Source organism: Heloderma suspectum, chromosome 10, assembly GCF_057233095.1.
Source record: "Heloderma suspectum isolate Gila_16-S chromosome 10, 16-S_ref, whole genome shotgun sequence".
Classification (NCBI taxonomy): Eukaryota; Metazoa; Chordata; class Lepidosauria; order Squamata; family Helodermatidae; genus Heloderma; species Heloderma suspectum.
In genome coordinates this window covers 37,748,652-37,892,830 of record NC_139467.1, presented here as the reverse complement: position 1 = coordinate 37,892,830, position 144,179 = coordinate 37,748,652, and the positions used below count along the sequence as shown (strand labels likewise).

The window sequence follows — 144,179 nt, the reverse complement described above, 5'->3', positions numbered from 1 at the left end:
GCTGGACACCAGTTGCTGGGGAACAACACCAGCCTCACATCCTGCTTGTGGGCTTCCCAGAGGCATCTGGCTGGTCACTGTGGGAAACAGGATGGTGGACGAGATGGACCTTTGGTCTGATCCAGCAAGGTTCCTCTTATGTTCTGAATGCCAGCCATGTGCAGCTGCAACCCACACACAGCTCATGCCAGATTAGGCAGGTGCAACTGAGCTGACAGAAGCAGACTTGCCCCCACCCCTCCCCACGGCAGTCCCTTGAAAATGCTACACAAAGAGTCAAGAGAACCTGTTGAATTAGGCCAACTGTGGGGGAGGGGGATCCCCCAAACTTGGGCAGTGGGAACTTCAGAGCCCTTCTGTCCAAGGAAGGCAAATCTTGGATCCAACCCCAGATATACATGTTCCATCTGGGTCTCAAGAAAGGGCTCATGCTTGCTGCCTTCCTGGATCTGCAAAAACCAGGAAGAGGAGTCAAGTACCCGGCAGAGCACTGTGTCTGCTCAGTCGCCATTTCAATATAGGTTTGAACAGAGAACTGCTGTCAGGTACCTCAAGGCTGCATGAGTACTGAGCACGAAAAACATTGGGTGGATTTTTTTTTCTTTTCTTTTTTTAAGAAATAGGTTTACCATGACACATTTAGGGTGCAATCCAAGGGGCTGCACCTTCACTGCTCGGAAATCCCCAAACTCAGAGGCTTCTGAGATTCCTATGTCCAGCCGGGCTGAAGCCAACAAAGCAGGAGGACAATCTTTGCCTCCCTGTCTCTGATCTCCTATATTTTTGCTTCAGAGCACTTCTAACAGGGAGGGAAGGAGGCTGGACAAGGCTCAGGATAAAATGTATCCTGGTCTCCCCAGTTTCCTCCCCTCCCCACCCACCAGAACACCCCTTTTCCTCCTTCTCAGAGGTCACTTTTCTGACCTTGGAGAGATTCTTTCCCTGCTGGCTGTGAGGGGGAGGGTCCTGGGGTCAGATCTCTGACTCCCCCTTCCAATATCAGAGCACTGTCTCCAATCTCAAAGGGGTTTCCCAAGCCATCCTGTGGTCCCTCAGACACTCACCCAGGGACCATAAGATTGCTCTCGAATGTGTTTAAGAGAGCCAGTGTGATGTAGCAGTTAGAGCATTGGCCCAGAACTGGTGAGACCCAGGCTCTAGTCCCCACTTGACCAAGAACCTCACTAGGTGACTTTGGACCAGTCAATGACTCCTGGCCTAACTTACCTCACAAGGTTGTTGTGAGGATAAAATGGAGAGGGGGAAGATCAGGGGGTCCTTGGAGGAAAGGAGGGATATAAGTATAACAAATAAAGAAATAAAATAAATATGTATTACATTTCTACCCAGCCCTTCAACATGTGTGCATTACCAGGGTGGCTTTATGTTTTCTTCCTGTTTCTTCTGTGAACTGGTACAGCTTCCCCATTTCTGGTCCTTTAGCATGGCCAAAGATGGGCAGGGGTGCTGCTGTCTTAGGTTGCTGTCATATACACACTTACTTGAGAGTAATCCCCACTGACTGAACTCAGCGGGACTTACTTCTAAGTAAACATGCATAAGATGGCAGTGCTGAATGTGTTTTAGGGTTATAGTTGGTTGATGTCATTGCTTCAGTTGTTTTTATTAATTTGCTTATTGTGATATTGTATCGATGTTTTGTTACTGTAAGCCACCTTATGTGTCTTATACAAAGACAGGGTAGGCTATATATAATGATAATGATAATAGGTCTATACCAAATCAAAAAGGACCAGTATGCCACTGTTTCACCCACTTCAAAATGTGGTGTTGTCAATCATCAATATTTCAGAGGATAGGTGAAAATTATTTGGGGGAAGAGAATCAGAGCCATTTTTGTTCCCAGAAAGTCCTGTTCTGAATTCTGAGGGGCATTTGGGGACATTCAAAATGGCAGTCACCATAAGAATGGCTGTATCCTTTGCCACTTCCTTGGGGCTGCCATTATAGTGGACAGCAGTTGAAAACCTACAGAAAAACACACTTTCTACACAGTGGGTGGATCATTTCTCAAACAGTTCATTTTTTAAAGACATGCAGCACTGAATAACTCTTGCAAACAGGGCAGTGATTGATGTAGGCTTGTTAAATATATAAAGTGGCAGTGTGCCATTCCATGCAACCTTGTTTTTAAACCTGTACCACTAGGAAAAAAAACCTGGATTTCTTTTCTTTTAAATAAGAATGACTTGCCCAAACTCACAGATGCTTTATTTGAAAGCAGACCCAAAGGTTTAAAAGAGTCCCATGCCATTTGCAGGGAGGGAAGGGTGGGATCAGAGATTAGCAGTGCAACACTATACGTGTCTATTCCGTAGTGAGGCCTTCTGAGTTCAATGGGACTTACTCCCAAATAAACAAATGTGCTAATGAATCAGTGAAGCCAAGTTGAAACAACATTGGGGGACCCATATCATGAAGCCATTTCTCCTTAAAATTACTGGGACTTATATGAATAAAAATTACATGAATTTTTGGTCAAAGCAGTCTCTCACCACCTCAAAATAAGAATTAGAACAACAGCAACAACATAGCTAAAGCAGGAGAAATGGGGCTATGAAACAAAGATCAGCAATACCGTCAAAAGTTCTAGCTTGCCATGTCTGGGGTAGTTTTTTTCCTTGTACTGCTGCTTGAAACAGCCTTGTTTCCTCAGCCTTGCGTGGCTACAGATCTCATCCTATCTCCTCTCACATTCAACTCTGCCCTTCACCAGCTGCATTGATCAAACCCACTGTGCTGCATTTTCCTCTGCTCAGGGGCTAATCTCAGCTCGACCATCCTTCCCACAGAACCTCTGCTTTTATTCCTATCCCTTTTTTTCCTCTCCCCTGTAGTGATTGTTTGGTTTGGAGATGGTTGTTGTTGTTTTTTCCTCCGTGAAGCCACTGAACAGCCAAGTCAGCCCTTCTGCTAACTCATGCAAGTCACCTTGGGGGGTGCCCGGATCCTTTATTGGGGGAAATCAGCCTTGTGCACTGCCTTCTATTAAGCTGTTCTATCTTACATCATGCTGACCACCCACCCCTGTGCCTTTTAATTGCTGTGGGACCTTGGGAAAGTTGGGACCTTTGCTTGCTCAAACCAGATGCTCTACATCTCAGCCCCTGAGATACCATGTTCCTATTAGTCTTATCATTGCCCCATCAGCATTCATGGCACTTCCCAAAGTAACATCCACAAGACTGGACAGTCTCTGCTCCTATTGCCTAGTAATAATCTCATTTTTTTTCTTTGCAACAAGGAGTCAGAAGTGCGGCAGTGCTCAAATTGCAAGGTGTGGGGCTTAGGGGTGGGTGAATCTAGCAGTCCCATGTTCTCCTGCATTTCAGTTTATTAAATCTCCACTTCTTTCTCTCCCAGATATGAAGAATTTTGCAAACTGGGTAAATTCTTAACAAAAATGAACTGAAACGAAATTCCCACCCACCTGCACCAGCCAAATTCAACAGATTCAACTCTTTCCATCATGAAAAGCACCATGCCATGTCTGCCTGCCATGTAGCTGTTTGGGGAGGCTGTCGGGAAAAAGAGGTGGCAACCTTGTCATGGCCCAGGACTGGGAGCCCTCAGAGATTGAAACCTCCAGCAACAGTGACTCAGGGAAGGCACGAGAACCAGTCCCTGGTCCTTTTGAAGTGGGGCCCACTGCCTCAGACCCTATGTCCTATCCATGTGACCCCCCAGGAGGTGCCACTGCCCTCCTGGGTGCCACTTGGAGGAGGGGACCTCAGATGCCTCTAGTAAACAGGAAGTCTGTGAGGAGCAGTCCTTCTCCTTCCTCCAACCTTCACTCCCCAGGAGAAGCCAATGCCTGCAGGAAAAGGCCGTTGGCCCTGTAACAGCTAGATGCAGCCCCTGCAGGGGTGGAGTTGCCAGAAAGACTCTCCTGGCCTGCCTATAAAAGCCTGCCAGTTGCTCCCAGACACTGCTTGGAGTAACTTGCTGTCTCCAGGATTGCTGACCAAGGTTCTGAAACTATCCCTAGTTCCAGATGTGATTCAGCCATTTTCCCACATCATGTGTCCTCACCTGAGCAGTTGCCCAGGAAGATGACGGATTCCCTGCTTGAGCATGACAAGTCCTAATTCAGCACCACAAACTTGGTTGGATACACAGGGATTAAAACCCAGGCCTTTAATAGTGAAGCATTCAAAGCCCTGAGCCTGGATGGACAAATCTGTCCATTTTTGTTTCTCCCATATTTCTGATTTTTTTTAAAAAAAAAAAAATCAAGCACTTTTTGCCCTGAATATGGAGAACTTTGTGAATTTTGGTAAATTCTTATCAAATCAAATTGAAATCTCATCCATCCTGCTTGGCAACATGACTAGCTCCTTTAGAGTTCTGACTGGTTCTGACTGAAACCCAGAGTGGATTCACTGCCCCACTGACATCGGGGCCAAACTGATAGTAGTCAAGGGATGAGCCTTGTGCACTTCATTAAAGGCTCCCCTTACCTTCCCCCTCCCCATAATTCAAGCACTGGAGTTGAGGCCATCTAGTCCAGCATCCTGTTTTCAACAATGGCCAGGCAAATGCCTCTGGAAAGCAGGGTAGGAACACCCACTCACTGTATGATACTCCTCACCAATCATCATCATCTGGTATTCAGAGGTATACTGCTTCTGAACCTTGAGGTTCCATTTAAGTAACATGACTAATAGCAATTAATAGCTATTTAATTGGTATTTAATTGGTATTTAATTAATGGAGGCAGTGGTGAGACCAGTCCTAAAGAAACCTTCCCTGGACCTGGAAAATCTTAATAATTTTAGGCCAGTGGCAAATGTTCCTTTTCTGGGCAAGGCCCTTGAGCAGGTTGCCAACCTGCTCCAGACACTCTTGGATGAGACTGATAATCTAGATCCATTTCAGTCAGGGTTCAGGCCAGTTTTGGCATGGAAACAGCCCTGTACAATGACCTATTTGGGGAGAGAGATCAGGGGAGTGTGACCTTGTTAATTCTCTTTGATCTCTCAGTGGCTTTCGATACCATCAACCATCGTATCCTTCTGGGGTGATTATCTGAGTTGGGAGTGGGAAGCAGTCCATTGCAGTGGTTTCACTCCTACTTGGATGGCCGGCTCCAGAAGGTGGTACTTGGGGGATATTCCTCGGCCCCATGGGCTCTCCAGTATGGGGTTCCATGGGGGTCAGTTTTGTCCCCCATGTTATTCAACGTCTACATGAAACTGTTGAGTGCAGTCATCCAGAGTTTTGGAGTGTGTTGTGGAGTGTGACATGCAGCTCTATTTCTCCATTTCATCTTCTTGAGATGAGGCTGTGGGTGGGCTAAATCGGTGCCTGGCTGTGACAATGGATTGGATGAGGGCCAATAAACTGAACTGAATCCAGACAAGACTGACATGCTGTCAATTGGTGGTTCTCCTGACCGGATGGAGGGTGCTCAACCTGCTCTGGATGGGGTTGCACTCCCCCTGAAGGAGCAGGTTCAAGCTTGGATCTTTGTAAGAGACAAAGAGGCTCAAGTAGCCTCAGTGGCACAGGGTGCCTTCTACCAGCTTCAGTTGGTGGCCCAGCTATGCCCCTATCTGGACAGGGATCGCCTGGCTTCAGTTGTCTCTTACAAAAATTGTCTAACCTCCAAGGTAGATTACTACAATGCGCTCTACGTGGAGCTGCCTTTGAAGACAGTTCAGAAGCTGCAGCTTGTTCAAAATGTGGCAGCCAGACTGATAACAAGGACCAGAAGGTCTGAACATATAAGACCGATTCTGGCCCACTTGCACTGGCTGCCTATATGCTTCCAAGCCCAATTCAAAGTGCTGGTTTTGACCTATAAAGCCCTACATGGCTTGGGACCACAGTACCTGACCAAACACCTCTCCCAGCATGAACCGACCCATACATTATGCTCTGCATCTAAAGCCCTCCTCTGGGAGCCTCATCCAAGGGAGGCTCGGAGGGCAGCAACAAAGGAGAGGGCCTTCTTTGTGGTGGCTCCCCATTTATGGAATAATCTCCCTGACGAGGCCTGCCTGAGGCCAACATTGTCATCTTTTCTGCACCAGGTTAAAACTGCCCTCTTCTCTCAGGCATTTGGCGGCATATAATGAGTCTCTTGATTGTCTCTGGCTGATTGTTTTAAATTGTTTTAGATATATGTTGTTGTTGTGTGTGTGTTATTTGTTCTGTGTCATTACATGAATGGTTTTATATTTTATATAGTGTTAATGTTTTTTAATTTTTGTGAACCTCCCAGAGAGCTTCAGCTATGGGATGGTATAGAAATATAATAAATGAAATGAAATTAATAGACACATCCCCCATGAAGTGGTCTCCTCCCCTTTTACAGCTATCTAATATAGTGGCCATCAGGCTGCCTTGCAGCAACAAATTCCACCAGCTAGTTACATATGAAGAAATACTTGCTTTTATCTGTCTGGAATCTACGGCTAATTGATTTCATAATCACTGCCCCTCTAGCATGCATTTTGTGCTCACTGCCCCTTCATTGTCCCTCTAGCCCGTATTTCATAATCACTGTCCCTTCACTGCCCCTTTAGTGTGCATTTTGTAACCACTGCCCCTTCATTGCCCCCTAGCACACATTCTAATCTACCATTTTTTCTTCTTTTGTTCCTCCTGTGCAAGCACCGAGTCATTGCTGACTCCTAGAGGGACGCTGCTTTCACTGGCGTTTTCATGGCAGACTATAGCAGGGTGGTTTGAGCAATTCAGCAAATTTCAAGCTCTTTGAGGTTCTTCCATTTCCACCTCAAACTTCATTCAAACTCGTGTCCATATCAGATTGCAAGCCATGCAGGCAGGGCTGATTCACACATAACAATGTGCATATTTTCATGGACATTTTCCTAAAAATACACATCAATAGCGTGCATTTGTCTCCCCTGGGCTAAAGCATGATTGTGCACATTTTTCAAAAGCCTGCCCTTTTCATGTCCATTTTTCAAGTGTACACATTTATCTAATGCATTTTTATAGCACAAATCATATGGCAAGCTCAGGAATGTACAGACTTCAGACCACAGATTGCACTTCAGCCCAAATGCAATGAAGTGCAAGTTGGATAAATTCTGGTCCAAAATGAACTGAGGTGAATTTCTCACCCATCTCTGTCTACCACTAATTAGTTTCATTATCACTGCTCCTTCAGCATGCAGTCTAAATTTCACCTGTGGGAGAGGTTAGGATAATGGAGGTGAACATATACACAAATGCAGTTATACCTCGCTGGGCTCTTTTGGTTGGGGATAAAGGCTAAGGAGTCCCACCAATAGTTTTTGGACTTCATTCCAAGGACCACTGCTGTTCCTCAGCTACTTCTTTGAGGGGTTCTGCTCCTCAATGAGAAGCTCATATTTCCTTGGAAAATGAAATGAGAGGAAGAGCGGGGCCATTCCTCCAGCCCTGCTGAAAGAATTAGCCCACCGCCTCCCTAGGTAATTGGTTCCATTGTCATATTGCTCTAACAGTCAGGAAGTTTTTCCTGATGTTCAGCCAGAATCTGGCTTCCTGTCACTTGAGCCCATTATCCCATGTTGTGCACTCTGGGATGATGGAGAAGAGATCCTGGCCTTCCTCTCCATGACAACCCTTCAAGTACTTGAGGAGCGCCATCCTATCTCTCCTCAGTCTTCTCTTCTCAAGACTGAACATGCCCAGTTCTTTCAGTCTCTCCTCATAGGGCTTTGTTTCCAGTGCCCTGATCATCTATATAGGTACGCCACTCTGGGAAACTTTTTGGCTGAAAACCAGCATAAAAATAAATAAACCTCCAAGAATTAGCACCACCAGTGGAAGGTTGTGTGGATAAGCCTGGCATCTTTAACTGGTGAAGGGATGTGAACACCTTTAGTTGTGGATATTGTTTCCCATGCACCACAGTGATTTAAAACAGGAATGGTTTATTCTGCAGTTGGTATTCTGTGGTGTTCATGTTTTCATGCAAGCTACTCATTTTTATGGTTATGAAGATAAGCTTTAAAATATGTAGGTGATGTTTGAGGGTATATAGTTTTAGAAAAAAGATTTAAGGCCCAATCCTACGCATATTTAGACAGAAAAAAATACCTACAACTCCCAGCATTCCCCAGCCAGCTGGGGAATACTGGGCATTGTCAGCAGTTTTTCTGGCTAAATATACATAGGATTGAACCCTGAACTATCTAAAAGGAAAGCATATATGGGAGCGGGGGGGGGGGAGAGTGAAGGAAGTTTGGAGAGAGAAAGAAAGACTGGTATTCCCTAATACCATTGGAGGAATGACTGCTCAGATGTAGCTTCGGGCAACGCCCATTTCTCCTGGAATGTTAATGAGCCAAAAAGACAAATGGGTCATTAAGAAACAATGCTGTATTGTAAGATTTCTCATCCCCCTTCTCACCTCCCCCCCACCCCTGCCAGTACTGCCCGCTCCCCAACCACTGCATCAGCAGAGGTAACGATCTTTTTCTTGCTTTCTCAATCAACCCCGGCGGCTGCTGCCAAATTTAATCAGGTGCTTAATTAACGATACCTTTCACATCAAACCTGCCCTTCCTGGAAGTAGGGTATCTGACATCAGAATAAGCCAGTGGCTCAAATCTCATTACTGAAAAATAAGATATCACCAGCTAAGCAAGAAGAGAGGAGCGGGGACACAAAACCTGGAAACCCATATTATGCCATCAATTCAACCATTACCAGGCAGGGAATCCAGGTTCATACAATCAGCCGGAAGGGACCTTAAAGGCCATCTAGTCAATCCCCCTGCCAATGCTGAAAATCCACCGTTACATGATAGGAAGCTTGCTTATACCTCCTATCAGCGCCAGCTCCAGGTTTCTGAGGGCCCTTGGTCAAGGCACCCTCCATGGGCCCCCTCCCTCAGCGAGTCTACCTTCTCCCTGCCATTGTCACTAGCTGCTATTGTTCCTAATCTTCTTTCTCACCATTGCTACCACTTGCTTGCTTGACAGGCAGAGAGCTGGTGAGCAAGAAGGCAACAGCAGCTCCTTCTCCTTCTCACCAGCACCATTGTCTGGGCCAGGGTGAGAGGCAGGTGAACAAGCAGGCCACAACAGTGAAGAGGAGCAGCAAGTCCAGGGGGCTCGTGTCAGTGGGCCCCTGCTGGGGTGTGGGCCCTTGGCAGGTGCCCAACCATGCCTACCCTTGACTCCAGCCCTGCCTTATACCATACTCTTGGTCTATCTAGCTCAGTATTGTCCACACTGATTGGCAGTAGGGAGCAGGGAGAAATGCATGCAATTCGCATTTTTATGTGAACTTCCTCAGTTTCACAATGTCAGACCACTATATGAACTGAAACTCAGTTATCCTTCAAAAATCGCACTTCTCCGAATTTTGCAATGAAGTTCTCCAATAAAAAAACATGTTCAAAACTGTAGATTGGAGGGGGGGGTGTTAAAAAATGCATTATATTAGGAAAATTGCTTGCAAAATGTGCAGAGTAGCCAAAAATGCATACAAAAATGCATATTAGGAGAAATGTGCACAAAAATGCTTATGAATTTTCATGCAAAGTTTATTTTTAGAAACTCTCAACATTCAAGATGAACCAAACCTAAGATCAGAAAAATGAGAAACCAAGAGAACCCAAAAATGACAGATTTGTCCATCACTAATTGGCAGCCAGTGGCTCTCCAGAGTTTCAGACAGGAGTTTTTCCCAGCCTTACCTGGAGATGCCATGAATTGAACTTTTGGCATGCAAAGCATGTGCTCCAGCACTGAGTTATGGCCCTTACCCAAATAACACACCAGGAAGGGGAAGGCTAAGAAATTAGAGCATAATGGCTTGGAAGAAGCCGGGTGGAGGCAGGGGGTCACATGACTGGAGCAGAGAATGGCACAGTCTCAGCAAGTTCCATAAAGTTGGTCATGAGGCAAAATCATTCCATCCCTATAGGCATTCCTCTAGCAACATCTACCTCTTCTCACTTCTCGTGTAATTGCAGCTGTTCCTTTCACGTTCCCCCGCCCCCCTCTTTATGCACATGCCATGTCAATCTTCTGAAGGTAGATGGAAATGTTGAGGAAAGTGTAGTTAATGCTAACGAGGCTGGCAATTGCTTGCTGCTTGCTCTCATTGCAGTTTAATGACCTCGCTGTCTTGGTCGTGTAAATGAGGCGCGTTTGTTAATGTTAGATGCCATGAAAGATGGAAGTCTGTGTAGGGAGCTGAGCTCTGGAAAGCAAAGAGTGATTGTTTGATGTGGTGAGGTGTTGCTACCACCAAGTTGTGTTCAAGATCCATCCGATTCATACAGCTGTTGTCACAATTAAGCACTTCTCTTATGATTTCAGAAAAGGCCCATTTCACACATTATACAGCCACAAACCCAGGTCTTTTGAATGTAGATTCAGCAGAGAGTTGCAGCCAGTCCCAGGTCTCTGATGAATACACATATATGATTCATATATTTGCATTCATATACATCAGCTCTGGTCAAAGGAGGAAACTGCATGGAGGACAGCCAAGGAAGCTTCAACTCTAGGTAAATTGTATCCGTTGTTTGTAACCATGGTGGTGGAAACACCATGTAGCTAACCAATCCCATGCTGACTCAATACATTTCAAACTTTTTTCCACAGGAAGTTGTGAGTTAGGGCCATGACAGGGCGCATGCACACTCTCACACAGTTCCTCAGTGTGCCAGTGTCCAGACTGACTCCCTTGACTGGATTCTAGTACCTGGTTGTCAGTCGCGGTGGAACAGCTGAGGATGAAATTTCCACAGATATATAACATTTCTATTCCAGTCATGGTTATCCCCACAGACTGCTGGAAGTAGTCATTCACTGAGAAGCCTTTGTTAGAGAGCCCTGGTGCCCAGGGCTACAGAGACCCTGTGGGCCATGATGAGAAGGAATGGCCCTTGATTAAGTCTGTAGGGTGTGCTCAAACAATCTCGGCAACAAGAAAAAAAGACCAATCCCAGCATACCTTTGGATGAAAAGTCTTCTAACTCCTGAGGTTCACTTCCATCAAAGTCAAGTATCCAAAAGCAGGTGAATGGGGGACCAGAGGAATCTTTTTCTTTCTTTCTTTTTAGTGTTATAGTAATAAGAATTGCACCATGAGGAAGGGAGACGCTGATAGTAAACCTTTCCTGTGGATCACACCAAACAATATCTATCATTGGCTGGTATACCTCCTTCCTTCCTCCTAGGCTACATTCCATATTGGCTGTCATTGGAGAAAGCCACTGAGCAAAAAACAAGCCCATTCCTCGTCACTTTGGTGGGCACCACAGTGGTCTCTAGAAGCTATTGAATAATGTTGCAGATAAATCTAATACTTTGGAAAGGGCTTATTGGTAGAGGAAACTGGAGGATCACGACATCATCTAAAGAACTCATAAACAACCGTGAGTAAGGAATCATGTTGTTGTTCAGTCGTAAAGTCGTGTCCAACTCTTCGTGACCCCATGGACCATAGCACGCCAGGCCTTCCTGTCCTCCGCTCTCTCCCGGAGTGTGCTCAAGTTCATAAGGAATCATGAGTGCACAATAAATGCCTCATGAAGAAAAGCTCTAAGAACCTGGAGAGCTATTGCCAATTGGAGAAGAAAATACTTGGCAAGATAGATCTGTGGAAAGAGTATATGGCAACTTCTTATGCTCATCCAGACAAACAAGGACACATGGCAGCAACTGGGGTGTCGTGTCTCTGAGAATGTACCAGGTCACTGACATATCTCCTTGTCACCCCCATAACTGTCTGTGAATCCAGCCCAGATAATCAGTGGAGAACTTAAATAAGAAATCCTCCAATCTGATGAACTATCTCTCTCTGGCAGCTAGTCATTAATGTTAAGGCAAAATTAATTTTAGGTCACTCTTTGGGGGAGGCAGATCAGTGGAGCTCACCTGGACTGAAGAGCAACCCAACATAAAGCTAACAGAGTTACCCAATCTTTGAGCACTAGGGCATCTTGAGAGTATGGTTGTTCCACTGTACTTGGGCGGGAGGGCAGTACAACATTTGAAAGAACAATCCTATACATGTCTTCTCAGAAGTAAAATTCCCAAGTAAAGGGGGATGGCAGCCTCAATTGCTTAGCATGCAATACCTCCTCATACATGAATTTCTCATCCATTGGAGCTTGTGTGGCCTCGGTGTTAAACCTAAAGAACGGACAATGATACAGTGAAGTGTAAATAACCCTACATTACACTCACATTCTTCCCTGCCTCATCTTCGCACCATGTTACTTATTGCAGGTGTACTAGAACTTAACCTCAACAGATTTGGTGGGGGAGGAGAGTCAGGTATTCTGCAGAGGGCAAGAGGGCATGCATTACAGGAAACCCATTCCTACCAACTCCAGGAGTTTGAGAAGGCAGCCTCCGCCTTGCATAATTAGATGAAAACATTCTACTATTTACCCATCAAGAGTTTTCTCAGGACCTCCTACCTAATAAGCTGTCCCGCCATCAAGGAGGCAGATCCCTTCTGGGCAGTTGGATCCCACTGTCACTTATGTAAGCAGGAGTGGGAGTTATTAATAGCTGCCCTGACTTGGAGATCACAGCTGTGTGATCAAGAGCAAGCATGAGGTGGCTAGAGGAGGTGACTGGAGGACTTGAAATGACCTCCAAATGGTACTGAATTTGCAACAGTCTTGTATCATGCTTTAAAGAGGCAGGACAATAGGTTCACTTTTGTTCCCTCCCTCTCTTTCCTGTGGGGCGGGGTTACTACCTTTTGCTGGTTGACAGTGGACAGAAGAATTTTGGCACTGCAATTCAGAGTATATGGGGGAGAGGGAGATTGGGCAGTGAAAGTTTGACTAGACAAGTAAGGAGAGTTAGGGCACAATCCTATCAATTGTGCCCTCACTGATTGGAAGCCACCGAACTCAGAGGCGTCCATTCATCCAATGCAGGGCGGGAGGAGCGGCGTAGGTAATCTTCACCTCCCTGACCTCCCACCTTACAGATTTCACTAGATGGGCTTTTTAGCCTGCCTAGTGAGGGTGCTTCAGGGGGACAGGGAAGGGTGGAAGAGGCTCAGGATAACTCATTTCCTGGCTTCTCTGGTCTCCTCCCTTCCCCTCCTACCAGAACACCCCATTTTTCCCCTCTCCAAGGTCAAGTTTCCAACTTTGGAGAGGCAGCCAGCATAGTTCTCTCCACGCCAGCTACAAGGGGGTGGGTAGGGGGCTGGATCGCCGACTCCCCCTTCCGAGGTCCGAGCACTGTCTCGAACCTTGGAAGGATTTTACGAGCTATCCTATGGTCCCTGGGACGCTCTTCCAGGGACCATAGGATTGCTCTCTTAGAGAGCTCAGAGCTACCCCACCTTTGGGTCATTCTCCCATCCAGGATGAGAGCTCAGAGATAAGGAAAGGGTTTCTCTTGCCAGCACTAGCAAGAGAATCCCTTCCTTATCTCCAATCCCACATCAGAGACTGGAGATAAGGAAGAGATACCATTGCTAATGCTAGTGTGGGAAACCCCAGGCGATGTTGCTGCCATGAGAGATGCAGGGGAGTCTGGCAAGCCACCAGCCTGTGGGCCACACATTTTGCACACTTGGTCTAAACATCTCACTGCTGATGGTGAATGGAAAGCTGATACTAGGAACTGATCCTGGATGAACATGCCAACCTGCCATGCATCACTGAGACCTGTGCAGAAGAGAATGGAAGCATCCAACTTCCTTAGGTCCATCCATTGGGTTTTTCAGGAATGCACCAGCATAGATCCAACAGGCACCATAATCTCTCAGGATTTCATCTCTATTTCCTTAGGATCTATCCCTGCAGAAGTAAACAGTCTTCAGCAAGGCTTCCAGGGAAATGTAGGGGTGGGGTGGAATATCCTTGAGGGGAGGCAGGTGCTTGCATGACCCTCAGTGGCAAAAGCCATGACTGCCCCTACAGCCATGGCCCCCAAACTGTTGCGCACTCTGGAATCTGCTCTTTCTGCTGCTGTGAGAGAAAGACTTTGTTGGCCTGGCCCTCTTCTGCTTTGGCGACATTCCTTCTTTATCCAACACCCAGCCGGCTTCCTCAGTTTGCCTCTGAATGGTCTTTTCATCCTCTAAGTCAGGAGTGGGCAGATATTCTGTTTGCAGGACCAACTTTGTTTTTGACTAGCTCCCTTGGGATACACCAAATGGAGCCTGGGGCAAAAGAGATGCACTGAGAATTATATAATTTGGAGCCCAGGAATTTGTTTTTAGTACCAGAGCTGAACAGAGCTCGCAGTCCTTCCATGCAAAAACCTATGCCTGGTTATCTCAAGCGTTCTTCAGTCTGAGCAATATAATTTAGGGTGGGAGGGTCATTTTGCTACTAGGATTGTTAAGCACATGGGGTGTCAGAAATCCTTGCCAATCTACTGTAAATCACCCAGAGATCTTCCAGTAGATCTAGATTTATCTTCTGCCCATCCCTGATCTAAGCCAGGGGTGTGCAACCTGTACCTTGACTTGGATTCGTGCAATGAGCAGGGGTTTGATTCGATGGTCTTATAGGCCCCTTCCAACTCTACTATTCTATGATTCTACCCCTTGGCCTGATTTCCTGCAGTCCTCAGACTAATTTCAAAAGCCCTCTGCAAGGTATCTGTTCAGATCTCTGCCAAGAGCAATCTGTCCCTTCCCTGGTGGCCTCCTTGGCAGGAAGAAACGGGGAGAGAGAGAAAATGGGGTGGCAGAAAGAGAGAGAAAGGGGGTGGCAGAAAGACAGAGACAGAGGGAAGGGATGGCAGAAAGAGAGAGGGGGAGGTAGTAGAGATACAGAAAGGGGATGGCAGAAAGAGAGAAAGAAAGGGGGTGATGGAGAGAGAGAAAAAGGGTGGCAGAAAGAGAAAAGGGATGACCCATCCACTTTTGGTTCTGGCCTTGCCCACCACTGTCTCTGGTCCTGGCCGCCCATCATGTGGCCCCTGTGAGATTAACCATGAGGAAACGCAGCCCTCAACAGAAAAAAAGTTGCCCACCTGTGTTCTAATAAGCCCCAATCTGGTGCCCTCCAGATGTGTTGGACTACAACTCTCATCATCCCCATGCTGGCTGGGAATGATGGGAGTTACAGTCCAACTCATCTGGAGGGTGCCAGATTAGGGGAGGCTGCTCCAAGCTAACATCTCCCATTTCTTGAGGGGGGGGGTGTCTCTGCAAGCATTTCTGCTCAGCCTGCCTATGACACCCTCCCACTGAGCATTGTCCTTCAGGACCTTTTGTAAACTTTCATTTCCATTTTCTATTATTAGCTTCTGGTGCCCTCTCTTCGCCTACGTCTTCTGAATAGGCTGGCATGAGGCTTGTTTGTTTAGCCAGTTCAATTAGCAATAATTGGTTCTTACTCCTGAACTAGTCAAATTCCCAACAGATGGTGGGATGGCATGTGGAAATCTAGCTCTGAAGATGGGCTGAAACTGAGCAAGTGCGGCGTAGGACATTTTGAAGTGCAGGCGCTCATCATGACAGTCCCATTAGGCCTGCTGACAAGGAGCAGGGCTGGCCCAAGACATTTTGCTGCCTGAAATGAAGAACAAGGTGGTACCCTCTCCCATTCCATGTTCAAAATGTAACTGGGCTGGCAGTTGCAGCTGTCTTCAACACAAGTGTTGGGGGACAGCATCCTCCACCACATCTGAAGTCAGCAGACTAGGCTAGGGGGAACAGGGCGGGCCACTTGGCACACAGCTCTGTCCTCCAAGACCTTACTGCCACCTCCCAGCATCTGCCATCTGACGCAACTGCCTCATCCTGCCTAATGGTAGGACCTGCCCTGCCAAGGAGAGTGCAAAAATGCAGGTGTCTGGAGCGCCCTAGAGGCCTCTTTCAATACACTCCAATAGCCAACTCAAGACACAGACAAAAGGATTCTTTTCAAGGCTTTAATCCTTTTACAACTTAATGACTCTTTCAGATGCTATCACCAGTGACTAAGCAAGGAACAGCAGAGTAGCCTATGCTCCAGGTAGGCAGTTGGTCCCCATTTGAAGGAGAATCACTTGAAGACCCTGAACTTATTGGCTAGGGAGAAATCCTCCCTCTTTCCCTTGGGTCCACGGGACACGGCCGTTGCTTGCACACCAAATGGGCGTTACACCTCCTTTCCGCGCCATCCATCGCTCGTCACTCCCTGCGTCAGCATCGCGCATCTACCAAGCCCCCCTCCCACACTCTCTCACTTCCAGTGTCACTATCTATCTCAGGAATGCCGGCAGGAGGAATCTCTGCCAGCTGCTGTGCCTGTGAGGGATGAGCTGGCTCCTCTCACATGGATTGCTGATCCTCCTCAGAATCAGAACTGCTCTGGGGTTCTATCGGTTCAGTTTCCACCTTGACAGCAGGTAGCTATGTTGTTCCATATCTGTGTGTATGTATATACATGCACATGCATATGTGTGTGTGTGCATGTGCGTGTATGTGAATCACACACAGACACATGCAAGCTCAAGGTTTTCCAGCAATTTCTTTTCCCACCACCAAGGAGAAACATTTGACCACAAAGTCAACAAACCATTTCTAGCAGTTTTCATCTCCACTAGGAATAGGGCTTTTGTAAGGGTACTGGGTCTTAACTGGCCATTTGAGACCAAGCGACTTGAATATTCTTTGCATTACAACAGAGACAGCTCACAACTATATAATGTTTCTGGAAAAAACCATTCTCCCCCCTCCCCCCCCCACACGCACACACTACTGTGAGGATTGCAGCTAAGCTCAGAGGAAACAAGGAGGTTGGGAGGGAGGGCATGATGTAATTATCCCTGCTAATAAAAAGGGAGCTCTGTAGGGGCTGCCGCCAGGTCCCCAAATTCCATGCACTTATGTGGAAGTCCTAGTGCATCGAGCCTGTGAGTCTTGACTCCACTACACCGCTGCTCTCCAGTACTTCAGACCCTCGCTTCCATCTGCGGCCTCATGTCACATGCTTTCTCCCCTTCAGTCCTCCTTAGGGATGTCCGAGAAATCCATTTTGGGGATGGAGTTCAATGAGCTTTCCTAGGTTCAGCTCCTCAGACTTCATTCCAGTTCCCGCTGCAGCGCCCAACTCGGTCTGCAGCACGTCAGGCCAGTTCATGGATTTTCCAAGCATTTTGCACATTTTTTACAGGTTCAGATTACGGCCGAATTTGCACACATTTCTGAGCAATTTCTGCAAAGTAAAGCCAAATTTGCACAAATTGCTCCCAGATTTGCACAAATTGCAGAACCTGCAAAGAAAATGTGCAAAGTTCCCGGAGTTCGGGGAAAACCCACAGCTTAGCTCACAAATGCAAATCAAGTCATTCATACCACGGAACACCATCAAGCCAAAAAAGAATCAGATTTCCCAGCAACGGACATCCCTAGTCCTCTTTAGCTCTAGCATTTCCCCCTGTGGCCTTTTTGTGGGGAAGGGAAGCTGTGACCTTAGACATGAGGCCTTGTGTTGTATAATGGCTAAGTGACTGAGCATCGAGCTGGAATGTTCTGGCTCAGATCTTGTCTTTGCCATGAACTTTGCCTTAGATAAGCCTCTGCCTGCATCCACAATATGGGGACATTCTAACAGTGACCTTTCTTACAGGGTTGTGCTAAAGGGTACAGCAAGATAGTGTGTGCGAAGCACTCAAAGAGCACTATATATTATTTATTATTACCTCAGTAACCATTACATCAACTCCCAATGCTTGCCTCTTTGCCCCTTTCCTTTGGCATGTTGGTTGCTAGGCGTGGAAAGAGTGGCGGCCACTTTTAAAAAGATGTTATAGGCCTTCAACACTGGTTAAAGTTAAAACATGGAGCGCAGGAGAAAAATTGAGCACTGCAACCCGTTTGGGTGCTCCCAAGCCAAAGGGAGGAATGAGTAGCTCGTCCTGTCTCAGAAAATAGCCAGCTATCTCACATCTAGGCCTCATCTGTGCTCACTCATTTGGCCTGACTTTTGTGAGGGACGTTATATAGCCAGGTTTGTTGCCATAGAGGGAACCCAAAAGGGGTTTAGAAAGTGGAAATCACACAATTAACATTCCAATGAAGCCTATTTGAATTGTTAAACCTATGTTGATTATAATTTTGCGGTGAATAGAAATAAAGGGGGGTTGATTTAGGAGAGACAAAGACTGACTCTCCATGAGGGTCCTCTCTAGCCACACTGCTTCCAGTAAAAATCCCAATTTTTTCATTTATCATTGTCTTTGTGGGTTTAGGAAATCGGATGTAACCTTTGTAAGTGTAGAGACTGATTCTTAGGGGAACGTTACTTCACTTTCCTATCTATCAATGTGCTCTTTCTCCCCCCACCCCATTGTATGAGCGGAAAAACACTTCCTTCCAACACAGCGAGGAAGGAAATCCCAAATTCCAAATCACCCCCACCCCGAATAACCATAGGGTCTACTGAGAAGAGAGAGAAAGGTTCTGGGAATACCATATCTCACCGTTCTTCCCCCCACCCCCCGTATCTTCATAATCTGCGGTAGGGTAGGTTGAAAGAAAGTGACTGGCCCAGAATCACCCAATGAGCTTCACATAGAATCACAGAACAGTCGGGTTGAGAGGGACCTATAAGACCATCAATTCCAGCCCCCTGCTCAATGGAGGAATCCACATAGCTGAATGGAGATTTGAACCCAGGTCTCTCCCATCCTAGACAACCACTTTATCAATTATATGACACTGGGCCTCTAAAAAAGCACTGTGCTGCAGCAAGTAAAATCTAGACCTCTCTCGGGGCTTCTTCATAGCTTGGTTATTTGCTTAACGGCAGCGCCTTGGAGCTACAAGCTCCTGGAACTGCGACACCCACCAGCTGCTTGGGCAGCAACTGTACGGGACAGTGAGGCACCTTTGAAAGTAACCGTGGAATAAAAGAGCAGTCTGAATTTCTGCAGCTGCACGGCAAGGAGCGACTTTGTGGGACTGTGCCATTGCATTTGGGGCGCTGGCTGCTTTAAAATTAGCGCAGCCTCTCTGGTCTTCCCACACACAACTGGCAGATCGGTAAGTGAATAGAATACCTGCTGTATTTCCAACAAGAAAACCAGGAAGAGCCCCCAGGGTCCCTGAAAGATTCTCAACCCGTAGACCTCCTTCCATTGATTCCCATGACACTGATGAAAATGGAGTTATACCCTGTGATGAAATTGAGTTAACAGCAGGGCGGGGGGGGGGGAGAGAGAGAGAGAGAGAACCAGAGGCAGGGGGCACATAAAACCCCATGAATACTGAAGGAGGATTAACAGAGCAGGGCAGTTTGGCCCCGAGCTCCCCATGCTAGGCTTCATAGGTCCAGCACCTCGGTTTCTGGCCCATCTGCCGGTCCTTCTGAAGAGAGGTTTCACCAGCCTCCAGCTCTTAGCCACTGCGTGTGTGATTTGGTTAACGCGAGGCCCGGCGAAACGTCTGCCAGGCAAGGAATGGGGGGGGGATGAATAGTGTGGTAAAGGAAAGAGGAAAGAAAACTCGTGCGTGAGCCTGAGCCGTTATGTAGGTCACCGTAGCAAGCAGAGAGACAACAATGTGTGTGTTTTAAAGCCTTCACAGGGTACCACTAAGCAAATTTCCTACCCACTTTATCCTGCTGTCAGCAGGCTTATAGTGAAAGATTTTACATTCAGCTCCTCAGGAGAATGTCTTCCCAATAGGATGTGGAGCAGCTGAGGGCAAAACTAGCCAAGCTTGTCGCTGTTTCTCTCTCTCTCGCTCTCTCTCTGCTTTGGCATTGTGGCTTGCACATAGCAATTCCTGGGCTTTTCTCTATGAAGTGTCACCAATACTTCATCTGTTCTGGAGCTCATCTCCAGAACCTGTTCTATGGCTAGCGCTCAGCCCTGCAGCAACAACAATAGCAACAAAATATAGAAAGGGTCTCCCTGACCATGTGCAAAGGGCCTCCCCCGGGCTCCACTCTGGACCCTGCTTTTCAGTGCCCAGCCTCAGCCTGAGGCTTCCAGACATGATCAATCCCCAACATTTCTCCTTTTTTACTGGGGTTGTAGCAGGGAGCTCGGTGAAAACATCGACCTAGCTGCTGTGAAAAAGACAAATTCCATATTGGGTATCACGGGGAAAAGAATCCAAAATAAAACAGCCAATATCATGATATGTTTATACAAAGCTATGGTATGACTACACTTGGGATACTGTGTACAGTACTGGTCACTGCACCTCAAAAAGAATATTCTAGAGCTGGAGAAGGTGCAGAAAAGGGCAACTCCAATGATTAAGTGGCTGGAGCAATTTCCCTATAAGGAAAGGTGATGATGTTTGGGGCCTTTTAGCTTAGAAAAAATTAGAAGAAGAAGGCACATGCCAGAGATGCATAAATGTATGCACAGTGTAGAGAAAGTGGATAGAAGGAAGTTTTTTCTCCATTTCTTAGAATCCTAGAACCCAAAGCAGTCATCCCATGAAGCTGATTGGTGGAGGATTCAGGACAGGTAAAAGGAAGGACTTTTTCACACAGCGCATAGTTAAACTATGGGATTCGCTACCACAAGACATAGCGATGGCCACCACTTTGGAAGGCTTTAAAGGGGAGTTAGACAAATTCCTGGAAGAGAAGGCTATCAATGGCTACTAGTCTGATGGCTCTATGCTACCTCCAGTATCAGAAGCAGCATGGGAAACATGGACGGGAGGGTGCTGTTGCACTCATGTCCTGCTTGGGGGTTTCCTGTGGGCAGCTGGTTGGCCACTGTGTGAACAGGATGCTGGACTAGATGGACCCTGGGTCTGATCCAGCAGGGCTCTGACGTTGTGGCCATCCAGCAGCCACCCTGGAGCTTATCACGGAAAACCCGGATTTCCTGAGACTGCTTAAAGTCCGATTCTTTTCCTCAAGTCAGGTTCTCCTCGGTATAGTTGCTGTGTGCCCCAGCCCCCTCATTGACCTCGGGTATGCTAGCCCTGCCCAGGGGTGTGCCTTTCACCGTGACCCCGTGTTTCCTGTGTGTTTCCCATCCCTGCACAAACCCATTAGTGTCTCCTCAGAAGTGACTCCCCTTGTGCTCAGTGAGGGTTGCCCTCTGAATGCCCGCATCAGAACTTACAGAGATCCCCCTCAATTGACATGGCACAGTGTAAAGCCCAATTCCTTAAGTGCAAGAAAGCACCATTTCGACACTCCAATTCTCCGTTGTTTGCCTTAGGAAGTAACTACTTCGACCCTTCATTATAGACATCCTGTGGGTTAAAATGGGGGCTGGTTTCCTGTCTTTGTGTTCTCCTCCCCCTGCCCTTTCCCAGCACAAGCATAGGTGTGTCTACTCAGAAGTAACTCCCATTGTGCTCAATGAGGCTTGCTCCTGAAATGCAGGTGCATCTGGACTGTCAGGGGAAAGAAGAAAGGGGGAGGGGGAGAAGCCTCTCTTACTGGCTGAGCAGCCCCTGCCAGTCACTCCATCCCCCACCCCCACCAGGAAGTATATTCTGTGAAACGATTTTTACTGGTGCGGACAGCCTGCTCGTGGAGCCCTGCATGGACCAAAGTACAGCAAAGCTGATTCCTTTTTTAAAAAACCTGGTACTCTTCCATTCGCTTCTCCTTCCCTTGTTGTGGAAACATGGCCCAGGATATAAGGGTAAGGGTTAACTGGAGTAGAGATTCCCAGGGCAGTAAGAGCAGTAGTTAATGTGTCAGACTACGACTGGGAAGACCCCAGTTCAAAACCCCAGTCAGCCATGAAATGCAGTGGGTGATTTGGGGCCAGTTGCTCTCTTTCGGCTTAACCTACCGTTATTGTGAGGATAAAAGGGGGAACATGCTGCCCTGAGCTCCTTGAAGGAAATATGGGATATAAATGTAATAATGTCTCAATAAAATGACAGGGGGCGGAGGGAGCGAGACATGGGACTGTTGCTTTTGACAGTGGACTGTCAAGTCCTGCTCGAGGGTTAAACAACACATTACGTTAATTACATCCTTTGCTTGTAGCTGCCCCCTCCTTGTTTCTTACTCTAGAGTAAGACTGCATGGCCTGATTCACACTGGGACCACCTCACACTGAGAGGGGAGGATTAAACCTTCCTCTCCAGCTGCTTCCCAAAATTCCCTCCCATGCCCCCGCTCCCGCCCAAGGCTTGAAAGAAAGAAAGAAAGAAAGAAAGAAAGAAAGAAAGAAAGAAAGAAAGAAAGAAAGAAAGAAGCCTCCATTGATGCGAATGGCTTTTCTTCTTTTTTTTTACCTCCAACAGACAGTGGAGAGGTTTAATCCTCCCCTCCTGGTGGGTGGTGACCCTGATCCAAATCAGGGCTGCACACACTTAAAGAAACAAAGAGAGGGGTCAGCTACACTCTGTGTAATTCACATTAACATGTAGTTTGACCCCAGGTTAGCCCAGTGGAGGCGGGTGGCTCCAATTTTGGTAGGACTGTCAATCCATGCCAGGTTTCAATCAAAACCAGCCGGAACTCTAAAGAAGCTGTCCAAATTGACAACTCCTTTAGAGGTCTGACTGCAACCAAGAGTGAGATCACAGCCCCACAGAAATCGGAGCCACCAGCCTCCACTAGGTTAGGCACATCCAAAGCCAAGGCTCCCGGAACTACACTGCTACTGCATATAATCTATTTTACTCATGGCATGTATAGTATTTACTTAACAGGCTTGTGTATTCCTAACAAATTATATCCTCACCTTCCTGGTGTGTGAGCCACCACAGAGGGAGGGAGGGAGATTTGATCCTCTTCCAGCTAATTCAAGTTTTAAGCAAATAATTGCTTGCTACAAAATTATGTACTGAATTAGTTGATTCTACACCAAGCCCATTCTTCTTATTTTCCTCTTTAATGGAATATGTTTTGTACTTAGAGCAGCATAATAAAACAACACCATAATTAGTAATGTAATAAAGTGCGTGATTCCATTATTCTTCTGCACTTAACAGTATGTTTAAAAACGAATAAAAAGAGGGAAGTAAGTCCTTCCTTTTTTCTGCTTCGGTAGTGGTAAAGTCTATTAGATTGGGGGGGGGGGATGTTCCTGCAAAGCAGAGTCAGCTTCTAAGTTTTTGTGGGGGGCAGGAGAGCATGTATGAACTGAAAAAATTGCCCCTCCTCCCCCCAAACATTTTTAGTGGAAACTAAGCTGAGCTGTTTTTAGCTGACTAAGGGCACAATCCTATGCATGCTTAGACAGAAAAAAAAAAGCCCTGGTTGGGGAATGCTGGGAGGTGTAGGACTTTTTTATGCCTGAACATGCATAGGATTGCACCCTAAGGATGCACTCCTATGGTCCCTGGAATTTGATTGTGTCAAATTCTCGCCACTAAATGATATTAAATTGTGTGATGCTACAAACACACATAAGCAATGATGCTTTGGGGTAAGAGAAAAGATGTGGGGGAGGGGGGAAATGGGGGGGAGAATTGATGAGGGCTACAAATGGAACACGGTGTCGTTTGGACTCCCTGTAGAATTCCATGAATGAGGCAGAGCAATTGCACAATAAAAAAGCCTCATCTGACCCTATGGGCCAGTTCACATGACATACTGGGCTCACAGCGGCTGCCTGAGGTTGTACTAGTGTCTTGAGGAACCCACAGTGGCTGGGTTTGGATGACACACAGCAAGGAGAGAGTGAAAGAACTGGGCATGTTTAGCCTTGAGAAGAAAAGACTGAGGGGAGACAGGATGGCGCTCTTCAAGGACTTGAAAGGTTGTCACAGAGAGGAAGGCCAGCATCTCTTCTCCATCATCCCAGAGTGCAGGACATGGAAGAATGGGCTCAGAATGAAGGAGAGCTGAAACTTACTTGAACAGTGCCAACAAGGCAACAGCTTCCGCTGCACCCTGCCCTCCAACCGCTTCCTGCTGTTTTCTGTCCTCTACTTTATGATGTGGAGTCCTCACTCTGCTTACTGGTAGGCCAGGCCTTATCCCGATATTTAGCTAATGGTCTGAGCTCTGTGACTCTGTCTGTGCCTGGAACATTCTTTACTCATTAATATTATATGCTGTAGTGCAGAGATGGGGAACCATCCAACCCTGCAACTTCTTCCTCTGGCCCCACCCTCTCTGTCATGGAAAGAAAAGCTCTTATCTCTGATCAGCAGCTGATGGGACAGAAGTCTTTTTCCCTGCTTATCACTGCAAAGGGTTCCCTTTCTCGGTGTTCAGCAGGGAAAAGCACTTCTCTCCCATCAGCTGCTGATCAGAGATCAGAGCAGAGGGGCTGCAGCCAGGGCAGGAAGTGCTGAGTGAATCAGTCCTGTGCTTCCTTCTGAGTGGTCATGCAAAAGCTTTCCCTTCTTCTTTGTGAGTAGGTATGATGCTCATGCTTACTTCTGAGTATAAATGCTATTTGAAAATGCTACTGGGTGATTTAGTCTTGCTTCTTTCTGAACCTTATCCTCCAGAGCCTGGTACTACTTACTTCTGAGTAGACATGCAGAGGCTTGGTGTTTGGAATGCTATTTGAAAGTGCTGCTGAGTGATTCAGTCCTGCTTCCTTCTGAGTATACATGCAGCCGCTTGTCCTGCTTCCTTCTGAGTAGGCATGCTTCCTACTATAAATTGGTACCAATGAAACTGAGGGTTGGATTTTTCAGGCCTGCTCACTTTCACTGTGGTCCCACGCCCCTGAGAGCTTCTATAAAGTGGAATTTGGTCCTTGGGCTGAAAAGAGTTTGTTACCCCAGCTGTAGTGGGTCTGTGTTTGGGTGTGTGAGTGAGTGTTTACTGATTTCTCTGTCTTGATGATATCTCCCTCGGATATCATCACCCTCAGAGGGTGCTGCTGCACACAAGCAGGACCTAACTGCAACAGCACCCTCCCACCCATGTTCCCCAGCAACTGGTGTACACAGGCAGACTGCCTCTGATACTGGAGGTAGCATAGAGCCATCAGGATTAGTAACGGTTGATAGCCTTCTCCTCCAGCAATTTGTTCTAAAGCCATCCAAAGTGGTGGCTATCACTACATCCTGTGGTAGTGAATTTCACAGTTTGACTATATGCTATGTGAAGAAGAACTTCCTTTTATCTGTCCTGAAGCTCTTGGAGGCTGCATTGCAGTGGTGGTGTTGTCCAAAGGCAGAAGGTGTGGGGCTGAGATGCCAAAAATCCCAGCCTATTTTAGCTTAAAGCTCTTCCTGCCTGTAATAAAGCCTTAGGAGAGGCATTTCAACCTTTTAGAAAGGGGAGCGGGGGGGATCTGGGAAACCACCAAATGATTGTTGTTCAGTCGTTCAGTCGTGTCCGACTCTTCGTGACCCCATGGACCATAGTACGCCAGGCCTTCCTGTCCTGCGCTCTCTCCCGGAGCGTGCTCAAGTTCATATTCATTGCATCCGTGATGCTATCTAGCCATCTCATCCTCTGCCGTCCCCTTCTCCTTTTGCCTTCAGTCTTTCCCAGCATCAGGGTCTTTTCCAGAGAGTTTTCTCTTCGCATTAGGTGGCCAAAATATTTCAGCTTCAGCTTCAGTATCTGTCCTTCCAATGAGCACTCAGGGTTGATTTCCTTTAGGATGGACTGATTTGACCTCCTTGCAGTCCAGGGGACTCGTAAGAGTCTTCTCCAGCACCACAGTTCGAAAGCATCAATTCTTCGGCGCTCAGCCTTCCTTATAGTCCAGCTCTCACAGCCATACATTACTACTGGGAAAACCATAGCTTTGATTAGACGGACCTTTGTCGGCAAGGTGATGTCTCTGCTTCTTACTATGCTGTCTAGGTTTGCCATAGCTTTCCTCCCAAGGAGCAAGCGTCTTTTAATTTCATGGCTACAGTCACCGTCTGTGGTGATCTTGGAGCCCAAGAAAGTAAAATCTGTCACTGCTTCCATTTCTTCCCCTTCTATATGCCAGGAAGTGATGGGGCCAGATGCCATGATCTTAGTTTTTTTAATGTTGAGTTTCAAACCAGCTTTTGCACTCTCCTCTTTCACCCTCAACAAGAGGCTCTTGAGATCCTCTTCGCTTTCTGCCATTAACCAAATGATTGGTGGCTGGTAAAAAGGGGTAGGAGCCAGGGGAAGTGGACACAGTCATCTGGGGGAACCTGGAGGACTGAATTGGCACCTCAGGAGGGCCAGATCTGGCCCACAGGCCTGAGGTGTGACAGCCTTGGCTCAAACACTCCAACAGACAGCCCAAGACAATTCATCCCACAACAGATCTCTAAGGAAAGAGCCAGCATCCTAAAATGTCTACGGAGCTCAGCTCAACTATTTGGGCCGGTTCACACGACATGAGTGTGTTTAATAACCCATGGTGGCTTGTTAACCACCAGTGTGTGGGAACCCAGCCTCTGTGTCTCTTCCTCTGTGTCTGATTCACATTGTAGTCTATTGTTCACATTGTAGTCAATTGTTCTATTGTAGTGTGTCTGATATTGTTCTATTGTAGTGTGTCTGATTGTTATTCTATTGTAGTGTGTCTGATTCACATTGTAGTCTATTGTTCACATTGTAGTCAATTGTTCTATTGTAGTGTGTCTGATATTGTTCTATTGTAGTGTGTCTGATTTTCTCTTCCTCTGTGTCTGATTTTCACTGTAGTCTAATTTTCACATTGTAGTCTGTTCTTTTCACACAGAGAGCATCTCTACACCAGCTTAAAATCCTGCATTTAAAAGGGGGCTATCGGCTTCCGTTTTAAATGCAGGATCACAATGGACTCCCTTCTCCCCCCCCCTTTCCCTCTCTTTCTCCTCCTTATCTGAGTCTTCCATATGTTTCATTGATCTCACTCCTCTTCTTGCCGCTTTTCCTTTTTCAGGGATGGAACTCAAGCCAAACACAAACAGGGTAATTTGATACCTCGTTATCTCCAATCTATTTAGAAACAGAATGAAGGCCATTTAGTGCAGGAGATGCCCTGTAGGTTCACTGTGTCATGTAAAGAGCCCACAAACTTCCGTGAGGGAGCAATCTCAATCGCAGGATAAAAGCTCCGTATGAAGAAGTCCACAGGCACCTTGATTATATCCTTAGCTGGGCAGGGGGGACATTTGCCCTTTCAGGTATTTTCTTCCCCAGCCTGTTGTCGTCTGGATGTTTTGGACTAGAACTCTTATCATTCCTGACCACAGGCCATGCGGACTGCAGCTGGTGGGAGTAGTACTCCATCTGGAGGGCTCCAGGTGAAGGCTAAGCCCTTAAGAAACCTTAAGGGATGTGGTATAATAATTAGTTCCCATAGAAACACATCCCTAGGCTATTAACACACTTTTGTCAAGTGGAAGCTTCGGGCCAGTTATTGCCTCAGGGCAAGACTACACTGATAGCCCTGCTCACATAAATCTGCCAGGAAACCCATAACAATAGCCTAGTGTATGACAATGAGGTTTTTCCCTAGTGTCTCTGTTGTCAGCACTGCAGAATAGTGAGGAGGGGATGAGACCAGGACAAGCAGCAGGGGAGGGTGACCACTAGGGATGGCGCAGACGCCCAATTCGGTCTGGGGATCCAGTGGAACCGCCCGGCTGCCCGCACTACCAAGCCCTGCCCACGCTTGCCCCCTGCCCATGCTCGGAGAGAGGCCCACACTCACCCCGGCAGCCTTGGCAAGCCCCACAGTCGCCGTTTGTTGAAAAATAAAATGTCCATCGCAAGTGTGCACATTGTTGTGATCACCGTTTTACTTTTCAAAAAATGGCGACCGCAGAGCTCAACGAGGCCGCCAGGGTGAGTACAGGCCACTCGCCAAGCGCAGGAGGGGCTCAAGCACAGTCCATGAACTGGCAAGCGGGAGCAGGGGCTGGGCGGATGCCCAGAGAGGGGTAGGTTTGCACATCGCTAATGGCCACGTGTGAATCTCCCAGAAAGGGGAAATGCATCACCAAGAAAGAGGACACAGGTCTGCACAAAAGGGGCATGGGCTGATTTATATGCATTGATACAAATTTAGAAACGATTACTCTAATTTTATGGAAATGCAGTACATCTCACCTTGGTGTGGAAGACAGTGACCTGCGTACATGCCTGTTCAGTCTGCCTGCCCAAGTGTTAACCGTAGATAGGCAAGTTCAACTTCTCTCCCATCTTCTGGTTCTTCATCTTTAAATCTGAATTGGACGGGTTCATCCCTTCAGACAGGGGACACCTTCAAACATAGAAGAGAAGTTGGAGGAGGCTACTTTGGCCATTGAGTCCAAGCCCCTGCTCAGTGCAGGAATCCAGTTCAAAGCATCCCAGACAGATGGCTGTCCAGTCTCTTCTTGAATATCTCCAGTGATGGAGAGCCCACCAGGTCTCCAGGCAGCCCCTTAGGCAGCGTTGTCTGACTAATCTAACCATCAGGACGTTTGTCCTGATGTTCCACCCAAATCTGCCTTCCTCTAACTTATGCCCGTTATTTTGTGTCCTACAGTCTTGGATGATAGAGAACTGACCAGTGGGGGCTGGTGGCTCCAATGTCGGTGGGGCAGTGAATCTGCTCTGGGTGTCAGTCAGAGCTCTAAAGGAGCTATCTTAGGTGCAAAAGCACCTTGGATAGCTCCTTTAGAGTTCTGACCGGTTCTGACTGAAACCCGGAGCAGATTCACCGCTCCACAGGCATCGGAGCCACCAGCCTCCACCGGAACAGGTTGCGGCCTTCTTCTGTGCAACAACATTTCAGGTACTCGTGAAGTGCTATCATATCCCTCCTCGGTCTCCTCTTCTCAAGGGTGGGTAGGAGGTGCCACCTCGTCCTTCACCTCAGACTGTAAAATGTCTTGGGCCAGTCCTGGGTTCAGAGGGGGGACAACAAGTGAATGAGCAGCCGCGAAGCAATAAGGAGCTGGGTGTTCAAGGAGCAGGAGCCCCTGAGGATATCTTGCCCAACTTTAGCCGACCCTGCGGGACACCCAAAGGGTTGCACTTCAGTGTGAGAAAGGAGGAGGGAGTTACAAGCACATCCCTATTTACCCCTGCAAATTATTATTATTATTATTATTATTGCTATTATTGCTATTATTACTATTATTATTTTCATTTCTGAAGGCTCTGATGCTGTGTCTACTTCTGAATGATAACCATAGGAGGCAGGGCTGGAGTCAAGGGTAGGCGTGGTTGGGCACCTGCCAAGGGCCCACACCCCGGCAGGGGCCCACTGACACGAGCCCCCTGGACTTGCTCCTCCTCTTCACTGTTGTGGCCTGCTTGTTCCCCCGCCTTTCGCTCTGGCCCAGACAATGATGCTGGTGCTGGTGAGAAGGAGAAGGAGCTGCTGTTGCCTTCTTGCTCACCAGCTCTCTGCCTGTCAAGCAAGCAAGTGGTAGCAATGGTGAGAAAGAAGATTAGGCACAATAGCAGCTGGTGACAATGGCAGGGAGAAGGTAGACTCGCTGAGGGAGGGGGCCCATGGAGGGTGCCTTGACCAAGGGCCCTCAAAAACTTGGAGCTGGCGCTGATAGGAGGTAGAACCATCTTGAGCACCCATTTTTGGGTGGAAAGGCAGGGTATCAATCAAATAAATAAATAAATAAAAATAGGAATCCCAGAGTTTCAGGACATAACTCTGATGTGTGCACACACCCATTCTGAATTACGCCTGAAGTGTATGTGTGTTTATCGCCTCCTTCCCATTTTTCATTTGGACCCTGAATGCAGCACAACAAAGACATGGGAGCACGAGTGATTTTCCTTGTTTTCAGCTGGTTGGCATGGGGGGGGGGGGTCCTGGAAACGCTGACGTTTTGCTCATTTCCAGCAACATTGGAGGATCTCCCTCCTGCTGCTCTGAAAGTCATTTCCTTCCTAATTGCAACAAATAACTTCCCTTTACAAGGAACAACGGGGGCAGAACCGTAACAGTCCAAGAAATCTAAATTCTGTTTATACTTCAGGGGATGTTTGACTAGAAGGACTTTAGAAACTCCACAGCTGCGAGATGGTCTGTCTTTTTTTAAAAAAAAATCATCCGGGCTGGAGCCTCAGCTGCTGTGAACCAGCAGAGGCTCCACTGAAGTCAGCCAGCCTCTTCAATATCTCAGAACCAGGCTACAGCAACTGGGAGGCAGTGGGAGCTGGCCAGGAGCCTGTGTTCAGGTCATCAGAGAGCAGGGAAGTTCAGCCTGAGATGCAGTTTGGTTTAGTGGTTCAGATGCCAGACTAGGACTGGGGAGGCCCAGGTTCAAATCCTTGTGCAGCTATGAATGCTTTCTGGGAGATCTTGAGGCAATCACTCTTTCTCAGCCTAGCCTACCTCATAGGAGTGTTGTGAGGGTAAAAGTTGGGAAAAGGTGTACAACAACCTTCCCTGATCTAATGCCCTCCAGATGTGTTGGACTACAACTCCCATCATTCCCAGCCGGCATGGGCATAGTAGTCCAATAATCTGAAGGATATCAGGTTGTGGAAGGCGGTAATAAGATGAATAAATTGAACCACCTCTGGAGGGGGAACAGGGTAGTCTTGGTACTGCATTTTAGTGCTCTGCTGGTTGTTTTAGAGCACAACCCTATGCCTGTTTAGACAGAAAAAAGTCCTACAACCCCTAGCATTCCCCAGCCAGCTTTTTAAATAAAAAACTTTTGTCATTTTTTTTATTTTGTATTGTTTTGAGTTGTTTTTACTGTTTTTATCAATGGTAGGAGCTTTGATCAATCATGTTTTAAAAGGAAGTTTGAAATTATCTCAGTAAATAAATAAGGAGAACATTCTCCCTCACTTTCCCAGAAGTCTCACCCACTGTCTCTTCTCTTTCCCAGGGCTGTGGTTCCTCTTGCTGGGGAGAAGGCCCTTCCTGGTTTAGGATATCAGGTTCCTTGGGGACTATGAAAGAAGCAGATCTTTAAGAACCAGTTGGTGAGTGAGAGACCCTCCCTTTCTTTCTCTCTTTAATGACATTTCAATTTTGGTCTGGGATTGGCTCCGCCTAGGCCCAACAGTTCCAGAGTTCTCTGGTTGACGTGAAGCGATGGATCATGGGAATGCCACCGAGCCATCTTGGGAATGCTAAGGGGTCAGGTCCAGAGGATGTCAGTGCTGGAACATGGCCAGTTCCAGTATACAAGGAGCAGAGCTTAGAGGGAAACAGCTGGAGACCTGAAAAAGAAAAACCTTGCAGCGTATCCTCACCTTCTAGCAGGAGCATTCCTATTCAAGAGCTCAAGGAGGGAGCTCACAGTCAACATTTCATGGCTACTGAACATGTTCAGTCCTCATTAGGCTAGTTTTGGGGGATTGCCCCCTTAGGGTTTTAAAAACCTTTTGTGCATGTGTGTGTATTTCTGCAAACCTTGAAACATCCCAAGGCTTCCCTCTTGTTTCTCAGTGGGCCCATATGGGCTAAAATCCCATCGCTTGAGTTTGCTATTAGAAGGAGTGATGTTGCTGCAGATCTTGTATGACGTCTGGCAAGACAAGGAAGGAAGGAACACAGAATAGGAGGGAAAGCAGGAACATGAAAGCAGGGGTTGGACTCAATGGTCTTGTAGGCCCCTTCCAGCCCTATTCTATCAATCTATAGGTACCTAGAGAGACAGAGTCAGCATAATGCTTGGGCAAAGCCCCAGTTCTGACCTGAAGCATTACAGCAGGGTCTGGAACCTAAGGCCTGGGAACGAAATCCCACTCATCCCCCCCCCCTTTTTCCCAACCATCACTCATTGGGTCGTTTCCGAATATTTGTGGAGTTTTTTCCTCATTCTAAATAGTTGAAATGCCTCTTCTAAGGCTTAGTTATCGGCAGTAGGAGCTTTAAGCTGCAATATGCTGGTATTTTTTTGTATTTTTGTCCCCACCCACCATTAGAATACAACCCCCGAGAGCTTTCCTGAAACGGAATGTGGCCCTTGGCTGAAAGAGGTTCCTCACACCTGATTTACAGCCATGCCAGGTCAAGAGGATCCAATGGGCCACCCAAGCAAATGAAGCCCTGCTGTGACATGGAGGATAACGTGCTGTTTCAAGCTTTATTTTCATCCATCCTCCTTCATGGGCTCACTCCATGGGGCAATGAAACACAGACAAGGAACAAACAACACCTCCACCCTCCCACTCGCAGTTTTGGTCTGATTTGTCCTAAGCTGAAAACACATGGAGCTATGTGGGTTACTCCGGCATCCATTTTTGAAGGGGCGTGACTTCTGCTTTGTGCACTGCACGCTCTGTCATGGTCTCATTGATCACAGGGTGTGCTGGCAGGAACTGGAATGATTCCTTGAGCCCGGGATTATTTTTATTATGCATTTATTTAGTATATTTCTAATCCACCCAATGATTAATGTTCTCTGGGTGGATTACAACCAGTTAAAGAATTAAAATGCCATTTTAAAAACTCAGTCAAAAATATAAAATATGATACAAATATTTAAAATTATAAAATACAATATAGTGAGAAATAATAAACAGCACAGGAATGGATAAAATAGCCATAATAACCTTGAACTAGGTCTCTAAAATGCCTGAGAGAAAAGAAAGGTCTTTGCCTGGCGCTGAAAAGATGACAACACAGGTGCCAGGCAAACCTCTTTGGTGGAGTTTATTCCACAAGTGGGGTGCCACCACTGAGAAGGCCCTCTCTCTTGTAGCCAGCCGCATGGCTGTGCCACAAATAAACATCCTACCCTCTTCCAAATGTATGCACGCTCAGTTATGAGCAGGTTGTTCTTATCAGATGTGGGCAGACTTTAAGCTTATGGAATCTATTTTCTTTTTTACTGGGATCTCCTAGATCCACAACCCAAAGCCTGGTTCAAAATAGTGGCTGGGGGGTGGAGCCAAATGTAAAATGGTGGCTCAGAAGGTGGAGCCTATTGCCTACTGCACCCATGAGCCATATCCTGGGATGATCCGCATATGCACTTTCAGATCCACCTATGACAGGCTTCTCTAACCTGATGGCCTCTGAATGTGTTGGACTACAACTCCCAGCATGCCTCAACCAGCCGGGAGTTGTAGTCCAACACACCTGGGAGCTATCTGGTTGAGGAAGCCTGATCTATGAGTTACTACAGTTCAGGGTCAGTCTACTTTAAAAAGGGAGGAGCCTTTTTGTTGTTGCTATCATTAAACTGTTGGGAGTCAGAAACCCCTTGTCAATCTACTGCTGATGAATCTGCCAGTACCAGTGAATCCCGTTCTTCATTTTGCCCTACCTTTTGTTCGATGTTGTTTTAAAATGATCTCGTACGTCAAACAAAACTGTAGTCCACTGAAAAGTGAGCATCCTCCTCACATGGGCAAGACGAGCCGACCAGAAAGCGAGACTTTTTTAGCTTTGGTTTGTAGTTGGGGCTTTTGGAAGGAAGGCAGAGACGGTGCCTTTGTAGTGATTGCCCCCAGTATTGTGGGATTGGTGACCTGCAGCCGCAGCCCACCGAAGCTCAAACTTGAGGAGTTTTTCTGCAGCGATGCATGCTGTGTTTATTTGAAAAGGCATTTGAGGATCTTTTCTCCTCGGTGATGTGTGTGTGTTTTAGTAAGGTTTTAATATCCTCATTTCTAAGGAGAATTGTTTATTGGATTTAAATATGGGATTTTAATGAGGTAGTAACATTGTGATTGTGATTATTTTGATTCTATGGCTTCGCGAGTGAGTGGCTGTATTTTATTGTTTCAAACCTCCTTAGGCATCTTTTTTAATAAGGCAGCAGGGTGGGGGAGGATCAACTAAAACTTAAACTAATAATCCCTCTTGCTTCCAGGGCTGAGAGGCAGGGATGTTGCACATTTCTGCAACCCTTTTATTCTTTTCTTATGGTACCTTAAGCGCTACTTTTTGTGTGGTCAGCCATCTCCTTCAAAGCCCCCTTTTTCAATCTGTTACACCTCACATTTCACTTTCCCTTTAGATTGCTCAGAAATGAGTGCCAGCCCAGCTCTGCCATTGGATAATGGGGACAGCACATTGTCACTTTTCAAGCCATCCTTTGCTTGGATGCTTCATTGCTTTTCGATCTTGGATCCAGAGGAAAATAGACCCAAACCCAGCTCCCAGCTCTGTCTCCATACGTGTGTGTGTGTGTGTGTGTGTGAGGGAGGGAGGGAGGAAATCCTGTCCTTCCTAAATGGATTTGGAAACTCTGTAGATTTTCTTTGCAGCCTTAGTTATCATTGAATCCCTGTGTCCATTGCTAGAGTATCCCTTTCAAAAAAATACCAAATCAAAGACATGCTTTAGAACTGTCTTGTCTCTGGATCCATGGTGGTATTATAAATAAGTCAGTTCCTAAGTACCATGGTGATCTAGCATGAATCAAAATCCAGAATCCAGAAATGAAGAGATGCATTGATACCAGTTTGTTTGTTTGTTTAAGGGTGCAATCCTATGCAAGTTTAGACAGAAAAAAGCCTACAACTCCCAGCATGCCCCAGCTGGGGCATGCTGGGAGTTGTAGCCATTTTTCTGTCTAAACTTGCATAGGATTGCACCCTAAAGCATTTTTTTAAATGCTGCTTGTTAGTCAAACAGGCTCCCAGAGTGGCTTACAAAGTTCGGTTGTACAACAGTCCCTGCCCTTAGGCTTACAATCTCAGAGACACGACACATGAGGAAAAGCGTCTGGGGAGGGAGGAGGAAAAAAGCAAACTCGGGCAGAAGTTCTTAAAGTTACCACTCTGATCCCAGCCAGCTGGGACAGAAACAGATCGGGTAGTCTGATCGAACAGCTGCTCGCAAGGTAACAGTTGAGGAGAGCCAAAGGCAGACAGGGGAGGCCATAGCTCGGTGGTAGAGCACCTGCTTTCATCACAGAAGGTCCCAAGTTCAGTCCCTGCCATCTCCAGGTAGGCCTGGAAAAAGTCCTGCCGGAAACCCTAGAGAGCCATCAGTGTAGACAATACTGGGCTAGATGGACCAATGGTCTTACTCATTCTATGGAAGCTTCCTATGTGCCTCTGTTCCAGTATCTCAGCAGAGGTGATGGAATAGCCCTGCTTCTCTTCTCCCCCTCTGCTCTGCAGCCTGATAAAATGGCTACCAGCTAGGTGACAGTTGGGGAGAACCAGATTAGTAGCGATCCCATGTGCACCCAGATGGCTCCTGACCTCTAAGTCCTATGAGGACCACCCTGAGCTCCCTGAGAACAGTTGGCTCATGTCAGGGTGGAAACTGAGCCGATAGAACCCCAGAGCAGTTCTGATTCTGAGGAGGATCAGCAATCCGTGGGAGAGGAGCCAGCTCATCCCTCACAGGCACAGCAGCTGGCAGAGATTCCTCCTGCCAGCATTCCTGAGTTAGATAGTGATCCTGGCAGTGAGAGAGTGCGGGAGGGGGGCTTGCTAGATGCTTGACGCAGACGCAGGGAGCGACGAGCGATGGAGGCGCGGAAAGGAGGCATAGCGCCCATTTGGCGTGCAAGCAACGGCCATGTCCTGTGGACCCAAGGGAAAGAGGGAGGATCTCTCCCTAGCCCATAAGTTCAGGGTCTTCAAGTGATTCTCCTTTAAACGAGGACCAACTGCCTACCCGGAGCATAGGCTACTCTGCTGTTCATTGCTTAGTCACTGGTGATAGCATCTGAAAGAGTCATTAAGTTGTAAAAGGATTAAAGCCTTAAAAAGAATCCTTTCGTCTGTGTCTTGAGTTGGCTATTGGAGTGTACTGAAAGAGGCCACTAGGGCGCTTCTGACAGCTCAGTTCTCAGTGGCTCCCATTGAGTTCTATGGGACAGAGTCAACAGGTTGCCATATGGGACACAGTAAGGGGTAAGAGACCTACCTTTCACCCAGACAATGGGGTCAGGGCTCATGTTTAAGCTTCCACAGGTTCCCTCCTTTCCTTTTCCCCCATACAAAAGATTTGCCATTTACCCCTGTTAACATGCCAAAGGGGGCAAATCTGTCACATGCGAGGGCAGGAGGGGCAGTGTTTGTCCCTCTCAACTGTACCCTAGACTGCAGCCTGTTTATTTTGTCCCATCCTCTCAGTGAGATCCATTAAAGAAACGAAGCCAGCTCCATCTGTATAGGTCCACCATGGGTAAGGATAATAAAACATTCTTGAAAATAATGTTTAAAAAATGAGAATGTGGAGAATGCTAGTTGGCATCTATGACAGGCAGGGTTGGTTTCTCACTCACCCCAGTCTCACATGATGGAGGAAAGAAGACTACATTTGAAATATCCACCCAATAAAATGAATATAAAATGCCAATTAAAATTAATCCCAGCCATTCAACACATCCGTGCTTGAAAAATGTGCAAGTGAGTTCATGCCATGCTGAGTCTCTAGGACAGCGGTTCTCAGCTCATTTCAGTCCACAAACCACCGGGCCAATCAAAAAAAATTTGGCAACCGCCTCCTATTTTGTTTATTCTTTTTGGTTGAGACATGGTTAAAAAGAGCAGACACATTTTGGTTTGAAATGTATTTATTTATTAGATGTTTGGATTCTCTTCTCACTATTTTGGGCTGCATTGATAGAAGTATCGCTTCCAAATCCCGTGAAGTACTAGTTCCCCTCTACTCAGAACGGGTTAGGCCTCATCTGGAGTACGGTGTCCAGTTCTGGGCACCACACTTTAAGAAGGAGGCAGACAAACTGGAGAGGGTTCAGAGAAGGGCAGCAAAGATGATCAGGGGACTGGAAACAAAGCCCTTTGAGGAGAGACTGAAAGAACTGGGCATGTTCAGCCTTGAGAAGAGAAGACTGAGGGGAGATAGGATAGCGCTCTACAAGGACTTGAAGGTTGTCACGGAGAGGAAGGCCAGGATCTCTTCTCCATCATCCCAGAGTGCAGGACACGCAAGAATGGGCTCAAGTGACCGGAAGCCAGATTCCAGCTGAACATCAGGAAAAACGTCCTGACTGTTAGAGCAATACAACAATGGAACCAACTACCTAGGGAGGCATTCAAGATGAGGCTGGACAGCCACCTGTCAGGGATGCTTTGACTTGGATTCCTGCATTGAGCAAGGGGTTGGGCTCGATGGTCTTATAGGCCCCTTCCAACCCCACTATTCTGTGATGCTATGACAAGCTTTTCCATGTTTGGAGTGTACTTGATAATGCACAACCAATATAGCTTTCCACTGTGAGCCAATTCCTCTGTTTGGACTTAATGTTCAACAAACATGAAACTCCCATCTCACGCATATAAGTTGTTGCAAATGGCAAAAGAAATCTGACCATGTGTGCTGACAGATTTGGGTAACTCCCAGTCATGCCGGCCCAAAATTTCTCTATGGTCGACTGCTTGTACCCATCTTGGGTCGCAAAATCACACCAACCTGATAAGTTCAACAGATGTAAAATCCCCATACAAAAAAACCAGAAGCTAAATAGAAAAGTATATAATAAACTAGTGAACATAAAGGTGAAAATTGTGTGCAAATTTACATTTTACAGCAGAAATTATAAAGAAACTAAAACAGCACATTTAGCACTGAATGAACAACATGATAACCACGATATCGGGATCTATGCTCGCAAACCACACATATCTAGACAGGTCACTCCCACCTTCCCACCAAAAACAAGTTTTTAGTTGTGGCCCAGCCGTTAAGTGGCGCTTCTGTTCTACGAAAGGGTACAAATGTGAATAAGAGGTTTTATTGTGCTGTTTTCCTCTGGTAAAGAAGGTTCAGCTGTATAAACACACCGACTCTAAAACATTTTTATTCGAAGTGTATATTTTATTCGAAGTGTATATTTTATTTGAAGTGAATATTGTGATGACACCCACAAACTTTATCTGACATTGGTATCTATATTTAATTTTATACACTTATAAATTCATGTGGACCACTGAAAAAGTCACTTTGGACCACCAGTTGAGAACCAGTAGGGGCAGGAAGTCCCAGAAACCGGACTCTCCTCCTGTTTGAGATGTTTGACCTTAGAAGGTACATTTAAGAGGGGACTCTTGACTTCACATGCACGCACACACTTACATTCCAGCCTCTGTGACAGGAAGACCAGATTTTGAGACCAAACAAATGAACATACAGTCTATGCCTCTTTTGTTCCTTTTAGATTGCTCTCTGAAAAAAATATTACAAATTATTTCATTTATATCAGCCCAAAGTGCTAAACAGCACAATCCAATACATATCTACTCAGTTCAGTGGGACATAGCCCCAGTTAAGTGTATACAGCAGAGGTGTTGAAACCTCAAATCGGCCCTCTGGGGTTCCCCAGAGGGACACGCTCCTACTATTTGCCCCACCTTCTTTCCTGCGAGTGCTGACCGCTTGGCAGTTTTCCAGCTTTTGCACAGTTTTTCCCCCCTTTCAAAAAGGTTGAAATGCATCTCTGAAGGCTGAGTTACTATCAATAAGAGATTTAAACTAAAACATGCTGGTCTTCATTGTTGTTGCTGTTTTGCATTTTTGCCCTGGCCGCTTCTGCCTTCAACCCTGTCCGCCGCTGGAATGCAGCTGGCAAAAGCTGCTCCAAGATTAAATTTGGAACTCAGGCTGAAAGAATTTAGACACCCCTGAAGTAAAGGATTGCAGCCTAACTAAGGGCCCAATCCTATGCATGTTTAGACAGATTAAAAGGCCTACAACTCCCTGCATTCCCCAGCCAGCAAGGCTAGCTGGGGCATGCTGGGAGTTGTAGGCCTTTTCTCTCTCTAAACATGCATAGGCTTGCGCCTCAGTGAACTTTCTCAGACCCAAAGCAGGGGCTCCAGTGGGCAAAGGGAGATGTGTTTTATGACATACACACGTCTTCACCTTTTTCACTGCTGTCATCCCTGTTTGTCATTTAGGGTAGCTATGTGTCCTGTTTTAAAGAGGAACGTTCTCTGTTTGAAGGGCTGTCCTGTCCAGTGCCACTTTAAAGGTAAAGATCCATCAGAACTGTTGCCCATCTGCAGTTAGTATGTGAACAGGCAGGCACACAGGTCGCTTAGTTGCAGTCTTCCACACCATGGTGAAATTTTATTTATTTATTCATTTCATTTCTATATCGCCCAATAGCCGAAACTGTCTGGGCAGTTCACAAAAATTAAAACCAAAAAGCATGAGATCAAACAATATAAAATATAAAAGCATTAAAAACACAATATAACAATGTAATCAGAATAAAACCTAGCAGCAATGCAGAGATGTAAAATATAGATTTAAAACACCAACGCTAAAAGACTAGGAAACTAATGGACTGTATTCCTATTTAACTAATATTAATAAGTTAAATAGGAATACAGTCCTATTTAATACAATTATATTAATACAATTAATAATTTTGAAATTTGCATCGATACCTAAAAATTAGCATATGCAAATTTTATGCAAATCAATGCCCTCTTCTTTGATGATGCATTTCCTGTGGGGGGGGGGTCATACATGGCCACCCTTTCCAGCAATGGCAGTAATCATGGTCCCTGATCCTGTTGGCATTATTTTTTTCTATATTTCTGTGCACCAGTCAATGCAAATGGGCTATGAGATTAGCCTAAGTCAGTTCAGAGTGAGGGCAAAGCTTTCTGCCGTCTTGCTGGTGGCTTGTGGGCAAAATAAGAAATTCTAAAATGGAACTCAACAGCCCCAGGAAATACAAACACCATAGTCACCAGGACCACCAGTCAAGCCCACAGCAAACACCAGTGGAGGGTGGCGGTTCCGATGTCAAGAGGGGCAGTAAATCCGCTCCAGATTTCAGGCAGAACTCTAAAGGAGCTCTCTCCAAGATGCTCCTCACTTTGGAAAGCGCCTTTAGAGTTCTGCCTGAAACCCAGAGTGGATTCACTGCCCCTTTGACATCAGAGCCACCAGCCTCTGCTGATCAACACATGCTTCTTGGGCAGTTGCTGGGGCCATAGAGCCGTGGCAAGACTCACCATGGATGGCTGCCCTGGCGGCGCCTTCAAAAAATATTTTCAGTGTTCTGTACTCTGATCAGCACCAGGCAGTGAGCTGCCATTTTGATTTCTCACAATGCCCCTGATGTGCCATCACTCCAGGGCATTGTGTGGAATTTAAATAGTGCCCAGTGCATTGCTTGTCAGTGTTGCCCAATGCTGCCACTTCCAAATAAGCCCACCAGGGTAGCACCAGTGTGGCCAGGTGTCCTCTTTTAAAGAGGACAGTCCTCTATTTTAAGGGCGGCCAGAGGACCATCCTGAATTCAAAGGGCTGTCCTGTCCAATTCCAGTTTAAAGATAAAGAACATAATAATTATGTATTATTTATTTATTACATGTATATCCTGCCTTTCCTCCAAGGAGTCCTATGTGATGTGCATGATCCTCTGTCTTGACAACAGCCCTGTGGGGTAGGTTAGGCTAATAGTCAGTGACCAGCCCAAAGTCACCCAGTGAGTTTCATGGCCAAGAGGGGACTAGAACCCAGGTCTGTCAAGTTCCAGTCCAACTTTCTAACCACTGCAGCACACTGGCTTTATGTTGCCCATCAACTGTTAGCCCAACTCTGTCGCCCTTCAGAACTGTTGCCCATCAACAGTTAACACCTGGAGAGCAGACTGAACAGATGGCACACAGCTCACCTGGTCACAGTCTTCCACACTATGGTGAGATGTACTGTATTTCTATTTAAATTATAATAATTCCTAAATTTGTATCTTCAGATATAAATTAGCATATGCAAATTTTATGCAAGTCTGATGTCCTTCTTTTTGGTAATTTATATCCTCTTTTGTGGGGAGTGATTTATAAGTGGCCACCCTGGCATACGAGGAGGCCTACCAAGGGGGCCCTTTTCTGAGGGCCCACTCAAAGCTGGAGTCAGCCTTGCCACCACCAAGTGGGGCCTTTTGCAAAATCACCAAAATGCCATCACCACTTCAGTTTGCAAACAAGACTAATGTATATCCTTTCTGGAAAGAGTATCCACACAGTGCACCTTAGCGTTGTTCAGTTAACTCTAATTAACTCTAATGCTGTTTGTTCAGCTGCCTAAACTTTTATTTGAAGTTGCTGGAGGCTGGCTGCTTTTTTTTTCTTCAAAGTGTTTGATTCCAAGGCTTCCAGTGAGATGCTAATGAAATTTTACTGGCTCTGGAGGTGGCTGCAGAAAGATCTGTGACAAGTGTTGAATAAACTGTGTAATGCAAAAGAGAAGTGAGAAGGATCAAAACACCACTTTGTTAACTGGACTGATGTATTCCCAAACTTTTAAAAAAGAATTTGAAAACACAACAGCTGCGTGGCGTAGTGGCTAAGACTGTGAACCGAGATCCAGAAAGTCTCCCATTCCAATCTCACATCCACCCCAAATTCTCTGGGTAGCTTTGGGCAAGCCTATATTCTCACAGCTTCAGATCTTTATCTGTAAGACTGGAATAATAATACTGGCCTATCTTGCAAGATTGTTGTAAAGGTTACTGAGAAAATATATGTGCCGTGTGATAGATATGTGTCAGAACAATTTATTTCTACTTATCCCAGATGGTGCTCAAAGTGGCTAGCACCAATAAAACTCAAAATAAAATCCAAAATAACAACAAAAAGCATTAAAAGGGCAGGTAAAGCATATACACAAAATCAATAGAACTGATAAAAACAAAAAAAAAATGGGGAGAGCAATCCTGTGGCCCCTGGACAAAACCTGGGGGGCCGTAGCATACTTGGGATTCCTGGATCTGAGGCCAGAGACAGCACTTGGACCCAGGAGCCCAAGCTCCCCACCCCCTCCCCCTGGCCTCTGGAGAGAACTGTGCCAGCTGCCTCTACAAGCTTGGAAACATGAGCTCAGAGAGGGGGGAAAGGGGGTGGTTCTGTGGGCAGGGAGGGGAGGACATCAGGGCAGGCAGCTTACGAAGAATCCTCCGGCCACCCCAGCCTCTTGCCCTCCAGTTCTGCAGAGCCCCAGCTAGACAGGTGAAATCACCCATCTCGCAAAATGCAGGGTGAGAGGGGTGTGGAGGTGACGACTCCTTCCACGTCCCTCCCGCCCTGCATAGGATGCCTTTGAGTTTGGAAGCTGACGGGCATCCGGATAAGATTGCACCCTAAACCAATTGCAGCTCATTAGCAATGGCCATAACACATCAGCTTATGAGGCATAAGGCCTGTACAAGTAAAAATGTCTTTCCTGCAGGCAGAAAGGCAGGCTAGATGGACCTTGCAGCAAGGAGTTCCCAGTGGTGGCTCCGATGTCAGTGGGGTGGTAAATCCAGTCCAGGTTTCAGTCGGGACGGGTCAGAACTCTAAAGGAGATATCCAAGATGCAGAAGCACCTTGGATATCTCCTTTAGAGTTCTAACTGAAACCTGGAGTGGGTTCACTGCCCCACTGACATCGGTGCCACCAGCCTCCACTGGGAGTTCCAGAGCTTGGGTGCTACACCAAAAAGGCCTTCTCTGAAGTTCTCGCCAAATGTCCTCCAGATGCCACAAGTTTAGACATCTTCCATTAAAAAGAAATTACTTCACCTTCTGATGAAGTAAAATCTTCTCATTTAATCTACATTTATTTATTTAGTATTTTTATTCAAAGCATTTTTATCTGGTCTTCAGCCAAAAAGACTCCTGGAGGGACTGGCATCAATAAAAAAGACGTCAGACCCTGCCCTGAGGCTTAGAGTGTAAAACAGGGTGCTCAGAAGATACGCAGGGGGTTGGACTTGATGGGCTTATAGGCCCCTTCCAACCCTACTGTTCTATGATCTTGATAATTTATTAGTATGGTTTATTCAGTTTATAACCTGCCTATATACATACTCTAGGTGGTGTACAAAATTAACAACAATTTAACAAAAAATCCAACAAAAATAACACAGCATAAAAACAGTATGTAACAGTCAACAAAGAGGAATGAGAGTTCAAAAAAGGGAAGGCCTGCCAGAATAATGGAGTCTTTAATTCCCGCTTAAAAACCTGCAAAGAGGGCAGCAGGCGCATTTCAACCAGCAGGTCATTCCGCAACTGAGGGGCGGCAAAGGAAAAGGTCCTCCTGTGCGTGGCTGCCAGTCTCACGTTAGGCAGCTGCGGCAGAGAGCCCTCAGAGGACCTTAGGTGGCGGACTGGGTCGTAGGGGAGGAGGCACTCCCCGTGGTACTTTGGACCTATACCATATAAGAGCCAGCATGGTGCAGGGGTTAGAGTGTTGGACTGGGAGCTGGGAGATCCGGGTTCTAGTCCCCATTCGGCCATGGAAGCTCACTGGGTGACTTTGGGCCAGTCACGGACTCTCAGCCCAACCTACCTCACAGGGTTGTTGTTGTAAGGATAAAATGAGGAGGAAGAGGAGGAGAATGTAAGCTGCCTTGAGTTCCTTGCCAGAGGAAAAAAGGCAGGATATAAATGCAGTAAATAAATAAATAAATAAATAAATAAATGTAAGGCCTTAAAATTGGTGAATTTGAAGGAGATCTGCAACGATGTGTGTCTCCCACTTGTTTAACAATGGGCGACATCCTATTCAGCATTAGCGCTACTGTAAATTCAGTTGCGCTAGCTTCAGCAGTGTAGTGATGGTCAATCTGGAAATGCAGGTGCTCACCATGACCCCATAGCCCCACCCCCAAGGGGAGTCTGAAAATTCAAGCAGCTGTGTGGATCCATATCAACAAACCATTTCTAGCACTTTTCATCTCCACCAGGAGCAAGTCTTTTGTAAAGCGAATGGGTCTTCATTGTCCATTCGAGACCAAGCCACCCCAAAATACTTTGCAATACAACAGCGAACAATAAGCCCAGAGAGAACACGAAATCCGGGGAGGGGGGGAGATTATGTCAATGTCCCAGCTAATAAGACAGTGCTGGCACTGTGTCCCCGTGAACCCTGGTTCCACTGCACCGCTGGCTAGTGTAAGCATCCTCTAGTGCAACGCCAACAGAATTTCCTGGAAAGTTGCCCGTCACACCAGCAAATGCTATTGGCGTTGCACTAGAGGTAGCTTACACTAGCGCAACATAATTCACATTAGTGCCACCGCTAAACAGGATTGTGCTGCCCAGTAGCAGCAACAAAATTACTCCTCGACACCATAAACTATACAGCTGAAGTTAAGAAAGTTGGAGTAACCAGGACCGGGTTTTGGTGTGGAAGGACTGTGAGCTCTGTTCAGCCCCTAGCACTCAAAACAAATTCCTGGGCTCAGAGCTCTTCATTTCTAAGTGTGTTTCTTCTGAACCCGACCTCAGGATTCTAGTAAAACAAATAAAGCAGATCCCAGAAGCTGGAGAGCTGCCCACCTTTGATCTAAAAGGCACGACACAAAGTGAAGGGATGACGAGGGAGGAGGAAAAAAGCAAACTCAGGCACCCGTTCTTAACGTTTAAAGTTTGTATAATGACCTGCTGGGAGGAAAACAGTTCAGGCTTCCTGACGGAATGAATGGTTGCCACTAAGTGACAGTTGAGGGATAGCCAGGGATGGCTGGTGTCTCAGCAGAGCTGATGGACTAGCCCTGTGTAAGCTAACCACATTCATTATAATATAGCAGTAAAGCTATTCAGAGTTAAACTACTTCCATTGGCTGCGCTTTTAGTTATTGCAATTATTACAAATCACTTCAGCATATACATTTCCCTACAATGTATTCATACTTGGATATTATAAATGTAATTGCATTCTCATTCCTTTAAGAGGTCTTGAGCAAAGGATTTTGTAGTCAATTATACCATCCACCTTTAAGGGCACAATCCTATGACCGCTAGTCAGTAGCTAGACGGCCATAGGATTGTTTGGTTGTTGCTAACCAACATCGGAGCCCATGCTCCAAGGTCGGTTCCCAGAGAACTGCCTCCCCGCCCCCACTGCCTCATGGGTGGCGTGGATCATCCCCACGCTCCACACTCATAACAGCAGCATGGAGCGGGGCAAAAGCGTGCATCCCAGGGGGTCGGGGCAAGGAGTTCGGAAGTGCTGGTATGACACTTCCTATGTGTCGTCCAGCCTCCCTGTCCCCCACTCCAACGTCCCACAGCTACACAGCTGAAATCGGTCATCTAGCTGCAAATGCAGGGTGGCTGGAGTGTGGAGGAGAATATCCCCTCTGCGCTCCTCAGCTATGATCTTCAGAGTCTGCATTTGAATTTCAGGGCATGATCCCCTTCAGGAACACACAAAACCTAATTTCTGCCAAGATCGAAGTGCACTGGGGCCAACAACCCAGTGGTGGAGCAAATATGTTATATGCAAAAGGTCCCTGATTTAGTTCCTGGATTTTCCAGTTAAAAGGGTCTTGGGCAGGGCTGGCATCAAGGGTCGGCACAGTGGAGAACGTGCCAAGGGCCCATGCTCCAGCAGGGGCCACCTCAGGAGAGCCCCTCCTCTTCACCCTTGCAAGCTGCTTGCTCACTTGCCTCTCGCTCTGGCTCAGGCAACGGTGGCAGCAAGAAAGAGGAGGAGCAGATCCCACAGACTGCTCGCACGCGGCTCTCTGCTTATCATGCAAGCAAGTGGGGACAAAGGTGAGAAAGAGGAGGAGGGCCAAGAGCATCTGGTGCCAATGGCAGAAGAACACTCAGAACCACTGTCTATTCTCTTTGAGAAATCATGGAGGACGGGTGAAGTGCCAGATGACTGGAGGAGGGCTAATGTTGCCCCTGTCTTCAAAAAGGAGGAACCTGGGAACTACAGGCCAGTCAGTCTGACATCAATCCCCTGAGAAAATTCTGGAGCAGAAGATAAAGCAATCCATCTGTAAGAACCTTGAAAACAATGCAGTGATTACTCAAAGCCAACAGCGATTTGTCAAGAACAAATCCTGCCAAACAAATCTGATCTCATTTTTTGATCAGGTCACCTCCGTTGTGGACTGTGGGAATGCTGTGGGCATAATATACCTCGACTTCAGCAAAGCTTTCGACAAAGTGCCCCATGATAACCTGATAAGCAAACTAGCTCAAAGTGGGCTAGATGAAACAACGATCAGGTGGATCCACAGTTGGCTACAGAATCGGACTCAAAGAGTGCTTATAAATGGGATCTTCTCAAAGTGGGGAGAGGTAACAAGCAGGGTACCGCAGGGCTCAGTCCTGGGCCCAGTGCTCTTCACATTTTTATCAATGACTTGGAGGAGGAGGTGCAGGGAATGCTGATCAAATTTGCAGATGACACAAAATTGGGAGGGATAGCTAATACTTTGGAAGACAGAAACAGAATTCAAAGTGATCTTGATAGGCTGGAGCGCTGGGCAGAAAACAACAGAATGAAATGTAATAGGGATAAATGCCAAGTTCTGCACCTAGGAAAAAGAAACCAAATGCACAGTTACAAGATGGGATACGTGGCTCAACCACACTACAAGCGAGAAGGATCTTGGAATTGTTGTCGATCACAAGCTGAATATGAGCCAACAATGTGATGTGGCTGCAAAAAAGACAAATGCTATTTTGGGCTGCATTAATAGAAGCATAGCTTCCAAATCCCGGGAAGTACTAGTTCCCCTCTACGTGGCACTGGTTAGGCCTCATCTGGAATACTGTGTCCAGTTCTGGACACCGCACTTTAAGAAGGATGCAGACAAACTGGAGAGGGTTCAGAGGATGGCAACAAAGATGATCAGGGGACTGGAAACAAAGCCCTATGAAGAGAGACTGAAAGAACTGGGCATGTTTGTCCTTGAGAAGAGAAGATTGAAGGGAGATAGGATAGTGCTTTTCAAGGACTTGAAAGGTTGTCACAGAGAGGAAGGCCAGGACCTCTTCTCGATCATCCCAGGATGCAGGTCACGGAATAATGGGCTCAAGTTACAGGAAGCCAGATTCCAGCTGAACACCAGGAAAAACTTCCTGACTGTTAAGAGCAATACGACAATGGAACCGATTCCCTAGGGAGGTGGTGGGCTCTCCCACACTGGAGGCATCCAAGATGAGGCTGGACAGCCATCTGTCGGGGATGCTCTGACTTGGATTCCTGCACTGAGCTGGGGGTTGGACTCGATGATCTTGTAGGCCCCTTCCAACCCTACTATTCTATGATTCTATGAGAAGGGAGACTCACTAAGGGAGGGGAACCATTGAGGGTGTTTTGCCCAAGGGCCCTCCAAAATCTGAACACGGCCCTGGCCTTGGGAAACAGAGCCACTGCCAAAGAGAGTAGATCAGACACAGCTCTATGGACCAGTGGACTGACTCAATATAAGGCAGGTTCATACATTCAACCTTTCCATTTACCTATTCGTTGGAGGAAACTACAGCCAGACTGAAGAGCACAGTACACCCAAGCATGTACAGAGTGCTCTTTTTGTTCATAGCCAGACCCCATGCTTCTGGGATAAGAGGGAGGAGGCATGGTGTTTTCCCCCTGTGCTGGTTTACTTTGTTTCGTTTTACAAATTAAGAACGTGCCTTCAAAACAGTTGCTTCTGGCTTCCAGCTCCTCCGCGTCCCAAAGTGGATTCATCCCCTCAGGTCCCATCCGATTACTAACGCAGCGGGTGCTGTTAAGCACTGCCACGGAACAACGGGGCGCCCGAGAACAAGCAAAACACCCCTCTCCTGCCAAGCGCCATAAGGTCTATTGAACCCATGGGAAATTAATGCTTGTCAGCTATTGGTGGAAGGCCCATCTATCCACTTGCTCCCAAACCCCATGGCCGTTACTTATGAGCTCCACCTACTCACCAAGCTGGATTTTGCACTCCCCTCGCCTTAAGGCCCCCAAAGCAGAAATGGGTGCTTAGCTGGGGGGTGGGGGCATGTTTCTCCCTGCATAAGCAGAGACAGCATTGCAGGGAGCGGGGAGTTCTCTGTAACAGCAACCATGTTATGCTGGGCCCGTCATTACGTGGGCGTGAGGTTCCCAGTGGTAGTAATTACTTCTACGTTCGACAGTACAATATTAAGACTTGATGATCTGGCTGTTGTTGGTCTTTGCACTGAACAAGTTCCATTTGGCTGAGAAGCTACAGTTCTTCTTCCCCATAAATCCTTTCCCAGTCTCTTGCCTGGAACCATTAACAGACTCGACTCACTGGTGCTTCCTCCCTGCTCTGGATTCAGGTGGTGGTGTTGTTTTCTGGATCTGTCCAACATCATCCTGCTTGGGGATCTATATACTAAGCTTTAATTATCTTGAAACACGAGGAGCCGTAGGGCTTGGCCGATGCAGAGACGTGAACGCAAGGCATCATCTCGGATTGTGCTGTGTGTCTTCCTTGGAAACAGCTGTTCCTGTTGTTGCCACTGGCTTGGCACAGCATGGGACTGATCCAGACGGGCTATTGCTTCCTTTATTTCCCTGGGGTCTTCATAGCTGCATTGAGATGTGCCACACAACAAGAAACACAGAGTGAATTAGATAATTCCCTTTGTTTGAATGAACAAGTGTTTGAAGCGTCAGAAGCAAGCTTGTGAGTCACACAGAACTCTTCTGTAGGCACAGATTTGTTCAAAGGACGGGCAGGGGAGAGATGAAGAACTAGCATCATTAAAGTGATATTTTTACCCATTTGTGTCTTGACACTTTTCAGGACTAAGAAGCAAGAGATGAGATTAATGCTAGAGCTGCATGAAGTGTTCTCCAGTTTTGATTTTCTGGGAGAAAATAGCCCATTTGATGTGCTAGAAAACTTTTGTGAAAAAAGAATTTAAGTTATGCAAATATTCAGCTTTTTAAAACATGACTGTCCCCCCTGGCTGGTGCTGCTTTTTACTTGCAACTTTTTCCTCTCCTAGCTTCAGCTTCTCCCTTCTTCCTGGATTAGTCACATGGCTGATCTCACCTAATCAGGGATCACATAATGAGTGGGATAATACCACAATGCTATGCAGCCAATCAGATTTAGAATACCTGATGACATCACAGAGGGCAACTGAACGCAATAGAAATAAACAAGCAAACTTCTTTTCTTTTCTTTTTTTTTGCAAGAAGTGCCAAAAGATTGTCAAAAAGGTGTGATCTTTTTGGCACTGCCAAAAATGTTCACACCCTCCACCCCACCCCTGCAAAAAAATGTGTTGGGTGTGTTTCTCTCCTAGCTCTACTTAATGCAAATATTTATTTATAAGATAACGAAGATACTAGTTCCTGAATCTGCTTTTTTCCTCCTCCCTCCCATTCCCTTTTCCTTTTATGTCATATATTTTAGTTTGTAAGCCTCAGGGCAGGGTTTATGTTATTACTGACCTTTGTAAGCCATTCAGGGGGCCTTTTGGCTAAAGAATAGGGTAAAAATGCTTAAATAAATAAGCACCTTCTATTTATTTATAAAAATATGTATACCTTGCTTTTCAGCCTAAAAAGGTCTGCCAACGTAGCTGACAATGAAATAAGTAGACAGTTATACAGTTGAAATCTAAAGTAAGGGAAAGTACTATTAAAACCAAGAGCACAATGGAGTTGGTCATATTACAATTAACCAGCTGTAGTTACTAATATCATCCCAGTGATGTTCTGAGGAGTCTACCTAGAAACCACCATCAAGCTAAGATCTCCCCACAATGTCGGAACCGATGCCTGCAGAATCAGGCAAGGTTCCTTCAAATACAGTCGGCTTTTTCTGATGAGGGCAGAGCGAGCTACCCAGACTGGGCTGCAGCCTATTTAAAGCCTCAGTTAACACCAGACAACTGCTGGAGCAACATCTGAGGTGATCCTGCTTGTGTATTAATGTCCCACTGGGCTCCTGCACCCCCAACCCGGCTGTGTTCACCACCTGGAACAGTGTGGTCGGCTGCAAATGTGCCATTTGTGGGGAGCTTTGCTGTCTCCAGTGAAATTAGTGGTCCTTACTGGGTGATAGCAAAATGTGCCTTGCCAAGAGAAAAACTTTCCAGGTAATATAAATTCTAGAGATTATGAGTTGTACTGCATCCCATGTTAGACCTACTTAGAGTAGAACTATTGAAATGAATGGGACAAGTTAGACTAACATTGGATTCAAACCTTTAGCTTCTGTGTGTGAACTAGAGGGGTTAGCAGTGGAGGCTGGTGGATCCATTCTGGGTTGTAGTCAGAACCAGCCAGGACTCTAAAGGAGCTACCCAAGATGCGGAATCCTATCCCAAAAATAGGTTTGGTACCTTGCATCACTTCTTCAGAGTTCTGGCTGGTTCTGACTAAAACCCAGAATAGATTCACAGACCCACTAACATTGGAGCCAAAAGTCTCCACTGGCTGTCAGAGGTCTTCACTTTTTTCCATGCCTCCCCTGCCATAGACATGGGTGCCTGAACTCTCACCTCATCTCCCATCTACCTCCACTTTGCATACACTTTCCTTCTTCAATCCCCACAAATCTTTCCCTCCACCACCCCGCCAAAAATATGTATTCCTAAATCTTGGGAAAAGTGCATCACAGCAGAAAAGAAACCACTGTGTGAAAGTTGTGTAACTGATGCCAATTGTACATTTGGGTTACCTGGATGTAGAATATATAATACATTTGTGTGCATGCATACAGGTACACATAAACATGTATGCATGCGTACACACACACACACACACACAGACAGAGAGAGAGAGAGAGAGAGAGAGAGAGAGAGATTTGATGTGAAGTACACAAGAATTTTGTCTATGTAAGTTTGTCCTTTAATTTGTTACAGACCTGATTTAGGACACTCTGCTCAAAAGGTGAACATATGCAAAATTCATCCTGATTGTAGATTTGGATCACCTAGGTGCAGAATATATGATACAGGTGTGTGCATGTATACAAACATATGTACATATATTTGATGTGATGTACACAAGAATTTTGCCCCCGTAAGTTTGTCCTTTAATTTGTTATGGAGCTGATTTAGGTCAGTCTGCTTGAAAGGTTTCAAAGAACAAAAGAAACAGATGGAGCCTGAAACAAGGTAGTGCAAGAGGAAAGAAACTGTGCCATACAGTGTCCAAGATGACCTCCAGTTCTATCATTTTTCTGGAGGGAACTCTCAACAGGCCAAGAGTTAGGAGCTGTTCAGCCATCAGGCCAGGTTTATTAATCTGTCTGGCATCTCCTGTCCTTCCCCCTGCATTGGGATCTCCTGATATGCCAGGCTAAGAGGTAAGGGACCATCATTTTTTTTCATTTTGAAGGGGGAAAGTGGATGCAGAAAGCCAGTTGCTGAACCCAGGAATTCAAGGATTAAAGCAGAGACAAAAGAAAGGATGAAACACTGAAACAGGACAAATGAAATATAACAATAATACAATGCATTATTTATAAAACACTTCAAGAGCTAGGTGGTCTGCAGTTATTATATTTAAAAGGAAAAAAAAGCCTGCCTGTTGGCTTACAATAAAAAAAAGATAAAAATGTTATCTAAAAGCATATAGGTGAATGGCTGACTTAAAGCTAGGCCTCTCAACTGATTAATGATAGCTGATTAACTGTCTTTCCTGCAGTTGATTAACTGATTGATTATTCATTATGTTTATTTAGGTACTTATACCCTGTTTTTCAAGGCCAACATCTTTTACAAAGGGGCTCACAACTGGTATAAATGCAATCTGAAACAATAACAAAATCAATATAGCAGAAAATGCAATAAAAACGACAGTCATTTCAAACAGAAGTCCAATAAAACAAGAGTTAAACGGCCTTCCAAAACAGGAAAGTCTTCAGAGCACACCTAAAAACCTCTAGAGAGGGAGGCTGGTGAAACTCTCTAGGGAGTGAGCTCCACAGTCATGGAGTCACCACTGAGAAGACCCCATCTGCAGTCTCACCCAGTTGGATCTTAAGTTATTGGCAGGACCAAAGATAGGACCTCGGATGCCGATTTCAAGGCTCAGGGAGGTTTATGGGGGCATAGTTGATCCCTGAGATATCCAAGGATTTCCATTGGCCATGCTGGCTGGGAATCATGGGACCTGTAGTCTGACACAGCTGGAGGGCACCCAGTTGGGGAAGGCTGATTTAGGGCTTTAAAGGGTAATCACCAACACTTTAAATTGAGCCTAGAAATTAATTTTTTGTTAACATATGCCTACCAGCTCACTCGTGTCAGCATTTTCAACCAGCTGCAGTTTCTGAACAGTTTTTAAAGGCAGCCCATGCAGAGGGCATAACAGTAATCTAGTGTGGATGTAACAAGTGCATAGACAGTCATGCATCAGCTAAGTTTAGTTTATTATATTTATGTATCGCATTATGCAACTGGAAGGAATCCTGAAGTGGTTTACAAAGAAATAATAAAAATGAAAACACAGTATACAATAACATATTCATTAAAACCATACACATTCACAAAGGTATCCATCGCACAGGGGTAGACAACATGTGGCCCTCCAGATGTTTTGGCCTTCAACTCCCGTGGTTCCTCACCGTTGGCTATGCTGCTTAGAAATGAGGGGAGTAGTGGCCCTCCAGATTTGCGGCCTACCAGTTGCCCACCCCACCCCTGATCTAAAAGAGCACCTAAAGGACAAAAACCATCCCCCAACCAACACAGGAGTGAACAACAAACATAGTCACCAAAGCCCAGACAAGTGAATTATCCAAATGCCCAGGAAAAGAGAAACCGCTTCACCTGGCACTTAAAAGATGCCAGAGTTGGTGCCAGGTGAATTTCCTTGGGGAGAGCATTCCATAAGCAGGGGGCTACCAGAGAAAAGGCCCGTACTCTCATCTCACAGAGGGGGCCTGGAGAGAAGGGCCTTAGATGTTGATCTCAGGTTCATATGGGGAAAGGCAGTCCCTGAGGTACCAGTGTCCCATGCCGCACAAGGCTTTATGGGTCAAAACCTGCCCTTTGAATTCAGCTCAGAAACAAATTGGCAGCCAGTGCAGGAGCACCAGAATTGGAGTTCTGTATTTACATATTGCAAAACCTCAGCGAAGGAACCCTTTAGAGTTCCCTGTAGATGAGGGACATCTGACATAAACGCAGGGTAGTCCTTGTCCCATCCCCATTCCCCCCAATTCTAAAGCTTTTCCCCGATGCTAGAAAGAAAGGCCATTTTTCTCCATCAAATTTGAGGAACTGGATCAGCTGGACAACAGCTCTGAGCAGACAAGTTGCCCCCCTCAGCAAGTGCAGAGTTCAGCAGAGCCCATATATCTTGGTGGAAGCCCTGATCACTGTTCCAAGCCCTCCCCTCAAAGGGCCATGCTATGCCCCAGAGCCTCAAGCTCATACAAAGCTGCCTTATACAGGGGCTGCTTCCAGATGAGGCTTTTATACTGTCAGTGCCCTGCCTGATTTCTGGAATGTTATGGTGGCTCCAAACGTCAACATCTTCAACCTTGTAAGCCTCCCATGTTTTCCCACTGCTTCTTCCGGCTTTACTCTTAACATGGGAAATCCGTTGAGAAAGAAAAGCTGAAATACCTGCGCAACACCTTCCGACTGTTAGCGCTCGGAGCCCTTCATCTGAGAGTACCTGGAGGCAGACCACTGACTCTGGTCCATCTAACTGTATCCCTGGTGTAGACCAGGGGTGCAGAAATCTGGCCTGCCTGGCTTCCCAATCTGGTCCTCCGAGGTTTTCCACGCCCCCTTTCCCCTTATCGTTTGCTGTTTTCCTGGATTTTGTGCCTTTTTTCCCCTTCTAAAAGGCTGAAATGCCTTTCCTAAAGCTTATGTAACACTTTTCTTCAGGGTCTCTATAGGGAGTCACAGCAAAGGCCTTGTACAGGGAGAATTAACATATATCATTTTAATTTCTTAATTAAAAGCAATAATAATGCACATGTAACAATTTTACACCCAGAGCAATTCACTTATCACCAAAACAATAAAACAGAGCAGAGCCCTCCCAAAATTCTGTCTTCCAGCTTGAGTCCACAACAAAAATATAAATAAAACTTCTCTCTGAAGCTTGATTTTTCTTCTGGCTGAAGAAGGAAAACAGCCTCTACTCCATTCGCTCCAGCTCCACAGCAATCTTCTCAAGGTGGATGAGCCCAATAACAAAGGTGCAAACTTTGCAAACAGCCCTGGCTCAAGGGTTCAGGGTCTTACAAAGAGGGAGCAACGAGCTTCTTCCGCACCGCATTTTGGTATCTGCCTAAAACGGTGGCCGCTCCCTGTCTCACGCCTTTACTGAGCATGTGCAGGAGTATTCCCTCAGAATTCTTAAAGAAAAATATACCAGTGGGTCACACTTTGTTACCAGCAGTAAGAACTTTCAGGGCACAGCCCTGTCTCAACATGCATAGGATTGCGCCCTTAAACTAAAATGTGCTGGGGGGGCGTTGGTAGTTTGCCGCTTTGGGCCCGCTGCCTTTTGCCTTCAAGCCTGCCCACCGTTGGAATGTGGTCCCAGAGAGCTGCTCCGCAATGGAATCCGGCCCGTGGGCTGAAAGGGGTTCCACACACCTGGTCTACGCCAAGCAGCAGAGGCTCTTCGGGTTTCAGACCTATCGGGAGACGCCAGGGATTGAACCTGGGACCTTCCGGAGGAAAGCATATGCTCCCCCTCTGAGGCACTGCCTTCTCTCTTCCGTTCCCACAGCAGTCTGTAGCCTCTTGGTGACCCCTTGCCTGGGGGCCCGCAAAAATCTGGAGCCTTCGCAGGGTGAACTTACGCACATCGACTGAGTCTTCTAAGAGAGAGAGAAATCTTCCAAACTTTAGTCAGTCTTAACTCCAAGGTGTGGGCAGTTGTCTCCCCCCCTGCCACCCCCCAGTTGTTAGACGTCCTGCTGGCAACACTAAGGAGGAAATGAATTTTTCATGTGGTTTTAAAATATTGATTGTTTTACTGGAGCACTAAGTAAAAACAGAAAGGCTTCTGTGGGTATCTGACATTTGGGAATGGTGTGAATTCCTTTTATATCGTCCCAGAATGGTTGAAGAGGGCTGTGTCGCAGTAGAAAAATAGGCTCATACACTGACCCACCAATCCCTCCTCCCCACAGGGGGCAGCGGGGGAGGTTGTGCTTTGGCCATCTGGGGAGTGGAGAACGTGGCCTCGCCTTCCTCGCACCGCATGTGGTTTTGGACTCCTCCTGGCTCGGAGGAGGCTGTGTTTGCCTTAGGTTGACATTCTCAACCTGGCAGTAAAAATATAATGACTACGTTAGATTCCTCAGACTGCTTAGATTCCTGCATTGAGCAGGGGGTTGGACTCGATAGTCTTATAGGGCCCCTTCCAACCCTACTGTTCTATGATTCTAACTTAAGTCTCATTGATTTCAATGGGTTCACTCCAGGGGTGGGCCACATGCAGCCTCCCAACACCACCAGATTTGCTGGCATCTTGTTTGCAGGCATGCCAGGCATGTGATTCTCCCTGTGCACTTTGTTTCCTAGCCAAATTGCTGGGGGTTTTGCGGCTGTGGAACTCCCTGCAGAGGGAGGCGGGGTTCACTCCCTCTCTGCTGTCCTTCCTCTGGCAGGCAAAGACTGCTTGATTCAAGCGGGACTTTGGTGTGTAAGCGGGACTGTTGAGCTGGATGCTGTTTCTCCTCTGTTGTTGTTGTGTTCTTAAGTGTTTTTAATGGCACTTTAGTGCCATTTTTGGTACAAAGGCAGAGTATAAATTAAATAAATAAATTCGGCGGCGAATTCTACGGCAGCGATTTTGGCAATAGGGGTGGCCCCCAGTGGGTTCCAGGAGGGCAATAACCCCCCCCCCCCGAACCCCACAGAAGTTGCCCACCCCTGGTCTACTCTAGGTATGACTAGATCCAACCCAATAATAATAGATTAATAACTATTAGCTGCCTTTTCGTGACATCAAAAGTCTATAGACCAAGGCAGCTGCCTCACTGTGCCCAATGACAGGGCCAGCCTTGCTCATCCCACCCTAGCTGCTGCCTGTATTCCTCAGGGCTAGCTCCAGATAGTGGCAAGCTCGGGTATTCTTTGGCAACCTAGTACCAGCAAAGAGCCCATCACCCAAACAGGGTTGCCACTGAGCACGGAAGGAGGCCGGATGCAGCGCCATGAACAGATTCTCAGTTTGCAGAGATTTAGGAGGCCTTCCCTGGGAGCTCTTAAAATCCTGGAGCTGACGCTCCTGATCCTTCCTACCCAGATAAGAAGTGACTCCTCAGCCCCTCAAGTCTTTGGGGGCTGACAGTTCAGCGCCAACATCTTTACGAGAAAACTGCAAGACTCCCTCACCCCCTCACTCCCTGGGCCCGACTTTGTTTATTCCATCTAATTTGCCTGCACAAAAGCTTGCTCTCTGCATAATGACAGGCTTGGTTAGCTGTTGTGACTTTTTAATTTTCATTTAAGATTTTTTTTTAAACTGGAATGGTTGCAATAGTTAAAGCCGCTCCACCTGGGGGGGGCATGCTTTACTTATTTCATGCCGACTGATGGATCACACACACACGCACCCCTTTTGCTTCATCCCAGTTCACATTTCTTCATATTGTAACGGGACACTTAGCATTTATATAGCAGTTCAGGAACACCTCACACAGGACTCTCATCCAGTTACAGAAATTAAATTAAATTAAATTAAATTAAGGTGGCCAGGTGTCCTACTTTGCAGGGGGCAGTCCTCTGTTTGAACATATCCTCTGTTTGAAGGGCTGTGCAGTCCAAGTCTGGTTAAAGATGAACATAAGAACGGAGAGCAGGGGCCAGCCTTGAAGTGGCCCATCCACAGTTAGCTCCTGGACAGCAGAATGAGCAGGCACACAGGTTACCTGGTCACAGTCTTCCCCCCTCTGGTGAGATATAATGGGTTTCTATTTAAATTATAGACATAAATGTGCATCTATACATATATACTGGAGGGCACCTGTTTGGGGAAAGCCATTTTAGTAGATGGTAATGTTTTTAATTGATTAACGCCGCAATCCTATGCATGTTTAGACAGAAAAAAATCTTACAACTACCTCCCTAGGTAATTGGTTCCATTGTCGTATTGCTCTAACAGTCAGGAAGTTTTTCCTGGTGTTCAGCCAGAATCTGGCTTTCTGTCACTTGAGCCCATTCTCCCATGTCCTGCATTCGGGGATGATGGAGAAGAGATCCTGGCCTTCCTCTCTGTGACAGCCTTTCAAGTCCTTGAAGAGCACTATCCTAGCTCCTCTCAGTCTTCTCTTCTCAAGGCTAAACATGCCCTGAAAGACCAGTTCTTTCAGTCTCTCCTCATAGGGCTTTGTTTCCAGTCCCCTGATCACCTTTGTTGCCCTCCTCTGAACCTTTTCCAGTTTGTCTGCATCCTTCTTAAAGTGTGGTGCCCAGAACTGGACACAGTACTCCAGATGAGGCCTACCAGTGCCACGTAGAGGGGAACTAGTACTTCATGGGATTTGGAAGCTATAGTTCTATTAAGGCAGCCCAAAATAGCATTTGCCTTTTTTGCAGCCACATCACATGGTTGGCTCGTATTCAGCTTGTGATCTACAACAATTCCAAGATCCTTCTCGCTTGTAGTGTTGTTGAGCCAAGTATCCCGCATCTTGTAACTGCATTTGGTTTCTTTTTCCTAGGTGCAGAACTTGGCATTTGTCCCTATTAAATTCCATTCTGTTGTTTTCTGCCCAGCTCTCCAGCCTGTCAAGATCACTTTGAATTCTGTTTCCGTCTTCCAGGGTATTAGCTATCCTGCCCAATTTAGTGTCATCTGCAAATTTGATCAGCATTCCCTGCACCTCCTCCTCCAAGTCATTAATAAAAATGTTGAAGAGCACCGGGCCCAGGACTGAGCCCTGCAGTACCCCACTCGTTACCTCTCCCCAGTTTGAGAAGATCCCTTTGATAAGCACTCTTTGAGTCTGAATCTGTAGCCAACTGTGGATCCACCGGAACATTGTTTCATCTAGCCCACTTTGAGCTAGTTTGCTCATCAGGATATCATGGGGCACTTTGTCAAAAGCTTTTAATGCTTTGAATACAGCTTGAATGTAAAATGCTAGAGGGGGCTGGCAAGAGGAGGGGGAGCCTACCACTAACCTCACAGGTGGTAGTATTAGAAAGGAAAGCGGGGGAAGGAACCAACACCACAGGCATCGCTGCCACTGCTGCGTCTAAGGTAAGCAGTGAGGTCGCCGACAAGGGTAGGCATGATGGGGCACCTGCTGAGGGCCCACTCCCCAGCAGGGGCCCACGGACAAGGGCCCCCTGGAGATGCTTCTTCTCATCACCATTGCAATCTGCTTGTTCTACCGGCCTCTTGCTGTGGCCCAAATAGTGGTGGTGAGAAGGAGGAGCAGGAGATGCCAGGGCCGACTTGCCCACTGGCTCTCTGCCTGTCACACAAGCAAGTGGTAGCAGTGATGAGAAAGAGGAGGAGGAGCAAGGACAGCTGGTGAAAGGGGTGATGAGAAGGTGGCCTCACTGAGGGAGGGGGCCCATGGAGGGTGTCTTGCCCAAGGGCTCTCAAAAACCTGGAGCTGGAACTGGTAAACAGCTCCATCCCACCCCGAAATGGCCCATCTCTTGTTTTGGGGGAGTGAAATTACGCCTGGTTTCCGGGACAGCCCTCTAACTGGGTGAATTATTCCCACGAAACTCTAAACCAGAGGTGGGGAACCTGTGGCCCTCCAGATATTAGTACAACTTCCATCGTCCCTGACCAAGGGCCATGCTGCTGGGGCTGCTGCGAGTCAGAGTCCAATTACATCTGGAGGGCCACAGTTTCTCCGCCCCTGCTCTAACCCCTTTTTCAGATTGGGAGAATGCTTCCCATTTTAATTCAGAGGGAGAAAAAGGTGCTTCAGGTAACGGAGTGTTCAGTTAACAGTGTTCAGTTAACGGAGCTGAAGTCCACCTACTGGTTTTATAGCAATAGATCAGATTTGGACCAGGGAATTTCTGGTTGCTATTTGGAGTCTGCTATAAAACACCAGCTGTTCCAAACTTGGCTAAGGGTGCAATCCTATGCATGTTTAGACAGAACTCCTACAACTCCCAGCATGCCCCAGCCAACATAGCTGGCTGGGGCATGCTGGGAGTTGTGAGACTTTTTTTCTGTCTAAACATGCATAGGATTGCACCTAATTTATAAAAGTTGCAAAATCTAGAGATGCGTTCAGCCTTCCCCAACCTGGTATCCTCCACATTTCTTGTTGGACTGCAACCCCTGTCCTCCCCAGCCAGCATGGTTAGATCAACAGACAGACAAATAGCAAAATTATATAGAGCCCTGGCTTTAGTATTGTGCACCACTCTGGGTACTTTTAGTAAAAGAGAGGGATATAAATGAAATATTATTTTTAAATTATATGCATCATTTAGAAAGCCTAATTACTGAAGAGGCAAAGAGAAACAAGGGAATGGAATAGGCTTATTTAAAGGGATGTCTTCTTGCTGGCATTATTCCAAAACCATGGGCCATCTGACTAATGGTTTCATCCCATAATGCTGCTCCTGCAGCCCTGTTATATCCAGTGCATTGCAAACCCTGACATTGCCAGGGATCAGTGACAGCAAGCATGGCAAAGAAAGACTCCAAGCCACAGGTTTTTTATTTGCTGGCATCTAGCTCTGCGGCCTCCTCCTGGCATGGAGTGATTTCTCCTTCATCCACCCCTGGAGTTGGAGAGCTTGCTCCCTTGCAATGAACCCTGAAGCCTGCTCTCTTCTATAAATGAGGGATCCATCATACAGAGAAAGAGCCTCTGAAATTCCTTTTGCTTAATGGGGGAAGGAAGCATGATGAGTGAACTGCAGCCCAAATGCATGCATCTGATAGAGCTGAAATATTATTTTCTCCTTTAAAAATTTCCTCTAAGAATGTTAATGTTGGTCTTTCTCCAAATAATCAGGTAGGTGCTGAGTGTTTCCTATCTGTGTTGGACCTCTACAAGATTTGTTTTCAATATTTGGCAAGAGCTGACATGCAACAGCGTGTAGTACTTATCAGTCAGCAATGTATGAGACCTCATATTTGATGCTTGCAACAACAAAACACGCACACACACAAAGAGATGCCACCAAGGCAAAGGCATTTGAATGTTAAGGTACACATTCATATTCAAAACATGCATTTCAATTCAGAATTCAAAATTTCACATATAAAATTTGAGTGGCACAATTATAGAATGTGCCAGATTTCAAATATTTGCAAATATTTGGTTTCAGTGCTGATTTCTGTCACGGATATCACTGCATAAAGGCATGTTGTCAGTTTTCAGCCTCTGCTCTTTCAGTTAGGCGTTGCTTCAAGAAACATGCTGAAGAGGTTTATGTCTGGTTTGCACACACATGTACATCACTCGGTCTCTTCTGATAACTATCAGTTAGGAGGAAACATACACACACACAACCCAATTTTTGTGCCTTTTTCACAGCAATGCCAACCACTTTTCTTTCTCTGTTTCATTCCTCTTCAAATGATCCCAGTCCGTCAGAGATTATGTACTGGATATGATGATGTAGCCAGTCAAATCTGGCTATTTGCTGATGTCCCTAGTGGCAATATACAGTAGGGGTGGACAACTGGGATTGGATGGGGGGCCAATAACCCCCACCCCACCCCTCCTTGGCTCAAATGACATGCAAGGGCGTGGCCACACCTCTGGTATAAAAGGATGTGGCCATGCCCCCTGACATCATTTGGTCCCCAGCGGGCATAGAAATCATTGAATCACAGAATCATAGGGTTGGACATGCTGGATGGATGTTCGACCAAGTGCATCTGCCAAGAACTGGCTTCATTACACATGGTGCTTCTCCCATTGGGGAAGCTCTGAGTGCAATGAAGCCACTTTACATGCCCCATACCTCCCTTTAAGGAGAGGATGGGGGGCAGACGAAGCTGCTCCACCCAGCTTTGCTCATCCTTCGACCTCCCCGCATGGGTTTAGTCCAAAGGATGAGCAAAGTGTACTCCTTTGTTGCTTCCAGGAGCTCCTGCAAGTGGTGGATGAGCCACTTCCCAAATCCCCTTGTTATCTCCAACCTGTGATCAGAGATAACAAGAGGATTTGTCAGCACACTGCTTGACATCCACATGGGGGAATCCCTTTGTTATCTCTGATGTAAGATTCCTCTCCTCATCTCCTCCCAAAGCTCCAGGTCACCTCCAGGCCAGGGGCAGTGCTTGAGGGTCGGGGGGAGTTGACACACTGAGCGAAGCCAGGGACTCAGCGGGCACCAGGAAGAGCAGCTGTGCCAGTTGTAGTCCAACACATCTGGAGGGTGCCAGATTTGGGAAGGCTGATATGAATTCTAAAACACAACTGGATGTGGAGAGCTTGCAGCCTTAGAACTTCCTCCATCCCTCCCATTTTTGTCCCTATTCCACCATGGAACCTGAAAAAGCCATAATTCTACAGATACCTTTTTCCCTGGTACAATTTACCTTTCCAGATGCAACAGCAGCGCCAGGTAGCCTATGGCGCCCTCGCTTAATATGCTAACAAGATTGCTAATGACGCCTGTTAATTAGTCAAGCTACACAGGAGAATAAGTTACCTCCTTGTTGGAAAGCAGCCTTCTGAAGGGTCCTAATGAGGTTAAGACAAATCCCTCCTCACACACAGGCTGCACCAACAGCTAACCTGGAAATGCAGTGTGCAGGGCTGGTTTCTGGTTTTTGGGGTGCCCTCCTGCAACATGGAAAGGCAAGGCCACTGAGGGACATAAGGGAGCCACAAGAATGCCTCAAGGGTTCCCATATCCTCCATCTGTCCCCAGTTACAGGGTTTTCCAGGCACTTTCCTCGTCATAAAGCACTGTTCCAAATTTGTCCCAGAGTTTGCCTTTTGAGGGTGACTTACTAATACTTTGTCATTTTGAATGGCTCAAGTTGCCATGATTAATTCAGTTGCCCCTTCCCCTGAATCCCTACATGTTAAATTTCTGGATATGGTGTGTGCAGGTGAATCTCAAGCGTGCATGCCTAGAGGTGCATGCACGCACACAAACACTAAGGTGCTGCACAGTGCCTGCCATTTCACAGTCTGCAGCTGCTGAGATAGCATTTGAACTGTTGATAACATATGACAGTACAATTTAGGGATGGGGTGCATTTCATTTCATTTCGGTTTTGATCAGAATTTGTGACAATTCCAAACATTCTCCATATTCTGGGCAAAAAGTACTTGAGATTTTTTTTTAATGTATATATTTCGAGAGAGCGAAACTGACAGATTTGTCCATCCAGGGAGTTTTGAATGCTTAGCTCTGAAACATCTGGGTTGGAATCCCTGTGTATTCAACCCTGTCAGTGCTAAATTGGGGTGGCCACCACTTTTTTCAGACAGGTTCCTCATCTTCAACAGCTACATGGCAGGTAGGTACATTGTAGTCCGGTCCACGCTGGGAATAGCTGTACCTATTGAATTTGGCCTGTGCAGATGGGGGAACGTTTCATTTCAGGTCGATTTAGAAAAGAATTTGCCAAAATTTGCAACAGTCTTCATGTTCCTGAGATTTAAAAGATTCAAATGCAGGAGAAAGCGAAATGACAAATTCACCCCTCCCTAGTGCAATTACATTTTATCTCTAACCAGAAGAACAACTAATTTGTTTGCTTTTAAATTAGAGCAGAGTTGAATGTATGCAACATGCAGCAGCTGGAGCAGAAAACTCCACAAGAGACCCATCAAAAAGGGGGAGGCTCAAGCAGCTATTTCTCCCATTCAGATAAGAAGAGGGCTATGACATGCAGAAATGTTGGAGGGTATGAGTTCCATGCAGTGTTGCAAGGGACTCTGGGGCACCCTATCGCTTGGCATAGGGCAGGAGTAGGGAATCCGAGGGCTGCATTCAATTTCAGGGAAGCTCTTGGGGACCACATTCAGTGGTGGGTCAGGCCAGAGGCAAAGGGGGTGTGGCCAAAGGCAAAATGGGGCCAGGCCCCTTCATGAGAAAGGCCTCCGTCAGTGTACAGGTAGGGGCAACTAGCCTAAAGGAAGCCAAACCTCCTACTTAAGGTTCAGTCTTGATCTCCTGCTTGTTGGAGCAACAGCAATGTACAGACTAGCTTGTCTGGTTTCCAACCCCAACACCACAGGGAGCTCTCCATGGTGCTTTCTTGTTCCCGTTCCTGCCTCCGTCAGAAACCTGACTTGTCTAAAACCTGGCAAACCCCCAATGGATAGTGGAACCCCACAACCCAGACCTCACCAGTGCTCAACAATGCTAAGCCCTTTCTAAAAAGTCAGCAAAAAAACATTTCTGTGTATGTAGATTAGGCCAAATAGAAGATGTAGTGCATTATATTTTATACTGCCCACTATATAATTCACCTAGGGTTAAGTTCATTCTCCCTTTTCAGACCTTTCTAGAGGGACTATCCCATGGTCTTAAGATCAGATGGCTGCTGGCGGATATAGACAAATTCGTCAATTACAAAGTGACTCTGTTCATACTAGCTGCAACAAGGTTAAGAGTGGCCTTTCTGGATCACGTCAGTGACAAACGCTAAGGGGAGTTTCATTCTCTAATTTAAAATATGCTTAAACCCTTTTATTTGTATTTCCAAGGCCCTACTTGTATTTTATTGGCTTGATTGTTCAATGTTTTATAAATATGTTCTCTTGCGTTTATATTGTAATGGCCATTAGCTATAAACAATAAAATTTGAATGAATGAATGAATGAATGAATGAATGAATGCTAAGCCCTTGCCATGACAGAAGCCAAACAGAATATTACAGCCCTCCAAATGTTGGACTCCATCTTTCATTAGCACCATCCAGCATGGCCAGTGGTCCATGATGATGGAGGTTGCAGTCCAACAACATCTGGAGGGCAACCGATTCCTCACCCCGGCCTACACTGACTGGCCGCAGATCTCCAGGGTTTCTGACAGGGCTCTTTGACAGCCCTACCTGCAGAGGCCAGGGACTGAACCTGGGACCTTTTGCATGCAAAATGTGTGCTCCATCACTGAGCTACAGCCTGTCCCATCACATGGCAGCAATGCCATAACTATACGGTCTATACCATATGCTATACTTGCCGCAGAATGGTCTATACATGCCAAAGAATGAGGTGGCAAGAGTCCTCATGAGGTGGTAGAATGGACTGTGTCATTTTAGACTTGGTGGGGCGGGGGTCACATTTTGTTCGCTCCCATATGGAAAAATAACAACACAACACTCCCCAGAAACTGAGAACTGGCACAGGAGGAGGGTTGGGATGGAATAGAACCTTTCTCCCTGACAAGCTAGATTTTTTTATTTCCAAGGAGTATTTCTGTGGAGGAGCACTGAAAGAATGAAATCCCTCACCTGCCATTTTAAGTGTCCTGATCCATTTGGACACCTCAGGGCTCCACCATCTTGTTCCGCTGCATGAGCAGCCCAGGCCGAAGAAGAAGCCGGTTCGATGCCAAGCTAACCCCGATGCTGCAACTGGAATGAATGTATAAAGCAGGGGAGCAGAACCTCTTTAAAGCTGAGGCGCAAATACCATTTTGGAGCAGCTCTTGGGGGCTGCATCCCTGTGGTGGGTGGGGCGGGCCCAAATACCAGCATATTTTAGCTTAATGCTCTTACAGCCACTACTTAGGAGAGGTGTTTCAACCTTTTAGAATGGGGGCAAACTGAGCAAGAGCTGGAAAACCACCAAACGATTGGTGGCTGGGGGAAAGGGGGCGGGGCCGTCTGTGGAACCTTGGTAGGCCAGATTGGAGCCACAGGAGGGCTGGATTTGGCCCCCAGGTCTCAGTTTCCCCACTCCTGGCGTAGGCCAGCTCAGTTCTTAGGAGGCTTGCAATGCTGGTGTAAAATATCTATTTGTTGTTGTTCAGTCATTCAGTCGTGTCCGACTCTTCGTGGCCCCGTGGACCACAGCACGCCAGGCCTTCCTGTCCTGCGCTCTCTCCCGAAGCGTGCTCAAGTCCATATTCATTGCATCAGTGATGCTATCCAGCCATCTCATCCTCTGCCGTCCCGATATATGGTAGACCATATTCACCCCTAGCACACCAGTAATCATCCACCCGTTCCAGCTGCAAGAGTCCAGCTTGGCTCATCCCTCTTGACTCGCCAGGTTCTGACAGGCTCCACCCTCGCCTGCGAGAATCTATCTAGCTCTGCCCCATCCCTGCGCCATCTAGCCCTGGCTTTCCAGATGCGTCCAGGCCCTGCCCGTGACTTACCAGGATTGCTCCTGCCAGGTTGGGCTCCACGTCGTAGGGGTGAATTCCCTTCTGCAATCAGACGCTGGCAACCTGAGAGGAAGGGGGGAATGTTGAAGGTGGCAGCGAGGCCATAGAGAAGCAGGCTCTCATCTTGCTGCGAGATTACTCTTTCCTCATCGGCAGCTTGTTGCCAACACTCAAATAGTCTTAAAAGGAGGGTGGCCAGTATAGGCCAGGAACCAGGATAAAACCCATAGATCAACATATGTCGCTAGAATTGAAGCTGTGTTTGGAGTCCAGAGAAGTGGAGCATGAGCGATCCAGCCCCATCCACATGTGTTGGACTCCAACCCCCATCATCCCCAGCCAGTGTGGCTATGGTCTCTTATGGGTGATGGGAGTTGTAGTCCAACACCAAAGTTGGCCGGTGAGTCCCATCATCCACAGCCAGTGTGGCTGCGGTGTCTTGTGGGTGATGGGAGTCATAGTCCAACACCAATGTTGGCCAGCAAGTCCCATCACCCACAGCCAGTGCAGCTGTGGTGTCTTTCGGATGATGGGAGTCGTCGCCCAACCGCACTGTTGGCCAGCAACTCCCATTCTCCCCAGCCATTGGGCTTATGCTGTTTGGGGATGATGGGAGTTAGAGTCCAAGACATCTGGAGGGCGCCAAGCAGGGGAAGGCTGGCTGCGTATTTGCTCCCGGCACCGTGTCAAGGTGCTTCAGAAAGCTGCTGCTGCCATCGGCAGGGCCGGGCTGGAGGAGAGAGCGTGTTTTCTCATTTGGCATGGCTTGGTCCCCAATGCACGTTTACGAGGGCGTGAGGTTCTTAGGGGCCTGGCCTGGGTGCTTGATTCACAATTCCTTGACGAACCTATGTGCTTGCGGCATCCCATCCCCATTTAACTGACAGGGATGTGCGTTGCTGCAGTTGCTTCCCCTCCTGTTTTTAATGCTGCGGTTTTAGATTTATGAATAATTGAAGTGTGATTTGTGGCTCGCAGGAGCCAGTGTGCATGAAGCCCCAATAAATCTACTCCAAGAATGGAGTGACCTTGTGCCTTTTCTTCCAGCAGAGCGGTGCTTCCCCACCCCCGCACCCCCACCCCACAGCCTTTTTTCCTTGTCTCCACTCTCCTCTTTCTTTTCTCATTCATTTGTTCGTTCCTGCATTTTTTATGAACAGCTAAAAATGAATCTATACTTTTAAAAAAAAAAAAGGCAAAAAAGAAGTGATAAAAGGAAAAAAACTTTTTGCTGTGGCTTAAAGCAATTTAGTTTCTTCTCAATTGCTGCCATATAATTTTATCATGGGAGGGAAAAGTACTAATGCAAATCTCTCATTCACAGCTAGATTTGCCAACATCTGTGTTCAAACATAGGAGCTTCCTGTTCAGAGTTGCCAGCCAACCAGGTTTTCCCTGGTTCACCTGTAAAATGATGCTCTAACATGGGATACATGCTGAGATCTCAAAGCCCCATGAACTCAAGGTTCCACTGTATGACTAGCCGTATTTCAACCAATGTGAGGAGCCAGTGTGGTGTGGTGTAGTAGTTAGAGTGCTGGACTAGGACTGGGGAGATCCAGGTTCTAGACCCCAGTCCCAGCAGCTGACTGGGCGGGAAGCCTCAGTCTGTTTCCCGCCTCCCAGCAGAGCAGAGCAGAGCAAGCTGCTCCAGCTGGTCCAGGGACTACAGAAGCAGGCAAGCTCCCAGAGAGCGAGTGAACATTGCGAGCGAACGGGGAGCAAACAGGAGTTGGCCAGGGGAGTTGCAGTGGTTGAAGAGACAAAGGAGACAAAGGAGACAAAGGAGACAGAGGCTAAGAGGTAAGTGGGCTGCAGGAAGCCCAGGGGGCTGCCCTTTATCCTTCTGATTGGCTGTGAGCTCACCAGGTGCTTCTGAGAGCTCCAACTGAATTGGGGGGTGTGGCCTGAGTACTCCCAGCAGCTGACTGGGCGGGAAGCTTCAGTCTGTTTCCCGCCTCCCAGCTGAGCAGAGCAGAGCAGAGCAAGCTGCTCCAGCTGCTCCAGGGACTACAGAAGCAAGCAAGCTCCCAGAGAGCGAGCGACCAGAGTGAGCGGACAAGGGGAGCAAACAGGAGTTGGCCAGGGGAGATCGGCAGGGGAGGTCAAGGGGGAGGCCCCTAACATTTTTTTCTTTTTTAACTAACTTTTTTTCCATTTATTTGTCTTGTAACACACACTTCCACACCAGTGGGACTCTGCTTTTAACCTCTACTGAGTAGAGGAGCAGGCACAGGCTAGTCTAGAACAATCACAAAGCTAGACACAAAAAGGGAAAAGAGGCTATGGAAGGACAAGACTCTCCAGTGGTGGTGACCTGCAAGGTGTGTGCAATGTTTGTTTTCTTGCCGGAGAACAACATGGCCTACACCTGCAACAAGTGCAAGTTGATCACGCTGCTGGAGGAAAAAGTAAGTGGACTGGAGCGGCGACTGTCGACCCTCCGGGGAATAAGAGAACACAAAGAGTTCTTGGACAGAATGGGGGAACTACAGCAGCAAAGGGCAGACCAGAAGCTTGAAGAGCAACAGCAAGATGAGGCAGTGGGAAATGCTGAGGTGAAGAAAAATGGGATAGAGGATACTCCTTGGAAAAGGGTGACAGTTAGGAGAAGAAGAACTAGACGCCACTCTGCACCAGTGGAAGCACTGGAGCTGTGGAACCGATTCCAGGTACTTGCGGATGAGACTGGAGGACAGCCTGCAGAGGAAGAATCACAGGGGAACCTGCATGAGAGTGAGCAAGAGGCTAAAGGTCAGTCAAACAGAGGCGATGAAACCCAGGCCTACAAGAAGAAGAAGAGAAGAGTGGTAGTAGTGGGAGACTCCTTGCTGCGTGGGATCGAGACCCAAGTATGTCGCGAAGACCCATGGACTTGCCAGGTATGTTGTATCCCGGGAGGACAGATTAGAGACGTGAGTGAAAGGTTGTCTGCACTCATAAAGCCCACTGACAGGTATCCCTTTCTTCTCATCCATGTGGGAACAAACGATACCGCCAAGCGGAGCTACGAAGAGATCACGTCAGACTTTGAAGCTTTGGGAAGGAAACTCAAGAACTTTGGGGCCCAGATAGTTTTCTCATCCATCCTTCCAGTAGTTAGAAGAGGGATAGAAAGGGAACGAAAAATACTCTGGGTGAATGACTGGCTACGAAGGTGGTGCTGACGAGAGAGATTTGGATTCTGGGACCACGGGCTATACTTCCTGGAAGATGGGCTGTTGGCTAGGGATGGGTTGCACCTCACAAAGGATGGGAAGAATGTGTTTGGCCACAGCATGAAGAACTTCATCAGGAGGGCTTTAAACTGAATCCTATGGGGAAGGGAGATGTAATGTTGGGGGTAACAATGGACATAGGCGCATGCACTGCAATGGAGAGAACAGCTCTGATAGCGCCCAATAATAGTCTTCAGACACATGTAGGAAGAAAGCCAGACTATGAAGCACATGGTCTTCGATGTCTATATACTAATGCCCAGAGTATGGGAAACAAACAGAACGAACTGGAACTCTTAATACAAGAGGGAAATTATGACCTGATAGATATAACTGAGACTTGGTGGGATGACTCTCATGACTGGAATACAGCAATTGAAGGATATAACTTGTTCAAAAAGAACAGGAGGAACAGAAAGGGAGGTGGGGTTGCACTGTATGTGAAAAATACATATCTCTGCACAGAAATACAGGAGGAGGAGCTTGGTAGCCCCATCGAGAGCATCTGGGTTGAAATAAATGGAGCAAAGAATAAAAGGAACCTGGTGGTCGGAGTCTACTACCGGCCACCCAATCAAGGAGAAGACAAGGATGAAACTTTTGAAAAGCAAATAGCCAATGTATTAAGGAAGCATGATGTAGTAGTAATGGGGGACTTCAATTTCCCCGATATTTGTTGGGAGACAAATTCTGCAAAACATGGCCCCTCCAGGAAATTCCTGACTTGTGTGGCGGATAACTTCCTCCTACAGAAAGTAGAGGAAGGAACTAGAGGATCGGCTATCCTTGACTTGATCCTAACCAACAGAGATGGCTTAGTGGATAAAGTCGCAGTTACAGGAACTCTGGGGGAAAGCGACCATGTTGTATTTGAGTTCTTGGTTCTAAGGGAAGCAAAAGCCGAGTGTAGTCAAACGCGTACCCTGGATTTTAGGAAAGCTGATTTTCATAAACTCAGAACAATTATCAGTAAGGTCCCATGGCAAGCGATGCTAGCGAGAAAAGGAGTCCAAGATGGGTGGGAGCTTTTAAAAAAGGAAATTCTCAAGGCACAATCACAAGCAATTCCAACAAGAAGAAAAGGTGGAAGACAACAGAAGAAGCCAATGTGGCTTCACAAAAAGCTTAGGGATGACCTGAAAACAAAAAAGGACACATATAGGAAGTGGAAAGAAGGCCAAGTAACAAAGGAAGAGTACAGGCAGATAGCACAGAATTGCAGGGATGGCGTCAGGAAGGCTCAAGCTGAGAATGAGCTGAGGTTAGCAAGGGATGTTAAAAACAACAAAAAGGCTTTCTTCAGCTACGTGCATAGTAAAAGGCAGAGGAAAGAAATGGTGGTTCAGCTATTAAATAAGGATGGAAAAATAATAACAGATGACAAAGAAAAGGCAGAGGTGCTCAATTCCTACTTTGGCTCAGTCTTCTCCCAAAAGAGGGTCTATGACCCCCCTGGCAAAGGCGAAGTACAGGCTGAAGGGGCAGGATTGCAGCTTGAGATCGATAGGCATATGGTCAAGGAACACCTAATTACTTGGAATGAGTTCAAATCTCCAGGGCCAGATGAACTGCATCCTAGAGTAATAAAGGAACTGCAGAAGAACTCTCAGAACCGCTGTCTATTCTCTTTGAGAAATCATGGAGGAAGGGGAAGTGCAAGATGACTGGAGGAGGGCTAACGTTGTCCCTATCTTCAAAAAGGGTAAAAAGGAGGAACCTGGGAACTACAGACCAGTCAGTCTGACATCAATCCCTGGGAAAATTCTGGAGCAGCTCATAAAGCAATCCATCTGGGAGCACCTTGACAACAATGCCGTGATTACTCGAAGCCAACATGGATTTGTCAAAAACAAGTCCTGCCAGACAAATCTGATCTCATTTTTTGATCAAGTAACCTCCCTTGTAGACCGTGGGAATGCTGTAGACATCATATACCTCGACTTCAGCAAAGCTTTCGACAAAGTGCCCCATGGTATCCTGATGAGCAAACTAGCTCGAAGTGGGCTAGATGAAACAACGATCCGGTGGATCCACAGTTGGCTACAGAATCGGACTCAAAGAGTGCTTATCAATGGGACCTTCTCAAGCTGGGGAGAGGTAACGAGTGGGGTACCGCAGGGCTCAGTCCTGGGCCCGGTGCTCTTCAACATTTTTATTAATGACTTGGAGGAGGAGGTGCAGGGAATGCTGATCAAATTTGCAGATGACACAAAATTGGGAGGGATAGCTAATACTTTGGAAGACAGAAACAAAATTCAAAGTGATCTGGATAGACTGGAGCTCTGGGCAGAAAACAACAGAATGGCATTTAATAGGGACAAATGCCAAGTTCTGCACCTAGGAAAAAGAAACCAAATGCACAGTTACAAGATGGGGGATACGTGGCTCAACCACACTACAAGCGAGAAGGATCTTGGAATTGTTGTCGATCACAAGCTGAATATGAGCCAACAACGTGATGTGGCTGCAAAAAAGGCAAATGCTATTTTGGGCTGCATTCATAGAAGCATCGCTTCCAAATCCCGGGAAGTACTAGTTCCCCTCTACTCAGCACTGGTTAGGCCTCATCTGTGTCCAGTTCTGGGCACCACACTTTAAGAAGGATGCAGACAAACTGGAGAGGGTTCAGAGGAGGGTGACAGGGATGTTCAGGGGACTGGAAACAAAGCCCTATGAAGAGAGACTGAAATAACTGGGCATGTTTAGCCTTGAGAAGAGAAGACTGAGGGGAGATATGATAGCACTCTTCAAGTACTTGAAAGGTTGTCACAGAGAAGAAGGCCAGGATCTCTTCTTGATCATCCCAGAGTGCAGGACACGGAATAATGGGCTCAAGTTACAGGAAGCCAGATTCCGGCTGAACATCAGGAAAAACTTCCTGACTGTAACAGCAATACGACAATGGAACCAATTACCTGGGGAGGTGGTGGGCTCTCCCACACTGGAGGCCTTCAAGACGAGGCTGGACAGTCATTTGTCAGGGATGCTCTGACTTGGATTCCTGCATTGAGCAGGGGGTTGGACTCGATGGCCTTGTAGGCCCCTTCCAACCCTACTATTCTATAGTTGGCCATGAAGCTCACTGAGTGACTTTGGCGCAGCCACTGACTCTCAGCCTAACCTACCTCACAAGGTTGTTGTGAGGCTAAAATGGAGAGGAGGAGGAGAATTATATATGCAGCCTTTGGCTACTTGGAAGGAAGGTGGGATATGAATCTAACAAATAAATAAAACAAAGAAAGCTCCAACCACAACTCGCCAGATTCCACCCAGATGACACCCATGACCCACCAGATGCTGCCCTTGCTTGTCAGGTTCTGGTCCCATTCAAATGTATTTGGAACTCAAAAGTTTGCTGCCCAACTCTTCTGCAGTGGAACCAAGCAGAACCTGGCATGTCAGGAGCACAGCCTGGAGGAATCTGAGAAGTGTGACAGAGTTAAGGTCCTACCTGCTATTGCAGAGGCAGGACAATTTGGACAGACAGAGGTGGTATCTAGTAGATCAGTGGTGTAGCTTGTCATGATGTGTATTTTCTCTGTGCAATGAGGATGGTGATGTTGGGTTTATTGTTGTTTTTTGGTGGCTGAGCATTCAAATTAGGGATGTACAGATTGCATTAAATCCATTCTTTCTGTGTTTCGTGGATTGTCAGGTGTCTTTCCATTTTTTTAGGGATGTATGAGAATTTCGTTCCACTTGCACTAATGCGCATTAACACGATTGCACATCAGCACAAGGGCGCATTAGCACAAATCCCCCCTCAAAAATAAACTACCAGTACACAGAATCCTCATGACTTGGAAAAGCCAGTCCCCTGTGGCATGCAAAGGTCAGATTCATAGAAACCCAAACTCATTTGAATCAGTGGTACAGTCCAGGAAAAGCTTTACCCCTTGACTCTGTTAGCTGTGTCAACAGAATGGGCTCCAGATCTGTGAGGGCCCTTTGGGCAAGATACCCTCAATGGGCCCCTCCCTCAATAAGCCCACCTTCTCACTGCCATTGTCACCAGTGTTATCGCTCCTCATCCTCTTCCTCATCATTGCTATCACTTGGTTGCTTGACCGGAAGAGAGCCAGTGAGCAAGGAGACAGGGACATCTATTGCACCTCCGTCTTGCTACAACAGTTGTCTAGGCCAGAATGACAGGCAAGTGAACAAGCAGGATGCCATGGTGAAGAGGAGGAGCAGGTCAAGGGGGCTCATGTCAGTGGGCCCCTGCTGGGATGTGGGCCCTCAGCATGTGCCCAACCATACCTACCCTTGGCACTGGCTCTGCCTTTGGAACGGAAAAATCCACAATAGGCAGAGGTCTCTTTTATCACATCTCACTTTATTTGCCCACTTCCCTTCCCAGATCCTTTTGAGCCCAGCTCCCACTCTGCGAGCAGCAGCTGCTTTTGACTAACGGCTGAAAGGTTCAGGAGGTTTCAAGGGAATGTCTATAAATACCTCTCCAGCAGCAGTGAGCTTGACTGAAGTTTCTGCTGGTAGGATGGGTCTGGATCGAGGTCTCCAATCGCGCCGTGCCCTTTGCCTCTTCTCTGTCTCATTCCGCTTGCTGATCATCCAGGGAGGAGACAGATCTGGAGACTTTTGCAAAGTTGGATGTCTGTTCTTCAAAACCTGGATGTAGTTTCCCACCCAGCCACCCCCAATATCTTCTCTGCAGTGTGAACAGCAAGGGGCCCTTGGCCAGGCCCTGCCCTTGTTATGCTCACTCCCAGGGGCAACCTAAGGCATGGACACAGTGGAAGCCGTGGGACAGACAGACATTTGCCCAAGCCTCTCGTGTCTGTACACACTGGAGAGGAGGAAATTATAGACCCTTTGCCTGGGTCTCCCTATTGTAAATAGCTACAGAGGCCTTGGCAAAGTGTTCCACTTTATCCACCTCCGTAGTTCACGCCACTGAACAACTCCAACCCCTGATGTGCTTCGCACATTTGATAGCTCCTTTAGAGTTCTGATTGGTTCGGACTGAAACTCAGAGCGGATTCATCACCCCCACTGACATTGCAGCCATCGCCCTCCAGCACATAGGAGGAAAGCTCTCTTAAAGCTTCAGTTGTTATTGACTCTGGGGAAGAGGGGGTCAAAGAGCCCCTTGAGTGGCTATGGTACACAATAATAGAGGGGCGTTGAGCTTCCAGTGCTGGGTGGGTTGAAGGCAAAAGGGGTGAGGCTGAAGGCAAAGGATGGGCCCAAAAATACTTCCCCCAAATAATGGTTCCCCTGTATTTGATTTCCATCACCTCACATGAATTGAGATGGCTCATGACTAGGTGCAGACTGAACTCACTCCAACTGATGGAGGTGAAGGTACGTTATAGGACCCATCATGGCAGGAGTGCAGATTGCCCAGCTAGTTGCCCCAAGGTAGAGGACATGATGCACTTTCTAGCAGAATGACCATTGTACATCGATTTGAGGAAGCAATACCTTGAGCCCCTATTAGTTGCGCTTGAGGATACTCCCGGTGCAAGTATAACTCGATTATTATTAGCTGGAACAGAACATTATACATCATAAAGGACTGCTAAGTTTGTCAGTCGAGCCCTGGAGAGGTGAAAGTCATTGACTGTTAAAAAAAACTAAATGTGTAAACATGGTAATAACATGCTGGCAAATATTGTTTTAGGATTTTAAAATGTTTTTAATTTGTTTTTGTTAATTATTTTATTAACAATTTGTGTTTTGGTTTCCCTTTTGGTTGATATGAGAATTCTATTTGTTTTTGTATGCGGATGGCCTGATTGGCTAAAAAGAAATAAATTTCAAATACTTCCCCCAAACCAGCATATTTTAGATTAAAGCTTTCACTGCCAGTAACTGAGCTTTAGGAGTGACATTTCAGCCTGTTACAATGGAGAAAAACTGTGCAAAAGCTGGGAACCCACCAAATGATTGGCAGCTAGGGGGAAGGGGGTGTGGCCATCCGGGGAACCCCAGGGGGGCAGATTTCATCCATGGGCCTGAGGTTCAACACCTCTGCAATTAGGAGAGCTCTTTGCTAAAGCTGCTGCTGCTATTTACACTGGGGAGGAAGGGGTTAGAGAGCCCTTTGGTCTTGTCTTCCACTGAGTCAGTGAATGGAGTCTATGTCTTCCTGTGCAGGTATGCCTTTGCTTGGTATTTATTTTATTTAAAACATTTGTAAAAAAAAACAAAAAACAAAAACGCCCTATATCATTAAGATATCCAGGCAGCGTACAGATAATCCCTTTTTCCCCAGCGCAAACAGAATGCAGTCCATCCAGCTCTCCCAAGCTGCTTCACTCCAGCCAGCTGCAAAAGCTTTGACTTCTTTCTCCTTCTCTGCCTCCATTCTGACTGCCAAATCATTTCTCTCCATCCCATTCCAAGAGCAGATGGGGTGTGACCAGTAGCTAGGAACTACCAACCATCAACGGCCATTAATGAATCCCCTACAGCTAGTTCTAATAACTGACCATCAATGGCCATTAAAAAAAATATATTTAGCCATTAATTATACAAAACTAAAGGTGGTTTTCACTTCACATGTCACCACTGAGTGGCATTTGTAGGCTCATGATCTTATACCAACTCGGACCATCAATCCATCTAAGTCAGGGGTGTTGAGCCTCTTTCAGCCTGAGGGCTGAATTCCATTTTGGAAAAGCTCTTGGGGGCCACATTGCAGTGGTGGGCAGGGCCAGAGGCAAATGAGGGCATGGCCAAAACATTTAAAATGCCAGCCTATTTTAGCTTAAAGCTCTTACTGCCAGCAACAAAGCCTTAAGAGAGGCATTTCAACCTTCCAGAATGGGGAGGGGGGAACCACCAAATGATCAGTGGTTGGTGGAAAGGGGCATGGCCAGGGAAAGGGGGCGTGGCCATCTGGGGCTGGATTGGTACTGCAGGTGGGCCAAATTTGGGGCACTGGCCTAAGTTTCTGCATTCCTGATCTAAGTATTGTACTGAGTGGCAGCAGCTCTCCAGGGTTTTGTAGAGGAATCTTTTCCAGACCCAAAGACCGAAACCAAGTCGTTCTTTCATGCAAACCATGTGCTCTGCCACTGAATGACGGCCCCTTCCCTCACCGTAGCATCATCTGTTTTTTATTGGTATTTTCATAGGTGCCATGCATTGATCTACTGCCACCCCCATGGATGGCAGGATGAGCAGCCCATGTGCGCGGTTATGACACCATGAAGAGCTACCATGGGGAGCGCAGCCAGTCACGGGAACACCCCTGCCACTGTGTGCCAGAGGCCTGCGACCAGCCGATGGAATACGCCCACCACAGCCAGGAATCTCGCCAGCCATACCTCCTCAGCCCCAGCGAGCCTTGTTCCTTGGACCACTACTGCCCGTCCCGGAGCTCCGCCGAGCCCCCGCTCAGCCTAACGGAGCCCCTGTCCGCCGCCAGCAGCAGCAGCACCTTCCCTAGGATGCACCACACGCCACAGCAGTACGACTCCTGCGACGAGTGCATGGCGGCCGCCCACCCTCCCGGCAAGATCAACCGGCTGCCCCCGACGCTCCTGGACCAGTTCGAGAAGCAGCTGCCCCTGCACCACGACGGCTTCCACACCCTGCAGTACCAGCGGGCCAGCAGCACGGAGCAGCCACGCAGCGAGAGCCCCAGCCGCATCCGGCACCTCGTCCACTCGGTCCAGAAGCTCTTCGCCAAGTCGCATTCCCTGGAGGCACCGTCCAAGCGGGAGTACAACGGCACCAAGATGGAGGGCCGGGCAGGGGAGGCCGGGTACCATCACCACCCCCCGCACCACCACCACCACCGCCAGTCACGCCACGGCAAGCGCAGCAAAAGCAAAGACCGCAAGCTGGACGCCGCTGCCGCCTCGTCCCGCCACCGGAACAAGATGATGGGCTGGTGGAGCTCCGACGACAACTTGGACAGCGACAGCAGCTACATGGTGTCTGGAAGGCAGCACGCCGTCGACCAGGCCACCCAATACTGCGTGGACACCCCGGAAAGTGCCTTCAGAGACTTGACCTTGAAAAGTCTGAAGAGCGGAGGTGGGGAGGGGAAGTGCTTGGCCTGTGCCGGGATGTCTATGTCCCTGGACGGCCAGACTCTCAAGAGGAGCTCCTGGCACACCATGACGGTCAGCCAAGCGCGGGAGGCCTACCCCAGCTCGGGAGGAGGCCCGGAGAAGGCCCTGATGCTCCAGGAGGCCAGGGCCAAGGACCGATCCTACCATTATCTTCAGGTAAGGAAGCGGGCAGAGGCCGTCCAGCTTTCGAAGAGCAGGCCGTGCGACTTCTCTGTTCCACTGAGTCATCGAGGTCCATAATCCACACCAGGGGTGGGGGGCCTCTTTCAGCCCAAGGGCCAAATTCCATTTCAGAGAAGCTCTAGGGGGCCACATTCCAGTGGGGGGGGCCAAAAGCAAAGGGGGTGGAGTCAAAGGCAAAAGGGGTGGGGCCTAAAATACCAGCGTATTGTAGCTTAAAGCTCTGGCTGCCAGTGACATAGGCCTCAGGAGGGGCATTTCTACCTTTTAGAATGGGAGGGGGGTGCTGCACAAAAGCTTGGAAACCTCAAATTGTCAGAGGGGGGAAGGGAGGGAGGGGGTCATGGGTAAGGGGGTGTGGCCATAGGGGAGCCCCAAAGGGCTGGGTTGGGACCCCTAGACAGCCAATTTTGGCCCCCAGGTCTGAGGTTCTGGACCCCTGGTTTAAGGAGATCAGTCCCCTGATTCAAGCCATTTAAAGGAAGCTATTCCATAATTGCAAGTTAGTCCATCCCGGGTTTTATAGTGGATTAAAAAGTTGGGGGGGCGCTGGGAATGAGTCCCTTCCCATTGGCCCGCCATTCACTGTTGCGGGATGCACAGCCAAAGGAGTGAGGGTCCATGACCGCTCAGCTTCCTTGCCAAGCTGATGCCTGGGACAAATGTCCATCCATCCAATACATGGGCTGGCCCCGGGGACTGGGCCTCTTTCAAAGGTTCTCCAGTGGCTCTCTCTTCCTCAAGCTTAAGACTCCCTCCTGCTGACCCAGAAAGCTGCTGCCCTTTGCAGTTCTGCTCTCCGTTCCCTTGCTCTCCTCCACGTTCCCATGATGCAGTGCAGCTCTGCACCTTGATGTCAGTGATTAGAGAAATGTCAAGGCTATAATAGCCTCTCCCTGCAAAAAAGCACAGAGTGAGTGAGCGAGGCGGCTGTCTAGTTTAAAAGGCCCGAGAGCTGGTTGTGTTTGCTTCCCGAGGTGTCAAAGCACATCCAAGTGCCCTATTGCTTTTGCTAATCACGCCCAAACAAACCATTAGGAAAATCCCCCTTCCTTGCCTCTCGCAGGGTGGCTTCTGCACAGGCCTGATGGATGGTGTCCATACGCTAATGAGGAAGAGAGCAACCTAACAAGGGCAGCTTGGGACAAGAAAGGAAATGGGTGGCAGAGGGACGGGGTGATTTGCACAAGGACTCTTTGCCTGCGAGACAAAGAAACCCCCTCTTCCTTCTCGGTTATCTAAGGTGAGGGCCCAAGCATGCAGGGTGGGGTAGCAGGTACACAACTGGGGGGAGATCAGCCTTGGCTGCAGGTCTATTACCATAAGAGGGGAAACCGGAGCCTAAGTTGCAGGTCAGCCTCCCCCAGCCTGGTGCCCTCCAGATGTGTTGGACCACAACTCCCAGCATGCCCCAGCTGGGCTGGGGCATGCTGGGAGTTGTAGTCCAACACATCTGGAGGGCACCAGGTTGGGAGGGCTGTTGTAGATCATGCTTGAGGCTGTTTATGCAAACCTGGTCCTACGCATCTATATGGGGTGTCCAGATGATCTTGTAAGACTTTGAGAAAGTAGCCCTATTCAGGCATTCTGAAACGATATCCAGGGGGAACAGGGGCACAGAACCCCCCTGGTCCGCTGGGCTACCTAATCTGGCATACAGAGCCTGTTGGGGTTCCTCCAGGGTGTGGGGCTAGGTCCATGGGGACCCAGGGTGTCGCACAAAGCCAGGGACTGGCCAGCCACCTTGCTTTCTCTGTGCTGAGGGGCACAGAAAATGCTGAAACGGGCAGGGTGATTATGTCACCGGTTGTGGCCCACACCCACCAACGTCCTCTGACCCATTGAAGAACTGACCCACTGAAGAATCTGCCTCCCCTCATGAAAGTGTTGTGCACCCCTGATGGAGGGCTTGCGGGACCCCATGCACCAACCCCACCCCCAACCTTCCCAAGTGGAGCTGGAAGACATAGACATAGAATCTTAGGGTTGGAAGGGGCCTACAAGACCATTGAGTCCAACCCCCTGCTCAGTGTAGGAAGCCTGATTCCCAGGCAGTCTCCCATCCAAGTACTAAGTATCAGGGCTGACCCTGCTTAGCTTCCGAGATCACCTGAAGTGGGATTGTTGAGCACACCGAATGTGGCTAAAGTCCTCTCCGCAATCGGGAACCCTGAATCGGGAAAGATTCAGGGGCCAGGCCCATAGGATTCAAATCAGCATAATATCCATATATGCGACTATATATCAATATATGCACATTTAGAAATAATTATGAGGATTTATTTCAGTTCCACAGGAGGCAAAGCAAGCCAGTTAATTTCTCATCCAAATAATCTCAAATAAAATACAGTTTCCATTTAATTTGCATCCTGCCCTAGATCATCCCAAACCAACCGAAACAAATATTTTTCTTAGCTTAATTGCCACGCAGCTGCAGATGATTTTGGGGGGTGTAGCAACATGGGGAGAGGGGAGAATTAACCCTTATCTCCTGATATAATCTGGCAAAGGAGTAGAGAGAAGAAGCCCTTCCATTGGCATAAGAGGACACTCGGGGCTCTGTGGAATAGGTCTGCGGCCATGGGAAATAGATTCAGGGCCTGGGCCCCTGGGCTCATGCCTAGCAATGCCCCTGGTGTTCAGACAAGCACATTGACAATCCCTTGCGTGAACCTTCTCACCATGGCTGTTGCTGGTTTATTTGGCTGTTGCTAGTTTATTTATTTTATTTGGACCCTTTTTTCCCTCCCCCAGGGCAGAAGCAAAAGCTGCCCATAAAAATAAAAAATAAAAAAAACACTGGAGAATCCAGGATTTTTGTGTAGTTGTGATTGCATAGTGGCAGCATGTCTCTTGCACACAGACACCACCCATCCCAAATAAAAGTGCAAGCAGGGAGAAGGTTTTACGCTCTTTCTTAACTCCAGTTGCAGCAGCCTCGTTCAACTGCCCCCTCGGAGCCCCTTCCAGCCCAGATCCTGCACTCAGTAGCACATAGAGGCCTTTGTGCCCCATTGACTTGCATGCAGATGGGTTGCGCTTTTCAACAGTTATTCATATAGCTTTGAATTAATTTTTTTTCCACACAAAATTAAACCCAGGTTAGAAAGAGCACAAATGCCTGTCTTTGCTGATGAAGAGATCCCAGAGACGGTGGGTTGTATCCAATGTTAGTCTAAGAGCATCTTTACACCAGCCTAAAATCCCGGATTCAAAAGGGGGCTTTCTGCTTCTGTTTTAAATACAGGATCATAACAGACTCCCTTTACTTGCGCTTCCTTTCCCTCCTCCCCTTTCCCCCTCCTTCTCCCCCTTTTCTGAGTCCTCCATATGTTTCATTGATCTCGCTCCTCCTCTTGTGGCTTTTCCTTTTTCATGGAGGGAACTCAAGCAGAATACAAATGGGGTAATTTGATAGCTCATTATCACCAATCTATTTTAAAACGGAATAAAGGCCATTTAGTGCGGGAGATGCCCTGGACGTTGACGACGTCATCTAAAGGGCCCGCAAACTTCCGTGAGGGAGCAATCTCAGTAGCAGGATAAAAGCTCCGTGTGAAGAAGCCCTAACTCAAGTCCAGTTCATTTCAGTGGGTCTACTCTAAGTAGGGCTAACATTGGATCATATAACCCAGTGGGAGGGATGTTGAACCTCTTTCAGCTCGTGGGCCAAATTCCGTCTCGGAGGAGCTCTGAAGGCAAAAGGGGGTGGAGCCAACATACCAAAGATACCAGCATGTTTTACCTTAAAGCTCTTAGTGCCCAGTAACTAAAGCTTGGAAGAGGCATTTCAACCTTTCAGAATCGGGGGTGGGGGACACAACTGCACAAAAGCCTGGAAACTCCCAGATGATTGGTGGGAAGGGGACTGGGACAATTGGGGAACTGCCAACATCTGGATTTGGCCCCCGGGCCTGAGGCCCTACCCAGCGAGTTTACAGTCATATGAAGCTGCCTTAAAACATTGGTCCGTCTGGCCCAGTATCATCTTCTTTGAATGGCAAACTGTTGTCCAGGGTTTCTGGCAGAGATCCTGCCATCACCTGCAACTGGGCCATTTAACCAGAGATGCGCTGGCTTGAGGTTCTCAGCCCCTTGGGCAACTACTTGGGCCTCAGTGCCCTCTGGCTCGGCCCACCACTGACACCGCCCTTCTCCCCTTTACTATTTCCACCCGCCCCCAGACTACAGCTCTGAGCAGCATCAGGCAACTGAATCTAGCTGCCATTTGAATTTCCCACAATGCCCCCCTGTGGCATCACTCTGGGGCATTGTGGGAAATTCAGATGGGGGCCCTCAGCTACCTGCCATTGCTACTGCTGCTCGGCAAGCCCACCGGGGCCAATCAGCAGAAGAGGGGACCCACCAGAGAGCACTTTGCTAAGGTTCCCTCAAGGCCTTAGTCTTTTTGGCGTGTAAAGCATGTGCTCCACCACATGTGATCAAATGGGTCAGGTTGATGGGGAAGCGTGGCTCAGCGCCACCTTGGTTTGCCATTATCAGCCGCATCTTCAGCCGTAGGAGGTGAAGCTTTTCATTATCGATCAATCTACCTCCCAGTTTTCCAGTCAAGGATCCACAAAGATACTTACAGATATTTTTTAAATAGTCTCTTAAAAGATGCACAAAAAGCAGTCATTGTAAAACAACAATAAAGGAAGACAGTATTGTAATACACACACACACACACAGTGGCCAAATATTGATGACATTTCAGCCCAAACATCTGGATGGCTGCACCCAGTGGTTTCGTGTGGATGTCAAAAAGCATGTGAGACAAGGATGTGGAACTCTGTGGTACCCACACTTCAGAGACCACAGGGTAGAACAGTCATCTCCCAGCACAGCCTTCTGGTGCTCATCTTCCAAGAAAGAGCAGAACCACTGAAATATGCGATCCCATGAGCCCATCCCCTGCAGATGGCTCCAAAGGATACCATGGTTGATGACACCCAAAGACTCTGAAAAGTCCAGGAGAATCAAGAGGGTTTCATTCATCTGGTGCAGGCCATCCACCAGGGCAACCAAGGCAGTTTCTGACGCCAAACCTGGCCAGATGTCGGACTGGAATGGATTCAGATAATTATCTAAACCAGAAATACTGCAGCATGTATGGGATTGCACAGTCGATTACATTTGCATATGGAGAAAAACATCTCCTGCATCATCTCTCATAGTCTGTCCCTTGCAGAAAGCTCATTGCTTTAAGTTTGGCTTATATATTTGTTGGCTTGCTTGTCTACCCCACAACTTAGGGCAAGTTGCAGCACATTTGTCCAGGCTGAAAGATTTCTGTCTCCAAAGGCTTTGCTGGAGGGGTGAAATAGAATCATAGAGTTGGAAAGTACCTCAGAGGTCATCTAGTCCAACCCCTGTCAACGCAGGAAATCCACTATTACAAAATCCCAGTTATGTGGCCATCCAAGCTATGCTTAAAAAGCTCTAATGAAGGCAAGTCCACCACTCCCTGAGACAGTCTGCTCCACTGTCAATTAATGTCACTGTGTCATTCCATGAGTGCACCCCATTTCCAAACAGTGAGAGATTTCAGGGGTTCCAGCACTTACTCAGGGTTCAGTTTTCTTAGAAGGAGGTCACTGGGGGCATTTCTGTCACATAAATGTATTTCATGGTAGTATGAGAGTTTCATTTTTGCTTACAAAATATGCAGGCATGGCCTGTTCGAAGCCCAAAATGTTATGGCAAGCATGTATCTGCCAAAAATGTTCACAAATTGCCAGACACATGCTGACATTCAATTTGCTCAATTTCCCGCTTTGATTTCATGCAAATTTCCCAACTTATGCAAATTTTCCGGGCAGACTGAATCAGCCCCGCTTTAGTCTATGGAGGAAACTTGCACAAATTAGGAGATTTGCACAAATGTTGTGGTTGACCGCTGCTTGATTTGCACAATTTTCCTGTTTGCACAGAATGAGCAGCAGTTGCAAACGCGAACAGGAATCAGGCACGAGATGAGGGGCGAGACCATGTCTGAGGAATCCTAGCGATCTTGAACATCGCTCATTTGCCCATTGTGAGTTTATTTACACATATATACAGATGGAGCATAAGTTGGGGGTTCACAACATCAGCAGTCCAACAGGTTCCTGCTCCCCATCAGTTTTCTAGAGGAACCTATCATGTCATAGGATTTCCTGCAGGGACCAAGTCAGCCCTCTCCTTCCTTTTCAGATCCAGTCCCAGCACAGACTGTCTCACTCACACGCGCACACACACTTAGCTTGCTTTTATTGTTCTCACCCCAGACTCAATTTGCGCATTCCTTAGGGAGGGGCTGAAGTGAAAGGTAACTCCCCCTTCCAGAAGAGTCTATAGCCATCTCTGAGGGCAGTTACCCTTCAGCGAATCCTAGGAATGTGCGAACCCACCCCCGTCCAGGTTCTCCGGGTACCGGCCCAGCCCCTGCCACCACTCGCTGGCCCCCACACCACACTCGAGCCCCTTCTGCACTCGGCAAATGGCCCGCACTCACCCCGGCTGCCTCGTCGAACTCCACGGTCACCATTTCTTGAAAAATAAGATGGCGATCGCAAAACTGCGCATATTTTCATATGTGCAAAAGTTCTAAGAATTTCTAAGAATGAGCATAGTTGTGCATGTGCGTAAATGTGCATTTTGCAATGATGCACATTTTGCAATCACCATTTATTTTTTCCAAAAAAAATGGTGACCGCAGAGGTCGATGAGGACACCGGGGGAAGTGAGGGCTGCTTCCTGAGCACAAGCAGGGGGAGAGTGGGGGCAGGGGCTTGGCAAGCGAGGCTGGGGGATGCAGGCAGGGGGGTTCCGCCAGATTCCCAGACAGAATTGGGCACCCGCGCCATCCCTAGCAAATCCTTGTAACAGTAGGGATTCTGACAGGCTAAGCTTGCCCAACTGGTCTGACCCATTTCAACAATCTCTTTCCGCAAACAGAGTCATAGGGCCCAGTTCACACAATCTTCTGCACCCAGTGTGGCTTAAATAAGCGGCGGTGGTTTGCAGCATGTGCCGGTTGCCATTGTGAATATTCAAGTGGGCAGGCACCGCAGCTTATCGTGACATGTCAGCCCTGGCAGGGTGGCTTGTTGCCATGGTTAACAAGCCAGCCCACACCCCTCCTGCAGCCCATGGATTCTGAGTGGCTTGTTACCATTGGTAACACCCTGCCCAGGTTCACACGTCACGATAAGCTGTGGCAACCACCCACCGCAGCTTGAATATTCACAATAGCAGCCAGCACGCGCCACAACCCACCCTGGCTTATTTAAGCCATAATGGGCACCGCTGAGCGTGCAAACCAGATCATAGAGGCAAGCGAGGGGAGTCCTTGAGAGATCATTTAGACCAACCGCAAGCCCATAATAGTATAAAATAGGGGGTTTTGAGGATATGGGGTTTGGGGTGGAGAGTTTGTAAAGCTGCAACCCTGCTCTGCTCCCCATAGGCCTCAGTTCCTGAACTGCTGAAGAAATAAGAGCAGGATGGGTCCATTGTGTGGTTAATCCAACTTTATTTCTGTCTGCGAAGGGCTCATGAATAACGTTGCTGAATTTCCTGGACTGGCTTCCTAGGGTTTTTGCTCCTCACGTCCCTTGTTGATATGCCTCACTGGATTTGCTGAGTGAATGTTGGCACTTGTTAGACCGGGACACTGACAAAATAGGGACTCATCCTGGCAGGAGGCAGCTGAGGGGCTGAATTAACTCTGCCGGTGGACTCCTTTGATGCTGGCTAGAAGCAACATGAGATTTGGACCCCAGCTCAAAATTCAGCATCTCACTTCAAGTCTTTGCTTTTCAAGCATGTTGCTTGTTTCAGTTTCTACCCTGCCTCTTTCCATGGCTAAAGGCAATTAATAACAATTTAAGAGGGGGGGGAATATAATTTCAGCAAAATGCCCAATTCATTGCACAAATGAAAAAACAGAAATGAAAACAACCCCCACTATTGCTTAGCCCCAACTATTAAAAGCCAGAAGATCTTACAAATAGGTCTGTCCAACTGATTAAATAATTTTTAGCCGGTTCGTTATCTCCCTTTCAATCCATTAGTTGATTAATGCACGGGCTAACTTGTTAAAGGATAAGTGATTATTCACCCAGTGATGGATTCGAAAATTATTGAAACAGATGGATTAAAACATAAAATAATTTAAATACATCTATATATTTCTGAACCTTCATTATAGCTTTATTTTCTTACATATTTAACAGTGTAAGATGTTGTTTCCTACAACCCTTTCCTCAGTTACCTTGGAAAAAAGGAAGGTAAGAGGAGACATGATGGAGGTGAACAAAATTATGCATGGTGTGGAGAATGTGCATAGGGAGACCTTTTTCTCCCTCTCTGACAATACTGGAACCCGGGGTCATCCCATGAAGCTGATTGGTGGAAGATTCAGGACAGATCAAAGGAAGGACTTCTTCACACAGCGCATAAACTATGGAATTTGCTACCACAGGGTGTAGTGACGGCCACCAATTTAGATGGCTTTAAAAGGAGGTTGGACAAATTCCTGGAGGAAAAGGCTATCAGTGGCTACTTGTCCTGACAGCTATGTGCTACCTCCAGTACCAGAGGCAATGAGCTTATGTACACCAGTTGCTGGGGAACATGGGTGGGAGGGTGCTGTTGCGTTTGTGTCCTGCTTGTGAGATCCTGGTTGAGAACTGGTTGGCCACTGTGTGAACAGACTGCTGGACTAGATGGACCCTTGGTCTGATCCAGCATGTCTCTTCTTATGTTCTCACGTCTCCCCCACTGTCAAAATTAGATGAGATTATATGTTCTTGGGACAAAAACATTCTTTTTCTTCCTTTTTTCTTCTTCTTTTGACTTGGGGACACTGTAAAGTGCAGTGTGCATTTATGGTGCTGTGCATTATTTCCTCCATCAACAGAGGGTTGGACTAGATCACAGGTGCTGAACCACAGGCCCAGGGGCCAAATCCCAAGATTCAAATCTGGCCCTCTTCCAGAGTTCTTCAGATGGACATCCTTCCTCTCCTGTCCATCCCCTTTCCCCTACCTGCTTGGTGGTTTCCTGGCTTTTGTGCAGTTTTTTCCCTCTTCTAAAGAGTTGAAATGCCTCTCCTGAGGCTTAGTGACTAGTAGAGATATTGGAGGAATCCATCTAGGAGATGGAGCTTGCTGAGGTTTCATCAGCTTGGCCCCCTGGATTTCAGCTCACTTTCTTTCAACAAGCCAGCCCGACTCAATCTTCATCAAGTCGAGCCAGTTTGCCGTTTTTTGGGTTTGGGTTTTTTTTACATAGCCATTTCCACAAATTTCATCCACAAATTGCAGAAATTGTGCAAATTTCCTCTAGAAATAATGCAATTTACCGCCAGAATTTGCGCAAATCACACAACTTAGAGCTGCGATTTGCACAAATTGCTATTTATGTAAAAAAGAAGAAGAAAACCGAAATTCCCCAGATGTAAGGAAGAAACCAGCAGCTTGGCTCAAAAATGTAAGCTGAGTCTGGGGTGCCATAGGAATTCAGCGAGCCCAAAAAGTGCCAGATTTCCCGGCGACAGACATCCCTAGTTACTGTCAGTAAGAGCTTTAAACTAAAATATGCTGGAACTTTTGCCCCTGCCTCTGTTGACTTTGGCTCTGCCCACCACTGGAATGCAGCCCCCAAGAGCTTCTCTAAAACTGGGCTGAAAGTGGTTCGACACCCTTGCAACTAGAGGATCTTGGAGTCCCTTCCAACTCTCTGATTTGATTATACTGATGATGATGATTTACCACCAAATGGCACCATTGTCCAGGGTGATTATGGACCAGCAACATGCAGAGAGCCCTGGGTTTCATTTGCTCCAACCAGGCGTAGTGCCAGCATAAAGCACGGTAGAGGAACTACCAGGGACCCTTCATTCCAGCAGGACATTCCAGTGATGTCTGCCCTGGCTCCTGCTTTAAAACTCACAGTCCTGATCAGCAACTGACATATTTTAATTTCCTGCAATGCCTCAGATGTAGTGTCACTAGGGATGTATGAACTTACCCTAGTTCGGTTCTCCGTGCACTCGCCAAAGCAGTGTTCCTGCTCGCTTCCTCCGCCCCCAAACCTGTGCTCGAGCCACCCACAGATTCGGTGAATTCCGCAGCACTCACTGCAAACCCGTTTGGTGAGCACCGCCATTTTCGCGCCTGTGCTTTATAGGAAAAACAAGAAGTCAAGAAAAATGCGCATATTCAAATATGCGCAGTTTGGAGCTGGGAAAGCTAAATAACCGCAATATTAGAGAGGTTGTACCTCTAATATTGTGCTTATTTAGCTTTCCCAGCTTCAAACTGCACATATTTGAATATGTGCATTTTTTAAACTTCCTGTTTTTCCTATAAAGCACAGGTGCGAAAGTGGTGGCGCTCACCGAACGGGTTTGTGGTGAGTACTTGGGAGCATGAGCGGGCACGAGCAGGGGGCGAACAAGGACAGCATCTTGGCGGGCACAGTTCAGGGGGCACGGGCGGGGGTTGCTCGACGAATTCCTGAACCCTGAACTGCACTTGCAACATCCCTAAGTGTCACTCTACGGCACTGGGGCAGATTAAAATGGCAGCCCGCTGGCAGGGGCTATTGTGTACTACTGCTGCTACCAGCCATCACCCCCACCACGTATGCCCAGCAGGGTCCCACTGACCCAGGAGGAAGCCCACCAAGGGATACATTGCCAACAGCCCCCTCAGACATGGAGCTGGCCCCGAGGACAACTGTCTCTATTAACTCAGGACAGTCCCTTTTTATTGACCCTGGACAGTTTTCTCCTCCCTGTTTTGTCTTTCCGAGAGATTTGGGGCATGCCTTTTCTTTCTTTCTTTCTTTCTTTCTTTCTTTCTTTCTTTCTTTTTTAAAAGTTGTTAGTGTGAGTTGCTAAAGTTGCCATTATTCAGGATTCGTTCTTCCTTCCCCAGGAGATCAGTGGAGGCTGGTGGCTCCGATGTCAGTGGGGTGGTGAATCTGCTTTGGGTTTCAGCCAGAACCGGTCAGAACTCTAAAGGAGCCATCCAACATGCAAAGCACAATCCAGTTCTTGGAGAGCTCCTTTAGAGTTCTGACTGGTTCTAGCTGAAACCCAGAGCGGATTCGCTGCCCCACTGACATCAGGCCACCAGCCTCCACTAGTGGAGAGGTGTCTTAACTCTGGCACATCTGCATGTCAGCATGCCACCAAAAGTGTGATCCTTCCCTTCCATAAGCACCCATCCAGATGGCACATCAGCCTTTGCCAGCCTGGTGTTCTCCAGCTGGCTATTGACCTTGTTGGCTGGGGATGATGGGAAATGGTTCAACACATCTAGAGGGCACGAGTTGGGAGAGTCTGTAGTACAGGTTGCTGGGTCTGGTTGCGTTGCAGCTATTCTGTGATAAGGACAGCCAATTCCACTGAGAGCATTATTACTTTGTGTGTGTTTTTAAGGCAATACATGGCCAATTTACTAACATAACTCTTGTTTCTGAAGCCAGGGCAGAGCAGGCTATTGCCAGATAAATGAATACTGCATAAAGCAAGCGGAGAAGAGCCTTCAGAAGTGTGTAATTTTTTGGCGGTGAAGTTAGTGCAGACGGTGAACAAGTGCGTACTTGTTTCCCCCTGCAATGCTATTTCTTCCCGTTTCCCCCTGCAATGCTATTTCTTCCCGTTTCCCCGCACAGTGCTAGTTCTTCCCATTTCCCCCTGCAATGCTCGTTCTTCCAGTCTTGCAGCTTTGCTGAGGGGAACTAATACAAAATAGAATAGGCATTTGCAGGTGAGAATTACTGGGAATGGATAAAAGCTCCCCTTTCCTCAATGTGAGTTTTCCCTTGCAAACACTCTCCCCCAGGCTGTTCCCCCTCCACACACACATGCACACACACACAGAGCTGGTCTTCTTTTAGCCTTGCTGCCCAGCTGGGGGGAAATCAATTAAAAAAAACAGAATGCACATTTGCAGGGGAGAATCACTAGGTGAGTTTAAGCACTCCCTCCCGTGCCTGCTAACTCTCCTCTGCAAATGTCTCCGGCCCCACTCCAGGCTTTTCCTGTTTCGTTCTTGAAGAGGGCGGGATTTGCAGGGGAGGAGGAACAAGCCAAGCCGAGAGACCCCAGACCCTCCATCCAATGTGGGATTATCCACTGCACACACACTGGGCCAGGGTTCCCAGATGGCCACATGCCTGTCCCCTGCCCCCCTTCCCCTTGCCCCAGCCCTGATCACCAACCATTTGGTGGTTTCCCAGCTCTTGAGCAGTTTTTTCCTGCATTCTAAAAAAGCTTGAAATGCCTCTCCTAAGGCTTAGGCAGTGGCAGAAAGAACTTTCAGCTGAACTAGGCTGGGATTTTGGCCACGCCCCTTTTTGGGGTTGGCCCTGCCCCTTTCACCTTCAGCCCCACAGTGGAATGCAGGCCCCAAGAGCTTCCCCGAAATGGAATTCAGCCCTCGGGCTGAAAGAGGTTCTGCACCCCTGCCCTCCCGCTATTTTCCACTGAGCCGCAATTGTGTCCGTTCTCAGACTTTGGCTGCAGAAGAGGGGCAGAGGGAAAGGAACAGGATTAAAACGGCCAGCAGAACGGGTATTTGCAGAGGAACTTCGGCAGGCAGGGCGCCCTCCTGCCTGCCAGCGCTCCCCTTCAATTTCTGCCCCATACCCAGCATTAGCATTATGCAGCAGGCACCGAGTTGGGAGTCCCGTGGTCTCCCAACGGCATGCATTTCTGCCCCCTTTGCAGCCCTAACAGGACTGCCTCGTGCAGCAGGGGAGGGGGGCTTGCTTTGAGCATTGCGATTCAGCCTCCCCTGCCTTGGGCTCCCTCCTGCCTCCTTTCTTCCAGGCTCCCTCCTTAGCATGCACCTCACAGACTTTTGCAGCGGTCCCTGGCCCGCCTTTCTTCAGCCTGCCTCCTCTCCTGGCAATCCCCCAGAGCGCACACCTGCATGGCTAGGTTGGAAGGAGCCCAGCGGCAGCATCTCCCCTCCCTCGCCTCTCCCAGTTTGCTTCGTTTAAAATCATTAGAATGATTTATTTGAAAATAAATACTTTTTTTAAAAAAAGCAACCACTGCCACCAGCATCTCCTCCTCTTGGGAAGGTGCGGGGATGCGCCGCCGCGGCTGCCGGTTGATGAGCTGTGACTAAGAAATGCATCCCAGGCCTGCATTGGTCACACTCTTGGTCTGCCAGTGTACCTGAGGTGCTTATCAAAGGGGGCTGCTGTTTGGTCACACAGCAGTTAGCACAAATTGGGGCGGGGGGGGATGGAAAGGACCTGTCTCTCTAGTGATCTAATATGCACAGGACCTCTCCTTCCCCCAGCCAACAGATAAGTCATTGAAATTTTCCCTGGGCTCTCTCCAAAACATGTCCATGTGCCAGAGAATGCCAGGATGGAAGGCTGGGTCCAGAGGGCAGAAAGGCACAGGGAGATTCAGGGGCCCTGAGGCTGGCAGAGGATTCATGGAAGAGGCCTGAGGAAGCTGAGCCAAGACTTCCAACAAAAGCACCGTATAGTCTTTAGTTTCCTCTAGCTCCTAACCAGTACCATGTAACTGGAGAGCACAGCTTTTCATGGCAAACAGTGAAACTATCCCTTTGGTTATACTCCTTTGGTTATACTATCAAGTGTTAGGAGGTAAGAGGCAGTGTGGTGCAGTGGCTCATGTGTCAAGCTAGGACTGGGGAGACCTGGTTTCAAATTGCCACTCAGCTATGAAGCCCGCTGGATGGAGCTGGGGCCAGTCATCTCTCAGGCTCACCTACATCTCAGGGCCGTTGTACAGATAAAATGGGGGCAGGGAGCTCCTTGGAGAGATGGTGGAGTAAAAATGTAATAAATACATAAGTTTGACAGACAGACAGACAAAATCTGGAAAGCCCCATAGCTTAATAGTGGCTTGGTTACACCTGCAATTTATGCAAATTGTGCTATTTATGGCTGTGATTTTGCACACATCGCAATTTCTGTAAATAGTTATACTCACGACTTTGTGCAAATCAGGACTTGCACATATTTTTTTTAAAAAGCAGCAAAGTTCCTGAGTTTTGGGAACTGGCCCACCGCTCGGCTCACAAACGTGCACCGAGTTGGGGGTGCCGTGGGGATCCGTCAAGCCAAAAGTTAATAGGATTTCCCCGCGATGGCCATCCCTATTGGCAAGAGGCAATGAGAGGTGGATTTCTGGTCTTCTCGGAAAGGGGAGAGCAATTTTGTTCCAGATATGCTAACCCAACCTTCCCCGGTTCACACGTGCATGTACCGCCTCGCTTTGACGTCATCACTTGCTGTCTGTCAGCTGACTGTGTCGACAGACTGAAAAGACTTGGGGTGGATCCAGACTCAGTTAACTGAGCTAGGTCCCATCAAATTTCACTGGGGCAAGTTAGTCTTGACTTAAGTGCTGTTGATTGTCATGGGAACTAAAGTTCAACTAAGTTCACCTGGACCAGACCCAATAATGTGTTTGGGGTGTCATGAAGTGACACAGACGTTCTGTGGAAGTGTTGTGAGATCTCCAATGGTGGCTCATAAATGTGTGCAAGGCATCGTTTAAACAAAAGCTGTGAACAAGCATGAATGAACTACCCATGCTGAATTTTGAAGGACTTAAACAGAGCCCCAAACTTACCTGAATTCAGCAAAAAAGAAAGAAAAACTGAGAAGGGGAACTTTCATTCAGGAGATTTCAGGTGTCTCCGGCTGAGCATCTGAGAACAAGGATTTCTTGAACATTTTCCTTTCATAGCCTTTGGCCAGAATGTGATGAAGTGAAAACAAAGGGCTTGAAATTCCCCTCAACTCCCTTAGGGCAAAACCAGTTCAAATGTGTTGATCCAACTCATCTGGTTATTTGCAGGGTGGGGTTAACCTGTTTCTAGTAATACTTTTTTTTTTTCTCTCCCCTCTTTGGCCATCCCACCCACCCCACCCACCCCCACAAGGCAGCATCTGATTGGCTCAGATGGCTGCTATTCAAACGCAAGGTTAAAAAAAGTTGTATTTTGAAATGGAGCAGTGCGGGCCCTGCAGGCCTGTCCAGCTGGCTGCCGCAGTGCTTCCTTTTGCCAGCGAGGCTGGCTGGGCAAAGAAGAGAAGCCCGTCTGGGCTTGGCAGCAGCTGTGGCAAAGGCAGGGAGGGGCCCTTTTGAGCTTCTTGGGCCCTCAGCAGCTACCTGCCCATGCCGACCCCTGCCTTGTACGAATGCAACTAATAAAAATAGTTACACTGGAACTCATCCCTTTGCCCACCTTCCTTCCTTCCTTCCTTCCTTCCTTCCTTCCTTCCTTCCTTCCACTTTTCTCTTTTTTTTAGCTTTCACCATAAAATATCCAGAAAACAAACTGATTTGTTTTCTCTCCTCTGTAAATGTTCACGTTTTGGCAGCTGCCTTGAATCAAACATTCTCTCCCCCCCCCCCCCGACAACCATAGATTTTTTTAATGGAGTTTGTTAATTAGTTTTATTGTCTTAACTGCAGGTCAAGGTAGAACAAAATTAGAACATAAAGGGGGTGGGGTCAAGTAATTAAAGCAGTGAGTTAACGGTCTATTGCATGAGATTTGCGTCAATCTTTCTATTGCAAAAGAACATACTTCCTCTGGACTATTATGGCTGATAAATGCCAGCCTTTATTTATGTTGTTTATTTATTTATTATCAGGAATTATATTCTACTTCCCATTTGAAACAAGTCCTGAAGCAGTTTACAAAAGAATAAAAACAAACAAAAGCAAAGTAACAAAAAAGACCACACACAGAGGCAGACACACAATCGTATCATAAGGCCGGTACAAAGAGAGTTTGTGGCTGGGGGAAAGCCAGAGCAAACAGAGACATTTTCAATAAACACCTAAAACATGCCAGCGCTGAGGTTGATGCACCTCAGAGGAGAGATCCTTCCACATGCAGAGAAAGCCCATCTCCATGTCATTGCCAAACGTTTATCTGCAAGCTGTGGCATGGACAGCAGGGCCTCCCCTCAAGAGCATAGTGGTTTGGGAGGTTGATATATCGGTAAAAGCTTTGCTTAAAAATCAGGAAGATTTGGAGGCAGATTTTCTTTTTTAAAAAATGTAAATAATTCCCCCTTGAGAATGTTTTTTAATAAAAAGAACAGTACTCATTTTTGACATTGAGTACTCCTGAACTGATCCTGGATGTTCAGGTGGCTGCTGTAGCCAGATGTGTTTTTCCTCAGCTTCAGATGAAGCACCAGCTGTGCACCTTCCTGAAGAAGGCAGATTTGGTCCTTGCAGGCTTTGGTCTCCCTACGATTAGATGACTGCAGCCTCCTGCAACCCAGTGCCCTCCAGAAGTGCTGGAGAGCAATTGCCATCATTCCCAAGCAGCATGGCCAATGGCAGTCCAACACATCTGGAGGGCTCCGGATGAGGGAAGCCTAGATTACTGCAAGGTACTTTATATGGGGCTGTCCTTGGAAGGGTTAAGAAACTACAGTTGGTGCAGAATGCAGCCACCTGCTTGCTCCCTGGTGTACGCTTTTCAGACCACATTACACTGCTCTTATGTCAACTCCACTGGCTTCCGATTTGTTTTCTGCCCAATTCAAGGTGTTAGTGCTTCCCTAACTGCTTAGGGCCAGGCTGACTGAAATGCCACCTCCTCCTATATGAAATTGCCCATAGGCTGAGATTATCTTTGGAGGCCCTGTTTTATGCCCCACCACCAAAACAGGCTCAGGTAGCAGGTACGTGAGACAGGGCCTTTTCTTTGACCGCACCCTGGTTATGGAATTTCCTCCCAAAGGAGGTGAGACTAGCCCCAACCCTGCTGACATTTAAGCAGACAGTGAAAACATTCTGTTTGGCTATTAATGGTTTTTAATATATGATTGAACATTGCAACTCTGCTCCTTTTCATTTTAAGTTCTTGGATTTTTATTATTTGATTTGCTTGGCTTGGTTCTGTGTTTTAAAATTGTTTGTGGGGCCGGGGGGAGCTTGTTAGGGTCATAAAGTGGTATAGAAATGCTTTCCCCAGAAGATAGAATGCACCTATGCAAACAGGCCAGCAATCTGTTTGATGTCCAGTCAGAGTAGAGCCTTTAGCGCTAAAGCGATCTCCTGTGCCTTTCTTCTTTCCTGTGGCATCCTCTCCATGGAACTCGTTGATGTCAGGCAGAAACCAAAGTTGTTTCATTTTTTATGCCTGCTGAAGACATTTGTATTTAAACAAACCTTCCCTGACTAACCTTTCACGGTTCTATTGGCACAATCTGTTTTTAAAGACTTTAATTCTGTATTTCATTTTATTATTATTATTATTTATTGCATTTATATCCCGCCTTTTTTCCTCTTGCAAGGCACCCAAGGCGGCTTACATTATCCTCCTCTCCGTTTTATCCTCACAACAACAACCCTGTGAGGTAGGTTGGGCTGAGAGTCTGTGACTGGCCCAAAGTCACCCAGTGAGCTTCCATGGCCAAGTGGGGATTAGAACCCGGATCTCCCGGTTCCCAGTCCGTCACTCTCACCACTACACTACACTGGCTCTCGTATTATTACTATGACGACGACTACTACTATTCCTCTTTTTATTTTTCACCTCTCAGATATTTTATTGGATGTAAAGTGGTATGTAGATTTTGTAAATAAATAAATAAGAATAACTATGTCTAGAGGAGAAGATGATTTCAGAAGCAAGAGAACAAGCCACAGGAAAGAAGAAAGGTGCTGGAGACAGCTTTAGCTGCTGTGCTTGGCATGTTGACATCCTAGTTTACATCTTCATGGCCTGACCTATCCATCCTACAGACTTAAACCAGTTTAGCTGTCATGTATTCCCATGAAGGAACATTGGGAATTGTAGTTCTGGAGGCACTCAGACCTCACAGAAACCTCTCACAATCCACGTCCCCTAAGGTGCCTTGAGAGGAAACTGAGACAACTCAAATGATATAAAAACAGTGTTAAGGCTGTGGTGTAACAGCGCCAGGTAACAAGTTGAGGTTTAGCCAGTTCAGGAACCAGGCGCAAAAGAGTGGCTGGGGACAGAGCTAGGCAACAGTGCCAATAGGGACCAGAGAATATTTATTTATTTTTTAATTTATATAGAGAGAATTTTAACATTATTTTTAGGATAGTTCAGCATGTTTTGAAGATTTTTATTAGTCAATACATATTATTCAAGAATTATTTTGGAAACATGTAAAATGTATTCTAATTGTTTTGGTGTACATTATATATCCCTTATCATGTATGTTATATTTTGTATTCTTCAGTTCGCTTGATAAAGACCAAGTGTTGAAATGCACTGGGAATTCAATTGGTGCAGCCATTTCTTTTTTGACTTTGGACAGAGCAAGGCCCAAAATGGTGTCTTGGTGACCAATTATCTCCTGCACCCCATGAGTCATACACCGGGGAGATCTGCATATATAAACCCAAATCTATGCCTAACTAATGATGGATGGACACCACCCCGTCTGGGTTCTCCAGGCGTCTGCCCAGCCTCTGCCCCTGTTCACGTGCACCCGGACCAATGCCTGAGCTCTGCACCACTCACTGAGCCACCCGCACTCACCCAGGCAGCCTCATCGAGCTCTGTGATCGCCATTTTTCAAAAAATAAAATGGCGATCAGGAAAATATGCATATTCATGCCTATGCAAATATACACATTTTCACGATCGCCATTAAAAAAAAAAAAATGGTGATCACAGAGCTTGATGAGGCTGCCCAGGTGAGTGTGGGCAACTTCACAAGCAGGAGCAGGGGCTTGGTGAGTGCAGCTCGGAAATGTGGGCGGGGAGGGGTGTTCCACTGGATTCCCAGACGGAATCGAATGTCCGTGACATCCCTAATTGTAACACAAAACTGTATAACTGGCTAGTAGAGCTGCACATAGGCAAGTGGTGAATACTGAGGCTGAGAGAAGCAATTAGCAGAGGTCCAGCTGTGGCAAAGAGATTTTCTTTTTTACTTGACATTTGTCTTACTATTGTTAAACTATTGGGAGCCAGAGAGCCTTACTGATCTCCTGCAAATCAGCCAGAGATCTTCCACCCAGTGGAATCTGGTGTCTTTGATTTCAGTGAGGCTCTGAATCCATTCTGGGTTTCAGTCAGAACCAGCCAGAACTCTAATGGAGCTACCCAAAGTGCTGAACCCTGTCCCCAAAATGGGTTCAGCACCTTGGATAGCTCATTTAGAGTTCTGTCTCGTTCTGACTGAAACCCAGAATGGATTCATAGCCCCACCGAAATCAGAGCCACCAGACTCCACTGCTTCCAGCAGATCCGGATCCATCTTTTGACCATGCCTGAAATAGACAACACCAGAGAGCCGTTCCATCTGCATCACCTAGCCGCACCCACTAGAGGGGCACAGAGAGTCCCAGGGTATATCTACCCTACAAACTCATTCAATAGTCATTCCCTCCACTCCTGCTGGGAACTGTAGTTCTGAGAAGTGGGGGTAGGGACCGCTGGCAAAAAATTCACAGTGGACTACACCTCCCAGGATCCTTTGGGGAAGCCATGACAGTGAAGATGGTATCAATCCGACACAACCTTGCCATGCAGTTACAGTCAGGGCCAGAAATATTGGAACAAGGATAACTGTTTTGGCAGTTGGCCTCTGTACACCACCACATTGAAGTTGAAAGGAAACACACCCAGATGGGAGCGAAGTCAGGACGTTCAGCTGTAATTCAAGGGGTTTGGCAAAAGTGGGGCACTAACCATTCAGGAAGGACAGCCAGTGGCATACAGTCCCCCCCCCATCGTTGGTGGCTCATAAGTAATGGAACGAATGGCTGACAAGCAGCTGCATGGCCAGGGGTGGCCTGTTTCCTGGGCACCCCACAACCAATCAAGCAGATCAAAGGCCTGGAGATGGTTCTGAGTGTTACATTTGCATTTGGTAGCTGTTCACTGGAACCCCCAACATGAGGTCCAAAGAGGTGTCCATGTGAGTGAAGGAGGCCATCATTAGGCTGAGGAAGCAAAATAAACCCATCAGAGAGATAGCAAAAACAGTGGGAGTGGCCAGTACAACAGTCTGGAACATCCTGAAAAACAAGCTCAGCAACAGCAAAAGGCCTGGAAGGCCACGGAAGACAACTAAAGCGGATGACTGCAGAATTCTGCTCATGATGAAGAGGAACTCTTTCACAACATCTAGCCAGGTCAAGAACTAGGGGTGGACAAAAGTTACTTACCTGTCGTCGAAGCTTGTTCGCGGTGAGGGGGAGGCGCTTCGCTGCTCCCCCCGCAAAGTTCAGGCCGGGGGGGGAGGCTTCCCGCCTCGCCCGGCCGAAATTCAGGCCGGGGGGGAGGCTTCCTGCCTCGCCCGGCCGCAAACTCCAAAGTTAAAAAAAAAACAAAAACGCCCCCGTGATAGGCTACGTGACGATTAACGTAGCCTATCACGGCTAGATCTGCAAAGTCAGCCATGATAGGCTACGTTAATCGTCACGTAGCCTATCACGGGTGACTTTAAAAAAAAAAAAGCGCGTACGCTAATGGCGGCCCCCATAGGGAGCCGCCATTCGCGTTCCTTATTTGGTTGCTGTAGTCTACGTAAATCTTTACGTAGACTACAGCGACCAAATAAGGAACGGGAATGTCGGCTCCCTATGGGGGCCGCCATTATCCGTACATGCTTTTTTTTTTTTTTAAGTCACCCGTGATAGGCTACGTGACGATTTACGTAGCCTATCACGGCTGACTTTGCAAATCTAGCCGTGATAGGCTACGTTAATCGTCACGTAGCCTATCACGGGGGCGTTTTTTTTTTCTTTCATTGGAATGGCGGCGGCGGCAGCCGGTCAATAGACCGGCTGCCGCTCCCGCCCCGCACAAACACCCGCCGAACCGCCGGCCGGACCCGCTGCCGGGAGGGACATTCGGCAAAGGTAAGTCCCGTCCCAGGGGGAGTGCGGGGGGCAGGGGGGTGCAGAGAATTTCTCCCCGAAACTTGTTCGGGGGGCCGAACACGCTGGCGCTCGGCCCCCCGAAGTTTCGGGGAGAAATTCTCCACCATCCCTATCAAGAACACTCTTGCGGAGGTAGGCATGTCATTGTCAACATCTACAGTCAAGAGACGGCTTTATGAATGTAAATACAGAGGCTTCACAACAAGGTGCAAACCACTGGTAACACTCAAGAACAGAAAGGCCAGATTAGCCTTTCCCAGCAAGCACCTAAAAAAGCCTGCCCGGTTCTGGAATAAGATTCTTTGGACTGATGGAACCAAGATTAACTTTTACCAGAATGGTGGGAAGAGAAAAGTATGGAGAAGGAAAGGAACAGCTCATGATCCAAAGCTTACCACATCATCTGTCAAACATGGTGGAGGCAGTGTTATGGCATGGGCATGTATGGCTGCCAATGGAACCGGGTCACTGGTGTTTATTGATGACCTGACTGCTGATAAAAGCAGCAGGATGAAATCTGAAGTGTATAGGGCTATACTTTCTGCTCAGATTCAGCCGAATGCTGCCAAACCGATAGGATACCGCTTCATGTTGCAGATGGATAATGACCCAAAACATACAGCTAAAGCTACCCAAGAGTTTCTCAAGGCAAAGAAGTGGGATGTTCTTCAATGGCCAAGTCAGTCACCTGATCTCAACCCAACAGAGCATGCTTTTCACTTACTGAAGACAAGTCTGAAGACAGAGAGACCCACAAACAAGCAGCAGCTGAAGGCAGATGTAGTCAAGGCCTGGCAAAGCATCTCGAGGGAGGACACTCAGCATTTGGTCATGTCCATGGGTTCCAGACTTCAGGTAGTCATTGACTGCAAAGGATTTTCATCCAGGTATTAAAGGCCCCTTCATGGATCACTGCCTTGTTGTGGTGAAGGGGCTTGCGTAACTCAGTGAAGCCATAAACTATGCCGTGCAGGGCCACCCAAGACGGACAGGTCATGGCAGAGAGTTCTGACAAAATGTGGTCCACTGAGAAGGAAATGGCAACCCACTCCAGTATTCTTGCCAAGAAAACCCCATGGAACGTATCACAAGGCTAAAAGAGATGACGCCGGAAGATGAGCCCCTCAGGTCGGAAGGTGTCCAATATACTACTGGGGAAGAGCAGAGGGTATTTCCAAGTAGTGCCAGAAAGAGTGAAGCGGCTGGGCCAAAGCCGAAAGGACACTCAGCTGTGGATGTGTCTGGTGGTGAAAAGAAAATCTGATGCTGTAAAGAACAATATTGTTTAGGAACCTGGAATGTCAGATCAATGAATCAAGGTAAGCTGGAGGTGGTCAAACATGAGATGGCAAGATTGAACATTGACAACTTGGGAATCAGTGAACTAAAATGGACAGGCATTGGCGAATTTAATTCAGGTGACCATCATATCTACTACTGTGGGCAAGAATCCCTTAGAAGAAATGGAGTAGCACTCATAGTCAACAAAAGGGTGGGAAAAGCCGTACTGGGGTACAATCCTAAAAATGATAGAATGATCTCAGTACGAATCCAAGGCAAACCATTCAACATCACAGTAATTCAAGTCTATGCCCCAACCACTGATGCCGAAGAAGCTGAGGTTGATCGGTTCTATGAAGACCTACAACACCTTCTAGAACTAACACCAAAAAAAGATGTCCTCTTCATCATAGGGGATTGGAATGCTAAAGTAGGAAGTCAAGAAATCACTGGGATAACAGGCAGGCATGGCCTTGGTGTACAAAATGAAGCAGGACAAAAGCTAATAGAGTTTTGCCAAGAGAACACGCTGATCATAGCAAACACTCTTTTCCAACAGCACAAGAGACAACTCTACACATGGACATGACCAGATGGTCAATATCGAAATCAGATTGATTATGTCCTTTGCAGCCAAAGATGGAGAAGCTCTATACAGTCAGTCAAAACAAGACCTGGAGCTGACTGTGGCTCAGATCATGAGCTGCTTCTTGCAAAATTTCAGCTTAAATTGAAGAACGTAGGGAAAACCACTAAACCATTCAGGTATGACCTAAATCATATCCCTTATGAATATACAGTGGAGGTGAGGAATAGATTTCAGGGATTAGACCTGATAGACAGAGTGCCTGAGGAACTATGGACAGAGGTCCGTAACATTGTTCAGGAGGCAGCAACGAAATCCATCCCAAAGAAAAGAAATGCAAGAAAGCCAAGTGGCTGTCTGAGGAGGCTTTACAAGTAGCTGAGGAAAGAAGGGAAGCAAAAAGCAAGGGAGAAAGGGGAAGATATATCCAACTGAATGCAGAGTTCCAGAGAATAGCAAGGAGAGACAAGAAGGCCTTCTTAAATGAACAATGCAAAGAAATCGAGGAAAACAACAGAATGGGAAAGACTAGAGATCTCTTCAAGAAAATCGGAGATCTCAAGGGAACGTTTTGTGCAAAGACGGGCATGATAAAGGACAAAGAATGCAGGGACCTAACAGATGCAGATGAGATTAAGAAGAGGTGGCAAGAATACACAGAAGAACTATACAGGAAAGATCTGAATGTCCCTGATAGCCATGATAGTGCGGTCACTGAACTTGAGCCGGACATCCTAGAGAGTGAAGTCAAGTGGGCCTTAGGAAGCATTACTAACAACAAAGCTAGTGGAGATGACAGTATTCCAGCTGAGCTATTTAAAATCCTAAAAGATGATGCTGTTAAAGTGCTGCATTCAATATGCCAACAAATTTGGAACACTCAACAATGGCCGCAAGACTGGAAAAGGTCAGTTAACATTCCAAATCCAAAGAAGGGCAACGCCAAAGAGTGTTCAAACTACCGCACAATTGTGCTCATTTCACATGCCAGCAAGGTGATGCTCAAAATCCTACAAGCTAGGCTTCAGCAGTATGCAAACCGAGAACTACTGGAAGTACAAGCTGGGTTTCGAAGAGGCAGAGGAACTAGAGATCAAATCGCCAACATTCGCTGCATCATGGAGAAAGCAAGAGAATTCCAGAAAAACGTCTATTTCTGCTTCATTGACTACGCTAAAGCCTTTGATTGTGTGGATCACAACAAACTGTGGCAAATTCTGAAAGTGATGGGAGTACCAGACCACCTTACCTGTTTCCTGAGAAACCTGTACGAGGGTCAAGAAGCAACAGTCAGAACCAGACATGGAACAACCGAGTGGTTCAAAATTGGGAAAGGAGTACGACAAGGCTGCATATTGTCACCCTGCTTATTTAACTTATATGCAGAGTACATCATGAGAAATGCCGGGTTGGATGAATCAGAGGTCGGAATTAAGATTGCTGGGAGAATTATCAACAACCTCCGATATGCAGACGATACCACCCTAATGGCAGAAAGCGAAGAGGATCTAAAGAGCCTCTTGTTGAGGGTGAAAGAGGAGAGTGCAAAAGCTGGTTTGAAACTCAACATTAAAAAAACTAAGATCATGGCATCTGGCCGTATCACTTCCTGGCATATAGGAGGGGAAGAAATGGAAGCAGTGACAGATTTTACTTTCTTGGGCTCCAAGATCACCACAGATGGTGACTGTAGCCATGAAATTCAAAGACGCTTGCTCCTTGGGAGGAAAGCTATGGCCAACCTAGACAGCATAGTAAGAACCAGGGACATCACCTTGCCGACAAAGGTCCGTCTAATCAAAGCTATGGTTTTCCCAGTAGTAATGTATGGCTGTGAGAGCTGGACTATAAGGAAGGCTGAGCGCCGAAGAATTGATGCTTTCAAACTGTGGTGCTGGAGAAGACTCTTACGAGTCCCCTGGACTGCAAGGAGGTCAAATCAGTCAATCCTAAAGGAAATCAACCCTGAGTGCTCATTGGAAGGACAGATAGTGAAGCTGAAGCTCGAATATTTTGGCCACCTAATGTGAAGAGAAACTCTCTGGAAAAGCCCCTGATGCTGGGAAAGACTGAAGGCAAAAGGAGAAGGGGACGGCAGAGGATGAGATGGCTAGATAGCATCACCGATGCAATGAATATGAACTTGAGCACGCTCCGGGAGAGAGCGCAGGACAGGAAGGCCTGGCGTGCTATGGTCCATGGGGTCACGAAGAGTCGGACACGACTGAACGACTGAACAACAACAACAACAATTAAAGGCAATCCTTAAGTTTGAAATGATGTTGGCTTGTTCCATTACTTATGAGCCCCCAACGACGGGTGTGTGTGTATATGCCACTGGCTGTCCTTCCTGAATGGTTAGTGCCCCACTTTTGCCAAACCCCTTGAATGACAGCTGAAAGTCCTGACTTCGCTCCCATCTGGGTGTGTTTCCTTTCAACTTCAATGTGGTGGTGTACAGAGGCCAATCGCCAAAACAGTTATCCTTGTTCCAATATTTCTGGCCCTGACTGTATATCCTCAGGTTTCCTAGCTAGTCTGTCAGGGTGCCCAATCATTCCCTCAAACCCGATAGTGCCAGGCCAGGCAAACTTTTTTCCCTCTTGAGGGCCACATTATCTCGTGGATAATCGGTTGGGGCCATGTGTCAGCGATGGGTGGGACCAGATCCAAAAGTGGGAGGGTCACAGCTTTTCTCTTTCTGCCACCCCATTTTCTCTACCTCCCTCTTCTTTCCCATAAACCAGGCTGCCAGGGAAGGGTCAGGCTGCTCTTCCCAAAGCTCTGAACTGACTGCATACAGAGGGCTATTGAAATTAAGCCAGGGGCCACAAGGCGTGAAGCCGGGGGCACAGGATGCCCCCCTCTGCCATAGTGCATCTCTGGAGAGCAGGGGTGCAGTGTCTCTGGCCCAGGGGCCAACATCTGAGCTTCGAGGTTCCCCAGATGACCACACACCCTTCCCTTGGCCATTGGAGGCTGGTGGCCCCAGTGTTGTTGGGGCGACAAATCTGCTTCAAGTTTCAGGCAGAACCAGTCTGAACTCTAAAGGAGCTCTCCAAGGTGCAAAGCAGTCAATGGGAAGCACCTTGGAGAGCCCCTTTAGAGTTCAGACTGAAACCCAGAGCTGATTCACCACACCACCGACATCGGAGCCACTGGCCTCCACTGCCCTGGGCCCCACTCCACTTCCCCCACCCCCAAACTTCTGCCCCTTTGGTAGCTGTCCAGCTTTTGTGCAGTTTCTTCCCAATTCTAAAAGGTTGAACTGCCTCGCCAAAGGCTTCGCAGCAGGCAGGAAAAGAGTTGGACACGACTTAACGACTGAACAACAACAACAAGAAGATGCTGCTCTTTTTCTCCCATCCTTTGGCCCCACCCAGCACTGGAATGCGGTCCCTGAGAGCTTCTCCAAAATGGAATTTGGCCCTCGGTGGAAAGAGGTTCAACACCTCTACTGTAGAGTAGGGTTCTACAGATTGACACAAAATCCACTCCGTCTGTGTTTCACAGATTGCCAGGGATGTTTTGTTCTGTCATCCACTCACAGACAGATGAGAATTTTTTTTCGTTGTGCAAAAAAAATGCAAATAATTCCGTAAGAGGGTTTGCAATGATGTACATAATTTACCTTAGTAAGTAACATTGAGTGTATTGTCCCCTGTTCCATTCAACTTTTCCCCATGTATATTTACCAGTCTCAGCAGAAACTTACGTATTTTCCTATGAATAAATATGCATAAATTTTGGGAAAGTAAAAAAGACAGATGCAGAAGTCCACAGACTCCACACGGCCTGAGGAGGTCGGTCCACAGAGGATTCCGCAGGTCAGATATTTAGAAATCTGAGCTTATTTTAGTCCATCTCGGATTTCTCCAGCATCCCTACTGTAGAGGCTGCCTTAAGTCACAGCCAGGATCTTCCGTGGACCTTTCTACTGACCCCAAATGATCCAGCATGCACGTGCACACACACACTGCATGAAGTCTCTTCTCCCTCCAGGTTCCACAGGATGATTGGGGAGGATACCCACCCTCGGGGAAGGATGGCGAGATACCCTGTCGACGGATGCGGAGTGGCAGCTACATCAAAGCCATGGGAGACGACGACAGTGGGGACTCGGACACCAGCACCAAGGTGTCTCCCAAGGGCTTGACCCGACGTGATGGGTACCGCCGTTCCTCCAGTGTAGATCAGGCCAGAACCAAGTAAGAAACTAAGAAGAGAGCTAACTTTCCCCAGATATCACTGGAAAAAGGCTCAGGGAATGGGACAAAAATGAGCCGTCCTTTTTTAAATGGATGACGGCCAATAAGTCCGGGTTGTCTTGTCTTGACCATGAGTGGGAGCCCACAGGAATGCTTGAGGTTGACTTTATGAAGCAAGTTGCAGGTAGGGTCAGGCTGGACCATAGAATCATAGAGTTGGAAGGGGCCTATAAGACCATCAAGTCCAACCCCAGTTGCAGGACTTTGGAGTTGCAGGACCTTGGATAGCTCCAAGGAGACCAATAGCTCCAATGAGGACTGGAGCTCAATTGAGACCTTTTATCCCTCTTGGATCAGACTACCTCCTCCCAGGCCCTGCCCCCTTTCTGAAGGGTGGAGAGGCATAAAGGAGTAGTCCTCTGTCCTGCAACCTAATGCTCCATTATCTCACAGTCAGCTCCCATCTTGCATTTTGCCTCCTCTTGGAAACAAGAGGCCCCGGATGTAAAAGGTTCTGGTTCCTAGGAGGAATTTGTCTAGGGGAGGGGGGTGCTCTCCTGGGCCCCCAGTTCAAGCAGCTCTGGCTCAAGAGGCCTTGGATACCAGGATTGTGTTCAGCACCGAGGCCAGAGTCTGAGTTCAGCACCTCCACAGCTTGCATCACTAGTCTTCTTGATCCAGCTGGTTCTCCTCCTCTTTGTCAGACCCCTACCACCACGCAGGATGAGGGCCATGACGTACGGTTCACTTGTATCTGGGGGCCAGAGTAACCATAGAATCCATAGTAAAGCCTCCCATCCATCTATATCTCCTTTTAGTGATATAGTGATCTTGGCAGCAAAGTCTTAGGCCTGCTGAATGGAGGTTGAGAGCTTGCAAAGGCTTTTGAGCTTAGAAAAAACAGGCAAGCAAGGGGAGACATGGTAGAGCAGTTTTCCCCAACCTGATGCCCTCCAGATGTTTTGGCTGACAACCCCCAGCATTCCTGACCATTGGCCATGCTAGTGGGAGCTGATGGGAGTGGAAGTCCAAAACATCTAAAGGGCACCAGGTTGGGGAATGCCGTAATAGAAGAATATAACATTTCTCCACATCTTGCATAAAGTGGACAGGGATGAGTTTTCCTCCCTCTCTCAAAATACTAGAACTCCTCAATGGGGTCATCCCATGAAGCTGAATGGCAGGAGATTCAGGACAGGTCAAAGGAAGGACTTCTTCACACAATGCATGGTTCAACTATGGAATTCGTGATGGCCACCAACTTGGATGACTTTAAAAGGGGATTAGATAAGTTCATGGAGGAGAAGGCTATCAATGGCTACTACTAATCACGATGGCTGTGTATTACCTCCAGCAGTGGAGGCTGGTGACTTCGATGTCAGTGGGGCAGTGAATCCGCTCTGGGTTTCAGTCAGAACCAGTCAGAACTCTAAAGGAGCTCTCCAAGGTGTGAAGCAAGGGTCTGACTCTGCAGAGCACCTTGGAGAGCTCCTTTAGAGTTCTGACTGGTTCTGGCTGAAACCCAGAGCAGATTCACCACCCCACTGACATCGGAGCCACCAACCTCCCAGTATCAGAGACAGTTTGCCTCTGAGTACCAGTTGCTGGGGAACATGAGCAGGAGTTCTTCTTATGTTTGTAAAGACCAAGCAAACCTGCCCAGCGTCATGTCCATATGTCGTGCTCATGTCATGCTTTGGGTTTTGTTCAGAAGCCTTTCTTCCCCGTGTCTCTCATTAGGTTTGCAAGTAGACACTATTCTGACTCATATATCTGTAACTGTCCCAGCTGCTGCACATCACCCCGAATCCGACCACGGGGACAAGGGTATGGACGTTCCTTCACCACCGGGCAGGTGAGGTGCTTTGGTCTTGAGCTGTTGGGTTGTGGGAGGGGAACAGGATAGAGGACGTGGAGAGTGGCGGGGGTGGGGAGGGGGGAAACATCTTCAAGATGATTTGGGTTGTGTACCTTCAGATGTGGAACCATGACTGCAAAGTGAAATATAAATCCTAGAAAGCAGTACTTTGTGAGGAAATAATGGGAGAAAAATCTTTTTTGTGGAATTTGCTTGCATATCTTTGTTCCTGCAGAGGGTTTGTGGGTACTGTACTTGAATGCAAAGCCTGCAGTTCCTCCTCCACTCCTCCAGGAGATGTTCTATTAAGAAATGCCCCAGAAAAAAAAATCAGCGTTCCCCTCCTTTGTGGAGCATGGAGCGGCCAATGCTGCTGCCACCATGGAGCTAAGAAAAGTGGCACTCAGCCCTCACATGTGATACCAAACTGAAAAGTTACATTGGGGTGATAGGGCCACAATGCAAATAAGGAACTTGCTCTGCCTGCATGTCTCTATCATGCAAGCCCTCTGTGCCTCGCTTCGGTCACCACTCAAAATGGCTGAATTCAGTCAGATGCCAGAAATTCAGTCGGACAGCATCAAGACTGGCATGCCTTGGCTGCTACCCTGTGTCCTGGCGCATGGCCACCTCACACCATCTCCGTGACTTGTGGATTATTCTTGAACCCACCTACCGTTCCATGCCTCGCTTTTGCTGATAACCCATGCTCATGCCTGCGTGCCTTTCATGGGTGCACCACGCTGCTGACTTTCAGGCTTCCTGTACATAGTTTATGCAGATTAGTGCTGGAATCAGGTGTGTTGCTAGGCCTGGGTTCATGGGGCCTCAGCCCTGAATCTATTTCTTAGAGCCCTGAGTGTCCACTGGTACCAATGGAAGGTTGTTCTTGGCTTAATTGACATGCAGAGAGTGATTTTCAAGGGATTGCAGCTAGCAAGAGAACGGTTAACTCTCCCCTCTTCACATGCTGCAACACCCCACATGCTGCAACACCACCGCTCTCTTCCTGGATGGCAATTAAGCACAGAGGAGGGGGAAACTTTTTCCATTGACTTGGGATGACATTGAGCAGGGTGCAAATTAACTGAAGAATTTATTTTATCTGAGACGATTTAGATGAGAAATGGATTGGCTGGCTGTGCCTCCTGTGAAATTTAAATACTTCCTAGTCATTATTTCTACATGTGCTTATATAGATATAAATCAGCATATGCAAATGTTATGCAGATTTGTGTCCTATGGGCCTGGGCCCCACATTTTTTGAGTGCCTAGCTGGAAAGGAATCATAGAATAGTAGGGTTGGAAGGGGCCTATAAGACCATCGAGTCCAACGCCCTGCTCAATGCAGGAATCCAAGTCAGAGCATCCCTGACAAGTGGCTGTCCAGCCTCCAGTGTGGGAGAACCCACCACCTCCCTAGGTAATCCGTTCAATTGGCGCATTGCTCTAACTCTCAAGGAGTTTCTCCTGATGTTCAGCCGGAATCTGGCTTCCTGTAACTTGAGCCCATTATTCCATGTGCTGCACTCTAGGATGATCGAGAAGAGAACCTGGCCTTCCCCAGAGAGCTGCTGCCAGTCAGTGTCAGCAGTACTGGGCTAGCTAGACCAATGGTCTCATAGAATCATAGAATGGTAGGGTTGGAAGGGGCCTATAAGACCCTCGGAATCATAGAATCATAGAATAGTAGGGTTGGAAGGGGCCTATAAGACCCTCGGAATCATAGAATGGTAGGGCTGGAAGGGGCTTTTAAGACCCTCAGAATCATAGAATAGTAGGGTTGGAAGGGGCCTATAAGACCCTCGGAATCATAGAATCATAGAATAGTAGGGTTGGAAGAGGCCTATAAGACCCTTGGAATCATAGAATAGTAGGGTTGGAAGGGGCCTATAAGACCATCGAGTCCAACGCCCTGCTCAATGCAGGAACCCAAGTCAGAGCATCCCCGACAGATGGCTGTCCAGCCTCATCTTGAATGCCTCCAGTGTGGGAGAGCCCACCGCCTCCCTATGTAAACTTTTAAGAGACTTCAGAGCCCAAATTCAAATTTAGTATTTCTGAGGGTTGCCTGCACTTCCTACTGTTGCATCTGCAATATGACAGAAAGCAGGGAAGTGAAAGTGAAAGCAAACGTACCAGACCAACACTGGTTCACTGGGATCCACTTTGCGCACTGTGCTTTTTTCCTGTTATGTTTCTCCCAAGAAAAAGCATGACATGTGTGCAAATTGTTTGCATGCAGCTCACTAGCCCAGCCTCCCCCAACCTGGCACCATCCAGATGTGTTGGACTGCAGCTGCCCTCGTTTCCAGGCAGCATAGCTAGGAATGGTAAGAGCTGCAGTCCGACACATATGGTTGGAGAAGACTTTGCTAGCGTTTCTTTGGAATCTGCAGAGAAGCAGGCCTGGTTTTGAGCAGAGGGCAGGAGGATAGGGGACTGTTGTCCATGACAGCATTGCTAGGCTCAGAAGAGGTGAAAGGGGGAAAAAAATACTTCTTCACACAATACATAATTAAGCTAAGACTGGTGCAAGATGTGGCAATGACCACGAGGTTAGATTTTTTTAAAAAAAAGATGGGATCAATTCACTGAGGATATCATTTATGACACCTAATCAAAGCTAAAATACATCTGCCAGCCATGAAAACCTTAATTATATGTGTCTTTTTGAGATATTGAAATCTGTGAGATAACTTCTGATTTAACAAACCAAAGGAAATACTCATTGTGTGGGACCCAGACAATCCATCACACTTAGATCCCATTGAAATCAGTGGGACTTAAATTAGTCATGACAAACATTTGATTTCAATGGGACCTAAGTGCAACTAACTTAGTCTAATGCCATTGTTGCAAAGGCCATCTTCAGATGGGGGGGGGGGGATTCTCAATTACAGCACCACACCAAAACCAAAATAGCCATAAAAAACAGGTTTGCTTTTAATTTGGAACCCCACCAATTCAATTTAAGCTTCAGTTGATCGCTCTACTCATTCAACCCCGTCAAACTTGCCAACCTAATTTACACATAGTATTACGTTGTTCCGCAGCTGAGCTCTGGCACTGAAAACCCTTCACTAAGATAAGCTCTAGGAAGCACTGGCTCAAATTTGGGAAGCTTCACACTATGTTCTTTAGGTGTAGCATGTAAATGTGATAAATAGATGTTTGGGAGCTGTGAAAGTTTGAGGCCTACAGAGGTAAGGTAAAAAGGTCAGGCCTAGAGGCCGGGGCGGGGGGGGCGGGTTGTTGGGAAACTTGAAAGAATAGTTTCATTTCCCTGGTTAGGTTTCATCTTCCTGAATTAAGTTTCATTTCTTCTGGTTTGAAACTGCACTTCTGGTTTTGGGGTAGGAGGGGATAAAAGAGAGAGAGAGCCAGTAAGAGAGAAGCAGAAGACCAGAGCTGAAGAGAGAGCAGGAAGAAGCAGCCTGAAGAAGTCAAAGTGCAGCTAGCGTTTTTGCAGCCTTTATTTTCTCTTAACACCTTTGTATCACTCAGCTCTATTCTGTAGATACCTCTAGTTGTAATTTGCATGCTTTAATTTACCAGTAAACTGTTGTGGTTAAAAACCCCAGGTGTCTGGAATGTCAGTCACCCCACATTTAAAGCCTAACCCCCACATTACTGGGAAGGCGACGTTTAAAAGAAGGAAGGTGGGACCTTTAAGGAGGCCAGAGATCCTTAAGGAGTTGCCCAGAGGGTCCAAGTCCTAAGGGGAACCCTGACAGGAGCACATACAGGTTCACCCATCGGAGAGCTGGGATTGGGTGTGGCTCCCCATGGATTGTACTCTCTTCAGCTAACCTGCGTTGCTGTGTAATATTTGAAACAAGTCTTGGTCCGAGCTCCATTGACTGCCCCCCGCACCCCTCTGTGGTCTTCCTCTTTCCCCAGATTAACGAGGAGCTGAACCACCAGTTTGAGGCCGTGTGTGAGTCTGTTTTTGGTGAGGTGGAGTCGCAGGCTGTAGAGGCCTTGGACCTGCCCGGATGCTTCCGCATGCGCAGCCATAGCTACCTGAGGGCTATTCAGGCCGGCTGTTCCCAGGATGATGACTGCCTCTCTCTCTTCACCATGGCAACGACCACCCACCAGCCTGGCCAGCCCCTCACCAGCAGCATCCTCAAGCCAAGTACCTGTAAGTACCAATGTCGGACATATGAAGATGCCTTAAGCTGCTGGTACTGACTTTTAAAGCCCTAAAGGGCTTGGGGCCAGGTTACCTGAAGGATCTTTTCCTCCCATGTATACCTGTCCGGACCCTAAGATCATCTTCAGAGGCCTTCCGCCAGGTCCCCTCACCAAATGAGGTGAGGTGGGTGGCCATGGGGATGTATGAGAATTTCATTTTTGCCCACAAAACATGTGAGTGTGCCTGGTTTGTAGCTCCAAAGGCGAGCATGAGGACAAGTCCGCCCAAAATATTCACAAATGGTCAAACACGTCCTCACATTTGTCTTGTCCCTGATTCCCAGTTTGATTTGAGTGTATTTCCTCATTTGCACAAATTTCCTCCATGGACTGAATCAGCCCCACTTTAGTCTGTGGAGGAAAGTGGCGCAAATGAGGAAACTGATGCAAATTTGGGGAGATTTGCACAAAGTTGGGGGAAGTTGCGCAACTCTCCCATTCGATTGCTGCTCCATTCATGTAAGTGTCCTGTTCATGCACAGCGAGCAGCAATTGCAAACACAAACAGGAATCAGGCATGAGACAAGGGGTGAGACGATGTTTGGAGAATCCTGGCGATTTCGAACATTGTTTGTCCACCCATCCCAAGGTAACTACTAAAGAGATGGTCTTCTTGGAGGTGGCACCCCAGTTGCAAAGTGCCCTCCACAGAAAGGCTCCCCTGGCACCTACATTGTGGTCTTTTCTGCACTAGGTGAAGACCTTTTCATCTTCCCAGGCTTTTAAGTCTTTTTGTTTTGTTTGTTTTTAAAAAAGTGTTAGTGTTTTAAGATCCTTACATTGCTGCTGACTTTTACTTTGGTTTTTAACTCTAGTTTTATTCTGTTTTAAACTTGTTCATATTTTTATATTACGTTGTATTTGATGGCTTTACATTTTGTTTTGTGAACCACCCAAATGAGCTTTGGCTATTGGGCAGTATAAAAATGTAATAAATAAAATTAAAATAAAATAATAATGATAATTATACCAAGTCAGATCATTGGTCTATTGGTCTATTCAGCTCAGTACTGTCTACACTGATGGGCAGTGGCTCTCCAGAATTTGAGACAGGGCTCTTTTCCAGCCCTGCCTGGAGATACCAGGGATTGAATCTGGAACCTTCTGCATGCAAAGCAGGAGCTCTACCACTGAGCTACCACCCTTCTCTTAAGATGAACAGCCTTTATATTGAGTAAGACCAATGGTCCATCTAGCTCAATATTGTCTGCACCAGCATTCCCCAACCTGGTGCCCTCCCAATGTTTTGGACTACAACTCCCAGCATTCCCAACCATTGGTCATGCTGGCTGGGACTAATGGGAATTGAAGTCAAAAACATCGGGAGGTCACCATGTTGGGGAAGGCTAGTCTATGCTGACTGGCAGAGGCTGTCCAGGGTTCCACATGGGGGTCTTTCCCAGACCTACCTGGAGATGCTGGGGATGGAATCTGGGACCTGCTCTACCATTGCCCCACCTTGCTCTGGCCCACAGACAACCACTTGCAGGGATATTGCATTTTATTTATTTGGAGTATTTAAAAATGTCCACCCTAGTTTTCTTAATGAGTAAACTGAAAGCTACTTGTATTTGTACGGGAAAGTCAGAAAAACCAAGGCTGATAAGGTCCTTCAGCAATCGTCTCAGTCTTGGGCCAGGGCTATCAATAAACTGTGTGTGTGTAAAACACTTCCAGAACCTGGCAGGCATGAGGGGTGGGGGAGTTATCTCACCCTGTGCAATTTCACGGGTCCAGGCCAATAGGTGCCTTCACACCATAGACCTCCCTTTTAACTGACTCCTTTTGCTTTCTTTCCTGTCCTTTCTCTTCCCTTCCCACCCCCAAACTCCATGTAGCCTTTAGTTACAGGAAAGCTCCACCTCCCCTCCCTTCAGGGATCAAAGCCAAGCCCCTCATTTCCGTTACAACACAGAGCAGCACTGAGTCCACCCATGACAGCTTCTTGCCCAGAGAGATCAACAGAAGCCCGTCATGGTCCAAAGAGGCTGCCAAGCGCTGCAATTCCACTGAGAGCTTAGAAAGTACCAAGATCACTGCCATGTCCCTGGACTTGCCTTCCATCCAACCCAGGACTTCCCCCAAACCCTCCACCCTCATCATCAGGACGATTCCAGGGAGGGAGGAGCTGAGAAGTTTGGCTCGTCAGAGGAAATGGCGCCCATCTATTGGAGTTCAGGTAGGTTGAGGATGGGCTTGAAGTTGCAGGAAATTTGAATCCTAGGGGCAGGGGGCAGGTGTGGGGGAAGTGAGCCAATTAAATAAGAAAGCTTTGGCTATTGGGCAGTATAGAAATGAAATAAATAAAATAAAATGAATAAAATAAAATAAAATAAAATAAGTTCCCTACCATCCAGGAAGCTTTGCAAGTGCTTAGTGTCTTAAGTTGCTTCTGGGTTGGCCAACTCCAAGCACAAATGCAAAGTGTGCCACAGAATTCTCTGTGACATTGCAGGGTGTTCAGTTCATCCAGGAATGTCTTTCCCAGGGTGGCCAAAACCCCCGAAATAAAACCTTGGTATGTTGCACCTTCTTTGGGGTCATATGAGATCTTTAGCAGCAGGGAGTGTTTACCTTACATCCCAATGAGAATTCAATCTCATTCTACTTTTTCTGGTAACCTGCCATGCTTACTATCCTTTGATTTATACTAGCAAAGAGCCAGAATATTACAAGGCCAATGGAGGGTGCAATGACCTGGTTTGCACATAACGACAAACCATGGTTTAATTAACCATGGCTTGGTAAATTGTATGTTGTTACTTGCAGACCCAGCACTGTGGATTAACTATGAGTTGCTAAGCACAAACAACCCACGAAGAGAACCCATGGTCTGTTGTTGGGTTGTGAACTGTAAGTTGTTTAAGCCATGGGTTGTCATTGCATGTAAACACAGAATCCTGGATTTTTCATGGGTTGTTTTGCCAGGCTACAAAGGCAGCAGGCAAGAGTGGTAAAAATAAAATTTAAAAAAAAGCCTTTTCACATGCCAATACTGTACTGCCGCAAAAGTAGTTGGGATACAGGGAGAGAGCAGGCGAAGGAGGAGGGAAACAAGCAACCCAGGGACTGAGAAAACAAAGCATGGTTTGTTTAATCATCTGCCAGATAAACCCTGGGTAGGGCAACAAACCATGGTTGAAATAAACCATGGGGTAGCATTATGTACGCATCAGGCCACTGTGTGTCTGTGCAGTCAGAGACACATTGTGCCCCTCATGCTCAGCACCCATTTGTTTCAATAGGGCTTTCATGCCAGAACTTTGCAGTGGATAATTTCCATCCTAGTACTTAGTAGGAGGAGGGATTTAAACATCAAAGATGACTTGGTCTAGCTGCGTACATGAAGGTGAGCTAGGTGGTTTGAACATCTCATTTAAGCACTTGATCCTATTAATCTGATTCTATATTACTTTGCTAGCAATGCAGCAGAAGGCTAGGTCATGGGATAAGAAGTTTTTGTTATAAGGGGAGTGCAAGATTTTGTTTTGTTTTATTATTCCATTCATTTTTGTTATTTTGACCTTCACATGTTTCATTCGTTATTCAGTCATTCATTTTTGTTCATTCATTTCCATTGCTTTCAATGAGATAGCCAAGTGTTCTTCTGCATTCGGAACTTCTGTTTTTTTCCATCCAGTTGGCATGAAATTTTAAGACACTTTAGTACCCCTTAAGGGGGTTGGACCTGGCAAATTTCAGACAGCTAAGAAAAAGGGTGCCTGTTTTATAGGCACACAGATATGCAGCCTAATTACTATCTAAAACAAGAATAGACAACCTGGCACCTTCCAGATGCTTTGAACTACAACTCTCACCAGCCCCAGCCAGCATTGCCAATGGTCAGGGATAACAGAAATTGTCGCCCAAAACATCTGGAGGGCACCAGGTGTCCTATCCCTGATCTAAAACATAGACCTGGTTTACACATAACACTAAACCATGGGATGATTTGTTGATAGCTGACCTGTCACATCCAAACCCATGCCCTCAAACAAACCATGATTTATATACCACAAATAGAACCCATGGTTTGTTGATGACTTATGAAGTCTGGCTTGTTTAAGCCATGGCTTGATGTCTGAACCCAGAAGCATGGCTTATCCCTGGCTTGTTTGCCCTGCTCTCTGCCCTGAAACAGAGATGCCCAGCAATGGTCAGGAATGGTAGGAGTTGTAGTGCAAAACATCTGGAGGGGCACCAGGTCAGGGAAGGTGGGTTTAAAACATTGCTTGTAATCTAACCCTAAAACACAAAACACTACAAAAGCAGCAGGAAATAACAGAAAATGACAGCAAGAAAAGGGTTGTACAAAATCCAGAGACAGTTCAAACTAGTTCAGTTAAAAAAAAAAAAAACCTTGACAGCCCAAATGCGTTCTAAAAAAGGGAAGGTTTTACCAATTTACAGAAAAGGGGGTGAGGCAGGCTTCCTTCGGTAGGAAGTTCCAAAACATAGGTACATAACAAAAGGAAACAAATGAATATATGAGATCCAGGATTCATTTGTTACTCCGATATTCATTTCTTTACTGGTTATGATTCAAATGAAATTAATGAGCCCCGTTCGTTTAAATTTTCCATTCTTTGCAAAATGAATACATGTCCTTATTTGGATCCTTATGTATATCCTTATTGACTGGAAATCTAGTAGGAGAAGCCAGAGTTAAAGGAGCAATGGAGGCTGTTGCAACATTCATTAGTTCTCTCTTCCTGAGCAGAGAGAGAGTTGGATGGACTGTCCTCTTCAAAAAGGATGAAAGATGTCCTCCATCCTTCTAGCAAGGGAATATGGAATGACAACCCTTCTCTCAACTCATGTTGGCAACAGAAAAGGCCTGAAGGGGTAAATTGAGGCTATGTCCACCCAGAAGTGGAAAATCCCATTGTTTCATGATGTTCTCAGTTACAGCAAGCAAAGATTCCTCTTTTTCATGAGAACTTCAAACTTCTAATGGAAAAGAGATCCAAGGCAGGCACCTGCTTAATCCAGATTCCGTCGCTCTCCGCTTTTTGCTCATTTCAGTTTTTATGAGTCTCCTAAATTTGCATTTCCTCCTGCTTGCCGTTTATTTGTGCTTCATTAGCAGGCCTGTCCCTTGTCAGTTAGAATCAGCACAGGTGTTACGGGGAGAGGTTAAATGAAGTTCAGACAAGTGTATCGGAGCGGCTCAGCCGAGGGGGCACGTTGGCGGAAAGGAAGCGTCTGATCCGACTTCATGGTGCGCGGTTGCTTGTTTGACAAGGTCAAAAATGCTGAAAGCAGGGTCTCCGGCTCTTAACGAATCACTCGAAGCTGACGCAAAATGAATCAATTAAGCCGCAGCCACTGTTTTATAAAGGTGCAGGAACAAGGCCTTGTGTTCTACAGAGGAAATCAGTAGTTTGCATACAGTTGAAGGTGTTTGAAATGCCCCATTTATTGTTTCCACTTCGGTCATCACTAGGGGCTCGTTCAACTACAGTCAAGGCAATCATAGGCCATCTAGAATTTCCACCTTGGTGGTTGTTCTTGTTCGGTTACCAGTAGCTTTAAAAGCAGCTTGATGTGCAGAAATTTAGCAGATGAAGCTTTTCCCTGGCAGGAAAAGGGAGCTGCTACCTTTTTCGCTGGCCCCAACTCATGTGCCATTATAACATCAGCTCAATTTGCAGTCAGAAGGTGGCAAAGCTTCTCTCCATGCTGAGAAAAGCTGTGAACGGCCACTGTTAATAAATTCATTGTCACTGTCAGTGCTTTCTGCATTGAATTTCATTCTGACCTCACTGCTCACATTTCTTTCCCACCACCACCATTCGTACTATATGTACCACCTGGAATTCTCCATAATACTCCTGCATCCGGTGAAAAGGGCTATAGTCCATGGCAGTGTAGGCCAGAATAAATGAGTTAGTCTTTAAACTTCCACAAGACTCTTTGCTGATTTTGCTGCAAGAGATTCACGTGGCTACCCTGTGGAAATTTCCCCAAAAGGTTCCCCAAATGCTGGAAATGGTTACTTCTGATTTCTGCCAGTCAAACTGCTGCTAAGGGCTACTGGAAGAGGCTTTATGTACACCACCCTGGATTCCGTGTTTTTTTTTCTGGCAGGGAGGCGGGACATGAGGATGAAGGCAGAGTATGGACATTTTTAAAATAAATAAGCCAGGACATTTTCCCCTAGAACTGCGCCAAACCACCTCCTTTTAAAAGCCTCATCACATCTGCTCGTAGCGGGCAGCATCCCAGCTGTGTTTCCTGAGGGCTGGGCTGAAAGGGGATGCACTACATGACATTTGCATGTTCCCTGTCATTCTTCTGGCCTGGACCACAGGAAACACAGGTTGGGACGGATGCTGCATAGGGTAGCCACTTATGAATTGCCAAAAAAGAGGAAATGCTTCACCAAAGAGAGGACAAAAGAAGACATGCATTTGCATTAAATTTGCATATGCTGATTAATAGGTATAGATGCAAATTGAGATGCGATTATTGTCATTCAAATAGAAATGCAATGCATCACACCATAGTGTGGAATGCTGCAAGCAGATAACCTGTGTGTGTTTGTCTGCTGTCCTGGTGCTAACGGCTGATGGGAGACAGTTCTTATGGTTTCTCATTATACCAAAACTGGACAGGACAGCCCTTCAGATGGCTGGGAGTTGTAGTCCAACACATCTTCCTCACCAAGTTGGGGAAGGCTGGGATAGAACATGAATGGTATAACTTAGATTTATTTATTTGATTTACATCTCACCTTTCCTTCATGTAGCTCAAGGCAGCATATGTGGTTTCCCCTCCCCTCCCCCCATGTTATTCTCATGACAGCCCTGTGAGGTAGGTCAGGCTGAGAGATGGACGAAGGTCACCCACTGAGCTTCATGGCTGTGCAGAGATTTGAACCCAGGTCTCCCCGGTCCTCCATGTCTGACACTCCAACTGCTATTGCTATGGAGTTTTGTTTTTGTTTTTTCATTTAAGCCAAAGGAGCAAAATTATTCCATGAAGACCCTGTCCTGGATTTTGGGGTGATCTCTCTCCACCCAGCTTGCAGGCAGGAGTGTCTGGGCGATAAAGCCTGTGCCTTTGAACTTGGCTTGGCATCCCTCGGGAAGAAGGGATGAAAGGGAAAGGCCAGCATTCCATAACGCTTGATCTCTGCTCTATGCTCATAGAGTTTATTTGGATTTACTTTTGCATCTGGTGCTGGGAATTTAGAATCCACATGCCTGTTTTGTGAGAGCACTCAGTGTTCCCTCTCCAGCCCACCCAGCTATGAATCTTTCTCCTTTGCTCTCTTTCTTCCACTCAAATTCCACTGCTTACTTAACTTATCCATCTCTTTCTTTCTTTCTTAGTCTTTCTTCCACTTACCTATCCCTTTTCTCTTTTGTTCTTTCTTTCTGGGTGGATTATTTTCTTCCACTGATCTATCCATCTACCTTCTTTGATTCATTTCTTCTGTTGGTTCTTTTATTTTATTTTTCTGATGTCCCCTCCTCTACTTCTTCCACTTGTCTACCCAAATTTATCCTCTCCTTCTTTATGTTCTTTCATTCTTTTATCCTTTCATCCACATATCTACCCATCTTTCTTTCTTTCTTTCTTTCTTTTATTTGTTCTTTTGCTCTTTTCTGTGGTTTTTACTTTATATATCCATATTTCCCTTTCTTTCTCAGTCTTGCCTTATTTTGTCCTTGCTTCATTTTGACCCTTTCTATTCTGTCTTCCAGTTATGCTTCCTTCCTTCTGACTTTTTTTCTTTCCTCCCCTTACCAGTCTCTTTCTCTACTACTCTCTCTTTTTTTATTTCCACTTATCAACCCATCACTCTACTTGATACTGCTTCGGGATTGACATTTCCTTCCTTCCTTCCTTCCTTCCTTCCTTCCTTCCTTCCTTCCTTCCCCATTTATCTCCACACACACACACACACACACACACACTTTGCTTTGATTTTCCTTTCTCCTTCCTCTCTCCCAAAGGTGGAAACCATATCCGATTCTGACACAGAAAACAGAAGCCGGCGAGAGTTTCACTCCATCGGGGTGCAAGTGGAAGAAGATAAAAGGTATGGCTGGTGAAACATCCCTCTTGGGATACTTTTGTCCATCCGTCCCCCCCACTTCCCACTACCAAGAGCTGCGGCTTTAGCATTCTGTTGCCTTCGCACCTTTGTTGCTGAACAAAACCCAGCTGCCACTGGCCCTTCACCTCCAAATCAATATGCACAGCACAAACCTCCTACAGAGATTCGAGCAAGAACGACTCATGCAACTACAGACTTTCCCAGCTAACGACAGCTGAGTTGTCTGTGGGTGCTTCCAGGTGAGGCTTTGATGGCGCAATCGCCCTCCTACATGCACGGAATTTTATGGCTGGTGCAGACATCATCTCCCATTTCTAGCCCTCCTATGTTTTCCTACCGCTTCATCCATCCTTTTTCTTACCGCAGGAAACCCGTTAAGCAGGGAAAGACAGAATAGCTTGCACAATACCGCTAGGGGCTGTCCATCTGGAAGCAATGTTACTGACTCATAGGGGTGGCGCAGGTGCCTGATTCGGTCCGGGAGTCCAGCGGTCACACACACACCGTGCCCGCGCCCCCAAGCCGTGCCCGCCGAGCCCCTGCTCAACACACACACACACCGCTCTCACAGAGCCACCGGCACTCACCCGGGACCCACCTGCGAGTGCCATTTTGCAAAAAGAAATGGCGATTGCGAATATGCACACATCTAGTCCTACGCAAAATGGCACTGTGAATGGCCCATATATGTAACATTACAGGCATTCACGGCCCATTTACACCTGTAATCTTGCATACATGGGCCATTCTTGGGGCGTATCTGGGCCATCTTTGGGGCGCCCATCCATCCCTACTGACTTGTGGAGTAAGGGGGGCACAAAGACACAGAGGCATCTGGCAGGAGCAGATGCCAACACAAGAGCCAGCCCTGCCAGAACAGAGGACCAAGCCGTTCACTTTAAAAGGGGATTAGAAGAGTTCATGGAGGAGAAGGCTATCAATGGCTACTACTAATCACGATGGCTGTGTATTACCTCCAGCAGTGGAGGCTGGTGGCTTCGACATCAGTGGGGCTGTGAATCCGCTCTGGGTTTCAGCCAGAACCAGTCAGAACTCTAAAGGAGCTCTCCAAGGTGCGAAGCAAGGGTTTGACTCTGCAGAGCACCTTGGAGAGCTCCTTTAGAGTTCTGACTGGTTCTGGCTGAAACCCAGAGCGGATTCACCACCCCACTGACATCGGAGCCACCGGCCTCCACTGCATACAGGTGCTGCTTCTGCTTCCCAGCCAAAACCAAAGTGAGCATCATGCATACAGAGCTCCTTTACACATATGGCTCAATGTATGCAGCTGTTCTACACAAGTGCCGGGGAAGAAAAGCTACGGAATATAGAAGTGGGCACAGAATTCTTCTTCAGAATCTCAGCTTTGGTTTCTGGAGAGAAAGCACATTTCTAGCCCTTATGGTTATGGAGGTGTGCTTGGAAGTGTGCTGGCGACACCAGCTGAAATATCCAGAAGCAGTAAGGGTCGCAGAAAGGGACTTCCAAAGGTCCGGAGGCCAGGCTCCAGCACCCCACATAGTTCCAAAAACCCCTCATACTACTTACAGTGGCAGAAGAAATTGTGCAAAAAGAGAAACAATTATGCGTTATTAAACAACTAAACATTATTAGTTTGCATAATGTATACAAGTTGCAGAATTCAGCTTTTCTTGGTGTAGAACTTGGGCCATCTGCTTTTAATTTTTACTCGTTTGTGAGGAAAAGGTGCTTTGCACACGCTCTGCTGTATCGCCACTTCACACATTCCATGGATGAGACCTGGCCTTCAAAACAGATTCTTGATCTGGGCCTTGCAGTCCCTGGCTCAGAACCAGCCCTGTCACTGAGCTCTGGGCCCTTCTCCAAACATGAGAAGAGTCTCTTTCTTTCTTTCTTTCTTTCTTTCTTTCTTTCTTTCTTTCTTTCTTTCCCACTCCTGAGCCAAAAAGGCTCCCAGAGCACCTTACATACAATCGATAGAACAAGACAGTCCCTGCCCGCAGATGTACAATCTTAAAAGACACAGCACATAAGGAAAAAGGTATGGGGAGGGAAGAGGAAAAAAGCAAGGGATCTTTCAGCAGGGCTGGTGGAAGGGCCCGGCTTCCCCTCTCTGCTGCAGTCTGCAGGAAGTAAAAGTCCGTTGACTGCACAACGATCGCATTCCAGTATCACATCGAAAAAATATTAGCAAAAAGGACCTGCAAAAATAAACTCGACAAAACTGTTGTGTTGGCCATACATGATTCAGCAGAAGTAGGTGCCTTTGGCCATCAAAATAATGGCTGTCACCATATTCAAATGGCTGCAGGCAGATGCAGGAGAACAGGACACATGAGGAGAGGCAGGGTAATTTCAGAAGGGTAACTTTAAAAAAGAAAAGACCGGTTTCAAATCAGTTTTGCTCTTGAATTTTTCTATGGAGCTGCTCTTAAACCAAGACGGGTACAGGAGCCCTGTGTCAGGTTTCCTTCCTCCAGCCAACCATAAGTCAGTGCTCTCCAGATGTGTCAGACTGCAGTGCCCATCAACCCCAGTCAGCACCCCATGCTGGGTGGGGATGATGGGGCCTGTAGTCCAACACATCTGGAGGGTGCTGGGTTGAGGGAGGGTGCCCTACACTCTCTCCCTAATGCCTGCCTCAGTTCCCTCCATGTCCTGACTTCGCTGTCCCTTTCTATGTCTTGCGTGTCTAGCCTAGCCTTGCTCCAAGAAGCTCAGGACACAGTTCATGGTTCTTCCCACCCTGTACCCTCATAACCACACAGTGAGGTCGACTAGACCAAGAGATTGTGACTAGCCCATGGAGAGCTTCACAGCTGAGTGGGGATTTTCTCCTTGGTCTTCCCGATCATTAATCTGATAATCTAACCACTATACCATATTACAGTGGAGGCTGGTTGGTCTGATGTTATTGGGGCTGTGCTATCGCTCCTTCAGCGTGTTGACTGGTTCTGGCTGAAACCCGGAGTAGATGCCTGCCATACTGGCTCTTGTTTCCTGCCCCACCTTCAGCAGCAGCCAAGGATGCAGATTGAGGATGGGGGACCCACAACACAATCCCCCAACTGTCCCTACCAGCGGCCGTTCCAGCAGGCTGAGCTGAAGGAGAGCAAGGTCATTCTAGCAGCCTTGCTAAGAGAGCAATCCTGTGGTCCCTGGGAGAGCACCCCAGGGACCATACGAATGCTCGGAAGAATCCTTCTGAGGTCAGCGACAGCACGCCCAGCTCAGAAGGGGGGGTGGACACGCGCCCCCCCCTGCCCTGCCCCCTTGCGGCCAAGGCAGAAAGGGCTGCCCTCCAAGGTCAGAAAATCGACCTCAGAGAGGGGGGAAGGGGGGCTCTGTAGTGGGTGGGGAGGAAACTGGAGAGGTCAGGATACAATTTATCCTGAACCACCTCCAGCCTCCTTCAGACTCCTTCTCTCCCCCTCCAATGTGACCTCACTAGTAAAAATCAGGAAAGATGGAGGACAGGGAGGGCAAGATTGCCTCCGCCCTGCTGGCTTCAGTCAGGCAGGGGATAGGAATCTTGGAGGTTTGGAGACTGCTGAGCAGTGAGGGCGCAGTTGATAGGAGAAAGAATTATGCTCTTCCCTCTTCCTCCCCCTTCTTTTTTCCTTGTGTGTCTTGCCTTTTTAGATTGTAAGCCTGTGGGCAGGGGCTGACCCGTGTAATTAATTATATGTAAGAACACAAGAAAAGCCCTGCTGGATCAGACCCAAGGTCCATCTAGTCCAGCATTCTGTTCACACAGTGGCCAACCAGCTGCCCATGGGAAACCCACAAGCGGGACACAAGTGCAACAGCACCCTCCCACTCATCTTGCTCAGCAACGGCTGCACTGCCTCTGGTACTGGATGTAGCCCCTAGCCATCAGGACTAGTAGCCATTGATAGCCTTCTCCTCCAGGAATTTATCTAACCCCCTTTTAAAGCCATCCAAATTGGTGGCCAACACTACGTTTTGTGGTAGCAAATTCCATACTTTAACTATGCACTGTGCAAAGCAGTAGTTCCCTTTATCTTTAATTTTTGTGAACCGCCCAGAGAGCTTTGGCTATTGAGTGGTATAGAAATGAAATGAAATGAAATGAAATGAAATGAATGAATAAATATCTGTCCTGAATCTCCAACCAATCAGCCTCATAGGATGACCCCGGGTTCTTGTATTCTGAGAGAGGGAGAAAAATGTCTCCTTATCCATGTTCTCTACATCATGCATAATTTTGTACACCTCTATCATGTACAAAAGTGTCCCCTGACCCTCCTTTTTTCCACGCTAAACAATCCCAGCTGTTGTAACCTTCTCTCATAGGGGAGATGCTCCAGGCCCCTTGATCATTTTAGTTGCCTTTTCTGCACTATTTCCAGCTCTACAATACCATTTGTTTGTTTGTTCGTTTACTGTACACAGTATTCCAAGTGTGGTCGCACCATAGATTTATATGAGGGCAGTATGATATTGGCAGTTTTATTCTCTTCTCTAATTATGCCTAACATGGAGTTTGCCATTTTTACAGCAGCCGCACACTGGGTCAACATTTTCATCTAGCTGTCCACCACAACCCCAAGATCTCTTTCTTGGCTGGTCACCACTGGCTCAGATCCCAACACGTTATACTTGAAGTTTGGACTTTTTGCCCCAACATGCTTCGCTTTACACTTGTAAGCCATTCTGGGAGCATTTTTGGATGAGGAAAGGCATTAATAATTAATTAATTAATTAATTAACAATGACCTTGACACACAAGACTACGTTGAACTACATGTTACCAGGAAGGGCCGAGAACTCAACAACACAGGGCTGGTATTCTCATCAGCAGCTGTGTGTGCCCAGTAACATGCAGCTCTGTTCTGAGTCATGAGACCAGAGGCCATATTGCCAATGACCCCAGCGCCTCGGGGGCTCCTAAAGAACAGGAGGGCCATAGCTCTGCAGCAGAGCTTCTGCTTTCAGTGCAGAAGACCCTGGGTTTCATCCCTGGCATCTCCAGGTGGAGCTGGGAAAGACCTCTGTCTGAAACCCTCGAGAGCTGCTGCCAGTGAGCCCAATCGCCACTGTCATGCTGCCAAACTTCACAGTGGCATAAAAATTGGTGATTTGCTGCCAATTTCATCGGCAAACTGCTATGGAAGGCTAAAATGGTCAGATTTTGATGGCTTTCAAGGCAAATTTGACTGTTTTAGTCTTCTGCAGTGGTTTGCCAATGAAAATTGGTGGCAAAGTGCTGGTTGCTTGGCAGCTGACGACTTTGCCAGCAGTGTGGCCCTCAGGGTCCAAAAATGTCCCCCACTCCATCCCCGATGTAGCCCACCCCTGGGGTAGACAAGAGTGAGCCAGATGGACACCAGCGGTCTGACTCAGTATAATGTAGCTTCTTAGGTTCCCAAAGGGTGTGCATGGGGTGTGTGTGCTGGGCACACCAGATCTCCAGCACGCCACCCTCACCCTATTTCCCTACCGTTCATTGCACGGACTCTTGAATCATAGAGCGCATGAGGTGAGAACCACGTAGCGGTCCCATTTCTCCATTCAGCAAGGGGCTGGCTGGCATGTCCCCTCCTATTCTCTCTTGCTTTCTCTCTCTCTCTCTCTCTCTCTCTCTCTCACTCACTCTCTCTGGTCCTCAGCATCCATCCAATGCTGGTTGCCATAGAAACGGGCCAGGGAACAGGAGAGAAAGGCAGCACAGCAGAAGAACACAGAGAGGGACGCCGCTGTTCACTGGTTGATCGCTTGATTTGGAGTTCTGTCGCTCAACTCCAGTCATTTGTTTTTGTACAAAGAGAGGGGCCAACTCTGAAGCCACCACCGCACGTGTGAAAAGGCCTCCCTCCAAATCTTATCTATGTAGGCTCTGGCTAACCAGTGCTGTGGGATGAGCACTTTACTTACGCATGCTCATTTATTCATTTATTTATTGCTCAGATTTAAAATACTTTTCAGGCCTAATTCCTTGTGCTAATTAAGCCCTGTGGGTTCCTTTGGGGTTCTTTGTTCGGAATACTAAGGGCCTAACTACTTGTGACATTAAATGTATCACCCTCAACATCATACAGGGTTTAAAAAATATATTTAATTGTAAATATGGGGGTCTGTTTTGAATCAGGACTGCTGTGCATGGGGAAAAGTGGTTTCACCTTTCCCCTCTCTGGCACAGTTTTGACAAAAATCCTCACACACACCCCACTTGTTTACTGCAACTGGGTGGGGGGAGCTCCCATTGGAAATTATTTGAAGAGAACTCCTCCCGCTCTGCAATTCCCACATTTCCCTGAGTACAACATATGATTACATGGCAAGCTGGGGGATGCTGGGAATTGTAGTCCAATATGCATGGAGCATACCAGGTTGGGGAAAGATGGTGTAGACACACCCTAAGAAGTAAGGAACCAGTTTTACAAAAGTGATCAAACTCTCCCACAGTATTTTTTAAAGTTAAAATAAGCTAGGGCCCAGGGGGCAAGGTCTTGATGGATCAGAACCACTGCACTGGGATGGGGAGGGAAGACTCATTTCCCAGTCTAAAGCAGCCCCCATGGGCATATAATACCTGTTTGTTCTCCCCTGTAGAGCAAATGACAGCTTGAGGGATAAGGTCATTTGAGTCAAGAAAAATGGACCACAGGGAAATAGTAAAAAAAAAAAAAAAGCAAACTCCTCCCAAAGCCCCCCGTCTCAATTTTGATTCCTCTCCCCCACCACCCCCTGCTTGCCATTTTTTAAAAAATGCAGAAGATTCTGATCATGTCAGTGGAGGCCGCTGGCTCCGCTTTCGGTGGGGCTGTGAATCCGCCCTAGGTTTCGGTCAGAACCAGCCAGAACTCTAAAGGAGCCATCCAAGGTGCAAAGCAGTTCTGGCTGGTTCTGACCGAAACCCAGGGTGGATTCACAGCCCCACCGAAAGCGGAGCCAGTGGCCTCCACTGGATCATGCAGCTCTTGCATCACAACTGCTTCGTTTGCGATGGTGTGAGAAGCTCAGCTGCATCGCTGTCGTGGTCCACCTCTCTTTATACCTGCTTGTTCCCCAATAATGTAAGAAACACCAATGCCTCTTACAGTGGCCGCTGAGACCCCTCTTTGGAAGCTCAAATGCAGAATAAGCTGTGGGAGAAAATGATGCATTCTGTGCAAGAAGCACCAGGATCTACTGCCTATCAATTTCATCCAGTGACCCCATGTTTCTCTCTCTCTCTCTCTCTCTCTCTCTCACACACACACACACACACACACAGATTTGCCACCAAAGGATGTAGCGATGACCACCAATTTGGTCACCTTTAAAATGGGATTAGACAATTTTGTGGATGATAAGGCTATCAATGGCTACCAGTCCTGATGACTTAGGGATGTGGGAGGGGGCAGGATGGAGCTCACCAAGCTTCCATCAGCTCGACACACACACACACACACACACACACACTTCAGTTCATTTCCTTGTTAGCTAGCCCGACTCAATTGCATCGAGTCTGGTCAGCTCACAGATTTTCCTGGGGTTTTCTTATTTACATAAATAGAAATGTGCACAAATTGCAGCTGAAATTTGCGTAAATCATGCAAAGTGATTTCCCTGTGGTCGATTTTTCTTGACTCAAATGGCCCCGCAATTTCAGCACATTTGTATTTACCTACATTTTTTAAAAACGGGAAGAGTTCACGGATTTTTGGGAAATGCCCCGTGGCTCATCTTGCAAATGTGAACTGAGTCAGATGTTCACTGGGAGTCCATTGAGCTCAAAATGGGCAGGATTTCACAGCGACAGACATCTCTAGGATGGTTTATGCTCCCTCCAGTATCAGAGCGGTGCACTTCTATATACCAGTTGCTGGGGAACACAAGTGAGCGGCTGTTCTGTTGCACTCATGTCCTACTTGTGGGTTGGCCACTGTGTGAGCTGAATACTAGACAAGATGGGCCCCTGGTCTGATTCAGCATGGCTCTCCTTATATGAGAGAAAGAGAATTTTGTGTGCCTTGCATGTAGAAGGTCCCAGATTCAACCCCCAGCATCTCGGGAAAGACTCCTTTCTGAAACCCCAGAACAGTGGAGGTTCAGCACTTTGGACAGCTCCTCTGGAGTTCTGTCTGGTTCTGACCGAGACCAAGAATGGATTCACAGCCCCACCAAAATCAGAGCCATCAGCCTCCACTGCCCTGGAGTGCTGCTGCCAATCAGTGCAGGCAGTACGGAGCTGGATGGGCCAGTGGCCTGCCTTGGTGTATGGCTGGTTCCATAGGTTCATACCAGTCCAGTCTCTCTGCAGAGTCAGCTAGCGTTACAGACTCTAACCCTCTCCCCTCCTTATCCCAGGCGGGCTCGGTTCAAACGGTCCAACAGCGTGACGGCTGGCGTGCAGGCTGACCTGGAGCTGGAAGGGCTGGCGGGCCTGGCAGTGGCAACAGAAGACAAGGCCCTTCAGTTTGGGCGATCCTTCCAGCGACATTCCTCAGAGCCGGAGTCCACGCGGCAGTACTCGGTCTACAAGACGGTGCACACGCAAGGCCAGTGGGCTTACCGGGAAGACTACCAGATGCAGTACGACACAGTGGAAGTGCCGCGCCAGGATTCCTGGATGGACAGGGGCTCGCGCAGCCTGCCTGATTCCGGCCGGGCATCGCCCTGCCACCGGGATGGCGAGTGGTTCATCAAGCTGCTGCAGGCGGAGGTGGAAAAGATGGAAGGCTGGTGCCAGCAGATGGAGCTGGAGGCTGAAGATTACGATCTGCCAGAAGAGAGTGAGTCCCTGCAGGGCACGGTGGGCTGGAGGATTCGTACAGTTTAAGACCATGGGTTCTGATAATGCTCTGTGATATGGCTTGGGTTGCTAGGTTATGCTGTGGAGCAGATCTGGAGCAAGGGTCAGGTCACATCAGGTTTCTCAGGAAGCAAGGCAGAAAGAGATCAGCACCATGGAAAGCTGGAAGCTAGTGTCAGGAGCACCCTAGCTGCCTCTTGCAGTCCCCTCCGATAGCCTACTCAGGACTCAGACGACGAGGATTCTTTCCAAGGCTTTATTCCTTTATTACTTTATGACTCTTTCAGATACTAATCACTAGCGACTAAGCAAGGAACAGCACTGGGGAAAGATAGCAGAGTAGCCTAAGCTCCAGGTAAGGCAGTTGGTCCCCGTTTGAAGGGGAACCGCGGGAAGACTCTGAACTTATGGGCTATGGAGAGGTCCTCCCTCTTTCCCTTGGGTCCTTGGGCTGCAACCGTTGTTTGAGCACCAAACGAGCGGAATGCCTCCTCTCCACGCCCTCCATCTGTCGTCGCTCCCTGCGTCTGCACCGAGCGTCCAGCAAGCCCCCCTCCAGCACTCTCTCACTGCCCGGGTCACTATCTATCCCAGGAATGCTGGCAGGAGGAATCTCTGCCAGCTGCTGTGCTTGTGAGAGATGAGCGAGCTCCTCTCCCACAGATTGCTGTTCCTCCTCAGAATCAGAACTGCTCTGGGGCTCTGTGGGCTCAGTTTCTACCCTGACAGCTAGATGGGATTGTCTGTATATTGCTCCAACAAGGATCAGGGCAAGGCTGAGGTTTAAATAGAAGTGTTGCTGAATTTAAGTCGGCTGGCTTTGTCTCTTGAAGGGGCCTGGTCTGTTTTAGCACTCTCAAGCTGCAACAATGTGGGAGTGGCTGTGGCATGGTAGTTTCCTCATGGCCTGAGCCCTCAGAATCTGAGGACAGCAATGCAATCTCCTCCAGGTACAGGTGAGCGGGCCCCTGGGGTCCTCCCTAGACAGGCAGAAGCCCCATGACACCCCTCCATGGCCAAGTCCTCTCCATGAACATTCAACTCCAGAGCATCTTTCTCCGGGGACAAGGGGTCAGGGTCCCAGCCCATGCCAAGATTCCCTCTCGGGCTGTGGTCTTCCTTCTCAAAGCCAGTGTGGTCTGGAAGATATAATTGGACAAGAAGCTAAGCTACACAAGTGTGGTTCTGCGTGATGGATCTATTGGACCAGAGCATTTCAGACTGCAGAATATGAACCCCCACATTTTTTAACTAGTATGGTAGGGAGAAATTCTAGCTTGCTTTATAACAGGGGTGTTGAACTTCAAGCCCATGGCCTGCATCCAGCTTATATCCATGGGGTCCCAATCCAGCCCCCTGAGGGTCCCCAGATGGCCATGCCCCAGTTCCCCCCCCCCATTCTGAAAGGCTGAAATGCCTCTCCTAAGTCTCTCCTACTGGCAGAAAGAGCTTTAAGCTAAAATGTGCCGGTATTCCTCCCCCTTCCCACCCCCAGCCACCGTGGGAAGCACTGTGGCAGCTCTTCTTCCGAGGTTGCAAGAGGGACCTTGGAAGAGGGCCAGGGAGGGAGGAGAAGGTGTGGAGTGGGGGGAGGGAGGGGAGGGGAGGGGGAAGGAGATGTGGCGCTGCTAGATCAGGTGTGCAGAACCTCAGGCCTGGGGGGCCAAATCCAGCCTTCCTGGGTCCCAATCTGGCCCTCCAGGGTTCCTCAGAGGGCCCTACCCCTTCCCCTAAACACCAGCCACTCGGTATTCCAGCTTTGGTGCAGTTTTCCCCCCATTCCGAAGGCTGAAATGCCTCTGCTGAGGCTTAATTAGTGCCAGGAAGAGCTTCATGCTACAACATGCTGGTATTTTTGCCCCTGCCCCTTCTGCCTCTGGCCCCACCCACCACTGGAATGTGGCCCCCAAGAGTTTCTCTGAAATGGAATTCAGCCTGTAGGCTGAAAGAGGTTCAACACCTCTGCTTTATATGATTGGAATTGTATTATTATAAGAAGAGCCCACAGGATCAGAAAAAAGCCCAACTAGTTCAACATCATGCTTCTCCCAGTACTTGGCCAGATGCTGCCTTAAGATGAGCCCTGCTGGATGCGACCAAAGGCCCATGTGCTCTAGCATCCTGTTTTCCACAGTAGCCAATCAGATGATTCCGGGAATCCCACAGGAGGGGCATCAAGGCAACAGCCCTCCCCTGCTGTATCCCTCCAGCAATCCATGCTCAAAGATATACTGCCCCTGAACCTGAGGGTTCCACTTCGCTATTGGGAGTCACAACTGCTGATGGACCCCACTTCCTCCTCCATGGATTTGTCCAATCCCCTTTCAGAGCCATTGCCCCAATTTACAGCAGCATATTCCATAAAATAAGAATGTATCAGTTCAGTGTTATAATGTTTTGTTGTATGTTGCTTTGAATCATATAAATAGAAAAGCAACTAAAGCAAAGAGAGCTGTATGGGTCCATGAGTGGGAGGAAAATCTAAAATCTACAATTGGGCAATCTCTTTATTAGGAACAACCAAAATCCTACAAAAATGTGCAAGCTTTTGAGTTCTCCAGAACTCTTCATCAGGCTAGATGGTACAAAAAGTGTGTGTGGGGGGGGGAGAAACAGAAAAGTCTAAAAATTTGTCCAGATGTGGCAGCCATGAGATGTGCAATTTAGATAGACCCAGTCTCAAAAGATCTGCAGTCTGAAGGAATTAGTCAGTGGTTGATATTGCAGGTATCAGATTACACCTAGCAATGCTCGATCTCCATCACCCTGGTTTTGAGGGAAGCTGGGAGCAATGATGTGACTGGGACAAAGGCTAGGGTGAGGTTGGCAAGAAAAGGGTAAATCCCTCCACACCTGCTCCAATCCCTTCACATCTGCTCCAATCCCTCCACACCTGCTCTAATCCCAGAAATGATCACCCCAACCCCTACTCAGGGTCTCCTATTTGCATTTGTAAAAGAAAAAAGAAAAGAAGGCTGTTCAAATGCAGACACATTTAGCATCACATCGAGTTTGTCCTGCTCTGGCTGGGCCTGACTCTGTCTTAGTCAAATAAAGGGGCAGATCCAACAGTCAAGTTCATTAGGCAGGCAAATAGTCAAGCACAGAGTTATCAGTCCAGTTTGGGAGCAATTCAAGGCAGGAGTAGCCAGGATACAGGCAGGGGTCAATCACAGGATTACCAGGCAAGTCAGTGGTTTCCCGGAGGAAGGTCTGGGGCACAGCCAAGGTCAAAACACAGGACAGTAATCAAGCAGAAATGCAGTCCGAAAAGCAGACTCAAGCAGGAGGTCAGTAGTACAGAGATTCAGTCACAAGGCAAGGCCAATAAACCAGGATGCTGAAGGTAAGACATTGGCTGGGTTCAGACAACGCAATAACCCACCATGGGTTGCATTCGGGAGTGATCTATGATAGATCAGCATGTCATGTGGGGGGTGTTTATCCCACCCATGATTGCTAAGTTACCCATCCTCTGCAGAGGGGGTACAGGGCCCCAGGGCAGCTTACCATGTCATCTGTTGGGCTCTCCATGGCTAAATTTGGCTGCTGCAATGGATCAATTCCCGCAACCATAGAGATGGCTGCCTAGAGCATCTGGAAGTACAGGCGACGCTCTAGCCCACGTGGCCAAACTCTATGGTCATGATCAGCACAAGGCTGTTCCCCCTGCCATGGCCACTGGAATACACAGCCACAGCAGGACGATGAAGGAACCACAGAGGGGGGATGGGTAAGGGAACCCTGCTGCCCAGCGTGGTTCCCCAATCGGGGGAGCTGCACATCATGGTTTTCCTCCCCCTCCCCACAGCATGGTTCTGCTACCCACCTTCCCCCCATAATCATGTGAACAGGCTCATCGTTTCCAGCAACTACTAAGATCTGACTGAAGATTTATATAGCCGGAGCCTCCGGAGCCTCACCCAGGACTCAGCTGCAGTTTGTTAGAAGCCCTCTGGCAGCAGTCCTACTCATGAGAAGAGCCTTGCTCCTGAGGGGTCCTTTCCTCTTGAGCAGTGTAACCGTGCACTCCTCAAAGGAACCCTACTGGCCTGCCTCTTGAGATGACGGCCTCCCCTCGCCCTGCGGGGATGGATCCATGGCCATCTCTCCCAAGGGCCTAGGCTTTCTGGGCTCTCCTGATGCAGGTGGCTCCTTGACATTGCCCATCTCTGGGTGCTCCAGCTCCTCGGAGGAGATTCCATCAGCAGGGGCAGGACATGGGTTGGCCTTCCTAGTTGGAGAGCCAACGGAGACTCTCCTGTATTGGGCATGTTTGGGGGGGAGTCAAACAGAGACGGTTTCGCCGTTGACCTTCTCATTTTCTCTGTGCACCTCTTCAGTCCTCGAGAAGATCCGTAGTGCAGTGGGCAGTGCCCAGCTCCTGATGTCCCAGAAAGTCCAGCAGTTTTACCGGCTTTGCCAGCAGAATATGGTGAGAGAGTCCCCTTTTGTGTGCTGAAGATTCTTTTAAACATTCTCCAAGTTTTTGTGGGTTTAAAACTTAGTCATTTTTTTTCATGTCACCTGTGAGCTCAGCCTCCTTTCTTGGGGCAGAATGTAGCACTCACGCCCCAGGCTGAGTTTTCCCCCATGTAGCATTGCTCCACGGTGTGACAACCCAACCATGTGCATATCCTTCCCACCTGGACCACTGGCTGTCTCTGGTGGGGGCATGGAAACACACCTCCTGACATCAGGAAACAACACAGGTAGCTTGGGGTGGGGGGGTGTTGGCATGGGGAATGCCATTTTTGACACAGTCTCATGTCTTTCCACAGAGATGTTGACCTGTACTCTCTTTATAAAGAAACACTTAGAGAAGGGATTGTCTGGGAAAACCAGATCTGCCTTGACTGCGCATTCAAAGTTCAGGGTTCAGCTCTGACTGCGCATTCAGGGTTCAGCCCTGTCTTATCCCTCATCATCCAGGTTAATCTGGCCACACCCATCTCTGCCCCCCTCCAATGGAGGAAGCCTTTGACCACCTATTCCTTTCCTTCTTCAACCCCCCTCCCCCCCCCCCGGCAGGACCCCAATGCTTTTCCCATGCCCACTTTCCAGGACCTGGCTGGATTCTGGGACCTCCTGCAGCTCTCCATTGAAGACGTCAGCATGAAGTTTGCTGAACTCCACCAGCTCAAAGCCAATGGGTGGAAACCCCTCGAGCCCAAGGTAAGAGAGAAAGGAGGGGAGGGGTAAGAACAGAACAAGTCGCTGTATATCCTAGACGATAAAAAGTCAATGAGTAAAATTCCATGCACAAGCAAACAAAGAATTACATTCTGTAACTTGTAATGCATCATGCAAATGTGAGTATTATTTCACGTAATTTATTCTGCAATGTTTGCTAATTTGAGTACTTTATTCCACTTTTGCCAGGGAGGAGGAGGGGTTATGCAGGGGCCCCCACTTTCAACCAAGAGGCATCTTATTCAGCCTCTGTTTTGACATTTCGGCAGGCCTGACACGCACACCTTCAAAGACGTCTTTGCAGCCCTAAGGAATAGAATGGTGCCCCTTTTTAAAAAAAAACAGCAACAAAAGCTGAATTTCCCTGGACTTGGAATTCTCATCCAGTGCCACATTCTGCCCTTCTACTGTAGGCTTGTCCTGGATGGTACATAGTTTCCAATTTAGCCTTGATGAAGTAATGGCGCCCATTACCCGTACGGTTAAACTGAGTCCAGTGCTGCACTTTAGTGCTGTAACATGTGCAAGGCCCTTTTTTTCTTCAGTAGGCAGGGAGAGGACTAATTCATAACAAGATTCAAAGGATTGATCTTGAAGATATTTGAAATCAAACTGCAAAAAATAAACAGTACAGCCTGTGTTTTTATTAAACTCTTTATGTTTTCATAAATATGCAGTATCAACTCCCCAACCAATGTTTTACCTTCGCCTCTTTTCTTTGCTCTCCCCCTCACCCACATCAGTCTAAATAGGACAATAATAATTACAATAAAATAAAGATAAGCCTAACGATAAAGCAGTGTGTTTTAAGAGCATCTGCTGCATTTTTTCTCTTTTTTTTGTATACCTCATAATAATGAGATGATCACAGCAAGGCGATGAACACAAGTAAAATGAATACAACAGAGAGTCTTCTTTTTTTATAAACAAAAATCAAAACAAAACAAAAAAAACCCAAAGGGATTTGTGCCTATGGCATGCATACTTAGCACATAAGCCCATTAAGTTGCATGTAAGAATAGTCAATGAGCAACCTGTGAGAAATAGACGCACCTGAGGAATAATTGCATGGAAACTGAACAACAGGAGGGAGTGCTTGACCCTCTCCCACTCTTCCACTCCTCTCTGAACAGCTCCCCTGCCCTTCCGCTGCTTTCTCATGGCCTCCCTATAACACCCAGCACAAAGAATGAGAAATGCTCCTTTGAAAAGGCAATTAATTTTCCCATGTGCCTTCAGTATGGGGCAATTAGTGGAGACCACACAATGCCCCAAACAAAGGGCACATGCCCCCAAATGATCCTGTGGAAACAGGCAGTGGGACTGTCTTTGCTCGCATACAGTCAGGGCCAGAAATATTGGAACAAGGATAACTGTTTTGGCATTTGGCCTCTGTACACCACCACATTGAAGTTGAAAGGAAACACACCTAGATGGGAACAAAGTCAGGACGTTCAGCTGTAATTCAAGGGGTTTGGCAAAAGTGGGGCACTAACCATTCAGGAAGGACAGCCAGTGGCATACACCCCCCCCCATCGTTGGTGGCTCATAAGTAATGGAACGAATGGCTGACAAGCAGCTGCATGGCCAGGGGTGGCCTGTTTCCTGGGCACCCCATGACCAATCAAGCAGATCAAAGGCCTGGAGATGGTTCTGAGTGTTACATTTGCATTTGGTAGCTGTTCACAGGAACCCCCAACATGAGGTCCAAAGAGGTGTCCATGCGAGTGAAGGAGGCCATCATTAGGCTGAGGAAACAAAATAAACCCATCAGAGAGATAGCAAAAACAGTGGGAGTGGCCAATACAACAGTCTGGAACATCCTGAAAAAGAAGGAATTAACTGGCAAGCTCAGCAACAGCAAAAGGCCTGGAAGGCCACGGAAGACAACTAAAGCAGATGACCGCAGAATTCTGCTCATGATGAAGAGGAACTCTTTCACAACGTCTAGCCAGGTCAAGAACGCTCTTGCGGAGGTAGGCATGTCATTGTCAACATCTACAGTCAAGAGACGGCTTTATGAATGTAAATACAGAGGTTTCACAACAAGGTGCAAACCACTGGTAACGCTCAAGAACAGAAAGGCCAGATTAGCCTTTGCCAGCAAGCACCTAAAAAAGCCTGCCCGGTTCTGGAATAAGATTCTGTGGACTGATGAAACCAAGATTAGCTTGTACCAGAATGATGGGAAGAGAAAAGTATGGAGAAGGAAAGGAACAGCTCATGATCCAAAGCATACCACATCATCTGTCAAACATGGTGGAGGCAGTGTTATGGCATGGGCATGTATGGCTGCCAATGGAACCGGGTCACTGGTGTTTATTGATGACCAGACTGCTGATAAAAGCAGCAAGATGAATTCTGAAGTGTATAGGGCTATACTTTCTGCTCAGATTCAGCCAAATGCTGCCAAACTGATAGGACGCTGCTTCATATTGCAGATGGATAATGACCCAAAACATACAGCAAAAGCTACCCAAGAGTTTCTCAAGGCAAAGAAGTGGGATGTTCTTCAATGGCCAGGTCAGTCACCTGATGTCAACCCAATAGAGCATGCTTTTCACTTACTGAAGACAAGTCTGAAGTCAGAAAGACCCACAAACAAGCAGCAGCTGAAGGCAGCTGCAGTCAAGGCCTGGCAAAGCATCTCGAGGGAGGACACTCAGCATTTGGTCATGTCCATGGGTTCCAGACTTCAGGCAGTCATTGACTGCAAAGGATTTTCATCCAGGTATTAAAGGCGATCCTTAAGTTTGAAATGATGTTGGTTTGTTCCATTACTTATGAGCCCCCAACGATGGGGGGGAGTGTATGCCACTGGTTGTCCTTCCTGAATGGTTAGTGCCCCACTTTTGTCAAACCCCTTGAATTACAGCTGAAAGTCCTGACTTCGCTCCCATCTGAGTGTGTTTCCTTTCAACTTCAATGTGGTGGTGTACAGAGGCCAACTGCCAAAACAGTTTTCCTTGTTCCAATATTTCTGGCCCTGACTGTGTAACACTAACCTATGGTATGGATTGTTGTATTCTTGGTTGTCATGAAGTGTGAACACGGCCTCAATAACAATCTGTGCTTTGTTAACCGCAAACAACCCAGAAAGAAAACCCATGGTTTGTTGTTTTGTTGTGAACTCCAGGTTGTTTTAATCATGGGTTGTCATTACATGTGAAACCAGAACTGTGGGTTGTTCATGGGTTGTTTCTCCAGGCTACAGAGGTGGCAGGCAGTTTTTAAAAATCCAGCCACACTACATGCCAGTACTACAGTGCTGCAAAGGTATTTAAGATACACAAAGAGAATGGGCGAAGGATGAGGGAAACAAGTAACCTGGGTATTGAGAAAACAATCTACAGTGTGCTCCATTGTCTGCAAGACAAACCCTGGGTAGGGCAACAAACCATGGTTTTAATAAACCATAGGTTACTGTTACGTGCAAACCAGAATTGGACAGGACAGCCCTTTAAGTAGAGGACTGTCCTCTTAGAAGAGGGCATGTGGCCACACTACTAGATCTAACTGCCCGACATTTTTTGGTGTGCTGAGCCATACAAAAAGAAATGACGGGGGACCAGAGCAGGTGTCATCAGGGGGCCCCGACAGCTGCCTCAGGATGCCAGTCGCTGATGCCATACCTGAAGAAGCCAGCTGGTCTGCAAGTGGATATCCCTCAAAGGCACCCAATTGGCCCATCACCGTCCCCCACAGCACCTCCTGGCTTCCCAGCCCATGGCAGTCCCGGTCTGCTGTGGCCGGCAGCAGTGCAGGAAGGAAGTCCTTTCTCCTCCTCCTCCTCCTCCTAGTTCAAGCCTCACCAGCCCTGATCTCTCTGGGGGGCCTTCACCTCGGAGAGGCCAGCTCGTGCAATGTCCCTGGCCTTACTCTTCACAGAGTGAGAGGGTTGGGGAAGGGGCCCTCTCCCCACACACACACACACACACACACACACTTTATGCGCGCCAGCCGAGGCGCCACCTCACCACCTTCCAGAGCACACCCTGCCGGGACGTTTACCAGGGATGCACTGGTTTGGGGCCCAAAAGCAGGCTCATCTCCTCAGCTGAGCTGGCCGCTGCCCTGGCTCCCTCCTCTCCAGTGGCCTTGCGAGATTTGACGGGCATAAAAGAGATTTGATGGGCATAAAAAGAGAGGCGAGAGATTCAGAGAGAGCAATCACAGCTGTTTCCCTCCCTCCCTCTCCCTCTCCCTCTCCCTCTCCAGGGCTCTAGAGTTGCATCACTGGTCGAGGGAAAATAATTGGGCATTTTTAATGAATCTTTGTTCTTTTTCATTTTTTTGTTTAAATTGCAGAACAGCAGCGCTCTCTTTTCTCTCTAAATGTAGAGGCAGAGAGATGCTCCACTCTTGGCGGAGGAGCTTTTCTCTTTTTTTAGTTTTGTTTTAATGCTTCTATTCTCTCTCTGCAGTTCCTTGCACTCGCACCCACACACAGCTGTGCAGGGTGACTTTTAAATTTGCACTCGGGACCACTGGAGGCTGGTGGCGCCAATGTCGGTGGGGCGGTGCAGCCGCTCCGGGTTTCAGGCAGAATCAGTCAGAACTGAAGGAGCTCTCTGAGTTTTACCTTGGAGAGCTCCTTTAGAGTTCTGACTGGTTCTGACTGGAGCAGCTTCACCGCCCCACCGACATCGCAGCTGCCAACCTCCACTGCTCAGAGCAACGTCCTCCGACTGCGGTCAGCACTTGCAGTTGGTAGGGGTGGTCACTAGCCAGAGCCTCAGCCCATCAAGAGGATTGTCAAGAGCCAGAGCCCTTTTTGCTCCCACTGGAATGCCGGCTACATCCTTCGCAATCCCCATGCCAGGAAGACACGGAGAGAGAGAGAGAGAGGATTCTTCACTCTGTGAACACAGGCGCCTCTGCTCCTCTCTAGCTGCATCTCCATAGCCCGCACCCACATTAGTGATAGGAGAGGGGAACTTCTTGTCTGTCAAAAAAATGGACCAAATGAGTTTATTGTATCTTAGCAATTTGCCATTATACACAATTACGGGGGGGAGGGGGCGGTGGAGATCATTATACAGTTTAAAACTCTACTAATAGTTCTAAAAAAAAATGGAATAATTTTCCTTACAGCCTTTAAGCTTTGTAACACACATCTGTAAAACATTGACAAGACATATAGATGTTCGGAAGGATACATATTTGTCAGCGTTAGACAACAGAAAGCAAAGCTTTACAAGAGACGACCTTCCCTTCAATGATTTTAACAACAGATGAATATATTTGGCTCTAAGATCATTATAGACTGAGCATTCTAGAAGTACATTAATAACATCTTCAACTGATACAGAATTGCAGCCACATATTCTGTCCTACTTAGGAAGCCCTTTATGCCCACTCACCCAATCTCCCAAGGAAGAACATTTCATCTTGCCCAAGTAAAAAAAAAAAAAACCAGATGGAGAGCTCCGAGAGCAGAGGTGTTGAACCTCAGGCCCCAGGGGCCAAATCCAGCCTGAGGTCCCAATCTGACTTTCCAAGATTTCCCAAATGGCCACACCCCTTTTCCTGACCACCATGGATGGTTTCCCAACTCCTGTGCATTTTTTCCTAAGACTTGGTTACCGGAAGTAAGAGCTTTAAGCTAAAATATGCTGGTATTTTGGGGTATTTGGTGACTCTCACCTTAGAGAGTTCTTTTAGACTTCTGACAGGTTCCGACTGAAACCCAGAGCAGATTTACTGTCCCACTGACATTGGAGCCACCAGCCGCCACTGACAGCGACGTATCTGTAGGTTCATGTGAATTGGTGCATAATCACCCCAATGAGCTATGCACGCTTTGGAGCGTCTGTCTATACTACCAACTTTGGCAGTTATTTCCTGTCCCCCAGGAAACCCTGGAAAGTGCGGGATACTGAAAAGTGGGGTAGGGACCTCTTATGACAACAGGGTGTTGGACCTCTCTCATCCCCAGCAGCAAACTCAATTTCAAAGAAGTTCTCGGGGGCTACTTGGTGGTGGGCAGGGTCGAAGGCAAAAGCAGACAGGACCAAAAATGCCAAAATACCCCAAATAACAGCATATTTGAGCTTAAAACACTTACTATTTATTTATTAAATTTATTTATTTATTAAAACATTTCTATCCCGCTCTATATCATCAAGATCTCAGGGCAGCGTACAGATAAAATCAATTTAAACAGTATACAGCAATAAATAATTTAAACACCTAAAAACGTATTAAACTATCAAACAAGCTAATACCAGTTAAAATATGTACTACCAATACTACCAATAACTAAGCCTTCGGAGAGCCGTTCCAACCTATGAAAATGGAGCGGGGGGAGAGAAGTGGCTACTAGTCCTGATGGCTATGTGCTACCTCCAGTACCAGAGGCAGTGAGCCTATGACACCAGTTGCTGGGGAACACGGGTGGGGGGGTGCTGTTGCGCTCGTGTCCTGCTTGTGGGTTTCTGGTCGACAGCTGGTTGGCCGGTGTGTGAACAGAATGCTGGACTAGATGGACCCTTGGTCTGATCCAGCAGGGCACTTCTGATGTTCTTATGTTCTTAAATGGTGCAAAAGCCAGGTAACCACCAATCAGCATTGGGGGAAAGGAGCTGGGGCAAAGGAAGTGGGTGTGGCCCTTTGGGGAACCTCAGAGGGCCGGATTCGGCCCACAAGGCTGAGGTTCAACACCCCTGCACTCTAAGTTCCAACAGTGACCCCGCCTCTTTGCCCATCACGGGGCTCTTCTTTCCCACTAACACCCTCCCTCTGTCTTTTTGGCAGGAGGAAAAGAAGGTGCCTCCGCCCATACCAAAGAAGCCGTCGCGCTCCCGGCTGCACCCGGTGAAGGACCGGTCCTTGGACTCTGTGGACCGGCAGCGGCAGGAGGCCCGCAAGAGGCTCTTGGCAGCCAAGCGGGCAGCCTCTTTCCGCCAGAGCTCGGCCACCGAGAGTGCCGACAGCATCGAGATCTACATCCCTGAGGCCCAGACCAGACTGTGAGGCCAGGGGCCGGCTTTTCTAACGATCCCATCCATGTGGAATACGCAGCACACTGTGACCCGCGGGCTGTGTTCCACCGTCTGTCCAGGGAGGGCGACTCGAGGCCCAGCCACAGTCTTTGAAATGATTTTTTTTTTTAAAGAAACTCCTGCAGTCCATGGACCTAATGCCAGACAGACGCAAAAACTGGGCTTCTGGCTCATTCACCCATCACTTGCAGCAGGATTTGGCGGTGACCAACCTTCTCCCGTTGCTCTCCTCCAGTCCATCCAAACCAACCTTCCCCAACTTAGCGCCCTCCAGATGTGTTGGACTGCAACCCCCATCATTCCCAGACAGCATGGCATGATGGGAGTTGCAGTCTGACACATCTGGACAGCGCCAGGGCGGAGAAGGCTGATCCAGACCTTTCCCCTTTCCATTCCTCTAACTCTCTTCTTATAACCTTTGCCCCCCGCTCCACTTGGAGCCTGCCCTCTGCCCCACTGATCCAGCCCTCTTCACATGAGCTTTTCTCACTGTCCTGCAGGCTCGGGGCCCCCATCCACAACCCCGTCACTCTGCATCCATGGGATATAGGCCCACCAATATTTATATATAAATATATATGTATATGTACTTCTATAAATATAACCGAAAGGGCAGAAATTGCCCGAGACCACAGCTGTGTTTCTGATGGCGAGAGGCTTCTCGTCTCCTCAGGAGACCCCCCACCATCCACCCTGTCCCATGTCAGCAGCCCAATGCCCCACACTCCACATGCACAAAATATACAAAGGTCTCCCCTGCAACTCACTCCATACACACACACACACACACAAATGGCTCCAGCAGGGAGTTGGATGGTTATCATTTTATCTGCCAAACCCAGAATACTGCTAGGAGGTCTGTAGGCTGACAAGCATGGTCACCTCCAAGATGGTGAAATCAAGGCATTGGCTTTCTGGGTGGATTTTAGGCATGTCCAACTACTTTGGGATGGAACAGTGTATATATAACCTCCTTGGTCTTGGAGACCATGTTCCTGTTGAGAGAGTCCGAAACAGTGTTGGCCTGTTGAGTCCAGAGTTTGATGGTGCCCCTCAACTGGCCAACAGCTCATCATATTGCATCCAAGGAGCATCATTCTCAGGACTTGGGAGGTCATCATTCCAGCTGCTCAGCATGTTCTGTTCTGGGTTTCACCATTCCAGAAGGTGACGGGAAGCAAGGCAGGGACCCAGAAGAAAACTATAGTGGTGTTAAAGGGTCTTCTGTAGCAGGGATGGGCAGAAAGTAGATCTCCAGATGTTTGGGACTTCAGCTCCCAACATTCCTGACCATTGGGGGTTGAAGTCCCAGACATTTGGAGTGGTACCTTCTGCCCACTCCTGATCTACAGGACAAATTGGCTGGGAAAAGGCTAAAGAAACAGCTAGAGGTTAGCTCAGAGCAGCGGGCTTTAAAACTTCCTACCTTCAGGGAACATTCCATATTGACTTGCCTGCAATGGAACCCCTGCACATTCCAAAGGGTTCTGGGAAATGATCTAGGGTACACATTCAGTTCACACAGGGCACTGCAGACACAGCATCTTGGGCTTCAGCGTTGCCTACTGGAAACTGAAAGTGTGCCCTAGAACAGCCTTAATCTAACTTGAGGACCATGCTGGCTGGGGATGATTGGAATTGTAGTCCAACATGTCTGGAGGGCATCAGGTTGGGGAAGGCTGTATTAGAACAAGCAATTCCATGTTGCAAGCGAAGACAAGGGGCAATAGCAATGAGCAAGTGGTCTTTCAGGGAAATACGTTTTCCCTTTGCTGATCTTCTCATCAAGAAGCTCCTAAGGTCCCAGGCAGGAAGATAGTTTTGAAAGTCACTGGCCTACAGACAGGAAGATTAATAGGGGCGGTGGGGGGGGTTCAGATATTTATAAGGGTGTCCACGTGAAAAGAGATGGTAGCATTTTTCACTCCACTGAGAACAGAAGTAGGAAGAACTATCAGCATGAGCAAGCTGTTGAGGAGGGTTGTGGGATCTCAGTCGGTGGAGTTTTCCAAAAAAGAAACAGATGGCATCTCCCTGGGATTTTGACAGTTGAGGCGATCTTGTAGCATGAGGCTGATTCTTACGACGCCGGAGCAGTATGGCTGGTGCATCCCACACTACTCCAGTAATGCAGAAACCACATGGAAGGAAAGGATGATGTGGGAAGCACCACATTAGAGGCCACATTAGGAGGAGTGGTGGCATTAGCATGGATCTCACTAGAACAGTAATCATGAAGCATGACCATTGGCCATACTGGGTGGGGATGATAGGTGTTGTAGCCCAGCAACATATCTGGAGGGCTCGAGATTGGGGAAAGCTGTAGTAGAAGGTCAACTGGGTGTCTTCCAACTCTAGAGATGGTTTGTTCCAGGACAGGACATGATGGCATTTTCCAATGCATACCGAGATCAGGACTGCTATGGCACGGGGAAACTTTCAAAAAGAGATTGGAGGAGGAAAGAGCAAACTGCAGGATCAGACCAGGTTAACACTGTTGAGCCTAGGTGAGCCTGGCAAAATCCTTCGGGAGCTGTTGGGGGAAGAGGGAAAGAAACGTGAGTTGATTTCACAATGTTAAAAAAGGGTCAAGCGAAAGACTGACAGCCATGACCAGTTCTGTTCCATTCTCCCCACTCAAATTCAAGCTTTGGGGTAGAAGGTGTCAGGGGACCCATTCGCCTGTTTCCGTTTTGGAGATGGCCATTTTTGTTGGCCTGGTGGGACCTGGGGTTATCTTGCTGGATTGCTTCCGCTTGGGTTCCTCCCATCTCATGCTAGATCGTGTGTTGAAAGGAAAGATCATGTGCCTTTCAAAGGGGATGGCTGCCCAAGACCATTGATTTAGGAGGCCCAAAAGGCACTTGACTGATGGCCAAGCCTGCTGTAGTTTGGGGGCTTGCAGTGTCGTAGCTAGCATGCTGGGGTAAGAGGGGGAGCTCCTGAGTCCTGGTCGAGACACATGCTGGGAACGGTCGGAAAGAGACATGGACTAGCGTGGAGTTTTCTGACCTTCCATAAGCCCTGAAGGCAACACAAAACATCACAACTCTACATTTCCTGGTTCAGGCAGCAACAGCACACCCCTCTAGATGCCTGTTGCTGGGGAACAACGGCATGAGAGGGCTGTTGCCTTCTGCCCTGCTTGTGGGCTTCCCAGGGGCATTTGATTGGCCGCTGTGGGCAACTGGATAGTGAACTAGATGGGCCTTTGGTCTGATCCAGCCAGATCTCCTTATGTTTCCCATGTCTGCCTATCCAGCTGCCATCTTGGTACTTCGTGTTGGGTGAGAAAGATGGACTAGGTGAAGTGGGTATCTTTTGCTGGGGCAACTTGTTGCAAAGGAAAAGAAAGGCATCAAAACAAAGAACACAGGGCTGTGTGTATGGCAAGAATCCATGTAAGAGCAGCAGCACTCTGGAGTGTGATAACTGGCCACAGAATTTAGCTTTCCTTCCTCATTTTAAGAAACAAGCTTCTGGTCCTTGTAGCTATGAAGACAGGAAATGTCTTGAACGTGTGTGACAATGATTGGTGAAATCTCAGATCTCCAGGGGGGCAGGGGGTGTTACTGAGTTAGGGACCAGGGGGCAGGGCTTTGGTCCCCATAATGCAACTTGCCCCACCCACATCACTACCAGATGTAGCATTAAGGAAGCTACATACCTGTTACATACAGAGGTAGCTAAAATTCATCATGTTTGCAGGTCTCAGGCTCTTGCCAGAGGGCACAAATTTCCAGCACCTCCAGAAGCTACACAGGCTTGGCTCTAATCCGTGCCTGGATGGGAGACTGCTTGGAAACCCTGTGTGTGCTGCCTTGAGTTCCATGATGGAAGAAAGGTGGGGTATAAATGCAGCAGAGGCTGGTGGCTCCAATGTCAGTGGGGTGGTAAATCCGCTCGGGATTTCATTCAGAACCAGTCAGAACTCTATGCTGGTTCTGACTGGTTTCCAGTGAAACCTGGAGCGGATTCACTGCCCCACTGACATCAGAGCCACCGGCCTCCACTGTATAAATGAACACACACAAACAAACCCAGCTTTTCTTGCTGCAGGACTGGGGCCAGCATGGTGCAGAATTTATTTTGTTTTTCTTGTTTGATGTGGAATAACTCCAGCCCCCTGCTGTGGTACAGCCAAGGGCAAATTGGGGCAGGCAGCTGGTTGGCCAGAGGCTCAGCCTCTCTCCGCCTGGGGGAGCTTCCCTCCTGACCCCAACACAATCTGCACTTCCTAAGAGCATCCGTCTTATCCCCCTTTGCCAGTTCCTTCTGTGTCACTGGGGTCAAAGGGCACCAGTGCCCACCCTGCCCAGTGTGACCGGCAGTCGGCACTGTGGCAGAGCATGTGCCTTATTCTTCCGTCTCAGTTGCTCACTCAGAGAGGCCTCTTTCATTCCCCCCGCCTCTGCGAACGGTAACAGAGTAGTCCATTAGAACGTCGCCACTGGAGAGAAGAAGGTTAAGGGCACAATCCTGTCTGCATGCCCATCAGCCTCTGAACGCGGAGGCTGACGGGCATACTATGTGGAGCGGGAGGAGCACAGAGGCAATTGTCGCCTCCATGCTTCTCCCATTCCACATTTTTGCTAGACGGGCTTTTTGGCCTGTTTAGCAAAAATGGGAAGGAGGCGGGGGGAGCTTGTATCCCTGCTTCCCCAATCCTCTCCCCTCCCACAGAAGCGCCCCCTCTCTGTACCCGCCAAAGGTGCTTTTGCAAGCTCAGAGAGGTAGCTGGTGTGGTTCTCTCCATGCCGGCAGGGAAGGGGAGAGGGCGGGAAGCTCGGACTCCTGGGTCCAAGGTCAGAGCACTGTTTCTGACCTCGGATCCAGGAATCGGAAATATCCTATGGGCCCCTGGACACTGTCTAGGAGTCATAGGGTTGCTCTCCCAGGAGCCTTTTGCTAGTATTTCATTCATTCATTCATTCATTCATTCATTTATTGCCTCATAAAATAATTTCTCTAGGTATTTTATGATGATGATAATAATAATACTGCAAATAAAACCACAATAAAATCTACAATATAAAACCAATAAATGTGCCAACACAGCATAAAATACAATATCAGGTATAGGTGGTAAAAACCACATTGCAGGGATTAGGATAATTAAACACAAATACACTAAAATGTTTTTAAAAGACTTTAAAAGTTTTAAAAGGCCTAGGGAAACAGGAAAGACTTAGCCTGATGCTGAAAATATAGCAGTGTGGGCACCAGGTAAACTTCCCTTGGGAGAGCATTCCAGAGCTGGGGGACCACCACTGAAAAAGCCCTCTCATCTTGCCTATGCCCCCATCAACGGGCAGAGCCAACATAGCTGACCTTCAGTCTGTGCTCAGTTCAGGCTGTGTCCCCCATGCAAAAAAAAACTAGTTCCGAGCAGCAGTGGCACAACTTGTGTCGAACTTCGGGGTCAAATCCACTGCATATCTAGTCACCATTCAAAGCACGGCGCGTGATGACAGCAGGCATGCCCAGTCTCAGCACTTGAGCTGGCAAGGGCCTGCCGGGGCCAGCCGGGCCCAATGCTGATCTCTGCAGCACCTTTTCTTATTTTTAAACATGGGAGCAGGTGACTGGGTTACCAATGCTTATTTTATTCTTTTTAACTTTAAAAACAGAGTATCCTTTTCTACAACCAAGTGATGCTTCTTCCCTCATAAATATTCTGCATCAGGGTAGCGAAAGCAAATTCCATGTTATTCCTGCAGTCGTGATGGTGCTTGGATTTAAGTCAGTTTCGAGCGCGAAACTGCACACACTCAAAGTATTTCTTTTGGTATCAGTCTTGGAAAAGTTTTGTTTCGGGGGGGTGCTCTAGCAAATCAGGAATGTAGAAGCAGTCGTAAAGCATTGAATGGTGGGGAGCAGACAAGAGAAATAGGAGGCACGTGCTTCACAACTGAAGTTATATAGGGGGCAAAGGCATAAGATCATTAAGTAAAAAGTGACCTCGCTGCCAAGCAGAGTTGGAGATAGACGCCGCTGCTGCGCAGTCACGGTGTCGGAGAGCCCCCTCTGTGGGCTTGTGCAAGCCGGTGGCTGAGTTGCCATGTCAGATTGTCCCATGCCTCGTGATTCCAGTGGAAACACGTACATCGGC

General features: G+C 47.5%; 1 protein-coding gene across 1 annotated transcript; it reads left to right on the top strand.

Moving 5' to 3' along the window:
- The first annotated feature begins 74,986 nt into the window (after positions 1-74,986).
- On the top strand, positions 74,987-138,038 carry DLGAP3 (DLG associated protein 3). Its single transcript, XM_084814416.1, has 10 exons — positions 74,987-76,015; positions 102,796-103,001; positions 104,742-104,856; positions 108,763-109,006; positions 110,898-111,238; positions 117,024-117,109; positions 125,426-125,850; positions 130,214-130,305; positions 130,902-131,045; positions 137,820-138,038. Exons 1-10 carry the CDS (start codon positions 74,987-74,989, stop codon positions 138,036-138,038), a joined length of 2,901 nt encoding a protein of 966 aa, XP_084670542.1.
- The last annotated feature ends 6,141 nt before the right edge of the window (positions 138,039-144,179 follow it).

Bases quoted from the DNA above. Each gene is read 5' to 3' on its own strand.
- DLGAP3 (XM_084814416.1), top strand. From the start codon at position 74,987: ATGAAGAGCTACCATGGGGAGCGCAGCCAGTCACGGGAACACCCCTGC. The intron at 104,857-108,762 runs GTGAGGTGCTTT...CTCTTTCCCCAG, and splicing joins GTTCCTTCACCACCGGGCAG to ATTAACGAGGAGCTGAACCA. The intron at 125,851-130,213 runs GTGAGTCCCTGC...GCACCTCTTCAG, and splicing joins TTACGATCTGCCAGAAGAGA to TCCTCGAGAAGATCCGTAGT.